The following is a 135,808-nucleotide window of genomic DNA, read 5'->3' as shown; positions in this document are numbered from 1 at the left end:
CCGCCTCGGGGGATGGGGCTCAAGAAAAATTACACCCCTATTTTTCCACTCGCTGGAGTCTAATTGTGCTCTGGGGCCGCCCACCTGGCACCGAGCGGGTTTGTTTGGAAGATGCACGGGAGGGAAGACTGGCTTCCCTGTTTCCAGGGCAAAGGCGGCCTTCTGAGCCCAGGGTTCATTCAGGGGGTCCCTGAAACAGAAATGGCGGGGGGCAGCCGCCGCGGGGTGGGTCATGGGGAGGGACCCATGCAGCCCCCGGGTCCTAGTCTGATGGGATTGGGTGGGGGCGTGTTTCGCAAGGGAGCTTGTTTTTTTAATGGAGGTGAAGTTCACATGAGACGAACAGCTTTGGAGTGGACGGTTCCAGGGCACTTCGTGCATTCGCAGCGTTGTGCAACCACCACCTGTATCCAGTTCCTGAGCCCTGAAGGAAAACCCACCAGGTAGCCCTGCAGCCTGGGGACCACCACGGTGCCTCCGTTTCCTGGACTTGTGGTCTGGACACGTCCCGTCCCCATCAATGGACCCCACGTGCCTACAGCTCAGTTTGGTCCCTCTCCTCCACCCCACGCTGTTGAAGGCTCCAGCAGGAGACCCCCGCCTGCCCTTTGGGCCAGACGGCTGGCGACGCGGCGTCCACTCACCCGCCGCTTGTTCATGGTCTGGGCCCCGACGCCCATGGTCAGCAGAGGAGGCAGCGAGGAGCCTGCAAGGGCCGTGGTGGGGTCTGCAGGGCGCCCCGAGAGCGAGGGGTCCCCGCGTGGATGGGGCCGGTGGGGCGACTGAGAGGGGAGCGGGCAGGGTTGGGGGAAACAAGGTCCCAGCTTTGGGCAAGTAAGTGCGAGGTGATGGTGAGACAGGTCAGCTGGGGCCAGGACAGGCCAGCAACGTTACGGGGGGTGGGGGGAGGCAGAGATGGCCCCGGCGGGGAGGTGGGGGGAGCGGGAGGGGCCTGGCAGCATCTGAGGACAGCACGGAGGGGGGGGAGGAAGCCGGGGCCAGGCCAGGAGGGGGAGGAAGGTCACTGTGACCTTGGAGAGGGCTCGGGCTGAGCAGCAGGAGGGAGGAGACTGACGGGGGCGGGGGGGTGGGGGGGGGGGGGCCGAGAGGGGGCAGGAGTTGGAAGGGCCCCTGAGGTGGGGGGGTTGAAGACGACGGGATGGGAGAGTGGGGTCCCCAGGAGGCCCCCGAACAGGTCCAGTGGGGCTCCCTCGCAGGAGCATGGCGTTCACCCCGAGGGATGGCTTGGGCCTGACCACATGAGGAGGAGGCGGCCGGATGGCGTTTCCTGCAGCCACCGTCGGTCAGCCGTCGGAGCTGAGATGGTGCCGGGAGGGGCGGGCACAGGTGGGGCCTGGGGACCAGGGGCAAACCCGACAGAAGCCGTGGGAGGGTGGGGTCCCCCCGAGGGGCAGCCAGGGTCCTGTGCTCCTGAGGCCGCGACCACGCTGTGGGGAGCAGCATGGACTGGCCCTGAGGGGCAGTGAGCTGCGGGTAGTGGGGTGCCTTGCGGGCTGCAGCCCGGGAGGCCAGGCCTGGGGGGCGAGCAGGGCGCTGGGGTCCGAGGGCCCAGTGGAGAGACCCCTGTGGGTGCAGCGAGTGATGAGAGGGTGTGGGAAGGCCCCTTCGGACAGGGCTGGACGCTTGGCCCACGGAGGTGAGGATGGGGGAGGGGGCGGTGGACACGGTGAGAGCTCTTTGGGAGAACTGCACGGGTGGGGGGCCCAGGAAGAGGCAGGCCGGGGTAGGGGGTGTGCCAGCACTCAGCTATGGACATGGAGGCCTTCGGGGGGCAGGGGGGAGGGTACAGTTGGAGGGAGACGCTGGGGGTGCTTTGATGATGGCGATGGGCCCGTGTCCTGCTCGGCCCGAAGGAGCAGGTGGGCTGGGTGGTGCCCCAAGTCCCCGCTGGCGGTGGACCCTGCCCCCTCCCCGAGGTCCAGGCGCAGTCTGAGGGGCAACGCAGGGCCCTGCCTGGCACCACACCTCGGGGACCCAGGCGCATGGGCCTTCACACCCCAAGCCAGCGCGGCTCCTTACGTCCTCTGCGGCCCCACCTGTTTCTGCCAGCATCCACGGCACCCCCAGCCTTGGGGCAGGGCCGGGGCAGGGCCCAGGGATGCAGGAGCCTCTGGAAGACCCTCCACCCACTCGGTCTGGTTGTTTACTGGCCCATGGGGGCTGCCCCTGGAGCCTGGTGCCACAGGGCTCCTGTCTGGGTGGGGCGGGGCTGGATGCCAAAGTAACATCCCGGGCTGCAGAGAACAAAGCCGGGCGGGGCACGATGCCTGCTGGCCTGTGCTGGGGGCCCAGTGTGGCCCCACCGGCTCCAGAACCATGGGAGCAAAGCACAGAGGTGTCTCACTGTCATTGCCACCGTGAAATGCCGCAGCGAGGCGTGGGGACCCGCGAGCTGCTGATAAAGCTGCACTGGAGCCAGCGGGCAGGCTGGCAGGGAGCGTGGACTTCACGACAACGTTATACCTCGTGGGCAAAACGCTCACAAAATCTAAGCGTGCAGCCGGCTCCACACTCCTGCGCCTGCCGTTGGCTGCAAGGGCGACTGGGAAGGGGCTTCGAGGCACGGTTCAACCTTCAGCTGCCGGATTCCATGCGGGCTCCGGGTCTTCCAGGGGAAAAGTCCATGTGGGGATCCTCCACCCCTCCTCCCGGCCCGCCCACGGCCCAGGAGGGTCCCTGTGTCCACGAGATGACACGAGTCACCCCAGGACACTGACCTGTCCCACCCTTCCCCACATGGCTGTGCCTCCCCCCGGGAACTGCCCCCTCAGGTCTCACCCTACAGACTCCCAGAGCCTCCCCCGAGTGGGGTGGCTGTGCCCCCAGCCCCCGCCCGGCTGAGCCTGGCCCCGGGCTCTGCCTTGTCGGGGAGAAGCCACTGTGACCACAGCCAGGGGCACCCAGGTCCCCTTTGTGGGCGCCAGGCACTGCACCTCATTTCCTGAGAGCGCCGGGGGGTGGGCCAGAGGAGCCGCTGCCAGCTCTCCTTCACTCTGCTGCTCAGAGCCGGGCTCCTTGCCCTCCGTCCTCAAGGTCAGATGCGGGGGTCCTGCCTCTCGGGGGGTCTGGCACCCCGTGAGGAGAGAGCCCCAGCAGGAGGGGAGAGGCCGCACCCCTGTGCCCCCCCCCAGGGAGTACATGGCCCCCACCCCCATCATCACACATCCATGGAAGGGGTCTCCTCCACCCCACTGGGGTCTGAGTCACCTGTCCTGCCCTCTGAGGGATGGGCTCTCACCCCCGGCTGCTGCCCCAGACCCCTTGGGGAATCGACCTATTTCTTGCGTCTGGTCACCCCGGGGTCTTCGGTGGCAGGTGCAGGTATACACAGGAGTGCACTTGGGCCCCAGCGTCCCGTGGACGGACCCAGAGAGCACCTCCGAGGGGCTCGTCTGGGGTTCCGTGGTCCTGATCCGATGCTGTGTTGACGGCGCTCAGGCCTGGGGTGCAGGCCGTGGAGCCAAGGCTGCACACCGGTGTGTGACACAAGTGTGTCAACTCAGGGAGGCTCATGAGGGCAGGTGCACGTGGGGGTGTCCCCGGGGACACCTCGAACATCCTCGGGTGTTCGAGCGTAACGGCCAAGGAGAAGTGGATGTGTGGTGTTCGGGGTCGAGGGTTGGACCACGACCCATCAGAGGTGCCGGGCAGAGGGGGGTCCACCTGGCACGAGCCTCTGCGTTCCTATCCTGTTTGCAAAGTGACAGTTTTCCTCAGGGGTCCCCAGAGGAGACCAGCTCAGGCCCTGGCGCCTTGGGCAGGGGTCTGCCAGGGTGGGAGGGGTGCCAGCCTGAGGGCTTAGGGAATGCCCTGGCCTGGGAACGGGTGCTGCCGGGAGGGCGGGGCGCTGAGCTGGGGCCGCATGAGACGCTTCCTGGAGGAGCCTGCGGCACCAGGACGGACCCCGGGGCCAGCGCGGGGGTGGGGGGTGGGGCAGAACCAGCCGAGACAAGCCTGGAGGGAAAGGCAGTGTGGGGGCATTCGCCCGAGTCCAGGAGGACAGGCCAGTGGCCCCGGCAGAGACCGGAAACAGACCCACAGGGTGTGGGATTTCATGCAGGAAGAAGGGGGGTGGTAAATGGCGGTGGAGGGGGGGGAGATAGAAGAAAGGACAGACCCAGAGGAGCTGAGACGCCTCGTTTCCCGCAGTCCCCACCCCTCCTCCCACCCCTTCCTCTGCCTTTTGTCTTTTCAAAAGCAGATCCCAGCTGAGGGCCAGAGCCGGAAGCAAAAAGCAGCCCTAAGTGAAGGGGGTTCACGTCCTGAAAGCCCAGAGCTTTTGGGTTCCGCCCAAGGCCTTTTATTGTTACACAGGTTGGTGAATAGAAACAAAGCACATCTCTATCGAAAAGCAAAGCATCTAAATTCGAATTGGTGGCTCCTGCCGTCTTAGATCACGCTGCCCGCGGGCTCTCTTGACCTCAGGCCGGTGGCCACCACACCGGCGCCCTGAGCTCTAGGACGCACCCTCCCCAGGACCACCCTCCCCACGGCCGCCCACACTCAGGACGGTGCTGACCCAAAGCCGGACACACCCGTGAGAACAGCTGGGTAGTGAGTAGGCTTCCCGACCGGCAGGCCCCAGGCAGGGCCGCCCCTGGACCCTCCAGACGTCGGGAGGCACCCCGTCCTCCATCTGTCTGTCCAGTCACACTGGAGCCCAGCTTTTGGCTGCTGTTCTGTCCCTCCCCTCAAAAGCACAGGCCCAGCCCCACTGTCCTGGACTTTGGGGACCAGCACGTATTTAATCTGACGAAAAAGACATTGACATTGACAAATGCCACCATCTCTCAGCCCACATCTTACAGAGCAAACAACATGTTCACAGTGGGGGGCACGCGGTCTTAGGACAAAGGATGCTGCCTTTAAGGGGCACAAGTTTAAACTCAGCTTCCTGGAAAAGCAGGTGCGCTACACTGCCCAGGAGCCCCGGTGAGCGAGGGGCGGCAGCTGTGGGTCTCCAGACCTGCGGCCAGCACCTCCCTCCCCCGCGCCCCCTCGTCCTCTGAATCCTCTGCTCTGTCTTTCTCACTGCCGTCAGGAGTGGACGAGGTTGCCGGATGTCCAGCGTGTGATGGAAGGTAGGAAACAGTCAGGGAGGGTTTCCTGAAGGGGTCGACCTGGGGTGGGGGGACGAGGGGTCGTGCCCTGTTTCTGGAGAAGGTGGAGGCTGAAAAGAGCCGGTGGCTTAGTCAGGTGGAGCCTCGGGTGAGAACGACCGCCCGGCCGGGCGAGAGCATGCAAGAACCCCATCCTGGTGAGACCTTTCTCTCTGGGAGGCTTCAGTGGGGCTGCCCAGCCCCTGGTCCTGAGGGCTGAATGAGACGGGCACCCAGGACGGGGCCGGGAGCGTCTGCAGCGCGCTGTCACCCGGCCGCCAGCCACAGTTGCACACCCCTCTGTGTGCGTGTGTGCGTGTGTGCACGAGGCTGTGCATGGGGAATGTGGGATTGTGGGTGTGTGACCGAAGCGTGTGTGTGGATGGGGAGCGTGAGGAACCCAGAGGAGGAAGCAGGCAGAGTCACTGGGAAGGGACAGGAGGAGGGGCCCCTGACCCCTGACCCCTGACCCCCTGGGGGTGTGGGCTGTGCCCAGAGGGCAGGGAGGCCTCCACCGCCCACCGAGGGCACCGAGAGCCTCAGGAGACCCCACCCCCTTCCCCCTAATGCCTGCGGCCACTCGTCCCAAAGGCTTCCCTTGACTCCTGTGACAGCAGAGTCTGGACCTCCCCGGGTCACAGTGGTTTGAACCTGGGCCCAGTGGCTGTGCTACACCCCTGGGGTGGGCCACGCGGGGCTGGAGGGGTCCTGTCTCCAAGAAGCCCCCGTGGTCCCCAGACCCCCTGGGAGATGCTCCTACAGTCAGGCTCAGGGTGTCCCGTGTGCCTGGGACCCTCCCGAGGTCCCAGCAGGACCCACGGCTCTGGACACTGGAGAGGGCCGGGGGGCCCAGGGCCTGTGAGGGGCCCCAGGATCCACAGAGGGCTGGGAAGGGGGGCGGAGGGGGAGCCAGGACACTTCACCAGCAAAGCCCCTTCAACCTAAAGGTCTGACCTTTTCTGGGAACCCTCTCCGAGACTGACTTGGTGACGGGGCCAAAAGGATGGTCCCCAGGAGCCAGTGTTTGCTTGCCCTGCTCCAAGCCCCTGCAGTTCACGGGTGCGGGGCTGCGCTCGAGGGAGGGGCCTCGCAGGGGTTGGGGGGAACCTCGGCCGCTCGGAAGTCCCCTTCCCCTCCCGCCCCTCCTGCGCGCCGTCCGGAGCCTGAGCGGAGACCCAGCCCCGCCCCCGCACCTGGGCACCTGGGCACCTGGCTGGGCTCGGGTTTCCTTACACAAAGCTCCCCGCCCAGCCGCGCCCTCCCTACCCTGGGAGGGGCGCTCTCCACAGGGAGGCCACCGCAGGGCGCTTGCTCCCGCCCGCGTTGTTCACCGGCAGGACCACCGAGGGGCGGGCCCGGGTGGGGGTGGCAGACGGCTGCTCGGCCAGGGCTCGGGTGCAGCTCCACTATCCCCACTGAGGGCGCGTGGCCGGGCGCCCAGGGCAAAGCACCGCTGGCGCCGCTGGCCTCTGCCCCCACTGCTCTGCCCCACCCCAGGGAAGGGTTAAGCCGGCCTGGCCGACCGCACCTTTGTTTGCAGATCTGCACCTGCGCTCCAATCCACCGGGCAAAGGAAGGCGGGACTGCATGCATCCCACCAGAAAAAGGACCCTCTCCTGTCTTCCCACAGGCCTTGCCCGGGTGGGGACCCTCAGGGACCAGAGCCCCGGCACCACCTCCAACCTGCCGTGGAAGGTGGGCGTCTATCTGCTTACGTCAGAGCAGTCCAAAGTTCTGTGTTTCCATTCTACCTTGGGGCAGGTTGGGGTGCTTGCCCAGAGGCCTCCCCCCATGCTGCCAGGAGCCCCGGGGTCGAGCTGCATCCCGAGAGCTGAGGGCCCCACCCCGTGCTCTGTCCTTGGGCGTGACCAGAGCCGCCTCTAGGGAGAAACCCCGCTCAGTGAGGCCTGGAGCTCAGACGTTGCTTCTGAGGCTTCAGGCTGACCGTCCCCCCAGGCCCCAGCCCCCCAGGATGCAGCAGCCCCTCCACACCGCCTTCCCAGTGAGACCACGGCTGAGCTCGCCCTTCTCTGCCAAGTGGTCGCAACTGCCCAACACCCGCCAGCCGGCCCAGCCAGCGGCCCCGCAGTCCTCCACTCACCGCCCCCCAAACACTCCGCCCAGAGCCCTCCAGGGCCACCTCCTCCACCCCCGGTGTCTCCGGCCCCCCACCCCCGATTCTCAGAGCGCAGCGGGCCCCTCCCCCGCCATAGGCCGAGGGCTGCAGTGGCCCCCCACCTCAGCCCCTTTCCTGGGGGAGAGCTCTGCCCACGCGAACGTGGGTCCTGCCGCAGGCCCCTGCTGTAGCTGCTTCCTCCGGGAGCTCTGTGTGGCCACGGTCTGGACACCTGCTCAGCAGGACACTGGGAAACGCTGGCACCTGCCCATGGAGGACCTGGGGTCCTGGAGGCACCTCCGCAGGACAGGGTGAGACCCCGTGGCCCGAAGCCTGCCTGCCTGTGTGGGGCGCAGTGCTGGGGACCCTTGCTCCCTCGAGGTCACCTTGCCTGCTGGGGACCACGTGTGACGTCCCGGGGGGCCCAGTGGCCCCTCTGGTGTTAACAGGACGTGAGGAATGGTTTGCTGGTGTGTCCTGGTTTTGGTGGAGGGGGATGGGTGGGGAGGGAGGGGGAGCCGGCCGGAGGGGTGGGGGGTGCCCACCGTGGCCCTGGAAGGGGAGCGGGCTGCGGGCGGTGAGGCGGTGGCCCCGTGCGGTTCACACCAGGCCTCTCTCTCAGGAGGGAGAGAAGACGTCAGCCCTCCCGACCCCTCGTTTCTCACAGGTGAGGGAACCCACAGCCAAGACGGGCACCTTGATCACACTGTTCCTTTGCGAGAAAACAGAACACCAATTCCACATTCTAGGACACCTCCCCTCCCCAGACCACCCACCCACTGGCTCGCACTCCAGAAACCGCTGCGCTCGTCCAAACAGACTGGGGACAGATCTACCCTGTGCCAAACCCCTTCATGGACAGACAGACACCCTGGCCGTCCCTGAGCTCCTGCTGCTGACCCCGGCACAGACCCGACGGGCCAGACGGAAAGGGCTGCTCCTGGGGGCAGGTTTCTCGTTAAAGGGCCCGTCCAGGGTTACTCCTTGGGGAGGAGGGAGCATGAGTGGTCCTGCTGGCTGCTTCCCCGCGCTGCCTGGGAACGGAGACCACGTCCAGAGTATGACCTAGTCCCCTGGGGCAGCTGGCCTGGCGCTGGCGTCCACTGAAGACCCAGGCCGGCGGGGAGGCCCGCACGCTGGCCGGCTCCCAGCCCTTCACAGGCCTCCCTGTGGGATGGAGCAAATGACACCCACCCAGGTGGGTGTGTCATCCTCACAGTGACCCCACTAGGGACGGACACACCGGGGGCCAAAGCGAGGAGACAGGCACCATGGAAACCCAGGGACAGACCACGGCACCCACCGGGACCTCAAAGAGTGATGAGGGCCCCCACCGGGCACCACGGACAGACCAGGGCCTCAATCAGGACACATGGACAGACCAGGGCTTCCACCAGGACCCCATGGACAGATCAGGGCCTCCACCAGGACCCCAAGGACAGACCAGAGCCAACTGGGAACCCACGGACAGACCAGCCGCCACCGGGACCCAAGAGACAGGCCAGTCCCCACGGGGACCCCACAGACAGACTAGTCACCACCGGGACCTGACGAAGAGACCAGGGCCCCCACCGGGACCCCATGGACAGACCAGGGCCCCCACCGGGACCCCACGAACAGACCATGGCCCCCACTTGGCCCCAAGAGACACAGCACGGCGCCCACCAGGACCCCACGGAGAGACCAGGGACCCCACCGGGACCCCATAGGCAGACCAGGGCCCCACCGGGACCCCACAGAGAGACTGGGACCCCACAGACAGGCCAGTCCCCACCGGGAGCCAACAGACAGAACAGGGCCCCCACCGGGACCCCACAGCCAGAACAGGGCCCCCACCGGGATCCCAAGGACAGGCCAGCCCCCACTGGGACCCCACAGACAGACCAGGGCCCTCACTGGGACCCCACAGACAGACCAGTCCCCACCAGGACCCCACGGACAGACCAGGGCCCCCACCGGGACCCAAAAGTCAGACCAGGGCCCACACCTGACCAGGCCCCACACACTGACCAGGGCCCCCAGTGGGACCCCACAGACAGAGCAGAGCCCCCACCGGGACCCCACAACAGTCCAGGGCCCCCACCGGGACACCACGGACAGACCTGGGTCCCAACCGGGAACCCACAGACAGACCAGTGCCCCCACTACAACGCCACAGACAGACCAGGGCCCCCACTGGGACCCCACGGACAGTCCAGGGCCCCCACCGGGACGCCACGGACAGACCAGGGCCCCCACCAGGACACCAAAGACAGACCAGGGCCACCACGGGGATCCCACAGACAGACCAGGACCCCCACCGGGACCCAACAGACAGACCAGGGCCCCCACCGGAACCCCACAGACGACCATGGCCCCCCCCAGGACCCCACAGACAGACCAGGGCCCCCACAGGGATCCCACAATCTGACCAGGGCCCCCACCAGGACCCCACGGACAGACCGGGGCCCCCAGCGGAATCCCACAGACCAACAAGCCCCCACAGGGACCCCATTGACAGACCAGGGCCCCCACAGGGACCCAAGGAGAGACCAGGGTCCCCACCTGGACCCCACGACAGATCAGCCCCCCCGGGACCCTACAGACAGGCCAGTCCCCACCGTGACCTCACAGACAGACCAGGGACCCCACCGGGATACCCAGGCAAACAAGCCAGCACTGAGACAACACGGTGCTACCAGGGCCCCCACCGGGACCCCTCAAACAGACCAGGGCCCCATCGGACTCCACGGGAAGACCAGGGCCCCCACCGGGACCCCAGAGACAGACCAGTCCCCACCGGGACCCCACAGCCAGACCAGGGCCCCCACCGTGACCCCACGTACAGACCAGCCCCCACTGGGACCCCACCCACAGACCAGGGCCCACCGGGACCCCATGGAGAGACCAGGGCCTCCACCTCGGTCACCTCTCGGACCCCATGCATCTGCCCTCTCTCTTCTTGTAAATGGCATTTTAATGTATTTGTTCTTCACAGAGACACGTGTGCCCAAATCATTTCGCGTGACCGTGTGGGTGGCCCATACTGCCCCCTCCCTCTACCAATGTCCCGAGTCCCCAGGTGTCACTCCAACTCGCTTTCCTCTGTGTTTTCTCCTTGTGCACAAAACTCGATACTTACATGTAGAACATGAGCACGTGTGATCTGCAGCGTATGCTTCTGTAACTATGGATTTTTACTGGGGCCTTTGCAAGAATGACGGGTTGTATAAACGTCCCACTTCTCACCTGTGCCTTGACACCTCCAGGCCACCTGGACGCCTTCCCTCCTTGGAGGGGCTGCACACTAACCCCCTGTTGTGCTGAGCTGTGTTTCCCCAGATTCATATGTTGAAACTCTGACCCCCAGAACCTCGGAATGTGACTGTGTTTGGAGATGGGGCCTTTACAGAGGGGATTAAGGTAAAATGAGGCCGATGGGGTGAGCTCTGATCCAATCTGACTGGTGTCCCTATAAGAAGAGGAGATCAGGACACAGACCCCGGGAGGACATGGGGAGACAGTCCTCTGCACTCGGAGGAGAGAGGCCTCACAAGAACCCTGATCTCAGACTTCCAGCCTCCAGGACTGGGAGGAAACTAACTTCTATTGTATAAGCCCCGGGTCTGTGGCACTCTGTTACAGCCGCCCCAGGCCAACTGCACACCCGGCGCTCACTCTGCCCCCACCACGCCAAGAGAGGCCACGAGATGCCGCAGGATCACCCCTGCTTGGTGTCCTTGAAGGCATCCCGCAGAGTCGGGATTTGCAGATGCTTCTAATCGTGTGATGTGACCAGACGGCCTAGCCCTGAGCTCTTCTACAAGTGAGAGCCAGCTCCCCATGCTCCGGCCCCTCCAGCGATACGTGCTTTTGCTTCTTCATTTTTGCCAGTGTGACGCATCCCCAGCAATATCTCACCTCTGAAGAAGCCAGGTGCCCTCCCTAGGCCCCCTTCTGGCAGGTGCACGGCCCCTGCTGCCTAGGGTTATCTGAGGCCTCCTGGGAGGTCACCCTTGGGGCGGTGACCCATACTGAGGTGGGGTAGATTGGCCTGCTCCCTGCTCCCTGAGGCTGTCTCCCGAGAGCCCTCCCCACATGCCTCTCGCACAAGGACCCCGTCCCAGGCTCTGCTCCCTGGACACTGAGCCGGTGTCCGCGATTCTCGCTTCCCTGACGCCAGCGAATCTGGGCGTTCCCAAGTCTAACAGCTCCTGGATTTGCTCAGTGGATCGCCCGGTCACAGCCTTCATCCATCTTTCCACAGAGTTTCTTGTCTTTTTCTTGACAGTTTATAAGTTCTTAATATAATATTTATTTTAACCATGTGTCATATACATGAAAATATTTTCTCAAATTGATGATTTGTCTGCTGACTTTGCTTATGGATTATTTTGCTACGTTCAAGTTTTAACTTTGATATAGTAAGTGTAACTGTAAGGAAATAGGGGAAAAATCTATTTACTGCAGTTCTCCAGGCAGAGTCTGTACAAGGAGAAGAAAACTTTAAAAAACCCCACACAACTATTATCGATCTCCTCAAAGAGACAAGAGAAAGTATTGTGATCATGGAAAAAGATCAGAATGCTTTAGAAATAAATATTCAAACATGAACCTCAATAAAGGAGTTGTAAAGTAAAGCTGAAAGACCCAGAAAAGGAGATCGGGTCCCTGGGTCCCACCTATGAGGCCCCACATCTCAGGGATATTTACCACGAAAGAGGGAACAGAGAAAACAGAAGCCAGGAAACAATTTAAAATTAATAATTAAGGAAAATTTCCTGGAAATAAAGAACAAGAATTTCCAGACTGGCGGAGCCATGGGGCACCTGGCAGAGGGTGAAAGGGAACCCACACGAAGGTCATTTGCACAAACTGTCAGGACACCGAAGACAAAAAGAAGCCTCGAAACTTCCAGGAAGAAAAGACAAGTCAGGACTTCCCTGGTGGCGCAGTGGTTGGGAATCCACCTGCCGATGCAGGGGACACGGGTTCGAGCCCTGGTCCGGGAAGATCCCACATGCCGTGGATCAGCTAAATCCGTGCCTCACAACTACTGAGCCTGTGCTCTAGAGCCTGCGAGCCACAACTACTGAGCCCACGTGCCAGAACTACTAGAGCCCGTGCACCTAGAGCCTGTGCTCTGCAACAAGAGAAGCCACTGCAATGAGAAGCCCCTGCATCACAACCAAGAGTAGCCTCCAATCGCCGCAACTAGAGAGAAAGCCCGTGGGCAGCAACGAAGACCCAACGCAGCCATAAAATAATAAATAAATAAATAAAATAAAAAGAAAAGACAAGCCAGTTTCACACCACGGATCAGGAGTTAAAGTGGGGTTGAATTTACCCACAGCAGCAGGTAAAGTCAGAAGCTGGGGTCCCACTGTGGGGGGACGTGGCTCTGGGCTGGAGCTCTACACCCAGCAACGTGCCTCCACGTCGGGGGAGGGACAAGGCGTCGAAAGCCACATGTCTGCCAGGCGACCTTTCTCAGCAAGGCCGTGCTCCACCAGGGCAGGAGTGAACCGAGAAAAAGGAGGGTGTGGGGGCCAGGAAAATCCAACCAGGAGAAGCAAAGGGAATCTTCCGGGTGAAGGCCAGGGGAGATCTCAGGGGTGAAGGGAGCAGCCCTGATGTAGACCCCGGAGGACGGGCCACCAGGGGCAAAGGGTGGAGGCTCCTGGACGGACCACTTCGGAAATACCCGTGTGCTTGAACTTAAGCCACTGGCGAGAGTCTGAGGATGAATTAGTCATGAGTGCAGAGAAAACTCAGCACGCATGAAAAAGGAAGGCGATGATTAACATCATGTGTTCAACACATGTTTCAACATGTGTTGAAAACAACACATGTTCTGATTGGAACGGTAACCATGGCCTGTCACAGGCCCGGCGGGAACACAAATCTAACCGCTGAATTCAGAGCTAACTAAAATTATAACGTCATTCCTTTGGAAAAACAGGGGGACCCGAGTATGTGGGGGAGAGGGGCGAGGCAGAAGAAATAAACCCAACTTCCCTGGGGTGAATTCAATAGACAATACCTAAATCTGAAACCCCAAGAAGTTGTCATTCAATCATGCTGTTGCATAGATGCTGGTAAAGAGTGCAGGAGTTATCTGGCAGACAGAAACGGTGGCCCCTGTGGCCGGCGTGGCTGGGTGGCGGGGACTGCATTTGTCTGAATCTTGCAGAAATGCTTGACTCTTTTTTTTTTTTAAATTATTATTAATTAATTAATTAATTAATTTATGGCTGTGTTGGGTCTTGGTTTCTGTGCGAGGGCTTTCTCTAGTTGCGGCAAGCGGGGGCCACTCTTCATCGCGGTGCGCGGGCCTCTCACTATCGCGGCCTCTCTTGTTGCGGAGCACAGGCTCCAGACGCGCAGGCTCAGTAGTTGTGGCTCACGGGCCTAGTTGCTCCGCAGCATGTGGGATCTTCCCAGACCACGGCTCGAACCCGTGTCCCCTGCATTGGCAGGCAGATTCTCAACCACTGCGCCACCAGGGAAGCCCAGAAATGCTTGACTCTTAAACCAAGTATAACTTTGACAAAAATGAAATTAAAACTCATCTGGTGCCCTACCCCCGCTCTGCGGCCCGGGAACTGTTTCCATAATGCTGGAAGGACCTGTAATCAAACTTGGCTGTGGACCTGTCTGCTTTCACTGTGTTTTCTGGGTTGTGTCTCTAATCACCTTGCCCAATTCTTCTGCATCCCCGACCTTGCCATGTTTCCCACCTCTTCTCTGACAGTTGATATTCTGCTGGGACAGAGCCCGTTTCTCTGGGTTTTCCCATCATGAGGCCACGTGGGGTCCAGCACCTCCACCCCGAGTCCACCTTCCCAGTCAGGTGTTGTTGCCTCCGCCGCATCCTGCCCACCTTGCCAGGAGACCCCTGGGGCGAGCGCTGTGGTGGAGCGGTCCCGGGTCTTAGGCCCACGTCTTATTTCTTTTGTGCCCTCTTGTTACCGCGACACCCGGGGTAGGACTGAATATCAGCTTTGATGAAGGAAGCTGGTCCTGCTCTAGCCAATTCCAAATTCCACACCTCTGGGGTAATTCACAGACACACGCGTCTTGTTAAGTGGAATAAATTTGGTTCCCTTACAAGAGTCTTCTGGCCACTGTCATGTAAATTCAGGTGTCTGAGACCTGCCCCCTTCCTACTGGGCCCTGGATTCTGGGCTGTTCTCAGAGGTGGCTGGTCAAAGGCAGGCCCCATGAACAGTTTCAGGCCTTAACAGTCACCTTTGCCCACTGGAAGCTCAAAAACACCCACAAACGTCACCGAGGTCCCCAACTTCTCCTGGGGGAGCCCAGGGATCTCCTCAAGTGGGGCGGAACGTCCCCCGTCGCCCGCTGGGGAGCTCCAGCCTGCCCAGCTATTTCCACCTCCCCCAAATGTGTGCCGAGGGCACGATCCCCACCCCATTGCCCAACAAACAGCAGAGACAGACGGCTCTCTGGAAAACCCCTCCAGCCGAAAAAAGCTCTCCCAGAGACCCCCACTTTCCCCACAGGCGCCCCCGGCCCAGGGCATGGCCCCTGCGCTCACCGCTGGGACGTCCCCAGTGGTCCCACCGGGACGCCCCAGAGACCGAGGGCTGGACGGCCGCTCAGAAAGAAAAGCTTTAGAGTTGGGGGGAAGGGATGTTTCCAGCCAGCTGTGCTCAGAAGCCACGGGGGAACCGCAGACCCCACGAGACAAGCTCTCCCCAGCGCTTGCCTGGGAGCCGCAGTCCTACCTGGTCCCCATGAGGGCGGCGGGCGGTGTCGCCGAGGCGCGGCTCCCCGGCTGCCTTATCGCGGCCCGGCCGGGGGATGCGGTGGAAGCCTTTGCCTGGTACAACCGGCCTCTGCGGCACAGCCCAGGAATTCTGCCTTGAATAATTTTTAACTTCTGCCTGGGAGAAAACCAAGGTTGTGTGCAGTGTCTGTCTACACAGAATGCCAGGGGGCTTTCGCTCAGGAGCAAAGCCCTCAATAGTAACAGGGAAACCTGCCTTGGCTAAAAAAGAGAAAGGAGAAGAGAAGAAGTGGTTACAGGGCTCGGGGAGCCGGCTGGCGATCAGGCGAGCAGCAAGCCGGTCTCGTCTCGCTCTCTGGACGTGAAACCGCCTCGGCGACTGCTCTCCCACCCGCAGCACCCACCTCCCTGGCCTCTAACCCCACACCCCTTCTGCGATTTCTTCCAACAGCCTCATATTTCAAAGTGCTGGAGCCGAGCCGGGGCCACCCCTGCACCCTGCACGCCCGCTTCCAGCCTGCGGTTAGCTCTGTGCGCGTCCAAGATTGGACCCGTGACCCTGCAGCAGCACGTGGCAGGGGCCGCTCGAGCTCCTGTGGGCCCTGTGGCCACGACGGGGGAGGGGCAGTCTGGCCGCCCCCCTGCCCCCCAGAATGGCCTTCACACAGTGAGCTGGGAAACCAGGGCTTTCCTTGAAAAAGACCTCGATTTTCTCCAGCTCTGGGACAGGAGTGACTGACGCGCACGGTGGCCCAGGCAAGGCCCACTGACCCCGTGAGGGAGGGCACTGGACTCCCCAGGACACGGGATCACCACCACCAGAGGACGGGGATACAGGAGGCCCAGCTCTGTGCCGCCACGGGGGCGCTGGGCTCAGAGCCCCAGGACCCGCCCGAGGGAGCCCTGCGCGTTGGAGGCTGAGCTGGCGCGGGGCTGGGGGTGGGGCTCCCGTGCAGCAGCCAGAGGTGAGGCTGAGCAGGGAGGCCAGACACGAGGGGCCTGGGCAGGTGGGGCAGGAGAGCAGCCCCCGCCACCCCGCCCGACCGGGGTCCCCACGTTCCTGCGGTAGCGTGTGGCCCCTGCACACCCCAGGCTGTACTCAGGCACAGCAGGCGATCAGGAGGGTGGATTGGGCAGCCACAGGACCGTGCTGGGAATAAACCCCAGGGACACACATGCTGGGGAGGCCCTTCAGGGCCTGCCCGCTGGCATGGTGGTCACCCAAGGGGCAGTGAGGAAAGAGGGCACCTGGGCAAGGCTGCACGGCCAGGACCCCTGACCTCCGGTGCAGCCGGCCAGGTGCGCATGGCTGGGGCTCCTCGGACAAGAGGGCTTCGGTCCTTCTGACCTCCGAGGAGGGTTGCCGGTCCCGCCTCCCCGCCCCATCCTGCTCCCTACAGGCTGCACTGGTTGTTTTGGGTGCTGGCACTGCTGACCCCACGTTCCTCCCATCCCCCCATTCACTCAGCATCGGATTTCAGGAGGCATCTGTGTAGCCCTGAGCTTCCAGGCCCTGTGAGTTGCCCTCCTCAGGCTGCCCACCCACACATGCCTGCCACCCCCATGCAGTTCTTTGGGGATGCCCTCACCCAGCTGGCCACGTCCCCAGCTGGGCTGCGCCATCCACACCTGCCCACCCTGTCTACACTCACCTACGGGTCCCATGCCCGCACACATTCCAATGCTCCATGTCAGACAGTCTGATGGTGGGACGGCCCCTCCTTGTGACTCACGTGTGTTTCTCTAACTGCTAACGGACTTGAAGGTGTCCCCACACGAGGTCTTCTGAAACATGATCATTTTCTCACTTTTTTGGTAGGATTCCTCTCCTTTCCTGTTAAATTGCGGAGTTCCTTGTATGTCCTAGATAACAGTCCCTACGGATGGGCACATTCAGTCATCTTCTCCAGCTCTGCCTATCCATTGATCAGAAATCCTGATTTGTATAATCAAATGCATCCCTTGTTTGCCCGAGGGTTCGTGCGTTTGAGGCTGTGCCTAAGGCCTCCTTCCCCGTCTCTCCCAGGCCACCGGGTGTCACCGATGGGTTCTCCCTGGACCACCTGTCTTGCACGTGCTCTATACCGTGAGCCTGCTTCCCATCCCCATCCCGGTTACTCCATCTGGCCCTGTCATCGTACACTAAACACACATGACTGTAAGGTCTGTGCCTGCAACCCATCCCGTCCCTCTGCCTACATGTCGTTTCTGCCTGGTTTGTGTAACTGTCACCTTGCCATGCGCCCCAACGTCTGGAAGAGCTAGCTCCCCTCTTCCCTCTTTTTTTAAATGTTTACCTCATTATTCATGACTTTTTCTCTCATAAATTTTAGAGTAAATTTGTCTAGTCCCTGTGAAACTCCAACTGTAATTTTGACTAGGATTGCATGGACCTTACAGATTAATTAGGAAGAGGCAATGTCTGTGTAACATTCTTTTTGTGCCCAAGAAGGCAGAAGACCTCTCCACTGACCCAGATCAGCACCCACAGCCTTTATCTCAGTTTACAGTTCTCTCCATTCAGGTTGTGTATATTCTTGCCTGAGTTGATTCCTAGATACTTTATTTTCTTCCTTGCTATTGTGAATTCTTTTTTTCCTAATGGGTTATTGCTGGTATAGAGCAATATTATTGATTTTTTCATTTAAAAAAATTGAGGTGCAATTTACATAACATAAAATTAACCATTTTAAAGTGTACGTTCCAGTGGCAGTTAGTACATTCACAATGTTGTGCAACTACACCCCCTCTATATGCAGTTGCTTAACATTGTCACCACCGCACGGGAACCCTGTACCCATTACACAGTGACTCCCTGTTCTCCTTGGCAACCACCAATCTGCTTTCTGTTTCTATGGATTTGCCTATTTTGGATATTTCATAGAAATGGACTCACACAGTATGCGACTTTTGCGACTTGTCTGGCTTCATTCTTATACCATTGTTTTTTTTATTTTGATAAAATACACCTAACATAAAATTTACTATTTAACCATTTTTAAGTGCACAGCTCAGGGATATTAAGCACATTCGCGTTGTTATGCAATCATCACCACCATCCACGTCCAGAACCTTTTCATCTTCCCAAATTGAAACTCTGTCCCCACTAAAAACTCACTTCCCACTCCCTCCCCCAGCCCTTGGTACCCACCCTCCTACTTCCAGTCTTCGAGTTTCACTCCTCCAGGGACCTCATATGAGTGGAATCATAATTGTTTGTCCTTTTGTGACTGGTTTATCTCACTCAGCCTAATGTTCTAATCAATACTATTGATTTTTGTAGATTGGTCGTTTATTCAGCAATCTTATTGGACTCTTATTCTAAAGTTTTCCCATCTATTCTACTGGTTTTTCTAGATAGATGATTGTATCTTCTGCAAATAATATTGATTTTTTATCTCTTCTCTTATAATCATATGCCTCATTTATTTTTCTTTCCTTATCATGTTGGCCATGATCTCCAGTCCTATGTTACGCAGTAGCCATGATATGGGGGCACCCTTGACCTCATCCAGATCTTAAAGAGAATGCATTGGAAGTTTCTCCAGTTAGTGTAAAGTTTGCTACGAGGTTTTGATGTGTGAACTTTATCGTGTTAGTGAACTTCACTTTATTTATTTATTCATTTATTTATTTTTAAATTTATTTGGCTCCGCCGGGTCTTAGTTGCAGCGCATGCAATCTATTTCCCTGACCAGGGATCAAACCCGGGCCTCCTGCATTGGGAGCGTGGTGTCTTAACCGCTGGACCACCAGGGAAGTCCCGAACTTCACTTTTTTTTTTTTTTAATTTTTATTTATTTATTTATTTATTTTTGGCTGCGTTGGGTCTTCGTTTCTGTGCGAGGGCTTTCTCTAGTTGCGGCAAGCGGGGGCCACTCTTCATCGCAGTGCGCGGGCCTCTTACTATCGCGGCCTCTCTTGTTGCGGAGCACAGGCTCCAGACGCGCAGGCTCAGTAGTTGTGGCTCACGGGCCTAGATGCTCCGCGGCATGTGGGATCCTCCCAGACCAGGGCTCGAACCTGTGTCCCTTGCCTTGGCAGGCAGATTCTCAACAACTGCGCCACCAGGGAAGCCCCTGAACTTCACTTTTAACGCAAGTTTTTTAAAAGGTATTTTAAAAGTCACAATTAGGTTTTGAAATTTATTTAAAGCTTTTTCTGAATCAAATAAGGTAACCACATTTTCTCCTTTAATCTACTGAATTCCTGTTACAAGCCCATTTGATCATGATGTACTATTTTTAATACACTGTTGCATTTCATTAGTTACAGAGAGGATCTTGATGTTAAGAGGCAAACCCTACATGCCCTTTCACTGCAAGTCCGCACAGCAGGGCACACCTTCCCACAGTGCTGCTTGACCTTCCTCAGCCCTGACCTCCCTTAGCCTTTGCTCATCTATGGGAAGGTGTGCAATGCACAGGAGTCAGGGGTGGCCCAAGACACAGCACACTGAGCACCAAGCTTCCAAACACGAGGAAGACTGCCTGCTGTCCACATTCTCTGTGCTGGGCGCTGGGGTCCAGCAGTGGACGCAGTGGGCAGGTCCCTTCCCTCACATCCGGCTGCATCATGAGGCCCCTTTGGAACTAGAGGGACCATTGGTGGAGTCCTCACAGGGACTCAGGTGTTAGCTCGTTGTAGGATGTGAATTCTACTGGCATTTAAGATGCTCATGCAGTTCTCAGACAGAGAATCCAGGCAAGGGGAGTAGAGACAGCATATCAGAAAACAAATCATCATATGCAGGGAACAAGGAACATGTCTCATCATTTCCAATGGAAAACATGACAGGAAAAGAGCTTACTGTCCCGACATATAAGATATTTGAGGGAATTCCCTGGCGGTCCAGCGTTTAAGGCTCCTTGCTCCCACTGCAGGGGGCATGGGTTCAATCCCTGGTCGGGGAACTAAGATCCCACAAGACACGTGGCTCGGCCAAAAAAAAAAAAAAAAGAGATTTGAAGAACTGACACATTAGGATCCTCTGGCCTCAAGGTAACATCTTTTCACAAGGGAATCACCTCCAGGAAGCTGTGCTTAGGCAAGTATCCAGCACCAAGAATCAGAGAAACATGAGAAAAAGCATCGAGAGGTGAATTTTGTTCAGACTCGTAACATTGCTGGGGGAGCCAGGGCACCACCAGGGAAACAGGTGAAGAGCACCAACCCAAGGGGTGCGGCTGCAGGATCTCGGGGTGTGTGCTGGCTCTTCTCACCCAGTTTGGGGGAGATTTACGTCCGGGGGAGCAGGAACTGGAGAGACCGTTGGTGGAGCGTGCGGGATCAGATCTGTGGAGAAACCACGCGTGTACGGGAGTTGGCGAAGGATGAGATGCCCTCGCCCGGGAAGGAGTGACAAGTAGGGGCAGCAGACAGAGACCAGGAGGGGCCCCGCTGCCCGGGGGCAGGTCTGAGGATGGGGGAGACCAGCAGGTCCAGGCCAGGGAGGGTGGGAGGGAGGCCACGGTGCTGGAACCATGACCACGACCCCCAACAGCGGGGGTCAGTGGTGTCCCTGGAGCAAAGCACTGGGTCAGGGCAAGGGTCTGACCCCAGACAGGGGAGCCTGGGCCTGCCCTGCGCCAGGGCTGGTGTCAGAGCTGGCCCCCCATCAGCCTCCGCGTGGTGACAGCCTCCCCACGTCCAGCTTTCTGTCCTGTGCCTCTGGGGCAATCACCTCTGCTTGCAGGGACAGCTCAGATGCCCGGAGTACAGAAGGGCAGCGCCGACCGTGAGGCTCTTTCAGCCCTTGGGGGCACCGGGAGACGGCTTCCCGTGTCCACCAGTGTGTGTGGTGGCAGGGCACTGACGGGCGGCTGGCAGGACCTCCTCGGAGCGTGTGCACGTGTGTGCGTGTGCCCATGCCACCCCACTCACCACCGGGAAGTGACTGAGGACCAGGTCCAGCCCGCTGTGTGGCTGCTGAGGGCACAGCCTGGCCCTCGGCTGGGAAGGTGTGCCTGCAGAGGCGTGTCCAGGTCCAGGCTGTCAGAAGTTCAGGGGGGCTGGGGTCGGCCCAGGGTCAGAACCCTTAGAATCCAACGTCTGGGGAGCTCCCAGGCCCATGCCAGCCAGTGGGGCGCCCCTTCCCCCAGGCACCAGCCCGCCTCGAGCCCCGGGGCCCAGGCAGGGGCCTGCAAGGCCGGAGCAGCAGCTGAGGGCTGTGGTGATGGAGAAGCCGTTCCCACGAGGCCCCGTGAGCTGCGTTTCTGCAACTTCGCAAGGCCAACCGCCAGGCTTTCTCCCCGGGGTGAGAGGGATGTAGTGATGTAGCATCAGCTCCGCAGAGTTTCCTTCTGGGGTGAAATGTGGACTCGAGAAGCCTATGGGCTGGAAACTGCGACCACCCCCAGCTCTCTCTGAAGAACGGTGGGGCGCCGGGCCCTCCAGCCCACGCAGGCGCTGGGCAGTGCAGCAGCCGGAGGCCAGGCCTTGGGACTGCAAGACAGAGTCGAGGCCGTGGGAGATGAGAAGAGAGCCAGCCGTGCTCAGCACTTCGCTGCCGCCAGAAACGCTCGACAAGTGCTGTTCTCCGTGGCTCCCGCTGCACGGCCCGCCCCAGGGTGGGGGGCTCGGTGGGTCCCTGGGTGGGCGGCACCAGCTCTTAAAAGTGGTCGGGGGGCTTCCCTGGTGGTGCAGTGGTTGAGAATCTGCCTACCAATGCAGGGGACACGGGTTCGAGCCCTGGTCTGGGAGGATCCCACGTGCCGCGGAGCAGCTGGGCCCGTGAGCCACAATTACTGAGCCTGTGCGTCTGGAGCCTGTGCTCCGCAACAAGAGAGGCCGCGATAGTGAGAGGCCCGCGCACCGAGATGAGGAGTGGCCCCCACTTGCCGCAACTATAGAAAGCCCTCGCACAGAAACGAAGACCCAACTCAGCCAAAAATAAATAAATAAATAAATAAAATTTATTCAAAAAAAAAAAAAAGTGGTCGGCAATTCCCGTGTTTAACCAAGGGACCCTTGGCAGTGAGCCGGGCAGTGGGAGGCAACTGCGGGGTACCCACGGGCACCACTCACGCAGAAAGCGCCGGGGAGCCGCGCCGCGGGCAGGAGATCGCCGGCACACGGCAGGGTTTTCCCTGGCGATGAAGCCAGTACTCATGGCGGAAGATGCGCTGGACTGTGGGAAGGAGCCACCAGCAGCGCCACCCCACACGGAAGGCGCTGGCATCTCCGTGCGCTTCCTTACAAACGTTTTCCTGTGCACTGATGTAAGTAAATCTAAGTAAATAAATACTGGGTTAAAAACCCAACTACGCTCGTGCCATCCAAGGCCATGTTGTATCTTCTCACTTTGTTGTTATGACACCTCCCTGATGGGGCGTGGTAGCCGCACAACCTAATGCAGGCCCACTGCGGTGTTCATTGCATTTCACGGATACTGTGTGTTTCACAAATTGAAGGTGTGTGGCAACCCTGCATTGTCAGATGACAGCATTTTTTAGCAATAAAGTATTTTTAAATTAAGGTGTGCACGTTGGTTCTCTTAGACATAATGCTATTGCACACTTAATAAACTACAGTACAGTGTAAATATAACTTATATGCTCTGGGAAAGCAAATGCGTGATTCACTTTATTGTGACATTCGCTGTGTTGGGTGGTCTGGAACAGAACCCGCAGAGGTCGGCCTGTATTATCTGTGCATAACAAGTTGGTTTCTGGGGCATTGGGTGAGCGCCCTGCTGCCTGTTTCTGATCAGAATTCCAGGGATGAGCTCAGAGAGCCAGTGGCCTGGTAGGTGACTGCCCCACTGGTGTCCCCGGCTCACGTCCACTCTACAGATGAGCCACAGGGAGGCCTCCTGGCTCCTCCCAGGTCCAGTCAGAAGTAGGCGGAGAACCGGCCCCCAGGCCCTGCAGGCTGGCCGCGTCCTAGGCCACACGGAAGGCCGGGCACCGTGGTCCCTTTGGTGCCGCTCCCTGGGGACACTGGGACCACCCCGCAGGCCAACACTCCAGGGTGGCCGGAGAGGGGGGCTGCCCCAAGTCAGAACTGTGGGGCCTCCCCCGCCCCCCTGGCCTGTGCCCCCTCCTCCCCTCCCACCGCCCCTCTTGCTGTCCATCCTCACCAGCTGCACGTGTGTGCTCATGCCCCCGGGGGCTGAGGGGTCCTGCCAGGATCTGCGACGGCGACGCTTCAATTTCTGCCTGGGACCCTGGGGCTCTCTTTCAGCTGGCGGCCAGCCCTTGACTGGGACGAGGCCCGTCACTCCCTGGATGGCTCAGCTCTAAGTGGTCGGGCTCTGTGGTGTGTGGCCCCTCCATGCACCTGACCGCAGGCCCAGCGCCCAGAGAGCAGAGGGGAACAGGGTCTGCCTGCGTGGCACCTGCCCCTGCCCAGGAGATTCCTGGGGGTCGGCGAGGGGACCGAGGCTAGACCGAGGACACAACCCCCACCCAGCTTCTCCCTCCAGGGCACCGTGAGGGCCTGGGCAGGAGGTGTCCTGGCTGGAATCCAGGCGGAAGCCAGCTCTGGGCCCATCCCTGCCCAGCCCTGCCCACACTGCCGATGTGGTCAGGAGAGACAGGCCACAGCCCCCTTCCTGGCCTTTGAGCCTGCCCAGCTGAGGCCCCTGCAGGACATGCCATACACACCACGGCCCCTCCACGGTGAGCAAGGGCTGGGGTGGTGCCGTCAGGAGCGGCCGGCAGCAGTCCCGCTGCTGTACCCGAGCTCCGGGGCAAGGGCACCGTTCCGCCCCCAGGCTGGGAGCTCTGCCACCCTCGGGCGTGTCTCCAGGCCTCGGCCCCCGCAGGGTACCGGCGCTTCCGGTCCAGCTATCGGGGCGTCAGTACGCTGCGGCCGGGCACTGGGACACATCCTGTGCGGGCTGCCCACGCCCCCTGCACTGGGGATGGATGTCCAAAGCCCCTCAAGTGTGGCCTCCTGCTGGGTGGGACGTTGTTGTGGAGCAGCCCGAAATCCCCAAGGTGCAGCCAGCTCCCCTCCCACGGCCCAGGGCCCCCACGCCGATGACCCCTCCCCACTCCCCGCCAGTCGGCCACTGCGGTTTACTCCTGTGCCTCTGCGGCTGTGAGAACCTTCCGTGGCCTTCGTTCTGGTGAGCCCTTAATTGCCAGATAAATATTTGCCCAGGGTGGGGCTTGGTGCTCAGGGTTAAGTATTACATGGGCTGAAAGTCGGAGGACCCCATGGCCGCCCTGGAGGGCCCAGGGGGCGTGGGGATGCTGGCCCGGCCGCATTCCCAGCCACCCTGCCCAGATGGGAAGGCAGAGCTGACCCCGGCCCGGGGCAAAGGCCAGCCCAGGGACCGAGGGGGACAGAGGCAGGGGAAATCCTGGGAATGCGAGGTGCAAGGGAAGGCTCTGTCCACCCAGAGGTCAGCCAGGACGTGGCTGGTCCTGAGCAACGGGGGACGAGGCAGGAAAAGACACTTCCAGACCAACCCCGTGTCAGTCAGGTGCTGCTGTGTAACAGGTGGCCCCAGCACGGTGCCTGGAAACAGCAGTGTCTCTGTCTTTCTGTGGCTGGGAAGCCAGAGCGGCTGATGTGGCACAAGGCTCCGCGGGGAGGGTCCCGCAGCTGCCTGCGAGGGTGGCCACAGCCGCCTGATGACCAGCCCTGGACGTGCCGCCTCCCTCTTCCTCACACTGCGTCCACTGAGAAGTGAGTCGGGAGTCAGAGGGAAGGGCTGCTTGGGGCAGTGGGATCCCAGGGCACTGGTTAGGATCAGTGCATTTGGTTTGTGTCCTGGAAGCCACTCGTCCCTTGGTGGGCGTTTGTTTGTTTTTGCTGATGGACTGGCGGTTGGTCGGTTAAGACTATAAAGTGGGAGGAGTTTTGAAAAGATACACATTTGGAGTCAACCTAACTCCTAGGAACGCCAGGCCACGCGCAGCCGGCCCTGCGGCGGTTCCTGCTGCCTGGGGAATCGTGGGGACACGTGTCCTCCACCAGGCTTTCCAAGCATTCAATCTGTTTTTCACGGGCACATGTGTGCACTCATCCTATGCGTTTGTCACTCTTTGCAGCAGCTCTGACGCCGTCCCAAGTCCCCACAGCAAGCCAGGGTCTGGGCTGATTTTGTGTCAGCTTGGCTGGGCCACGGGGAGCCCAGGTATGTGGCCAGACCTCGTCCCAGGCATTTTTCCGTGAGATTAACACAAATCGGTGGTCAGAGGAAAGCAGATGGCCCTCCTGTGAGGGTGGGCCTCGTCCGATATGTCAAGGGCCTGAATGGAACAAGGAGGCCGGTCCTCCCCACTAAGGGGATGCCTCCAGCCTCTGGCCCAGAGCGACCCTGCGCTCTCGGGGCCTCCAGCTGGCCAACTGCACACCCAGGGGCTCTCGGCCTCCATGACCGCCAAGTCCTCATAATGAATCTCTCTCTGTCTGTCCACGTGTGTCCTGCTGGTCTCTTTCTGGAGACCCTGACTCGCGTGTCTGGGTGAATGGGTGGCTGTGGCCACGCGGGCCTCGGTGGGTGGGGGCGGCCTGGGCGTGGGTCAGGGAGGTGGGCCACTGGGGGTCCCAGCGACCAGGCCCAGGAACCGACCAGGACCCTCCCATGGCGAGGGCGAGGGGCTGTGTGATCGGATGGGAGGGGGGTCTGAGGTCTGAGATGAGGTACAGGAACACGACTGCAGGGGAAGGAACAGCCCCTCCGAGTCCCAGGGATGACACAGAAAATGAGGGCGGGGCCCTGTGTGCTGGGCAGGCCTGACAGCCCGAGTTTGCTGGGGCTGCTCCCAGTTTTGGGGACCCCAGGCAGCCATGGTGGGGGGTTTTCGGGTTCCTGGAACAGGGAGGCACTGGGTGTTGCTGGTCGAGGCGGGGTCCCCTTCTCCTCCCCCAGGGAAGGGGGCCTCAGTGCCAGCCCAGGAGCACCCACACACACATTTCTGCGCCTCCAGGAAAGGGTCCAGGCCCAGGCCTGCTCCCTCTGCAGTCCGAGGGCCTGGGGCAGCTGAGGCGCTGGCCGCCACCTGCTGCACGAGGGCGCCACCTGCAGGCTGGCTTGGGAACGCGCCATCCCCAGGGCCCCAGCCAGGGATGGTTGAGCCCCAGAGGCAGCCAGACCCAGGTCATCCCAGCCCAGCCCAGAGGTTTGCTAATGACAAGCAGGGGACTGGCCTCCCTGCTGGGCTGGGTCCCTGGAGCTCTGAGAAGTTTCCAGCAAAGGTTAAACGTGCTCTTGGTCTTTCAGCCGTGAGCGGGGTGCACGTGGGGCCCAGAGGTCCGCCTGGCAGGCACGGCGTCCAGGAGGTCGGCACTCCCAAGGTGCTGTCCCCACCCAGCCCTTCACCAGGTGACCGGTGACTACACAGTCCCCACGCGGTGAGGACCCTGAAATGTAAGCTCCGGGTGGAGTGTCTGGGCACCCGGCACGGCTTCCTGCTGGTCTTCAGATGACAGCCCCACCCATCGGTCTGCACAACATTTGCAGGCAGCCCACAGCCCAGGGAAACAGGCCAGGTTGGGAAGGGCCGGGTGGGGGTTAGGGTCGTAAAGAGCAATGAAGGCCGCCTTCTAATTGCGGGCAATGAATTAGCGGATGATCCGCCTCCCCCAGCGTAAGGCGCTGCTTGGGGAGAGCCAAGGACCTTCACCTGCTCCCCCCGGGCTGTGCAGATGCCCGGCGGGGGCAGGGAGTGGGGCACAGGCCTGAGGGGCTCCGTGGGGCTGGGGGTCCTGAGCCTGCCCATGCCCGCCCAGGTCACATCACCTTCTGAGTACCTGCACAGAACACTCTCTTACTGTGGGGGTCGGGGGAGGGTAGCCCCCAGGGAACCCAGTGCAGAGCGGATAACTGCCTGCCCCCCCCCTTCCAGGAGCGGGAAGCAGTGGGAGGCAAGCCTGGGCACGCCTGCTCCCTGGGCGCCCAGGGTACCTCCTTCCTGGGTTGACGCAACAGAAATGCCCACAGGCGCTCTGGGAGCCCTGGGTCGGGGGTGCGGGCTGTTTGTGCCTCAGGCTCCTCTGGGTGACCCTGGCCCAGCCAGAGGGTCCCCCCTTCCTGCAGCAGCAGGATGTGGAGGGGCTGGGAACCCTTTGTCTGAGCAGCCATCTTACAGGAAAAGCTGAGCATGAGACGGGCCACTGGGTTTCAGGAGACGGGACAGAAACAAAGACCCTGAGACGGTCAAGTCCAGATGGGGGCAGAGAAGCTACCCCGTTTCCCCGACGGGAACATCTCCCCAAAACCGTGCCATTGCTCGCTGTGTGCTTAGTTGTCATCTGGTTCCACGTGTGATCCCGGGAACACCCCGCAGTCAGGTGCAGAGTGGCCCCCGCAAGGAGCCTTCCAGCTGCCCCCACCCACTGTCGTCTGTTCTCCACCTCCATAACTCTGCCATTTCAGGAATAAGGGTGCTTTTGAGACTGGCTTTTTTTCACCCAGCCAATGCCCGCAGTCCCCCTGGTGCAGGTGCCCCAGAGCTGGCTGACCTGCTCTGCCACCTGGGACACCTGGGTGGTTGCCAGGTTTGGGTTTTACAAACAAAGCCGCTGTGAACATCAGTTTTTTGTGTGGACACCAGTTTTCGTCTCTCTGGAATAAATGCCCAGGAGTGCCACTGCCAGCTTACGCGGTAGGTGATGCTCGGTTTATGAGAAACTGTCAGACAGCCTTCCGGGGCCTGTTCCCCTTTCACACCCACCAGCAATGCAGGAGCGATCCGGGTCCTCTGCAGCCTCGACAGCATTCGGTGCTGTCACTATTTTTAATTTTAGCCACTCTGATGGGTGAGTGGTGGTATGTCACGTGGTTTTAACTTGCGTTTCCCTGATGGCAAATGATGCTGAGCATCTTTACATCCGCTTATCTGCCACCTGTAGACCTTGTTCAATGAAATGTCCCTTCATGTCTCTTGCCCACCTTCTAATATTTTAAACTATTTACAAATGTAATACATTCTATTTCTTTTTCTTTTTCCTTTTTTTTTGGCCTCGCCACTCGGCTTGTGGGATCTTAGTTCCCCGACCAGGTACTGAACCTGGGCCCCGGCAGTGAAAATGCTGAGTCCTAACCACTGGACCGCTGGGGAATTCCCGACATTCTATTTCCTTTTAAACTTTATCTGAATTAACAAAATCTTCCCAATTAAATAACTGACAGATACCTATTTTAATTAAACTTATATGTAGGTTATTCCAAAAATTCTCTTAAATTTTCAACACTTACTTACATAAGTTTAGTAGGATTTCATCCTAAAACAACAACTGTAAATAAAGTCCTCCCTTGAACGATGATTTGGTGGCAAAGCTCACCATCTCAACAGGAGATGCACGACAAACACAAAACATGTACTGATTCCACTTCAACACAAACAAGTATCAGTGCCTGGCGTTTTGTTTCTCCTATTAGCCCTCCCCGCAGTGAACTGAAACCCCCGGTGGGGAGGCGCCCACTCACGGACAGTCTGCGCACAGGCCTGGGCGGAAACCTCGACCGCAGGGATTTCTGCGGGGTGCCGGCTAGATCCAGTCGCTGACCCTGGCGGGTTTTGCTGGCAGCCGGCCCGCATCCCACATTGCTCCCTGTGGCCTTCAGGGCGCCTCCCCCCACGTGACTGCTCTAAGGGATTTGGCATTTCTGTGGTCCTTAAGACAGTAAAAATATTTTCCATTTCAGCCTGGAAGTTATTCTTCAGCCGGCCGGGCTCCTAAGAGACGTCCTCATATTCCCCAGCAACCTGATGGAACTGGGACTGTGCAGCTCACGGGGACCCTCAGAAGGTCCCAGAACATCTCTCTCAGCCTCGTCTGGACCCTACGGGGCCACCGCCCAGCAGCCACTCACCTGGCACAGACTCTTCCTCACGTCCATGACGTGTCCCGCCCCCCACTGCTCCCCAGGCCTCGCCAGGCCTCTCCCTGCCCTTGGAGGGGGCCAGGTAACCCCCTGCCCGCCTTACAGAGCAGGGGCTGGCACTCAGGGAGCTGGCTGAGCCCTGACACTCCACAGCCCTGACGACATGGCCCTGGATGCCACTGCCCGGAGACAGGCCTGTGCGGGGGGCCGCTGGGGGCGAGTCCAGCACGGCGCTGCCCAGAGCAAGCGCCTGGCAGCTGACACTGGAAGCTGACCCGGAAAGCCAGCGTAACTTTCACGCGTATTGTTGGGGAGGCGGGAACCACAACACACACGCACAGGGCTGTTTTCTCTGAGGAGCAGGAACTGGGAGTTTGGAAGGAAAGGGTGGAGCTGGAGATAAAAACAAAAACAGAAACAGACTTCTGCTCCTAGCGAGATGGCGTCACAGGGGCCAGTCGCCCCCTCCCCCAACCAGCTAAAGCCCAGGCAAGATCCAGGAGACGACCGCCCTCAAGGCACTGGACATCAGGTGACCAAGGACAGTGACCCCCAAGATGCGGGGCCCAGGGCCCCCCGAATCAGGAGACGGAGCTGATGGTCCAGAGGGCCCAGTGTGGCTGGAGTGCCCAGGACGGAGCCGCAGGCGGGCGGGCAGGGTGGGCAGGCACAGGCGAGCACACGTGCACACTCGGAGCCGCGGGGGCTGGGAGGGCACTCAGATGGGCCGGCCTCAGGAGTGAGGAGCAGTGAGTGCGGCCCAGAGCCCCCTCACAAAGCTCGAAAGATCCAAAAGGGTCAAACTGTTTCCAAGTAACTTTTGTGCATCCTAGAACAAAGCTCAAATACTGATGGAATACAAAACTGTCCAACACCAAGGTCAATTCACATCTGGCAACCAACCAAAGATCGCCAAAGCTTGCTCAGACCTAAGTAGATAACTTCACTAAAGAAATTGAAATTATGGTTAAAAACCTTCTCACAAAGAGAATTCCAGGCCCAGATGGCTTCACTGGTAAAAAGTCTACCACACATTTAAGGAAGAGTCAAGACCAAGTCTCTGCTACTTGGTCGGGAATATTGAAGAGGAGGCCAACCCCGACCCTTTTATGAGGCCGACACGACCCTGATGACAGACAAAGGCCTTACAGGAAAACCACAGGCCGATGTCCCTCGCAACACAGATACAAAAACTCTTAGCAAATTAATTCTTAACTTGGAGAACCTTAGCAAGCTGACACAGCAATATATAGAAAGGGGAACACATCACGACCAGGTGGCCCGCAGGGCCGGCTGAACGTCAGAGAATCGATGTCATGCACCACATGAACAGACTTCTCATAGATTTTTTAAAAAGCTTTTAACAAAACCCAACATCCATTCCCGGTTAAAACCAAAACCAAAACCAAACAAACAGAAAAACCGAGCAGAAGTAGAAGAAACTTCCTCAGCTTAGTGAGATGGGGGCTCCCCGTGGGCCCACAGGTGTGAAGGATGGAGGAGACTTCCAAGCAGAGGTGTCGAGGGGACAGCGGGTTACATGAGCCTTCAAGAAACTCCTACAAGGAGAGATAAAAGTTGCAGATAATTTTATTGTTCATTTCAGAAACTTCATGGGAAAACAAATGTAAACACAAGGTTCTCAATAGATCCCACGAAAAGACTCCTCAGATCCCTTGCCTTGCTGCGTCCCCCGGCCTGGGGACCCTTACCCCATCTGAACCAAGCCTCCTCCCCACTGAACGCCCACCTTGACCCAGACTCCAGCCACCCGATGGGGACTCTGCAGAGAGTCAGTCGAGAATACACTTGCTTCGCCTGTCTGCAGGCTTCTTTGGCAGCATTTCCAGGAAACCCACATTTGACAGGACTGAGAATCGCTGGAGTGAGAAGGTCACCCCTTGATATTAAATGATCTGTTATTAATGGATGGCCTGGCCTTATGGGCACATGGGGTTGAAGCAGGCGGCGAAGAACACTGTTTCCCCTGCCTTCAGAAGACAACCAAGAAAGTGGAAGTGGACTAAGTCCAAAGGAGCAATGATTCTGCAACAGGCACGGTGGGCGGGTGCGGGGCCCCCAGGAGGCAGAGATGCTGCTCTGCTGCCCAAGGATGTTTCTCAAACATCCCAGTGCAGGAACCGTGCAGGTTCCTCCCGACTGCACGGGCCCACGAGAGCTGTCACATTCCCAGGCACAATTTCGCCCTTGAGAGACTTTACCATCGCCATCAAGAGTCACACCATTGGGCTTCCCTGGTGGCGCAGTGGTTAAGAATCCGCCTGCCAATGCATGGGACACGGGTTCGAGCCCTGGTCCAGGAAGATCCCACATGCCAGGGAGGAACTAAGCAGGTGCGCCACAACTACTGAGCCTGCGCTCTAGAGCCCGTGAGCCACAACTACTGAAGTCCGCACGCCTAGAGCCCGTGCTCCACAACAAAAAGCCACCGCGATGAGAAGCCCGCGCACCGCAACGAAGAGTAGCCCTCGCCTGCCACAACTAGAGAAACCCTGCGCGCAGCACCGAAGACCTAATGCAGCCAAAAATAAATAAATTAAAAAAAAGAAGAGTCACACCATCCTGAAAACCTGTTGTCAGTGACCCCCCCCCCCCATCGCCAACTAAGGAAACTCAGCTACCACTGTCCTTGGGAAGAGAAGACACAAATGCGACTTGTCCTCTGCCCCAGTACTCTTACTTGGAGAGTAGCCTCACAGCGCAAGATGCTTTATTTCTGTTGAAAATTGTGGACATTCAAACTTGGGATGAACGTCCTGAGGCGGCTCCCAAGGGGAAGAGAACCCGTGGAATTCGGGCCGGATGGCCAGCTGGTGCAGAAGCCAACTGGGAGTCCAGGGGCCAGGCGTAGGCTGGTGCCAGCTGTCCTACAGCACTCCGTACACCTGTAGACCCTGACCCTAACCTGCACCCGACTCTCACTCCGATGCCCCCACCGACGCCGACGGGGTCCCGGCCCTTTTATCGCACACATGCGACCCCATGTGCTGAGAAGTGAGCAGCGTGCAGGACACAGAGCAGAGGGAGAGCCTGAGACCACAAGGCGGACATCCTCCGGTGTCATCCTGTCGGGACAAACCAGCCTGGGATGCCAACAGTCCCGTCACCTAGACCCCATGGTCTTTGGGACCGGCTGTGGGGAGCATTCCCAGCGCCTGGGAGGCACCACAAGGCCACGGGGTGGGAGCTTTCCTGGAAAGAACCACCAGTCCGACCAGCTTCACCAGTTCAAAGAAACCTGAGACCACGTGTCTTTCCCACCCACCCCTCTTCATACTGAATGAGGAAGTTCGGGAGAGACGCGAAAAGCCCGTGTTATAGGTGTCCATGCGGACCGCAGTCTTCGGCGTGGGCGCCCGTCCCGGTCCAGGCCTCTCTGCTCAGACCCACCGGCCCAGACACTGCTCTCCGAGTAGCCGCCCTTGAGGAAGGTCGGCCCCCGCCCAACGGCACAGAAAGCACGACAAGGGCGGTGGTCGGTCTTACTCTCTTTTCTCCAAGCTCCTCGTCACAGCCTTCCCCAGAGGCAGCCTTGGTGCGGACCAGACCCTGGGGATCCCACGTACACCGACCCCACCCAGTGAGCAGGGCTCCGCCTGAGGTCCCGAAAGTGGCAGAGCTGGGCAAGGGGCAGCCCAGGAACAGCGTCCTTCCTGGGGAACCGCGCACAGAGGATGCAAACCCCACAGAGGCCTTTTCCCGGCCCCCTCCGTCCACGGCGCCGGGAGCGGCCCCCAGGCCGATTCCAGAGGCGCAGCGGGAATCCTGTTCGCAGCGCGGCGCCGCCCTCCGGGACGCGGCTGTGTAACCCCGTGCTGTCTCCGGAATCGCTGCCCCGCCGGACACCGACGGGCAGCCTAGCCGAGCGTCCGCGAACAGCTGGCCTCCCGCGGTCTGGTCTGTGTGGCCAGCACAGACCTCCCGTCGCTTCCGCTGCCCTATTCAGGGCCCTAGACTACACTCCCAGGCCGCTCCGCGCGCGCTTGCAGATGTCGCGAGAACACTGACCTGGCACCTACATGACGGGGGCGGGCTGTAGCGTGGACCGCCGGGAGGTGTAGTTTTGGGCTGGGAGCCACGCTCCCTGGCACCCAGGCTCGGGCTGCGGAGAGACTACAAGTCCCAGGGGGCGCAGCGCGACCGCCTGGAGGGCGGGGGTTACGAAAGAGGAACCCGAAGGGCGCGGGGGTGAGTGAGGGGCCGGAGGCGGGCGCGCGGGGGGAGGGCGGGGGCGGCCCTCGGGGTGCGGACCCCGGGCCGGGCGGTAGCGGCGGGGCGGGGCGGAGGGCGCGGGTTCCTGCCGCCCTGCTCCTCCGCGCCCCCCGCCGCCCCGGAGGGCCCGCGGGTGGATATATCGCCCCCACAGTGTCCAGTCTGGTCCAGCGGAGTCTGTGTGCGTCGTCACCAGGACGATTTAATTGACGCTTTAGTTTCGGTTTAATTGAGACCGGGGTTCGGACGCGCGTATCACAGCGTTTCAAGGAGCAGCGTTGGAGCCAACGCAGCTCCTCGGTGCCCGAGCGCCAGGGTGGCCCTTTTGTCCTGTTCCCCGGGCCCCTGCGGGGCCGAGGGCAGAGCTGGGCCCCGTGCTTCTCTGCTCCTCCCCGCGCCCCCGCAGCAGCCTGTGTTAGCCAGAGTCTGAACGGCCACGGGGATCTCAGGAGCTCCTAGAAGGAAGTCAAACCTGGGTTTTCCGGAAAGTTTCCCTTGCTGGCGCACGCTCACCCCACCTGGCCCTGGGCGCTCCTCCCAAAGGCGGAGCAGCCGCGGCTCGAGGGCGCTCACCCCCCGCACCCCGGGGGCGCCGCCCGCCCCTCCCTGCATCGCCCTGTGCCGCGAGGTAAGCTGTGATTTGTCGCGTAATTCACTTGAAGAACGACCTCTGGTCACCACAGCACTGGGAATCCCGCGTCCCCAAGGCCAGGGACCCCCCAGGTGGGCTCTAAGGGTCCGCCCGGCAGCTCCGTCTCGGGGCTGCTGAGGCCCCCGAGCCGTAAGTGTCAGCAGCCGGGAGTGTGTCCTTTACGTCGGTCAGATCGTTCACTGCGCTGATGTTCCTTGAGCGTGGGGAGATTTTCAGAATGGGAAGCAGGAGAATGACGAGGTCCGCGGTTCTCATATTGCCCGTTGGCGCCTTTGCTCGCTGAGAGGCTGACTGGAGGTACCCGCACGGAGGCGCTGGAGATGCAGCGGGCCCTCCTGCGTTGTGCTCGACGGTGGGAGAAGGAAAGGTCAGCACACGTGAACTGTGAAGTTGGTGACCACCTGCCCCTATCCCCTCTCCAGCCACAGCTGCCCACAGGGCTGGAAGATCGCATCCGCCCCCTGCCGTGGTCACCCGGGCAGGGCCTCCTGTTGGAGAGCTGTTATGTGGTTTTCTGGCCCAGCACCCGACAGCTACTGATGGACCAGAATAATCCCCCCCCCCCCCCGTTAACTGACGTGTTACTTGTTCAGAATCACAGTGACTTCTTCCTTGAAACCAATGCTTCTAAGGAAAAATGAGAGTCATGAAAGAACACATGGTACAATTTAAATTCTCACCAAACTTTTCATTACCTTGTAGAAATTTTTGGACCCAATTCCTTAGATCTTTGGCTCCAATAAGATTTTCAAAATAGAAAATGAATTGCATTTATTCAGTTCGTGATTACATATAATCCACATAAGTGAAGTGCATAGGTTCGGTTTGCCCAGTTTTGACAGATGTATACAGCTGTGTAACTTGCACGCTGTCACGATAGAGCACATTTCTGTCATCCCTAAAGGCTCCCTCATGTTGTGTCCCCCGAATCCTTGTGTCGAAGCCCTGACCCCCAGCGTGATGTTGTCTGCAGGTGGGGCCTCGGGGAGGTGATCAGGGTGAGGGGAGCCCATGAGGGGATCGGTGCCCTGATAACAAGAGGAAGACAGAGACCCCCCTCCTTGCTCACACACCAAGGCAAGGCCAGGAGGACCACGAGAAGGTGGCCGTCTGCAGGCCGGGAAGGGCCCTCACCAGAGGCCGGATCTGCCGGCACCTGGACCTTGGGCCTCCCAGCCCCGGTTCTGTGAGTAACAATGTGTGTCTAAGCTGCCCTGGGCTGACTGAGACCTCGTAAGCCTTCCCAGCCCTGCCCCCCAGAAGCCGGCATGGTTCTGATTTCTGCCACATTCCTTCATGGTGCTGTGTTAGACTCCATGGTCTGTGGAGTGCCCTGGCTGTCCACAGCGCGATGCCCGACCTGGGACGGCACTTGGGTGGGTTCCTGGCATTGTCTTGGGTGATGGGGTTATGCACATTCTTGCACTTGTGTTCTGTGGGCGTGAGACTGCCGTGTGGGGCCTGGTGGGCAGGGCGGTGTTCACTAGTGTCTTCCATCTGCGTCTCCTTGAGCAGTGATGCTGGGCATGCATCCGTCTGCGACACCCGCTCGAAGCATCTGATCAAGATTTTTGCCTTTTTAAATTTAAAAAATTTTTTTAATATTTTTTTTTAAATTTATTTTTGGCTGTGTCTCAGTTGTGGCACATGGGATCTTCCTTGCAGCATGCGGCATCCTCTGCTGCGGTGCGTGGGCTTCTCTCTAGCTGTGGCGCGCAGGCTCCACGGCACATGGGCTCTGTAGTTGCAGCACGCGGACTCTCTAGTTGTGGCCCATGTGCTCAGTAGTTGCCTCGCAGCATGTGGGATCTTAGTTTCCCGACCAGGGATCAAACCCTTGTCCCATGCATTGGAAGGTGGATTCTTAACCACTGGACCACCAGGAAAGTCCCCTGCCTTTTTAAAAAATTATGAAGTTGTAGAGACTTCCCTGGCGGCACAGTGGTAAAGAACCCACCTGCCAATGCAGGGGACACAGGTTCGATCCCTGATCTGGGAAGATCCCACATGCCGCGGAGCAACTAAGCCCATGTGCCACTACTACTGAGCCCGTGTGCTATAACTACTGAAGCCCACGAGCCTAGAGCCCGTGCTCTGCAAGAGAAGCCACCACAATGAGAAGCCCGCACACCGCAATGAAGAGTAGCCCCCGCTCGCCGCAGCTAGAGGAAGCCCTCGTGCAGCAACGAAGACCCAATGCAGCCAAAAATAAATAAATAACAACAATTATAAAAATTATCAAGTTGTAATTTCCTCTAGGTCTTCTGGATACAAGCCATGTCAGATATATATATGTATATATAGAGAGAGTGTTACCTCCCATTGTTTGACTTGCCTATTTGCATTATTAATAGCGTCTTTTTAAAATTAAACTCTTTTGGAGTGGTTTTAGGATTACAGAAAGGTGCAGACTGAGGCGCATGTGTGGAAACTGAGGCGCGACGGCGCTCCGTTGCTGTTCCCCGCGCCCCAGGCTGCAGGTCACGCGCTGCCTCAGGGCCCTCTTTCTGCCCGGGATCCCATCCGGAAGCCGACTTTTTCGTGACCTTGACGGTTTTGAGGAGGACCGCTCAGGTGTTTTGTAGCATGTCCCTGACTTGGGGTTTGTCTGCTGTGTGTTCTCCTGGTTAGACAGGGGTTGTGGTTTTTGGAAAGAAGAGCCCGGAGGTGAGGTGGCGCTCGCGTCACATCACATCAGGGCACCTGACGTCCGCGCGACGTCACGGGGGCTGTCGGCCTGGTCACCTGGCTCAGGGGGTGTCTGCCGTGGAGAGTCGCTCCTCGTCCTGTCCTCCCGTCTCTTTGGCAGCCGCTCGGGGGCAGCGCACCCTCCCGGGGGTGGGAGCGAAGCTCAGGGGAGGACCCGCCTTGTGGCCTGGCGTCCCGTGAGGAGGGCGGCCTCGTGGGCGGCGTCTGCGCTGTGGCGGGGGCGCAGCTCGCGCTGCTGGGCTGGCCGCTCACCTCGTGCCAGCCTTGGCCGCCCGGACCTTGTCGCTGTTCTCCCCTCCCACGCCCCGCCCCTCGTGAGCGCTTCCTTCCTTCCTTGCGCTGCCAGCCGCTCCAGCTTCGCTTCATCTTGTTGTGTTGCTGCCTCAGCCCTAGAATCAGCCAGTTCTCCGGGGAGCGCTGGTTCGTTTCACGGGAGCGCGGGGTTTAGACGCCAGGCCCCGGCAGCGGGTGTGGGCGTTGCTGCTGGGGTGTCATTGTCTGTAGTCCTCTTAGCAGATAGGTAGCTGTGTATCTGTTCAGCTGTGTGTCTGTAACAAAAGTGCTTATATGTAACCTTCTCACTGCCATCGCCATCGTTTTCTTATTTGTCCCACCCCAGTGTACATAGAAAGCAGTTTCAGAATTGTTCACCCATATACCTCCCCACTCTGAGAGACAAATTTATCACCTTGAGTACCATGTTTATATTTGGTTTCTTCTTATCGTTGGTCTTACAGTTCCCAGTCAAAACGCTGTCTTCCTGTCCCCTTCAGTGTGTTGGTGTCACACGTTGTGATACAGTTAGATTCAGTGGTCACAGTCTGCCTTCCATCCTGACATCCCTGACATTCTGGTGGGTGTTGTTGATTTTTTTGCGTGTATTAAAGTCTACTCTCTGTGATATATCATTCTATGGATTTTGGCAAATGCATAGAGTTTATATCCACCATAATGGTGTATTTTCATGAGCAGAAGTTTTTAATATTGATGAAGTTTAGTTTATCAATTGTTTTTCTTTTTTGGTTCATGCTTTCTGTGTCCTATTTAAAAGTCTTTGCCTAACCAAAAGCCACAAAGATAGTCTCCTGTAGTTTGTTGTCGAAGGTTTATAGATTCAGTTTTGTGTTTAGCTCCGTGAGCCATCTCTAATTAATTTTTCATGTGATGTGAGTCTAGTAGTTTCACTTTTTATTCCATGTAAGAAACCAGCTGTCCCAGCACCATTTCTTTTTTTTTTTTTAAGTGAAAGCTATTTGCTTTTTTTTTTTAATAGTAGTCTTTTATTTATTTATTTATTTTTATATTTATTTTTGGCTGTGTTGGGTCTTCGTTTCTGTGCGAGGGTTTTCTCTAGTTGCGGCAAGCGGGGACCACTCTTCATCGTGGTGCGCAGGCCTCTCACTATCGTGGCCTCTCTTGTTGCGGAGCACAGGCTCCAGATGCGCAGACTCAGTAGTTGTGGCTCATGGGCCCAGTTGCTCTGCGGCATGTGGGATCTTCCCAGACCAGGGCTCGAACCCGTGTCCCCCGCATTAGCAGGCAGATTCTCAACCACTGCACCACCAGGGAAACCCCCAGCACCATTTCTTGAAAAAAACTTTCTTTTCTCCATTGAATTGCTTTGGCATCTTATCAAAAATCATTTGACTGTGTTTGTGAGGATCTATTTCTGGGTTCTCTATTCTGTTACATTGGTCTATCTGTTCATCAATCCACACTGTCTTGTGACTTTATAAAGTCTTCAGGTAAGTCAGTGTAAGTCCTCCATGCTTGTGCTTTTTTTTTTTTAATTTTTATTTTTTTTACTTTTTGGCCGCACCCCGTGGCATGTGGGATCTTAGTGCCCCGACCAGGGATCGAACCTGCACCCCCTGCATTGGAAGCTTGGAGTCTTAACCACTGGACCACCAGGGAAGTCCCACTTGTTCTTCTTTTTAAAAATTGCTCTGGCTATTCTAGGTTCTTTTTATTTTCATATACATTTCAGAATCAGGTTGTCAATTCCTCAAAAAAAAAAAAAAAAGGCTGCTGTAATTTTGATTGTGATTGTATTAAATGTTGGGTCAATTTGGGGAGAAATTAATCTTAGTAATATTGAGTCCTCTAATCCATTCACATGGATGAATGGAGATACACATATATACGTGTGTGTGTTCAGGTTGATATATATACACCATTATCGTATGTCTTCCATTATTTGGATCTTGAACAGCGCTCAGCAGTTTTATCTTTTCCTGTGTACAGGTCTTACACATCCTTTATTAAGTTTATCCCCACAAACAGACTGTTTTGAATGCCGTTGTAAATGATATTTATTTAAGTTTCATTTTCTAATTACTTGTTGCTAGTATATAGAAATGACAGCTGGTTTTGCATATTGACTTTATATTCTTGCAACATTGCTGAATTCACTTACAAATTATAGTAGGTTTTTAAGATTTCCTAGGATTTTCCATGTGAACAGCCATGCCGTGTGCACAGAGGCACGATCACTCCTCTTTCTAACCTTGTGGCTTTTGCTTTGTTTTCTGTCGTCACTGCACCAGCTTGAGCCACAGGGCGGTGTTGACTAGACCTGCGAAGGCTGGGTGGCCTTGGCCTCTTCACTGTTACTATGGCATGGGCTGTGGGGTTTTTGGAGATGCCCTGCCTCACGCTGAGGGGTCTCCTGTTTTCAGTTTGCAGAGAGTTATCATGAATGGGCCTGAAATTTTGTCAAATGCTTGTTTTGCATCTGCTGAAATGGTTACATGGTTTTTTTCCTCTTTAATCTATTAAAGTGGTTGATTGCATTGACTGGTTTTTGTATGTTAGGTCAATCTTTTTTTTTTCCCCGAAGTTACAAAGACTTTTTAAAAAATGTTTATTTATTTATTTTTAAATTTTATTTGTGGCTGTGTTGGGTCTTAGTTGCCCCGCGGCATGTGGGATCTTAGTTCCCCAACCAGGGATTGAATCCGTGTCCCCTGCGTTGGAAGGCAGATTCTTCACCACTGGACCACCAGGGAAGTCCTACGTTAAGTCAATCTTATGTTCCTGGAAGAAACTCATTTGGTCGTGTTCTGTCACCTTTCTGTGTTTTACTGAATGCAGTTTGCTAATGTTTTGTTAGGGTTTGGGGTCTGTATTCATGAGGGATGTTAGTCTGCATTTTTTCCCTCGTAATGTCCTTGTCTGGATTTCTGTCTGGGTTACGCTGGCCTATGTTTGAGTCTTGCTTGCTGGCCTTATAAACGAGCTAGGACAGGTTCCCTTCCCCTTTGTTTTCTGAAGGACTTTGTATAGTATTGGTATTAGTTCTTCCTTAGTTTTTTGGTAGACTTCACTAGTGAAGCTGTCTGGGTTCACTGTTTTCTTTGTGGGAAGTTTTACAAATATTAATTCAATTTCTTTCCTTTCATCTTAATTCAGATTATTTCCTTTCATCTGCCTAATACGGTTGAATTCACTCTTGTTTTTCTGTCTTCTTAAGACGGAAGCACAGGTCAGTGATTTCACACTTGTCTTCATCTCTTATACAGCCATTAAAAACTATAAATTTCTTTCTAAGCGCTGCTTTAGTTTCCTACACAAAATCTGATAGGTCACACTTTATCTTTCTGTTAAAAATATTTTAAAATTTCCTATGTTTGTTCCATGAGTTATTTAGAAGTCTGTTGTTTAATTTACAAGTATTTGGTGATTTTCTAAATATCTTGTGTTACTGATTCCTAATATAATTCCATTTAGTCAGAGAATATACTCTGTATGATTTTCACCCTTTGAATTTGTTGATACTTGTTTTATGGTCAAACATACGGTCTGTTAGTGAATATTTTGTTTGCACTTAAGAAGAGTGTGTATTACACTTTTTTTGAGTGTCGTATTCTGTAATTGTCAGTTGAGTCAAATATTGCCCAAATCTTTTATATCCTTACTCTTTTTTTTTTTGTCTACTTGTTCAATCAATTATTGAAAGAGGGATATTAAAGTTTCCAATCACAGTTGTGGATTTGTCTTTTTCCTTTTAGTTCTCTCAATTTCATTTATTTGCAAGGTTTTATTCAGTGCATACAAATCAATACAAGACGATTGATTTATCTTCTTGATGAATTTACTCTGTTGTTGTTGTGAAAGATCGAAGTCTACTTTGTCTGATATCAGTATATCTGCATGAGTGTTTTTATACTCAGTAATTGCATAGACTATCTTTTCCATCCTGTGCTTTCAGTGTTCTGTGTCTTTATGTATAAAGTTTGTCTGTTATAAAGTGCATATCATTTGGTCTTGCTTTTTATCCAATCTGACAATCTCTACTTTTCAAAAAAATAACTATAATAACTACCATTTATTGAGGCACTTTATATGCATTATGTAATTTCATTTTTTCCAGATTTTTTTTTATTGTAGTAAAATATACATAACATGAAATTTACCATTTTAACCATTTTAAAGTATATACCCTGTAGCATTAAGTGTATTTATGATGTTGTACAACACTTACCACCGTCCGCCTCTGGAACTTTCTCATCTTCCCAAACTGAAACTCTGTCCCCATTAAACACTAACTCCCATCCCCTGCCCCAGCCCTGGCACCCACCCTCCTACTTTTTGCCTCTATGGATTTGACGACCCTAGGGACCTCATATAAGTGGAATCATACATTATTTGTCCTCTTGTGACTGGCTTATTTCACTTAGTGTAATGTCACCCATGCTATAGCAGGTGTCAAAATTTCCTCCTTTTTAAGGCTGAATAACATTCCATTGTATGGATGGACCACATTTTGTTTATTCACTCATTGGTCAATGGATATTTGGGTTGCTTCCACTTTTTTTTTTTCTTGGCTGTTGTGAATAATGCTGCTGTGGACACTGGTGTACAGATATCTCTTAAAGACCCTGTTTTTGGTTCTTTTGAGTATGTAATCAGAAGTGGAATTGCTGAATCATATGGTAATGCTGCACCGCTTTACATTTCCACCAGCAGCAGACAAGGGTTCAAATTTCTCCACGTTCATTGTTTCTGGTTTTTTTTTTTTTTTTAATATTTATTTATTTATTTAATTTATTTGGCTGTGCCGGGTCTTAGTTGTGGCATGTGGGATCTAGTTCCCTGACCAGGGATCGAACCCAGTTCCCCTGCATTGGGAGCACGGAGTCTTAGCTCCTGGACCACTAGCGAAGTCCCAGTTGTTTCTGTTTTTTTGATAGTAGCCATCCTCATGGGTGTGGAGTAGTATATTTGCTGCATTTCCCTAATGATTAGTGATGTTAATCTCTACTTTTTGATGGAGTATTTAGTCTGTTTACATTTAGTGCGGTTATTAGAGTGTTTGGGTTTAAATCTACCATCTTGATGTTTGATTTCTATTTTTCCATCTGTTTCTCTGTTTCTCCTTTCCTCCCTTTTTTTTTTTTTTTTTGGTGAATCAAGTTTTTAAAATTCTGTTTTATGTCCTTTATTGACTTCTTAGTTCTGCCCTTTTGTGTTATTTTATAGTGGTTGCTATAGAGATTAAATATGTGTGTTTAATTTATCATGGTCTACCTTAAAAGTTAATCCTGTACTTCACAAGAAATACAGAGGGTCCAAGTGACCACCTTCTACTTCTAGTGCTCTTGGCCGCATATATTTTACTTCTTGTGCTAGAAAATTCTACAACACAGTTTTTATCTTTACTTTAGCTAATAGTCTTTAAAAATAGTTAGAGGTGTATTACATTTAATTGTTAAAGTCTTGGATGCCTTTGTTTACTAAATTGAGAATTTCTGGGTCCAGTGGTTAGGACTCTGTGCTCTCACTGCCGAGGGCCCGGGTTCAATTCCTGGTCAGGGAACTAAAATCCCACAGGCCTCCCAGTGCAGCCAAAAAAAAAAAAGAAAGACAGAATTTCTGTAGAACTGCACCGTACTTGGCTAGACATGCTAAATGTATTAGTTGAACGTTGTAAAACAAGCAGTACCCACCGGCTCCTGTAGAAAACCCTCAGACCCCAGGTCAGTGTGGGGGGTAAGTAGAGGCTCTGGAGCCAGGGGCCTGGCCAGTCCTCACCCTGCTGTGTACTCGCTGTGCCGTGTACTTGCTGTGTGATCTTGTGCAAGCCTGTTTTCTCCTCTTAAAAGGGGTCGAGGGACTTCCCTGGTGGTGCAGTGGTTAAGAAAGAATCCACCTGCCAATGCAGGGGACACGGGTTCGAGCCCTGGTCCGGGAAGATCCCACATGCTGCGGAGCAACTGAGCCCGTGCGCCACAACTACTGACCCTGCGCTCTAGAGCCTGTGAGCCACAACTACTGAGCCTGTGTGCCACAAATACTGAAGCCCACATCCCTAGCCTGTGCTCCACAATAAGAGAAGCCACCGCAATGAGAAGCCCGCACACCGCAACAAAGAGTAACCTCCGCTCGCTGCAACTAGAGAAAGCCCACGCGCAGCAATGAAGACCCAACTCAGCCAAAAATAAATAATAAAATAAAATAAATTAATTAAAAAAAAGGGGGTCGATAATAGGCATTGTTGGGAGGGTAAAATGAGTTAATATGAGTGAATAACTCAGAGTGGTGCTTGGCACACAGCAAGTGCTATGTAATTGCTGTTCTTGCTGTTGTTACACAGTGAGCAGGTTCACATCCCTTGGAGATCCAGGATCTGCAGCAAAAAGAGACTTTTTCATCCTTCGCAAACCAACATGGGCGTGAAAGTCCAGCCCTAGCTGTGTATGTGACAGACCTCTAAGGTGTGAAATTACTTTTCATAGGAGAATAAACCTCAGATTATTAATTTGATCATTCTTTGGGGAATGTTTTAGAGATGAACGGGGCTACTAAAATAATGTTAAGTGTAACTTATTATCTCAAATTCACCTTTTTGCAACTGGATTCACGTTAACCAAGAAGAGCGTTTTAGCATCCATCCCCGTTTGCTTCCCTGAGGCCGACTCCTGCCCAGTGGAGATGAGGCTCCGGTGGCACTGCAGTTCTCTCCGAGTGCCCTGTTGCTGACCTCTGTGCCTACCATTGGGTTTCTGAATAGAAAAGCCATGCAGTGGAGTCATTTCCAGCATAGAAGATTCAGCTCCAACAAATGACTCTCCCGTAGATGGCAATTATCAGCCCTGGACAAGATACAAAAAGCAGCTACCTGAGGACTCTGGAGAGGGGACAGCAGGCAGATCCTGAGGGCAGCTTAGACTTAGAGGAATGGCCGGCACACAGTGTGTCTCTTGTTTGCACGTCTTTCCTCTGAGGGCAGCACAGTCACTGCAGGGGTGGTGTGGTGGCTAAAACTCTGGTGGAAAGACCGCGCGCTTCCTCGTTAGACTAAGGGGAGGAGCTGGTATCCACAGCTGCTGGGGAGAAATCCTGGAACGAGGAATTCTGCAAATAAACTCTGCTCAGATTTCTGGCCAAGCCTTGAACCGTGCACACACACAGGGCAGGGGGAGAAGCCGCCTGGAGTGAGAGCGAGGCCACCGCTTACCACAAAATCGACAGCAGCACAGTTTGCAGTTTGACTCTAATGAGATTAATCGCCTGCTAAAGCAAAACCATAAACTCTCTTCAGGGGAATATAATGGAATTCAAAGTCTCTACAACATAACATTTGCAATATACATGTTACAATCTGAAATTACTCAACATACAAAGAGCCAGGGAGATGTGAACCATCCTCAGGGAAAAGACAGTCAACAGACACCAATCGTGTTATGACCCAGGTGTTGGATAATCAAACAAGCACTTCACAGCTGGCTTAGCAACTGTGTTCAGTGAGGTAAAGGAAAATACACTCATAATGAACAAAAACGTAGGAAATCTCGGTAGAGGAGTAGAAAATATTTTTCAAAACAAGCCAGTTGCTGGACTTCCCTGGTGGCGCAGTGGTTAAGAATCCACCTGCCAATGCAGGGGACACGGGTTCAAGCCCTGGTCTGGGAAGATCCCACATGCCACGGAGTAACTAAGCGTGTGCGCCACAACTACTGAGCCTGCGCTCTAGAGCCTGCGAGCCACAACTACTGAGCCCGCGTGCCACAACTACTGAAGCCTGGGCGCCTAGAGCCTGTGCTCCACAACAAGAGAATCCATGACAATGAGAAGTCCACTCACCGCAACGAAGAGTAGCCCCCACTCACTGCAACTAGAGAAAGCCTGCACGCAGCAACGAAGACCCAAACGCAGCCAAAAATAAATAAAATAAACAAATTAAAAAAAAAAAAGCCAGTTGGAAATTTTAGAACTGGAAAATATAACACCTGAAATAAAAAAATTCACTGAATGGGCATAATAGAATGGAAATGACAGGAAGTAGTCAGACTTCAAAGACAAATCAGTAGAAATCGTCTGGTCTGAAGAAAAACTGGGGAAATGATTGGGGGAAAAGCATGAAGAGCCTTAGGGACTCATGGGGCAGTGTGAGGTGTCTCACGCAGGGTAACTATGGAGCCCAGAGGGGAGGCGAGAGACACGGTGGGGCAGGAGAAGTACTTGAAGAACAATGATCTGACTCTTTCCAAATATGGTGAAAAACGCAAATTTATAGATTTAAGAAGCTCAGTGAGTCCCAAACAGGATGAATATGACTAAAACCATACCTAGGCACATCATTTTCAAATTACTGAAAACTTTAAGATTAACTTTAAAAATCTTGACAGCAGCCAGAGAAAAACAAGACTACATACACACAGCATTGCAAAGACTAGGAACTTACCATCAGAAGGCAAGTGGAGCTGCATCTATAAAGTTCTGGAAGAAAGATAGTCAACCCTCCAGGAGTGTGTTAAATACAAATATTTTCAGAAGAAGGAAAACTGCTAGAATTTGTTGCCATCATCTGTGTACTGCCAGACATGCTAAAGAAAGTCTTTCCAGGCTGAAGGAAAATGACACCAGAGTGAAACTCAGGTCTTTATGAGTGAGTGATGAGTATTAAAAAGGGTAAATATCTGGGGGGGAATGTTTTCTTTAAAATACGTATTTAAAGAAAAAATCAGAACATGTCTTGGGTTTGTAATGCATGCAGATGAAATACGTATGATAACTGTAGCATAAGGAACAGTGAAGGGGATCTGTGGACCTGCAGGTTCTGCCTTTACATGAAGTGCTGCAGTATTAATTCTAAGTAGGCTGTGAAACAGTGGGGATGTGTGTTGCAGTCCTAGAGCAATAACCATAAAAATAATGCAGAGAATCATAACTAAAGAACCAAAAGATAAATTGAAAGGGGATTTTAAAAAATATTCAAATAATATAAAACAGGAAAGAGAGAAGAGAGAAATAAAACACCAGAGAGACAGCAGAAAACAAATAATAAAACGGTAGCCTGAATCCAACCATAGCGTCATTATACATTTGCCAATGCCCAACATCAAGAGTGATCCTAATGTAAATATGGACTTGAGGCAACAGTGATGTGTCAGTGTAGGTTCATCAGAGTACGTATCTGGGGCAGGATGTTGACAGTGGGGGAGGCTCTGCTTGTGTGGGGGCAGGGGGTGTATGGGAACTCTCTTACTTCCTACTCAGTTTAGCTGTGAACCCAAAACTGCTCTAAAAAAAATTAAGTCTTTTATGTATTAAAACCAAGGAACAAGTAGAAAAATAATAAAATGGTAGACCTAATTCTAACCACAGTGATAATTACATTAAACGTTAATGGACTAAACTCTCCACTTAAAAGGTAGAGATGATCAGAATGGGTAAATAAGCAAGACCCTACTACATGCTGTCTATGGGAGATTCACTTTAAATATCAAAAACACAGGTTGAAAATAAGTGAATGCAAAATGTGTGTGTATACAAACAGCGTAAGAAGGCTGGAGTGGCTATATTAATATCAGATAAAGTAGATTCACAATATGGAGTATTACTAAAGAGAACGAGGAAATTCTAATGAGAAAGAGGTGGTTTCATCAGGAAAACATCAATTATGAATGCACCCAATAAAGGGAGTAATAAGCAATCATAGTAGGCAATTGTAGCATCTTTCTCTCACCAGTTATTAGAACAAAAGACCTAAAGAAATCAGTAAAGACACAGAGGATCTGAACAGTGCTCCCAGGCATCTTGACCTGATTGATATTTGTGGAAAGCCACACCCATCAGAAGCAGAACACAAATTCCTTCTAAGTGCGTATTCTCTAACAAAGACCAACTGCTGTGCCCTAAAACAAGTTTCTAAGAAAAGTAAAGTACAGCTGTATTTATTTGCATAGGACATGATTATTTATATAGAAGACACTAAGAAATCTGTGAAAAACTGCTAGAACTATTAAGTGAATTTAGCAAAATCTCAGAACTCAAGGTTAATATGCAAATTTTACTTGTACTTTTGTATACTAACAGCAAACTGTTATGAAATGCAATTAGAGGCCACCGCAGCCCCTGGGAGCCTGGAAAAGGGGAACTGCGAGCGAGTGAACGGCTCAGTCCCCGGGCGGCGGTGGCTGGTGGGGGTGGGGCGCTGCTGCTGCGAGGGGCTGGCGGTGGTCCGCACCAGCCACGCTGAATAAAAGCAGGAAGGAGAAGGGACCACCAGAAGCGGAACAAGTGGACAAAGTTCAAGAGAAGGACAAGACATAGTAGAATCAGACTGCCGCTGTCTGAGAGCTGGGGCTACAGAGCTTGAAATTACCCCGGAAAACCTCTGAAATGTTGGGCCCTTCACCGCTTCCTCCTAAGGACTCCAGAGGCAACACACCACATTGAGCATGCCAGTTGGCAGATCACTGTGTATATTTTGCAGGAGCACAGACTGAGGTGCTTCTGTCCCTCTGGCCTCGAGTTAACCGTTGCTTTCCATCGTGGTCTCTTTCCCCTCAGTGTTCCTCTCCGTTCTTCACTTCTGTCCCACTGCCTTACCAAGTGTGATCGACTCACGCAGGTGAATTAGACCATTTTTTCGCACGCTCTTTTCCTCCCCTGTCTGCCAGTATTACTCTGAACTTGACTGTTTTAACCTGAACCGTTCACATGGGTTTGCAGTTCCCACGCTGCTTTTCAAACTTTCTGATGTCACGTCACCATGACAGTCAGCACTGGCTCAGGTTACCCTGTGGACATACCTCTGTTAGGACAGTTAGCACATCTGGGGCTGCCCAGCTCAAGAGGTGCAGAGCAGGTGCTCGTCCGGGGCAGAGAAGTAATTCCAACAGAGGAAACGTTAAAGAGCTTGGCCTGCGGTTGACTTAATACACCACTTCAAGCGTGGGGAAGGTCCTTATACAGAAGTCCTGGCTGGTGATAATCTGGCCTCAAGGAAAACAAAGGAGCAGGTGGCTTACATTGCAGACTGCTTTGTGGTTAGAACGACATTTTTTGATGTCGTGGGTTTTTAGCAAGGGGATGAAGTCCTGCAGTAAAGGATAGAGTGCTTCAGCCAGGGGCTAGTGAATAAAATGCTGACTCCTGATGGCCATAAACGATGGCACCTAACATCTGTGGCCCTGCTCCTCATCTCTAAAACGACTTGGTGAGTTTCAGATTTGGCCATTTTTAAGTTTATGGGATGGATTAGGCATGACCCCTCTTGAAAGTTTCCCTGCAAGATATATGGCAGGGTATGTCTTTCAGTGTAACAAAATACTATTGAAAGTTGTAACTGCTGCTGTGCAACTTTTGCCTTTTAGTAGAAACTTCTGTTCTTTGAACGAGGTGTATTGGTGCATCTTTCTTCGCTTTTTTTCTCTTTCAAATAGAATGTTTAATATTTGACTTGCTTATCCGTATGTCTCCTGGGAATCGGTTTCTGCCCGATACTTCCTGCTGGTTTATTTCATAGGACACTTTTAAGGAGTGAGGTTGCAAATGGGTTCACAGGTAACTTGACCTTGGAAAACTGTGGAGATTGACAGAGGGAACTCGTCTTTGAGCACCTGTTCTCAGAGCAACATTCAAATCTGTAGAAACATACCTAGGCTCATTGGATGAACATTTAGAATTCTAGTAAATTGCTCAGAGATTCCTAAAGTCCAGTTTAGAGGATCACACCATGCGACTGTGTTATTATTTTAATTTGTGTAGTGTCCAAAGTTACTTTTTTAAAAAATTAATTTATTTTTGGCTGTGTTGGATCTTCATTGCTGCGCATGGGCTTTCTCTAGTTGCGGCGAGCAGGGGCTACTCTTTGTTGTGATGCGTGGGCTTCTCATTGCGGTGGCTTCTCTTGTTGTGGAGCACGGGCTCTAGGCTTGTGGGCTTCAGTAGTTGCAGCACGCGGGCTCAGCAGTTGCGGCTCACGGGCTTAGTTGCTCCGCGGCGTGTGGGATCTTCCCAGACCAGGGCTCGAACCCGTGTCCCCTGCATTGGCAGGCGGATTCTTAACTACTGCACCACCAGGGAAGTCCCCAAAGTTATGTTTTAAAAAGTGTTCGTGCTTTTTGTAAAGTGATTTGTTCTAAGCACATTAAAGGTCATTCAAGTGTTGTTCAAAAAAAAAGAAATTAGAGAGTTAATTATATTTACAATAATACCCAAAGACAAAATATTTAGTAATAAGTTTAACAAAAGATGTGTAAGAGCGCCTCTTCACTGAAAGCCACAGAACATTGCTGAGAGAAATTAAAGACAACTTGAAGGGGCTTCCCTGTTAGTCCAGTGGCTAAGACTCTGCGCTCCCAATGCAGGGGGCCCGGGTTCAATTCCTGGTCAGGGAACTAGTCCCACATGCCACAACTAAAAACAGATCCCCGCGTGCCGCAACTAAGACCCGGTGCAGCCTAAATAAATAAATATTTTAAAAAATAAACAAAGACAACTTGAAGAAATGGAGAGAGAGCATGTTTGTAGATTAGAAGACTCAATATTGTTAAAATGTCAATTATCCCAGTCAAGATTCCAGAAGGCTTTTTGTAGTAATTGACAAGATGATTCTAAAACATGGAAATGCAGGTGACCTGGAATTGCCAAAGCAGTTACACAAAGCAGGGCTTCACTCTACCTGACTTCAGACTTTCTGTAAAGCTTCAGTAGTTGAGACTGTGTGGCACTGGTGACACACAGATGAATGGAACAGAATACAAAGTCCAGAAGTAGACCCACACACAGACAACTGATTTTCAACAAAGATGTCAAGATAATTTAATATGAAAAGGAAAGTCTTTTTAACACATGGTGCTACAACAACTGGATATACATAGGGAAGAAAAATGAACTTGATCTTTACTTCACACCATGACACAAAAGTAACTCAAAGAAAACACAGGAAATCCTTATGACCCTGAGATCAAGGCAGAGATTTCTTAGGACGCAAAAAGCCAGAACCATAAAAGAAAAAATGGATGCATTCGATTTTATCAAAATGAAAACATTTGTTCTTCTAAAGATACCCATTAGAAAATGAAAACACAAGTCACAAAATGGGAGAAAATATTTACAGTACATATATCTGACAAAATACATGAAGAGTTAGCACATAATAATAGGCAGATGACCCAGCCGAACAATGTGGCCCCAAGATGTGAATAGACACGTTATGAGAGATGTAAGATGTGTGAATGGCTGACAAGCAGGACAGAGGTGCTGACTATCGCTGGTTACCAGGGAAACGCAGGTTGGAACAGCAGGAGAACCGCTGCCCGCCCACCGGTGCGAGGCCACTAGCTGGCAGGGCCAGAGCAGGTGAGCCACCCAGGGCAGCTGGGGCTGCACACGGAGCCGCTGCCCGAGAACAGCAGGGCAGCTTCCCAGCGAGTTCCCTTGACCCGGTGCTTCCAAGTATTTACCCAAGAGGAAGGAAAGCAAGCGACCGTGCAGGAACGGGCCCACGAACGTCCCCAGCAGCGTTAGCCACCAAAATGTGGAAACAGCCACATGGCCATCAGCAGGCAGTGGGCAGGGGAAGTGTCCTCGCAGTGGATGCCACTCAGCCACGAGAGGGCAAAGTACGGAGGAATCTGAAGATCGCTGTGGCCGTGCTGAAGGGCAGGAGCCCGACCCAAGGTGCGCGGACAGTGTGGTCCGTTCTCCTGAAATTCCAGAAGACACAGTCCACGTGCAGCGGCAGGGCTTGGCCGGGCGGGCGGGGGCCGTGGAGGGGCCGCACGGTGTGGACACTACTCAGTCGTGTCCACTGAGTAGCAGACAGAGGTGTCCACTGAGACCTGATTCCTGAATCAAAGGTGTCAATGCGGCTGTGACATGTGACACCAGTAGTTGCCAACTGAGGGGATTTCACCTTCTAGAAAGGGGATGGTGCCGCAGGGAAGAGCAGGTGTTTTTAATGGGGGGACTTGGTGTGGGGTGGGGAGGGGCGGCGTCCGCTCCATCAGCCTGGACTGAAGCCAGCACAGAGCGAATGGCAGGACAGACCCCAGCCCGGGACCCCCAGGCCCTGGGCCAGTGGGCGGAGGGGCTTCTCGTCCCCCAGCCCCAAGTGCGCCCTCTCTGGAACCTGAACCAGTCCCCCTCACGCGCAGCTCCACCTTGCAGCTGTTTCTGTTAAGAAAAAAGTCTTTTTAGAGGTGACTTTTATGTGTTTGGGACAGATTATAATTGTGGTTCCCACCTTTCAGAATAAAAACCCGACTAACAATTTACTTCCGGGGTTGTGCAGGCTGGTGTGTTTCCCCGGTTACGTTAGAAACGTGGCACCGTGAGCACTGAATCACGTGGGCTGTCGCGTTTCATGTGGTTTTAGTGTTAGGAAGTTTACTTGCAGTCTGTGGTCGTATTTTGTCTGTTTGCTCTCTGGATCCATCACCCCGCCAGAAGCATCTGTACCCAGTACTGCCTGTGTCACGGCTTTTATTGCCCCAGCTGGATGTTTTTCACACACCCTTCCGTGATGACAACAGGGCAAACGGCACAAAACTGTAAGACCGAGGGCCCCTGACCAGCCTGGCCGCCCCAGAGGCACCCTTGCCATTCTGTCTGTGGGTGAAAATACTGGAAATCGAATTCGGGTCTTATGAGGACAGGATGAGATGGCGGGTGGGAGGGCCGTCCGAGCTCTGAGGCAGGACTGGCTCACCCAGACCCCCTCTGCTCAGTCCTCCTTCCGGGAAGCAGCAGCGAACGGTGGAAAACTGGCGGAGGAGGGAGTGCGTCCGTCAGATCCTGATCCGGGTGGGCTGAGCCGTGGGGGTTCCTGATGAAAAGTCCAGTTGGACCCCGAGCCCCAGGCGTGGTTTGGCTGCGCTTGACCAGCAGCACGGCCTCACCTGTCCACCTCGATTTGCAGGCCCCGGACCGAGGGTCTGCCGGGCTCCAGGAGGGCCAGGTAAGCATCCTACACCCTGGCCCCGGCCCGGTGCCCTGCCCTGCCAGGCGTCGCCTGTGGCCACACAGCACCCCTCTCTCTCGCAGACCCTGAGCTCCGGGACATGGCGCTCCAGCGCGCCGTCCTCCTGGCCAGCCTCCTGGTGGAAGTTGCCAGTAGATCCTCAGGAAGTGCGGTGAGCACCCGTCACGTGGCTCGTGGGCTCTTCTCCCAGGGGCTCTCCCTTCCACCTTTAGGTGCCACCCTCGTCCCGGCCCCCGAGATGCTGACCGTGCCCACTGTCAGGGTCAGAGGGGCCTGTGCCTCTGGGCGGGCAGCAGACGCACAGCCCCACCCCCGGCACCGGCTCCACTCTGCCTGCTAGAACCTCCTTTCCCTCTGCCCAACTAGACCTCTTTCTGGAGCTGAAATAGGGCCTCCACAGAGCTGCCCCCACTGGCACTGGCCACAGCTAGTGGGGCGGACAGAGACGCCCACTTCAGGCTCAGACTCGGCCAGGTCATGGCTCTCCCAAGCCGGCGACACAGGTGTGCCAGGCTGTGGTTTCTGGAGGTGCCCGGCCATGTCTGCACACACCCAGCTGCTCGTCCTGCAGGACGGTGAGCCGTCCAGCCGCTCGGCCCCTGCCGGGTTGGGTGGGACGGGGCGCCCAGGCATCCCTCTCGGGCTTGGCCTCGGCCCGCTGGTGTCCGGGAGGCGCCCACCATTCCTCAGTCGCCCTGAGGTGCCCCTTGCAAATCACAGTGTGCCAGTCCTGGGAAGCCAGCTCGGCCGGGATGAACGCACGGAGCAGAGCTGCCCCGGACGCCGCCGTCTGGTGTGTGAATGCAGCGCCCACACCGCCCACTCCTGCACGTGGGCCTGGCCGGCGTGTTTGCCTCCTCCCCACCCTGCTGCTCTGGGCCAGACCTTTCCTCTGTGCGGGCCAAGCTGGAAACCCCGATGCAGGTGTCTGTAGAATTGCAGAAGCATCACAGAAGCGTCCAGGAATGTGGGCTGTTTGGTCGGGAGCACGGGCAGACACACTGTGAGGGCTGCACAGGCTCTCACTAGGGAGGCCAAGGGGGCCTGGATTTATCTTCCTCTTTCACCACTGCCCAGGAACACATGTGCTTCCTTTCTTAGCAGCTTCATCTTTTGATTTTCAAAGCCACCAGCTGCAAGTGGCGACTAATATAAATAACTTCACGGTTGAAATGCCTGCCCTGTGCCCACCTGTGGCCCACAAGGCGAAGATGGCAGCTCTTCCCGTGACCCAGGAGACCCCCGTGAGAAAAGAAAGGGCTGCAGGGAGGCCCCAAGGGGAGGGTGGGCGGGCAGTGGAGGAGAGGACCACCCCCTGCCCACCAGGCCGCTCTAGCCCACCCCCAACAGAATCTCTGGGTGGGCCCCGAGGGATCCCCCGAGGGGGTCTCCTTCCTGCCTTTGGGAGTCCAGGTGCCGCGGAATGTGCCCTGGCAGGTGCCAGCCCAACACTTCGGTTGTTGGCTCAGTCACCAAACGCTCGCCGGACGCCAGGTGCTGTCCCGGGGAGCGTCCGTGTGGTGTGGCCGTGCGTCCTCACCTTGCTCTGGGTCAGCGGGGCACAGTCACCGGACGCTGACTACAAGAGGCCAGAGCCCCAGGTGTTGGGGTGAGCTTGCTGGGAGCCCCTCTGCAGATACCGCCCTGGGCCTGGCCCACACAAGCTGCCCGGCCGCAGGGTCTGGAAACTCACCACTATCTCCCCTCTAGGGCCAGCAGCCCAAGTGTTGTGTGGACGTGGTGGACACCAACGCCACCTGCCCAGGCACTAGCCTGTGTGGCCCAGGTGAGCTTTGGCATGAGCCAGCCTAGATGGCCTCGGGAAGGAGGGGCCAGAGGGGTGGGCAGAGGCAGCGAGGGTGATGGGGCCTCGTCCTGGAGGTGGGGCAGGACCCCAGGAGGGCACGGTGGCTCCAGGCCTGCGGGGTGGGGGCAGGTAGGACTGCCTCTTCCCTCGCAGGGAGTTTCAGCTGGCCTGAGACAAGCTGACATAAGACAGGCGCAGCAAAGTCCAGAAATGTGTACAAGCTTTACGGGACACGGGAGGAAATGGAGTCCCAAGTAAGTGGCAGAATCTCAGCGCTTACACATCACGTTGAACAAGGAGGCGATTGTGGGCAAGTGGCTGAAACACCGGGGCAGCTGAAGGAGGCCGGGGATGATTGTAATATGGTCGCCCGACTCCCATCTTCTCCTGGTTGGGGGGCGGGGGGCAGCTCCCATATGGGGTTTGTCTCCTCCCCACTTGAAACTTTACCTTTGGAAAGTTTCACATATCAAAAGCCAAGTTGGTAGCTGTGGAGAGATTTGGGTTAGCAGTTGTGGGATAGGAGGTCGGCAAAGGGGAGAGGAAACGGATGGAGCAAGCAGAAAAGAACCAGATAAGCAGCAGCTCCCGTGTCTCACTGGCCCTCAGTCCTGGGACAGGCCGCCCTGTCAGACTCAGTTCAGGAAGAGGATTGTGGGTGGGCCCCCACCAGTGAGGCCTCTGCGTGTGGGCAGTAGGTGGGGAGGGGACAGCGTGGAGACCCTCGACGCAGGATCTTTCCCAGTGGCCCGCCGTTGCCACGACCTGTCGAGGTGACGGCCTGAAGTTCACATCAGTTTGCAGGGCTTTGGGAAATGGCAGTTTTGGTTCTTGTGATTCCAAGTCAGAAGGGTGGGAGAGAAGCGGAAACGTTAGTGTGGAGAGTCAGAGCTCGACAGCGGGGGAGGCGGGGAGGTTTCAGTGTCCGGTCCGGTTCACAGGCGGCTGGGCCTCAAGGACGGTGGGCAGGACTGGAATCTGCTCCGACGGACGGATCGCAGTTTCCTACTGAACGGTCGCTTCTCTCCACCGCCGGCCCCTTTCTACCAGACAGAGTCACAGTGACACTCGTTGTCTTAAGAATAAGTCCAGCCTCACCAAACTTGGCCTGATTGTTTAAGGGAATTTAGCCACAACAGTGACTGACCACAGAGGCTCTTCTTAAGTCTGCTTTGCTGGCCTTTTCACAGGGCCTCTCGAGTCCAGGAAGCCAAGCCAAGGACTCAGCACCAGACTCTGCCTGCAGTACCTCTAGGTTTGGGTGAATTCCTCTTTTCTTGAGGTCCCCACATGCTGAGGTTCCTGGCCCTGCCAGGCGGTGACCTTCCTTACTCACTGGGTAAGGCAGGGAACCCAGTGAGCCAGGCCCTGGGCTGTTTTTCAAGGGGCTTTAAGGCTCAGCAAGGTCAACCTTCGCTCCTTAAATCTGGTCACTGGTCCTGGCCCCCAGCTGTGCTTTGTCCCTGCACACACAGCGCAGGGCCTCCTTGTGGCCAGCAGCCCTGGCAGCTTTACCAAGGAGCCCAGGTACCTTGGGGCTGGCGGAGGGAGCTCTCGGGAGAATCGTTGCCTTGGCGACAGGCCTGTTACCCAGGACCCCATGTTCCTAGGCCTCCTCGAGCAGCCCCCCAGAGGTCAGCCCCTCCCAAGAAATGCCGAGTGAAGGGAAGGAGCCCAGCTACTTCAGAAGAGAAGCCCTGTTCTTACGAGAAACGAAGGCCTGTTCCTGATACTGTACAATTCCACGTTGGGTCTGACGTGGCCTCCTGGCCCGGCGCTCAGCCCGTCTGCCCCCATCACTCTTCAGGCCCTGCCATCTGCTTGGCGTCACAGCAGGAAGGCCTTCCTCTGAGGGGCCCGTTTGTGTGTAGACTGCGTGCTGGTCAGGTCTGTGCTGGCCTCCAGCACCTGCAACCAGTATTTCTCCAGTGCGTTCTCTCAGCCCGTGCTACGTGCCGGGGTGTTAAGAAGAAATAAAGGTGTAAGACACAATTTCTGCCCTTAAAGGGCGCAGTTGGCAAGGTGGGCTGTCCGCAGACCGCTGGCTGGCAAGAGCTGGACCACTCCCAGCTGCAGGGCGGGCCGCAGGCTGTGGGGAGGCCACTGGCCGCGGCGTTGGTCAGGGCAGGAATGCGGTTCGAATGTGCTTGGGCCGCCCGGGGGCGGGGCGGACAGCAGCACACTGGCGCAGACGGACCTCGTCCCTCGTGGCGGCCGAGCGGGAGTGCGCTGCAGCCCCTGGTGGACGTGGGAGGTGGGGCTCGCCTCTGGTCCCCTCCAGCGTGTATACTCGGCACCTGTCGATTTCGGGTCCCCATCCGGGCCTCTGAAACCCTTTCCGAGACATCTGGCAAGGGGCCGGTGGGAATCCCTGTGCGAGAGAGGGCTGGCTGCGGTTCCCGTGGCGGCGGTTCTTGTTCTGAAATCCATCCAAGCTTCCAGAGTGGGTGAACTAGCGTCCTGGAATAAATGTGGTTTTACAGACTCAAAGCATAGTGCTCCCCGAAGGCAGCCGGCTGGCATGGGCTTGCTTTGAGCCGAGCCTCCTGTCTCCCGCCACAGGCTGCTACGGGCACCGGGCCGAGGACGGGACCGTCAGCTGCATCCGCTGCAGGAACGGAACTCACAACAGCTCCGAGTGCAGAGGCTGTACGTCCCCCCGCCCCTCCCCCTGCCTGCTTCTCACCAAGGGTCCACACCTGCAAGTCCTGGAGGAAAGGATGGGAGTTCTCGTGGTTGTCCCCACACCTGGGCCACTGTCCCTCGGTGGACACCTCCCAGGAGCCCTCTCCCCGAGTCCTCTTGCCCCTCAGGACAGCTGTGGGGTGGGGGCTGCTCTGCCCCCACGGCCGCCTCCCTGTCTCATTTCCGGCCCATTTGGGCTGCGTCTCTGGCTCCCCAGGGGTCCTCCGCGGGGCCCCCGTGCCTGGTCCAGGACCTCACGTGGGTCTGGGCGGCCTGTGGAGCCAGCCGCACTGACTGCTCTGCTCGCCCGCAGTCGCTGCCCGGGGCGCACACTTCCCCATGAACAGGAGCACAGGGACGCCCGGGCGGCCGAGCTTTGGTAAGTCTCTCGGCTCACCGGACCAGTCCTGGGGGGACACGGGGGCGCCATCGGAGCCATTCCCAGCGCAGACCCAACCACCGATGCTGGCCACGGCAGGGCCACGTCCACAGTCAAGGGCAGGCTCCACCCCAGCCAAGAGCTCTGTCCCGGGACCCAGCGCTGGTCACGGAGCAGGACCCCGGACGGTATGGAAGCTCGGCCGGCTTTGAAGTCAGGGTCTGGGGTTGATTCAAAAGACTTGGCGTGGGCCCCCACGTGCCTCTGAACGGGCTGCACGTCTTAACCCTTTTTTTTTTTTTTTTAATTAATTTAGTTAGTTAGTTAGTTTTGGCTGCGTTGGGTCTTTGTTGCTGCGTGCGGGCTTTCGTTTTTTCTGGTTGCAGCGAGCGGGGGCCAGTCTTCCTCACAGTGCGCAGGCCTCTCATTGCGGTGGCTTCTCGTTGCAGAGCACAGGCTCTAGGCGTGCGGGCTTCAGTAGTTGTGGCACGTGGGCTCAGTAGTTGTGGCTCACGGACTCTAGAGCACAGGCTCAGTAGTTGTGGCGCATGGGCTTAGTTGCTCTGCAGCATGTGGGATCCTCCCGGACCAGGGCCCGAACACGTGTCCCCTGTATTGGCAGGCGGATTCTTAACCACTGTGCCACCAGGGAAGCCCACGTCTTAACCCGTTGCCTTGCTTAGAGGCCCCCCGGCCCCTTGGTCCCTGGGAGCTCAGGACGTGCAGTTCTCCAAGGTGGGAGGGCATGTGAGGTCCCCTTGCACCGTCCCTGGTGGCTCTTCTAGGACATCGGTCTTGGAGGGGACTGCAGACACTGCAGGCAGACAGACGTGCCCTCCACACCACCTGGTCCTCAGGTGCAGACACGGGAGACGCTCTGCTCCCCCGCCTGTTCCTGCTGCCAGGCATCCTGTCGTACCTGGGACGCTGGCCGAGCCACAGGGAGTGGCCAGGCTGTGGGGGTGTGGTGCCCAGGCCACCAGTGACCACTGCAGTCGCGGAGCGGGGCCTGCCCCAGGGTGTAGCCACCTCTTCTGAGGTGACTGGGTTGTGATGGGGGTCCTGACCCCCCAGACCCTGGTCCTTCAGCAGAGGACACGTTGCCCTGGACCAAGGGCTCAGGCCTTCCCTGCGAGTCTCAGGACCGGAAGCAAGTGGCCTTGTGCTGGCGTGGGCCAACCAGCAGTGTCTGGGGCAGGGTGGGCCCGGACAGCCCCAGCTTCTTGCGGTGTGGGCCTGGGCCTCGCGGCAGAGGGCGGCAGGTGAGGCCCCTGCAGTCCAGTGTTGCGCCCGCTTCCAGTTGGCAAGTTTGGGGCGGTGTAGCTGGAACCCGTCCCTCCTGAGGCTCTAGCGTGGCCGGCCTTGTGCCTGTGTGTCAGGGTCAGAAAGGCGCCTCCCACGGGCACCTAAATGCAGAGCCTCCAGCTCGGCGTCCGCCCGCCGGCCCGCCTGAACCTGTGGAGGTGAAGACGGCAGGCATCTTGGTGCTGGGAGGGCCACCCCGGGTGACAGCTGACCAGCTCCAGAGAGGCGAGGTGGGGTGTATCCGCACACCAGGGCCATGGGGGCCCCAGAGTCTGCACTGAGTGTCAAGGGAGGGGATGGGGGTCTCGGGGGCCAGGATCACTGAACGTCTTGACAGCCCAGGCCCCCGAGAACCTGAGGCCTGGGCAGTTCGAGTGCAGGGGGGCCCCACACCCCTGTGTGTGGACCCCTCGGCCCCTGCGGGAGCCCAGGTGTGCACCCCTGGCAGCCCTCACCTCGCTTGCAGGGGGCCCCCAGGTGGCAGCCTCCCTCTTCCTGGGGACGTTTCTCATCAGCTCGGGCCTCATCCTCTCCGTGGCTGCATTCTTCTACCTCAAGCGTGCCAGTAAGCTGCCTGACGTCTTCTATGGAAGAAACAAAGGTACCCCTCCTGCCGGGGTGTGCCCGGGGGCACGGAGCGGGGCTGGGGCCGAGATGCAGGTGTCCGGTGCGAGGCCGCATCTGCGACACCCTGGAGGGGACTGGGTTGTCACGTGGCTCTCGGGTCTGAGGATAAGAGGGGTGGTCACGTCCTGGGAATGCTCTGGGTGGATGTCGTGGGGTCTCAGTGTGAAGGGTGACAGGGGCAGACACTCTGCAGGCCGGCTTGTCTGCTCTGGCGGGAAGCTGGGGATGGGGGCGGCTGGCCCCAGAGCGCTGGCGGGACACCACCCGAGTGCGGTGGGAGATGGGGCCGGGCAGGCTGAGGGCACCGCTGGGCACAGGAGTGAGGGACTGGAGTGAGCTTGTAGCCGGGGACCCTCTGCAGGCTTGTGGAACCCCCAGGCTGATGGACCCTCACCTCAGGCCTGTGGACCCCTGCCCAAGCTGAGGGCCCAGCAGCGGAGGCTGAGGGTCCCTCCCAGACTGAGAGACCCCTGCGCTGAGGCTGAGGGACCCCCGCCCAGGCTGAGGGCCCCCCCCAGGCTGAGGCAGCTGTGTGGCCTCCAGGTGACACCTGTGCTCTCCCCTACAGCCCCCGGCCTGCAGCCTGGCGAAGCTGTAAGTACCCGATGAGCGGGCTGAGGCCCCGTGCGTGTGCGTCTGGGTGTCTGTGTGTCTGGGCTGGGGGCCATCCTGTCTGCAGTTCTCACTGTGCCTTTTCCCCTTTTCAAGGCCGCGATGATTCCCCCACCTCCGTCCTCAGGTGCGTCAGTGCTTCGTGTCCCTCGCCCTGTCGGGATGCCTCGTCTCTGGTGGGAATTTCAGAACGCCAGGCCCATGGCTGCTGCAGGGGTGCCGGCCAAGCCCCCCTTCATCAACCGCGGCTTTCGTGCCTTTTCCCTTTTATTCCTGAGATGCTGAGTCTGTCGGGGGGGGGCGGGGTGTTCCCAACACGGGTCGGGGGTCACCCCTGCTGCCCTCAGCCCTCCACCAGGTCCTAGCTCTGCCTGAGCAGGGAGCCAGTGGCCGGCACGGGGCCCTCCCGTGGTCCCTCCTGAGCAGTAGCTGTGTCACAGTTGACCCCGTGAGCACAGAGGTCACATCACACAGGCCACCCGCCTCTTCCCCAGACCGTGTTCCTGCCACCGTATGGAGGTCTGGAGTGGGGACAGGTGAGGATATCCTCCTCCTTGGGGACAGAGAAGTCCCTCGGTCAAGGCGAGATCTGCCCTGTCCAGTGAGACACTTGTCTGATCTCCCCAAAGCGGCGCCATGCCCAAACACAAGGTGCCTGCGTCAGTCTCCTGGGGCGGCCGTAACGAAGTATGCAGCCCGGGGGCTCGGGAGGACAGAAGTGCCTTCTCTCACGGTTCTGGAGGCCACCTGCTCCCTCCGGAGGCTCTGGGGCGGGTCCTTCCTGCCTCTCCCAGCCTCTGGGGCTCCAGGCGTCCCTGGGCTTGTGGCCGCGTCCCTCCGGCCGCTGCCACATCTTCAGCTGGCTTCTCCCCTCTGTGTCTCCCTCCCTCTCACGAGGCCACTGGTCGCTGGATTTAGGGCCCATCAGATAATCACATGTGCAGAGACCATTTTTCCAAGTAAGGTTGCACCCGCAGGTTCTGGGCCTTAGGACGTGGACGCGCGTGTGTAGTGGGGGGGATACCATCCACCCTACAGTGCACCACATGACCTGCGCCTCTGTGTTTCGGGAGAGCCGGACCCTCTCCCGGGCCGAGGGGCGCCAGGTGTCCGGGAGCTGGAACCCGGTGGGCTTCCTCCCTCGTGGCTGCTCCGGCCCCACTCCCGTGAGCCCCAGGGAGGGAGGCCCACGACCTCAGGCCCTCCCTGCCGCCCCAGGCCCCGCTCTGATCCCGCCTGTCTCTGACCCCGTTTCAGTGCGGAAGCCGCGCTACGTCCGGCGCGAGCGGCCCTCGGACAGGGACGTGGGCCCCACTGCCGTCTCCTCCGTGGAGGCCCGGGTGAGCAACGTCTGATCCCGCGGCCCATCCACAGCCCCGCGTGCTGCCGACGGGGGGCCCACACGAAGGCTGGGCGCTGCCCAGTGAGGCCTCAGGACAGGCCTGCACACGGCCCTGGCTCGTCCCTCTCCAGCCACAGATGTGGAGTGAGAGCCGCCTGCCTGCGGGCCTTCCTCACCGCACACAGCCGCTCAGCGTGACTGACCCGGGGCATCACTCCGGCCTCTGTCCCTGAGCCGGGCTGGGGAGCCCGGCCGCGTGGGGTCCAGGCTCCTCGGGAGAGACAGCCTGCAGGACCTGGGTGCTCCTCCGCCTTGGAGCCCATGGTGGGCAGACCCCCTGCGCCCCCTCTGAGAGCAGTGAGGCCGAGGCCTTCGGGGGGTCCGGCCACATCCACACACAGGCAGTTTGGGGCCTGCAAACCGGCTCCCGGGCTCAGGCGCCCGCAGGGCTGTCCTGCACGGCCACAGCTGCCCGTTTCCAGGCGCTGCAGGAGTGAGTCGTCTGGTCTCCTGCTGACTCTCAACCTGTGTTTAAGCAGAAAGCATTTTGTATAGAAGTCCCAGAGGCACGCTGTCCTTATGTGCACCCTGCCTGGGCCCCAGGCACTGGGACGGACACTGGCCTGAAGCTGCTGGAGGTCAAGGCCCCCCAGGGACGTGTCAGCCCGGGGCCACGTTTACCTGTGACTGCCGCCTGGGCTGGCTGTCTCGCTGGACCTGCCGAGGGCCGCCCTGGCCGGCAGTCTCGTCCCGCTGCCTCCGCCCCAAGGCGGCAGCCCGTGTTCCCTGCCTCGGCCGGTTGCGGAGGGATGGCTCTGGGTTCCTGTGGAAATGGGGGAGCGTCGGGGCGCCCGCTGAGCACGGGCAGGGTGCTGCCTGGCCTCCCCAGAGCCTCCGCGGGGACTGACGTTTTCTCCTCCGGCGTCTGGTCCACGTCCGCGGGGCCCACGGCAGGGCCTCTGTGGCCAGCCTCCTGCTTTCTGCACTGGGATTCTCGCTGGGGTGTTTGTGGTTTATGGACACGAGCTCGGTCGCCAGGACGTGAACGATGACTGACCGGCAGCCAAGAGGGGCGGCCACCTGAAATCAGCGTCAATAAACCACTCAGGCCTTTCTTGCTGGCCCAAGGTTCACCTGCTCCTCAGCAGGGGTGAAGCCTTGCTGCCGAGCCCTGCCTCGCACTGGGGAGGGCGGGGAGCCCTCAGCAAGGACCAGGACCCCCACCCACGCAGGCAGCCCTCAGCCCTCAGGACCTTAGCCTCGGGAGAAGGGGGCTTGTCCCAAGCTGCCTCACGAGAGCAGGACTCCCTGGTGGCCCCCAGCCGTCAGGACTGAGATGGGAAAGAGTGTGGGTGCCCCCTGGGGGGGCTTTTCTGTAAAGTGACCGGGCCCATTGGGGGATGTGAAGTCACAGGTGACTGCAGGCCCCCGTGCAGCCAGGACACCCATGGGGCCTCGGGGAGGTCGCCGTGGTGCCCGTCTCACAGCCCCCAGGAGGAAGCCACATGTGGGTACAGAGTGCAGGCGGGCGGCACCTTGGGGAGGTGGGGTCCTGTGGGTGGGTGGCCCTCGGAGGGGCTGGCGAGCACAGGGACCTTTGCCGACGGGCAGCGGGCTTCACCCCGGGCGTCCCAGCCAGAGCCGCCAGGACAGAGCTGGGGCGGGGCAGAGAGCCTGGCCCGCCCCGTCTGAGGCTTGCAGCCATCCGGGCACCCGGCGGGTGTCTGCTTGGCCCTGGGTGCCGCGTCAGCACAGCCAGGGATGTGGGGAGGCTCTGCCCTCTGTTCTGGGGGGCGGCTGCCCGGGAACCTCCTGCCTCCAGGCTGACAGCCTTGAGGGGCTGTGGGTCACCCACAGGGTTCCTGTGGGTGCAAGATGACCCTCGGCTTCCCCGGGGCCCCCCGGAGCCCCTCTTCTCTAATGTCCTGTCCCCTGCCCTGCCTGCAGCCCCCAGCCTCAGCTCTGCCCCACCCCTGGCAGCAAAACTCAGCTCTGAATTTGAACCTGCAGCCCTCTGGTCCCCACACTTGAGATGCTTCCCCTGACTTCCCAGGCCTGTGTGGCCTGGCCCCTTGGGCTCTCAGCTGCCGGAGACCCCTGGGCCTGGGTGCGACTGTCTCAGGCCCCCAAATAGTTGGGGGGGGCATCACTGGACTCGTCAGCCCGTGACCCTGATGGGCATCCAGGCCAGAAAGCGGTGGGCAGGGTTGGGGGGCACCCGAGATGGGGGTGGGGCAGCTGGCAGGGGCAGGGCGTCTGGGCCGGGCACCATGCACAGCCGCCTCCCCAGTTTCTCTCCGTCACCCATTCCTCACCCGGACTCCAGGCCCTCACGTAAGAAGCCAAGATAAGGCCAATTTTTGGGGTAATCAGTTAAGGCCAAAGCAGGCAGGTGTCCCGTCCCAGCCCCACTGTGTCAACCACCACGGGGAACTCCACGCCCCGGGAGGTGAGCTCGGCCTGGGGGCGGTTGGTGGGCTCGGCCCGGGGGTCACGCTGCAGCTCGTTCATTCATCCGCTCACTCAGCGCCGGAGAAGCACCCAGAGCCGTCAGAAGTCAGAGGTCAGCAAGAGGACGCACCACTGCAGAGGTGGGAGGCGGGAGCACAGCAGGGCGAGCGGTGCCTGAGGGGGTGACCCGAGGGCAGAGGGCCTGGCGGGGGCCTGGGCACCGGGCCCCAGAAGGACCCGGCTTCCAAGGCCAGGCCGACTTTGGGGACCGAGCTCACTACTGGGTGCTGGAGGGACAGGACCGGAAGAGTCGCCTTGTGGCCAGAGGGCCACACCAAGCCTGTCAGGAGCCCAGAGTGTGTGTGGGGACGGGCGGGCGGTGGGGGGGAGGCCGGACACAACTGCACCCCCCGAGCCCCTGCTTCAGCCCAGCCTCTGACCTGTGGGGGACACCAGAATCTACGCCCGTGTGGGGACCTCTCCCCAAACTGGCCGCTTCGTGTGCCCCCGGCAGCCCTCAGGGATCTGAAGCCGGTCCTCACCCCAGTCCTGGGGCAGGGGGGCCGTGGCCAGCGGGGGCCTCGGGGGGCAGGCCTCTCTCCTGCTCTGGCCGAGGACAGCTTGTGTGTCCAGCCCAGGACTCCCAGGTGTCCTGAGGGCTCCGGGACCCCACATCTGAGAGCCGTGACTGGACGGGGGTGGTCACCGTGGGCCTCGTCCTCCGCCCGGTCCAGCAAGTGAGTCCCAGCCCCGGGGTCACGTGCCGGCCGCCGTGCTCCCCTCACGCGTGCACGCACCTGCACACGCAGACACGCGCGCTCGCACACCCAGCTGGGGTGAGTCGGTGAACAGCCCGCCCCCTCAGGCGAAGCCCATGCTCACACCCGGAGCAGCTGCTCCTGCCTCGTGAAGCTGGAGAGCGAGCAGGTGTGTGGGGACCAGGTGGGCCCCAAGTGTGCTGAGGTCCCGTGCGCTGAGACCTGGCCAGCACCCCAGATGGCACGTCCCTCAGGTATTCCTGTCCCCTCGCCTCTGGGCACTGACTGTCCACTGAGGAGCTCGGAGATTCCCAGGAGCCCTTGGGAAGGTGTTCTCAGAGGACCGAGGACACTTCCTGGAGGCAGCATGTGACCGACCCTGCGTCACGACACTCGTGGGAACCAGAGCCCCGTCAGTCACGCACGGACGAGACTCCCCGTTCTCTGGGCCCCCGCCCCTTCTCCGAGTCCCCACCCTCCCCCTCTGAGCCCCACCCCCTCGTCAAGCCCCTGGCTGGGGCTCCTCCCCCTTCCTGGAGCACACAGGGGAGCCCCAGCCCCTTCCGAAGCCCAGGTCCCCTCTCGTCCCGCAGTCACCCTGCGCCTCGGCCTCCTTGCGGCTGCAGGCCTGGCTGCCCCCCCCGTCTCGCTGGGGCTCCCCCCGGGGTCTGGGCCCAGGCAGCCTGCTCTGTGCGGCCACCTCCTAACGCTGAGGGAGGGTCTTCCTCTTGCTGACCTCTGACTTCTGCTGGCCGTCGGTGCTTCTCCTCTGCTACTGGGGCTGGGCAGCCTCCGGGGGTCCTGGACTACCCGCTGAGGAGTCAGGGGGCCCCTGCCTGGTGGGTGGGGATGAGCTGGGCCGTCCCCCACCAGGGTGGGCCGCCGCTCCCAGCCTCACCAAGCCCAGCATCCCCTCCCACAGGCTGGTGATTGGGGTCCCATCTCAGGTCCTGGGCCCCGGGTCTAGATCAGGTGCACTCTGAGGTGTGCTGCGTGCAGCTGGGGGTGGGGGCAGGGAAGCCACGGGGCGTGGGGGAGAGCCTGCTGTGACCCTGGGGCCAGGATCAGGTGTCAGATGGGGGAGCCCCTGGCTAGGACCCAGGCCCCTCCGGCGCAGCCCTCACCCCCTCCATCCTGGCCTCCAGCCAGGCCTCCGCACAGCCTGGCCCTGTGGTCTGCTGGGACCCCGTACCTACTGGCTGAAACTGCTCCCCGTCCCCCGGGAGACTTCCGGCTCCCCTGGCCGGGTGGGCGCTTCCTCGGAGTCCCTGCCCTGCATGTGTAACTGAGGTGCCCCAGCAGACGCTCCCCGGAAACAAGTTCCTGTGGCCAGCCTGGCGCCTGGCCCGCCCTCACCCCTGGCTCACCCCTTGGGTGCTCCCAGCCCTGACCCCTCACCCCACTCTCTGGGCCCAGAGCAGGGAGTTCCCTCCCGGCCCCCAAAGGCTGTAGGCGGGGAGGGATGGGCGGGGGCGGCAGAAGCCCGGGTCGGGGGCGGTGCTGCTTGTGACCGGCAGCCACACGGGTGAGGTAGGAGTTGGGGCGAGGGGCAAGGGCAGGGGCTGCTTGGGGAGGGCGTCAGTGAGCCGATTGTGAGTGGGGGGCCCACCCAGGAGCTCAGGTGCCGCCACCTTGAACAGGGTTGGTGAGCAGATCTGTTTCCGGAGGGGCTGCTCTGGTATCTCAGGGGCCACGGGGGTAGGGGAGAGGTTTTACCCAGGCATCCAGCCACCCCCCACCAGACCTGCCCAGACTACAGAGCCCTACTGACCCCCAGCCCCACCCCAGGCTCTGACCTCTCACTTCTGACTCCCCGCCCTCGGCTGCCCAGCCTGCCAGGGAGAGGACAGGAGGCCAGCCAATCCCGGAAGCGGGCCACGCCCCTGGCCAGCATGATCCCGAGCGAGCATATAAATACACCTGCCAGGAGCCCATGCCCAGAGAACTCACACCCGCCTCAGACAGCGCTCCACACCTGGAGGAGTACACACGCCCGCCCCCAGCCACCGGCCCCCCAGCGGCCCTGGAGAGGAAGAGCGGCCAGGGAGCGCCCAGGCCAGCCTGGCCCGGAGGGGAAGGAGCCAGCACTGCCGGGACGAGTGAGCTCGGGGCCTCAGCCTGGCCGTGCCAGCCAAGAGGGTCATGCCCGGGCCCCGCTGACCCCGGCTACCAGGTAAGGCCGGCTCAGCTGGCACTCACCTCTCACCTGTACAGGCTCAGGGTGGGGCACCTCCTCAGAGGGGTGGGGCCTCAGTGCCAAGGAACCGGTTATGTGGGGTGAACTGGCTGGGGGAGGACAGCCCGCAGTACCCCCAGACCCTGCTGAGGCTGCCGCCTGGCCTGCGGCAACTGCTGTCACCAAACGTAATGACATCTCACGCTGCGATGCCGGGGCACTGGTGACATCACAGTGATGTCACCGTGACTCACAGTGGTCACCGTCAGGAGGCAGCAACACCTGAGCCTTCGTGGCACGTCACTGCGAAGTCATCCCACCATCCCTCCTGGACTGACCAGCAAGTCAGGGTCAGGTCACCCCTGGGGGGCCTCCTGGGCTCCATGAGGTCACGTGGCCAGCGTCTTCCCAAGGCCCTGGCCTCCTCTGTCCGTCGTGAAGGTGAAGGGCGAGTCAGCCCCTTACCCGCCCTCCTCCAAGCAGGAGCCATGTGGCTGCCTGGGGAGGAGACCTGGGCCCCGTGAAGGGGCAGCAGGCAAGGGGGAGCACGTCCCACTACCTCCTGATGGCAGCTGTGGCTGGTGTGACCCTCCCAGGTGGCGGGCCGGCCTGGAGAGGATGGCTGGGGCTCGCCCGGCACCCCGCCCCCCCGCTCCCCTGGCACCGGCTGAGGAGCACTTCCAGGCCCTTAGGGCCAGCATCAGGCCCTCGTCACCAGCCAGATGAGCTGGTGCTGCAGGTTTGGGCTGCGGCTGGGAGACAAAGCTCCTCCTCGGGCCGCGGCCACCATCCTTGCTCAGGCCCTCCAGTCTCCCGCAGCGCATCCAGCTCGGGCCAGCTCCAGATCCAGAGTCCCACCCCTCACCCAGCCAGGCCTGGCACCCACCCTCACACAACTGCCCACAGATTGGGTGTGCGCCAACCAAATCGGCCGCCCACACCGGGATCTGTGTTCAAGCCCACTTCACCTGACCCAGAGCCACACTCCTGTGAGAGCCCAGGTCCCGCTGGCTGTCACTCCAGCCTCCGAGCTGCCTCTTCTGCACCGTGGCTCTTCTGTACCACGTGCCCAGGGCCCACCCTGGCAGAGCCCCGATGTAAAGAGTAACTGTTGTGGGCCGCTGTCATCATCACCTTTATTTCTGCCCAGTGGCACGTCCAGGTAGGCCAGGGCTGGTGGGAGGCGTCTACAGAGCAGTGGTCCACAGGGCCCAGGCAGGCTGGGGCGCCCCAGGATGCTGAGCCCTGACTCAGCAGGTGAGGAGCTGGGGAGCGCAGGGTTACAACCTGAGCAGAAAGACCTTGAGCCCAGGGACAGGTGGACTTGGCGGAGGCGCCTGCAGACGGGCAGCGTCCTTCCCGGAGTCTCTGGGTGATGCGAGAGAGGGACGGGGAGACAGTGACAGACAGACCTTGCGGGAAAGGGGCAATCGAGGTCACTCACGGTGTCTCCGTTTGTCCCACAGCCCAGAACCATGTCATCAGGCCCACAGGTGTGGCACACGGCCATGCCGCCTGCTGGCAGGAGCAGCCCCACGGCCACAGTGCCCAGGTCCCCTGGCTCGGCCGGCAGCCCCAGGTCCCCGGGCACCCCTGGATCGGAGAAAGCGGCCTCCCCTCTGGAATGCTCCATCTGCTTCTCGGGCTACGACAACATCTTCAAGACACCCAAGGAGCTCTCCTGCACCCACGTCTTCTGCCTGGAGTGCCTCGCACGGATGGCAGCCACCCAGCCCGCAGGCCGGCCGGGTAGCGAGGCCGTGCCCTGCCCGTTCTGCCGGCGGCCCACGGCCGTGCCCGCTGCCGGGGCCCCCGCGCTGCACACCAGCCGCCAGCTGCAGGCGCGGATGCCAGCACACCTGCGGCGGGAGGAGCCCGTGTGGCTGGAGGGCACCAAGCTGTGCTGCCGCCCGCTGCCCTCTGCGCCTGGCCCTGTGGCGCCTGGCTTCGTGTATGTGGACGTGGGCCCGAGCAAGCCCGCCATGCCCGCAGCGCCCGTGCCCACCCCGGGCCCTGCCCGCCGTCGGGGCCGCCTGGCCCGCTGCCGGGCGCGCTGCCGGGACTGGAGGCGCGCGGCCCTCATCGTGGTGCTGCTGCTTGTGCTGTCCTGCGTGGTGCTCTGGCCCGTGCAGTGCGCGCTTAGGACCGGGAGCCTGCACTGCCTCCCCCGGCCGCCCTCCGCCGCCGCCACGGCCGCCACCACCTTCTCGCTTGGGTCCCTGGCTGACAACTAGGGTTACCACCCCCACCCCCGGGGTCTCAGAGGAGCCCCCTGGGATCTCTGAGGAACCCATACCTGGTTCGGCACACCTGCCTCCTGCTCTCTGGGGCTGTGTCCTGTGGGGTGGACAAAATGGTCCCCCGAGCTCCCAGGGATCACAGATTCCTATGGGCCCCAGAGGCCACCGCCCTAACTTCCATCTTGCAGATGGGGAGACTGAGGTCCAGGAGAGACAGCTTGGCGAGGCCCCCTCCCCATACACACTGTGAATCGCCCGCAAGACCAGCCCCTTGCTGAAAAGGGAGGGGGCTCGCCATCTTTCTTTTATTTTCACATTTTGCCCACGGCTCCTCCCTTCCCCAGGCAGGGCTGGCCCCTTCCCTTGGGTGGCCAGGGGGACAGAGGGCAGTGGCAGGGAGCCCAGCCCACCCTCCTAAATTGTACATTTTTAAATAAATTATTTTGTACTCGCAATTGGTAAGGGGTCCTTACCCTCTGTGTCCTCTTTCCTGCACCATTAAGCCCCTCCCTCCAGAAAAGCCCACAGTCTGCCCCTTCCGCCAAGACCCTCAATCCAGAGGACACCCCCACTGGACTGCACTCCCAGCAGCACCTAGGGTGGATGGCCGCAGGTCCTAGGGGGTCCGACTCCTGTCCCCTCCGGGCTGTGGATGGGCTGCAGCGCTTCTGGACTTGGCTGCCCCTGGGGCCGTGAGGCTCTCCCAGGGAGATGGGGAGGGCCTGGAGCACCCGGGGCAGGCGGGACTGGTGTGGGGCCTTGGCCTGGTCCAGAGCCCTCCTCCCCAGCCCCGACCATGGTCACACCAGGCTGCATCCCCCAGAAGTCACGGCCCCACAGTCCTGCTTGGAGCCCTGACTGGAGGGCCGCAGGACCCCGTGGCCCCTGGGAACCAAAGCCCAAGTGTGCACAGAAGCGGGGCTGGCGACAACCAGCGTGTCCTGAGGATCCACAGACCTCAGGTTCCTCCAGCAGACCCTCCCTGGGCCAGGCCTGGCTTGTGAAGCGAGTGTCGCGAGGGACGGGCAGGAGTCCTGCCAACCCCCACCCCTCCCCTACCCGGTTCTGCCCTTAGCCCCAGGAATCCTGCACCACCAGCTTGGCATGGCAAAGAGAGGCCAGGCCGGTCCTGGCTCGCACAGGTCTCAGCCTCCTCATCCCTCACCCCAAAGCCCAGGACATCCTGCTCCTACCAGCTGGGCCTCTGGCTCAGGGAGACCCTGGGGAAGTTGGGCCCAGTCGCGGGGACCCACATGCTCCCTTTCTCCAGGCAAAGACGCAGAACTGAGAAGAAGGCATTTTACTGAGGAGACCACAAAGCCACAGGGACATCCGTGATGGGAGGGTGCAAGCGTGGACCACAGGCCAGTGACATCACACCATCACAGACCAGTCAGGCACACACGGAGCCTCGCCCTCATCCCCGTGGTCACACGAGCATGTCACATATTCTCTCATTCAACAAACATTTGTCCACACGCGACCGCAGTGTGACGGTCTGGGCTAGGCCTGGACACGGCAGGGACTGAGCCACTGCCTGGGTCACATCCTAGACCACGGCTGTGGGCAGGGCTGAGAAGCAGCTCTGAAGGGGTGGGGGGCATGCAGGATGCAGGGGAGAGGGGCACAAACGCTGGTGACCACAGACTGGCACTCACTTGCTGGTCACTCGTGTCCCACATACAGGCTGACACTCAAACACGTGGCACACGCAAGGTCACACAGAGTCACTGCGCCGTGCAGGTGGTCACTGGTGGCCTCCCACCCTGAGACAAACCGCAGCCCTGCAGCCCCGCCTCCCCTCCTCCAAGAAAGGCAGGGACACCGGACCTCCTGACCTTCCCTCACCATTTCTGGACGTGCAGACCTGGTCAGGGAGGGTCTGAGGGGCAGACCCGGGACCCCCGCCCCCCAACCCCGCAACGCTCCGGGCTGGGCGCCGGTCTGCACAGTCCTAAACACAGTCCTTCGGAGGAACGCGAGGGCCGGCCTTGCTGGGCTCCCGCCTTCTCGCACGGCTCCAGCCCCACTCGGGGCGCGCGCACTCGGGGCCCTCACGGCCCGAGTGGCAGCAGGTTCTCGTACACGTGGCCGGAGGCCTCCGGGGTGCTGCGGGCGGAGACGGGCTTCGGCTGGGGGCCACCTGCGATCCCGCCCCCTCGCCCCGGGCCACGCCCCCACGCCCGGGCCACGCCCCCGAGGCCTCCCTGCCGGGACTCCGCCCCCGCCCGGTCCCCGACGCCCCACTCACGCCGCCGGCGCCCGGGACGGCGCGGTTCCGGGGCTACAGCCGGGGTCGGCGGGCGAGGCTCCCACCTTCAGGGAGTCGCGCTCCTCGGGCGGCTCGCGCTGAGGGGAGGGGCCGCTGGTCACCATGGTGATGCCCCCGCAGGTTCCGCCCCGGCCCGGCCCTGCCCCCACCTGCTCGCGCAGGCGTAGCTGCTCGCCCCGGATGTACCGCTGCAGCGCCAGGTACACGAACTTGTACTGCGCCTCGGTCTGCACCATCCCCGAGCGCTGCCGCCGCACATGCTGGATCGTCTTGGGGACGTCGATGTCGCAGTCCAGCCCTGGGGACGAGCGAGCTCAGGGCGGGGCGGTGAAGCAGGGAGGAGGTAGGAGGGCCAGATGAAATAGGCGGGGCCGGCAACTGCAGAAGGGCGGGGCTAGATGGAAGGGGAGGGGCCAGTACCCGGGGCGGGGCTAGATGGGAGGGGCGGGGCTCGACTGCAGGGCGGGGCCTGCCTGGGGTGGCTCACCCTGCCTGCGAATGACGTCCACCAGGATGTCAAGCACAATGATTGTGCCAGTGCGTCCGATGCCGGCGCTGTGGGGACGGACCAGGAGGCCTGTGGCCGGTTGACGGGACAAAGCCGTGGCCCCTTCCCCGGTGGCACCTGTGCCGCTGGCCCCGCCCCGTCCCTGGTCGCACCTGCAGTGCACTACCATGGGTCCGGCCCCCGGCATGCTGCTCTGGGCCCGGTTCACCTCGTCCAGGAAGCCAAGGACGCCGGTGGGCGCGGCCGGCACCCCGTGGTCCGGCCAGCCGAAGTACTGGCAGTGCTTCACTGTGCGCGGTGACTCCTCCTGGGCAGGGCGGGCTGCTGAGCGCCAACCCGGGGGTCTGGGCGAGTCCCAGGCGCCCCGCGCGGCGTCGGGGCTGACGCTGCTGTGACCCTCGGTGGGGAGGGGCCCAGGGACTGAACCGGGAGGAGGCAGGCTGTGGCTCGGTGGGGTTTGCCAGAAGGAGTGACCAGCGGGGCCCGGACAGAACAAGAGGGAGTGGGAGGAGAAGATGGGATTCAGGGCTTGGGGGACCCCCAGATGGCCCCAGGAGGCTCAGGTGCCTGGGGAAAGGAAGAAAGACGGTCTGGGGGAGGGAGCAGCTTTCTGGGAAGTGAATTCTATTTGGGAAAGGCCAAATGCAGAGGCTTGCAGGACCCCCCAGGTGGTTAGACAAAGGGAACTGGCCAGGAGGGATCTGTGCCTGGGACAGGAATGGGCACCACTAGCATACAAAGGAGGCCGAAGGTGCTGAGACGGCCCAGGGAAGGACTGGAGGGAGAGGTGCATGTGGGTGTGAGGCCACCCTGGAGCCAGGCAACTGTGGCTGCGAATGTGCCCGACTGGGAACACTGCCCAGCAGAGCCCAGGCCAAGACTGTGCCCACTGGATTGAGGGACGTGGAGGCCACCAGGGCCAGTGGGGTCGGGTGGAGGCAGGGCCAGCCCAGGGCCTCCTCGCCCCAGCGCAGACCTGGGGACTTCCCGACCGCACTGACCCTGGCCCCACAGGTCTCGTTGCCCTCCAGGCTCACCTGGTCTGCCCGCCACACCTGCAGCTCCCTCACACAATAGCCCTGGGCCTGGTGCTCAGCAACGTTGCACACACGCAGGCGGCCATACTCTTGGCTGCCGTGCAGCTCTGGCCAGTATCGGAAACACTTGTTCTGGGAGGGTGGGGGCATGGCATCAGCCATACTGGAAGACCACCAGCACCCTTGCCCCTCTGCCCTGTGGGACATACACGGGGTCTCTTCAGTGCCCTCCCTGCTCCCCCAGCATCCCTAAGACTGAAGAAGCAAGGCTGGGCCAGCACCAGCACAGGTCCAGTGGGGCACACGGCAGGAGGAGGGGAGGAACGCGAGCCTGAGCTCCTACCCGGCCTCGCTCCACCTCCCTGGTGGTCATGACGATGACACGCGTGTTCTCCTGGTGCACCATGGCCCAGAAGGCAGCCACTGTAGTTGGCAGACAGCCCTGGGTGGCGATGTACACCTTGCCTGGTCCATGGCCTGGCTTCTCCTCTGGGTCACTCTGAAAGGAGGTGGGGTCAACTGCCTGCTGTTTCCAGGAATTAAAGTGCCAGAGGACCAATGCAAGTTGATGCAAATGATATGCAAAGTAGCCCAGTGGCTCACACGCAGTCCACTGAGGGTGGGAGGGTCTTAGGACCAATATTTAGTCCAGCAGGCTCTGAGGACCCCTTGTGGACCGCCGCACCCTGAATATCTGAATATCCCCCTGAATATCTATTGTCTTGCCAAGGTCCACAGATCACTTCACGAGCTCCAGGCTCGTTATTATGGGGGATGGGGTGACTGGTGTTTGATCCACGCGGGGCCACGCGTGCAGCTGGCCACCCGCACCTCATGCACACTCACCCTGATGTAGTTGGCGTTGATGTAGTCGGCTCCAGGCGCGCTGTCCTCCACATCACGCAGGATGACACGGGTGGTATCAACTGGGAAGGGAAGATGCCGCTCAGGTCTCCAGGGCAGAGGGGATGCTCGTGGACCCCACCTGCTTCCTGGCCCGCTGACCCGTGGTGAGCAGAGACAAAGGACGCAGGGGCAAGAGGGGGCATCACACCACTGGTGGGGAATGACCCCTGCCTTCACCCCGCAGGACCCCTCTGCCAGATGGGCCCCTGAAGGTGGTGAGTGGAGCCCTGGCCCCCCACGTGGCCCCAGGCCCCGGCCTCACAGGGAAGGATGTTCCTGTATCGGTTCTTGGGCTTGTTCTCCGGCCGCTGGCCCTCCTTCCGGGGATACAGGAGCCGGCACTCCTGCTGCTGCAGCATCTGGGGGAAGTGGGGCTTTAGCCCGTGGCCCCAACCCTTCCCCGGAGCCCTCAACCCCCGCCCACACCCCCTGACCCACACCCCTCTGCTGGCCCTTGCCACAGCCCCAGAGGATGGGAGTCGGGGGGTGGGGGGCAGTGGGCAGCAGTCCGGCACCTCGAACTCCTCCCAGAAGCCCTGCTTGGCCTTCTCGCTGGCATCCATGGCCTCGTTGAGCTCCCGCACACGGCTCTCAATGCTTGTGGCGCTGATTCTCGTGGTCTTGAGGGGCTGGCGGGGAGAGGCCCGCGTCCAAGCTCAGCAGGGTCCAGCGGACCCCATAGTGCCCTGGCCCCCACACCCTTGCCCTCAGCCACCCTGCGCCACCCTGGTGTCCTTTCTCCCGGGTGGGGCTGTGCCAGAATCCCTTGCCCCCCCAGGTGGAGAAGCCCACTCAGAGCCCAAGGTTCAGGTGCCCGGGGGCATACCTGCTGGAGGTGCACTACGGTCCCCGACCTCTCCACCAGAGGGTTCTTTCTGTAGCATTCCACCAGGTCTCCCAGGGTGTCAAACCGCTCGCCACCTCCCACATCGTACTTCCCATCTGGCTGTGGGGGCGGCAGTGAGCGGCCGGTGGTGCCCCCTCCCCTGGGTCACCCCCCCCCCCCCGCCGCCACCGCCTCCTACCTGGAAGTGGATCATGACATGGGTGACGCGTGCCTGGCGGCCTGCCCTGTCCAGCTGCTGTGTGAGCGCTGACAGCACGAAGTCCCCAGGTTTGCTCTGACTCTCCCGAACCAGGAAGCTGCCCGGACGCCCCTTCTGCATCAGCAGCTTCTCGGCCTCCTTGCCAGACAGGTGCCCGTGGTACCACCTGGCCCAGGACGGCACAGGTGAGACCAGGGGCCCCGGCCTGGCCAGGTGAGGGGCACAGGCCCACATGTAGCCTAAGGCTCTGAGACACAGATACCGAGAGAGGCACAGACCCACCCAGACCTCGGGGGCCCAGGCAGCACCCGCACCCAGGCCAGCCTCCGTCAGCCCTGCCCACCTCTCCGACCCTCCTCCGACCCAGAAAGCAGCAGGAGGCAGGACAGACGGGCCCTGCAGTGCCCCAGGGTGACCACCAGGTGGCAGCCTCGTCCTCAGCAAGGAGGGGCAGGATGGTCTCCCCAGGCCAGCCCCACCCTGCTTCCTCGGCAGATGCAGCTGGCTCAGACCTCCGCAGTGCAGATGGGGAAACCGAGGCTGGGGGAACCTGCTCTCCCCAAGTCATCAGCCAGGAGGGCAGGGGGCAGGCTGGCTGCAGCTCTCCCACCCCGCACCCACCCCTGTGGCTGGTGCCTGGGACCTGGAAGAAACGAGTCCAGAACCCCAGAGGAGGGGGTGCTGTAGGCTCCCTCAGCTTTGCCACAGCTGTGCCCAAGCCTGACCCTGAGTCCTGGGGGCAGAGGACACCCAGAGGCCATGCTCAGCGGCCCCTGCCCCCTCGGTCACTCGCACACACACCTGTGCAGACACACATGCCTGGCTAGATGCAGACCCAGCAGCTTACCGTTCTGACGTGGGGTCCTGGCAGCTCAGCGGGTGCAAGAGCTCCACGGGGGCCCCGCCACGCTCTCGGAGCAGCCCCCCGCGCTGGCCTGTGTAGTGCTGCACCAGCTCGGCCAGCGTCGCGAACTTCTCCCCTCCATACAGATCGTAGTAGTCGCCTGTGTTCTGGATCTTGATGTGGGTCACCTCGTCGTGGCGCCTGGAAGGGCCGGTGCACCAGCCGCCGTTGGGGGCTGCTGCGCCCACCATCCACCCTCCTTCCCATCACCACCCTCAGCTTCCCGAACAGTCCCTGGGGTTTTCCGGCCCTGAGATCTCAGCCTCTGCTGTCCCCCTGCCACGAACAGCACAGCCAAGGCCAGGCCCCTCCCCTCTGCAGCTCCCCGGCCCTGGGGTTTTCCGGCCCTGAGATCTCAGCCTCTGCTGTCCCCCTGCCACGAACAGCACAGCCAAGGCCAGGCCCCTCCCCTCTGCAGCTCCCCGGCCAGCCAGTGTCCGGGCCCCACCCTGGGTGGCGGGCACCCCACCCCCGCTGCCCCTGGGGCAGCCAAGATTGGGCTTGTCGACCACAGGCCTAACTCTCCCTTGGCCTGGAGGCCGAGGCTGGGGCAGCCTCTCCAGACAGACTCTGCCTCACTCCAGACCACCTGCCCAGGGGCTCCAGAGAATGGGGGACTGGGGCCCCGAGACTGCTTCCCCCAGGTGTCCCAGTGTGGCCTGGGAAGCCCCAGGGGAGAAAGTCTGTGTCTCCAAGGCGAGGGAAGTCCATCCTGAGGGCTAACCTCATCCCGCCTGCTGCCCAGGTTTAGTAGAAAACCCGGAAGGATCTGGAGCCCTTTGGGCAGACCCCTCCCCAGACCCCAGACTGACCCGCCTCACCCAGGGTGGACACGGATCCGGCTGTCCACTCTGCTGGTCGTGACCCCTCCTGCCCATCCTCCCCGCACACTGGCCCTTTCAGGTCTCCGGCGACACCCCCAGTGGGCGGCATCCCCAGGAGGTGGGGGCACAATCCTGGCCATTGAGGCCCCTCAGAGGGTGCGAGGGAGGCCCTGCCGATGCCCACCTCACGGAGCCCTCCCTGAAGGCCTCTCCAAGGGGCCCCCTCCTGCCCAGAGGCCACCTGGCCAGGAATGCCAGACTCCCCCCCAAGATCTCGCCCCCAGCAGGGGTCCTCACTGCCCACCCCCTCTGGAAGGACTGGGGAGCCTGAGGGTGTTCCGACCCCTTGAAGTCTTGCGGGGCCTCGGGGCCTGTCCGCACCTGGCAGCACCACCCACCCACCTGACGGACAGCGTGAAGCCGCCCGGGCGGCTCTTGCTGGGTCTTGCCAGGAAGCTCCCGTGCTGGCCCTTGGACCGGAGCAGCTGCTCCGCCTCGACCCCACCGAGGTTGGGATGAAACCACCTGGAATGAGGACAGCAAGTTGGCGACGAGAGAGCCAGGAACACCGGGCAGTCCTGACCACGCCCACAGTGCCTGCTGGGGCCGCCCTGCACTCACCACCGTCCTTGAGCCATGACCACAGGGTCTGGGGTCCGTGGGGAAGGAGGGGGCCGGGGACACAGATGGGCAGACCCCCTCCAGAGCCCCCACAAGGACGCCAGCAGGAACCTCAGCTCAAGCCCTCGGCCATCTCTCCCCCCCCCCCACCGCCCACCAGGCGTCCCAGCTCAGCCGAAGGCACTTGGGACCCCCCATGGCCACCCAGGGCTCCCTTCCTCCCCTTACAGCCCAGCAGCAGACCCTGGTGGCCCACCCCTCCCACCTTCACCGCCCCTCCCGGTCCTGGCCACCACCCTCTCCCGAGGGACCCCAGCATATCACGTCAGTCACTGGGTCAGCACCCCCGGAACAAGAGCACAGCCCACAGGCCCATCACCCCCGAGAGCGCCCCCCACCCCGTTGCCGCCTGCCGGTCCCGGCCCCTCACCCCCACCAGGCCGTGCCCCTCGGGGCCTCTGCACCAGCTGTTCTCCGCTCCCGGCCCACATCGAGTGACACAGCGACCCTCTCCCCTCACTCTTCGACACTTATTCTGCTTTATTTTTCTTCACAGTATTGGTCACCTTCTTGACATATGTTACACATTTATTGGCTTGTAGTCTATCTCCTTGATTTAAGCTCCACAAGGGCAGTGTGTACGGCAGGGTTGAAAACAGAGCCTGGGCATTAACAAACACACTTGAATTCAGAAGTGAATGACCTACGAGTGGGTGGTGGGTGCTGGGCGAGCCCAGAGAGTCGCCATCTGTTCTGCTGGGGGTCCAGGCTGAGAGGGACTCGACCCCACCCGCGCCGCTGCCACTGCCCTGGAACTGACCTTCACAGCCTCCCGCACGAGATGGGGGGACAGGGCAGGGGGACCTCATCAGGACTGCACATGAGCCCACGGCTGGATCATAACTGCTGTTAACTTTACCCCGGTGGCTTCTGTCTCCGTGCGTCTCCCCCATTAGGGCAGGAGTTTCTGGGCCTGGGATTAAATCATACTCGTGCGGTGGCCCCAGAGCATCTCAGAGCAGGGTCCCTGCGTGATCCCCCAGAAGGACACTGTAACACAGTAACTGGCCTTCCACTGGCAACACTGTGTCTCCCAAAGGTCACTGCAGGAAGGGCTTGGGATCTCTGGTTCAGAGGTGTGTCCCTGGTTCACCGCGCAGATGACACGGTGTTGGGGGTAGTCCTGCCCCATCCTGCATCCAGTGGGAAACCGGGGCCCCCGACTCCAACTCTGCTGCCTTGCGACCCCCCAGGCCCCGCCCAGTTGTTCGCAGTCATAACCCGGGCACAGATGGGGTGGGGCCGCTGTGCCCTGGGCAGACCCTGCCCCGCCCCACAGCTGACCCAATACCATCTCGCCCCACTGAGATCTTTCTGGAATGGGAATCAGATCACATCTCTTGCGTAAAAGCGGCCTGCACGCCTCCTCCGGCCCTCCTGCCGCTCCCTTGCCTCTCCTGGGCCCCCTTCGTCCCTGCCATCAGCTCCTTCCTGACCCCTCCAAGGAGCCACTGTGCTCAGTCTACATCGCACTGTCTGATGCACAGCCTATGGCAGGTGTGGCGTGTGCAGGTGAATGGATTAAAATTCAGCAGCATCATAATCCCAGTTCCTGGGTCACAGTGGCCACATTTCACTGCTGGAAGCCATGTGTGGCCACTGGAGGCTGTCGACTGCGGGTGGGAAAGAAATATTCCCGCCATCACAGAAAGCTGTGGCCTGTGCTGGTCCACACTGCCCATCTTCGCTCGAGTCCCCACAGACCTGTTTCCCTGGGCTCTCAGGGCCTCCCCCGGCCTCCCAGGGCTCAGGAGGCCTCAGGCCTCCTTCCAGAAGCACTCACTCCACACGGGAGTTCTCCACACTCCCCGGGTTTCCCACCTCAGCCGGCCGGGGTCCCCTTCCTTTTTCTGACCCCGCGGTGTTGGAGCCCCACCACCTGTGCCCTACACGTGTCTCCATGTCCATGCACTGTCTACGCCTCCAGCCCCACCTGGGCTCTGAGCTTCAAGCTCATAGACACAACTCTTTCCAGTATCTCTGTCTGAAAGCTAACAGCATCTCTATCTTAACGTTTGCAAAATTCAAAACTCCTGACAGGGCCCCTGAAGCCCTGTTCTATGCAGTCCTCACTCAGTGAAAGGGGTCACCGCCCGCCCATCACTCAGGTCCCTGCCCTCAACTCCCCAGCACTCTCCCAACGCTGTGCCCTCTTGCCCTGACTTCCAAACGCCCCAGAACCAACCACTTCTCCCACCGCCCTGGAACCAGTGCCCACCGGCTCTTGCCTGGATGGCAGTATCGATTCCAGGCCTCCAGGCCTCATCCTTCACCCTCAGCAGAGCCATGGCAGACAGAGGGGTTCTCAGAAAATGCACATCAGAGCCATTTAAACCTTGCCAGTGGCCCTGTGTGGCTCTCAGGACGCTCACACACACCTCAAGGACCCCCCACTAGAAAGCCCCTCTCCCCGTTGTCCATCTCTCTGTTCACTGACCTCACTCCTCACCTGGCCACCTCCAGCCGGCCCTACGGGGCACGGCTCACACTCCCTCCCTGACCATCCCGCTGCCCCTGCCATCAACACTGCAGCTGCATCACTGCCCCACCTTCCACGTGTGGCACCTGCAACAGCAGACGGGCACGTACAGGCTTCTGCGTTTACCTGTCTCCCCGTGTCTTCATCACCAGACGTGAGCCCTGGGGAGGACAGGCTCCGTTCTGACCTCCATGGCTCCCCAGGGTCCATGTATTGGTTCAGAGAGGCCCAGAAGCTCAGGTGAGCTGCCCAGGGCCACCCAGAGCCCCTAACCAGCTCTCCCTGGGGGAAGGAGGGATACCACCAGCCAGGCACTTCCTGGGCACTTTTTGGGCCTGGGGTCTCAAGCTCCCTCCCGTGCTGGCTCTAGAGGAGTGGGACCTGGGGGCGGTTTTGGTCGAGTGGTCCAGCAGATGAAGCTGCCAGGGAAGGCTTCCAGGGGGAGGAGCTCCACGTGATGACCTCCGGGCCAATCACAGGACAGCAGGCGAGGCCGCCAGGAAGAGGGCGAAGGCCTCATGCTGTCAGAGACACGGCAGTGTGTGTGCGGGGGCACTGGAACCCAAAGGAAGGCCTCCGACCCCCCCACCCTGGGGCCACCCACTCTGCTGAGCCACATCCTGTGCCCAGAGGCCGCCTCCCCCAGTCCCAGCAGCCTCAGACTCCAGTCCAAGATGGGCAATGCCCAGAGTGTGGGACCAGGGGTAGAGGGTGGAGGCCCAGCATCAAAGCCACAGAGCAAGGTGAAGGGCACGTTGTTTGTCCTTTCTGGGACTCTCGCTCATACTTTCCGTCCCTCTCTCCTCCCGAAAGCTGCCCCGGGTCTACTGGGTGGAAATCTCCAGGGGTGGGGTATCCTGAGAGGCCACAGCAGCTCACAGCGCAGCAGCTGCAACCCCAGGCCGAGGTAGGCCTCACTCCCCCGACCAGGCCTAGAGCTGGAGCCGGGTGTCCGCAGGCTGGCACAGCCGGCTGCCCCTGGCCGAGGGGTGGGAGGAGGTGGGGAGGCTACGGGTCCCGTCTCCAGTCTCCACACCTGGGTCACTTCTGTGCCAAAGGGCTCCCTGCTCTGTGGCAGGTTGGTGCCTCAGCTCTGCCCTGGGCACATGGTCAGGCAGGCCTGGGAGAGGGGCAGGTGAGGTGGGCAGGGCACGCTGGTCTCCCCATGGGTCTAACAGCCTGGGCCTGTCAAGGCCAAGCTGAGTCTAGTCGGTGCTCCGGAGCCCAGGAACAGCCCAGCCTGAACCCACTGGCCACTGTCTGGTCCAGCGTTCTGTGTGGCCGTGGTGTCCCAGCTGTAGATGGCACAGCTCCAACCCTGGGACCCTGGGAGACCCATGAATGGCCTGTCGACATGCTTACACACACGGTACAGGGGCTGGACACACCTGCAGGGAAGACATTGTCACGACGGTGGGAGATACACAGGCAAGTGGGGAGGGTCCCAGGCTGGAACTCCAGGGCTGAGGACCCCAGAGCCCAGCCAGTGTTCTTCTCCATCTCCCTGCCCCGAGCCCCTGCTGGTCCCAGAGGAACCTCAACCAAGGCCCGTCCTGCCTGTGCAGAACCGAACTAACCAGAGGCACGCTTTCCTCTCCCATCTGGAACAGAGGGGGAACTCGAGGGTGCTCAGCAGCTCCCCATGGGACCCGGCTCCTTCCCAAGCACCGATATCAACACATCAAACGACAGCACTAGGCAGGACTTGCGCCCAGCCCTGCCCGCAGCACCGGAGTCCCGGGGCGAGCGGTGCCGATGACGGTGCCCGTTGACCCACAAACCACAGGGCGATGGGAAGGCGCCACAGGGTGGGGGCAGGTGTAGGGGGATGGGCTTCGCTTGGGATTTGGTTGGGCCTGCCCAGGCCTGATAGGGGTGTAGGCAGCGACCCAGGGGCCAGAGGAGTGACAGTCCAGATGGTCATCACAGGGTGGGGCAGGGAGGGTTGGCGAGGGCAGGCAGAGCCGCACCCGGGGCTTTCCCAGGCTGGCCCAGGGTCACATGCACATGACACGGACATGACCTTTCCTGAGCACCAGGACTTGCCTGGGGGACAAGAAGGAGTGAGGCCGAGTGGAGCCCGAGGGCTGGTTCCAGGCAGACCCCAAAACATTCTCCTGCCTGAGCTCCAGCTGGTTGCTAAAGCTGGGAATCGCAGGGCTCTGGGGCTGACAGGTTCTTGGAGAGCCAACCCACTTCCACTATTCCTGCGCCTAAGAGGGCCCTTGACCCTGCCGGAGGCCACTGTGCCAGGCTCACCACACCCCTCGTAGGGATTCTGGAGCCCTCACCGCTGACGCACTGCCCTGGCCCCGCAGATCAGATCTTGTCCAGCCCCCTCACTGATCTAGGAAGTCACTCGGGGTCTTAGGGAGACCCTTCCTGTGACCTCCAGCCTCACCAAGCCCCAGAGGGGGGTGTTCCGGATGTGCCAGGAAGTGGTGCCAGGCGTCTCACAGCTGTGGCTCGCACTGACATCCACATCCAGCTGGAGTCTGAGCTCACAGGCGTGTGTGCACGCCCCGGGGGGGGGGGTGTCTGGTGGAAAGGGCAGGAAGGGCCCCTTCCCGTACAAGTCCCATCTTCCCTCTTCATGGAGGCCAGAAGCTGGCTTGACTTGAGTCCTGTCCCGGGTCTCACACACACCCCTGCCAGGGAGCTCACCCCTAAACCTGGTCCTTAGGAGGGTCGGTGGGGGGGGGGAATGAGCCTGTCAAGGGAGGGCTGGTCCTTGCAGGTCAAGGGGCCACGACTACTGGGGGAGACCAGAGCCTCCAGGATGGCCCCAGTTTCAGGACTGGGGAAAGGGGGGACCCCGCCAGGTGTAACACATCTCTGGTGGCCCAAAGGGAGCCTGGAACAAGGCAAGGAGTCCAGGGGAGTGAGAGAGAGAGGGTCTGTTACTGACCTGACACATGCTGCCCACTCTAGGCTCCAGCCACTGCCACCCAAGAGCATCATCCATTCCCTAGGGTCAGGGTACCTCTGACCCCCCACCCAGACCCAGCCCCCGATCAGAAAGAGTTCTATCCATCCGCCGGGGTGAGGCTGGGCCTCGCTGGCCCGGGACGCGTGGAAGGGGGCGGGTGTCAGAAGGTCAGGCTTGAGCGCCACCGGTCGGGAGCAGGAGACGTCCCGGGGAGCATCTCGCCCGCACCCCCTGTCCGCGCCCCTCGGCCGGAACCGCACGTGGTGGGGGTCCCGGCTTCTGGCCACCGGGCGGCCGGACTCACCTGCGCGAGGTCATGTCTGCGGGGCTCAGGGTGCTCCGGCCGCACGGAGGAGGCCCCGCCTACCGAGAGGATCCGCCCACCGGAGCCCCGCCCACCGGGATACCGCCCCGCCCACCCTAGAGGCCCCGCCCCTCCCGACCTCCCTTAAAAGGAGCCGCGCCCTCAGGTCTCGCTACGGTGCTGGGAGGTTGCAGCAGTTCCCGAGGGCGCCGGGCTTCAGGACGAGGGGCTCACGCGACATCACGGGCTCGGAGGGCGAAGGCGCCAGGCGGCCCTGGTCCGAGCGGCGCGGAAAGTGATTAATTATGTGTCCTGTTCGTCTGGGTGCTTTCCTTCCAAGAACCTTTCCAGCTCCGCCTCCGTCCTGGGGGAGGAGGGGCTGCACTCCCCGCACCCTGGGGGGAGGGGCTCGGAGCTAGAGAAACGGGTGGAACAGGTCCCACCCGCCCCGCGTCCCGGAGGGGGACCCCAGAGGGGCGGAGGTGGGAGCCCACGTGATAACCAGCTCTTCCCTCTTAGCCGTCCTAGCTTGGGCTGCCGGCTCCCCTTCTCCCCACCTCTGCCACCCGCCTAGTCGCCACACTTCCTAAGTGATGCTGACACCCCCTTGACCTCAGGGCCTTTGCTCCTGCTACAACTGCCCCCACCAGGCCGGCTTGTCCCTGGGGCCCGCTGGCCAATCGCCTGGGGGTTCCACCCTTCCTTGCCTGGGCTCCTAACCTTGGGATCCCGTTAGGACTGTCAGGGCCTGCCCAGCGGCCCCCCCCCACACACACACCTTTTCAGGAGTGGTACACCACCAGCTTGGAACCTGCTGCTGCTTGCAACCCCTGATCCCAAATCACCACCACCTGCCGAGAGCAGGTTAGAGCGCTCCTTGCCCTCCTCGGCTTTTCCTCTTCCTCACCCTCCTGACAACCTTGAGGGTCCTGCACCCGCAGCACTGGTTGCCCCGAGAGCCCCTCCTTCTGGAAGCGTCAGCTCCCAGAGCACCCTCTCCTGGTCCTCCCACCATGGGGGTCTCTCCTCCCCTCACTCAGCCGAGCCCACCTCCTCCCTCATGTGCCAGGCCTCAGCCCAGCTTCCCCTCTGCTTGGTAACCCTCGGCCTCGACTCAGGTGGCCCCAGCTCCTCAAACCCAGCCGCTCCGGACGCAGCAGGGGGCCTGCGTAGGTGCTCCCGCGCCTCGGTCAGTGCCTCCTCCTCCCTGTGTCCAGCCCAGCACCGGCCCACCCCGCCCACACCCACCAGCGTTCCCTTCCCCCCAGGCCTCAGCTCCACCCCATCCTGGCTCCCCCAGAGGCCCTCCTTGCCCTTAGTACCGCCAGCCCGCTCTCCTCACAGCCCCTCTTCCCATCCTGTGCTCACAGACACCCGGACGTAGGCTGACACATGCGCAGACACGTACACGCATGCACACGTGGCAGGGGCTGCGGCCTGCCTGCAAGGCCCGCCATCCCTAAGGAGGCTACCTGGGGTGCAGGCCTCATGGGCCCACCCGGCCAGCCCCTCGCACAATAGTGTGCACACTCACTGCACAGGGTCTCCTGGCCAAAAGCAGCCCCCACCGCAGCACAGGACCCCCTCCTCCATCCAGAGCCACCTAAGGGAGCTTGAAGCCTGCACGCCACCATGAAGCTCAGCGAGGAGCTCCCGGGACAGGAACCGGCCGGGTGGGCGAGCACAGGGCCAGGCGGGGCTGAGAGCAGTGGTGCTGGTGTGGACAGATGCAAGCGCCTCTTGAAAGTGTTCAGACTTTATTTCACGGTGATTGATTGACACAAACACAGATCGGAGTTAGTAACAGGACTTCTGAGGCTCCTGCAGCCTCTGAGCCTGACAGCCCGGCCCGGCTGTGGGAGGGGCTGCGGGAGGGGCTGCCACCCCCACCAGGACAGGTGAGGGCGGCTGGGCGGACGGGACCAGATGATGAGACCTAACATTGCAGTTTAAGGCATTTCTGGCTTTGCAGCCGTCTCTGCCACCCCGCACCTGCCCTTTGGTGTTGCTTAGACACCCAGCCCGCTCCCGGTCACTCTTGCATAAGGACAACCACTCCTCACACCAGAACTGGACAGGTTTGCTGTGTGGTGTCCTCAGCTGCCCTCGGGCCGGGACAGGAAAGACAACAGCCCCGCCGCCCCAGCTGTCAAATGAAATCAGTACATAAAGACTCTGTGGTCGGTGGCCAGGCCGGGACGTGCATCCTCAAGAGGGGATGCTGGCCCCCCAGGCGAGCAGGCCGTGGACGTCCACCACGTCACAAGTGGCCCCACGCCCTCTCAGGGCTCCTCATGGGGCCTTGGGGGGAGGAGGGGGGACACAGCCATATCCAGGGTGGCTGGGCCGATGGGCAGGGCCAGCTGCGGGCCAGGGTGCCCTGAACAGGCCTGTGCCCGGCCTCTGCTCTCCAGTGCCCTGGGACAGGTGGACTCAGCCGGAGGGAGGGGCGCAGCATGGCCTCAACAGTGACATTGTTTCACAGGACTGGCAAGGGAAGCCTGGGCTCGGCGGGCCCTGGTGAGGCTGGTCCCGCCCAGCACAGGCAGGGAGGAGGGGCGGCTCAGATGGGAGCCCAGAGGGGCCCCGTGGGGCTCGCACAGAGGAAGGGCCCCCTAAACCCTACCTGCTCTGGGGACATAGGCCCCGCCAGGTGGAACATGGGCAATGTGTGTGTGCAGGGTCTGACGACAGGCCGGAGAACACGGGGGCCAGCACACGTGGATACTCGGGGGAGGAACAGCCTGAGAGGCCAGGACACGGTGTCCCAGGGCAGAGGGGCACGTCCCAAGGCTGCTGAGTGAGCCAAGCCCTCCATGTGCAGCATTCCTCCCCCAACCCCTTGGAGTCCCTTGGCACCATGTCTGTCTCTGCAGCGTGCCTGCCTGGACGGGAGGGAGGCCGGGCCAGCAGTCCCTCCGGCTGACACATAGGCAAGAAAATCATATCAAAAAAGCAACAAGTTTACAAAAATAGAAAATAATTACAGCAGGGTGGGTCGTGGCTGCATTGTGGCTCACGGGGCAGGACAGGGCCGAAGCGCCGGCTTGGTGACGGCGTCCTCCAGCAGGTGCAGCGGGCGCCGACCCACCACCACGTCCCGCAGGCAGCCCACGAAGCCCGTGCCGTAGGCCTTGGGCAGGGCCTGGCCCACAGGCAGCTTCTCTAGGCCACCTGCAGGAAGACAGAGGAAAGGTCACTGGGCTCAGTGACAGGCAGGCCGGACACTGGCGGGCAGAGGGGCCCACTGCATCTGAATGACCAGGTGAGCTACCTGCAGCCTGCCAGTGCCCGGGGGTGACCAGGGGACCAGCAGACGAGCTCCAGCCTCCTGGCCCCACACCACCCAGGGCACGGCAGGGGCTAAGACAGGAGGGGAGAGGGCCCCACCCCAGCCAGCCCATCTGCTGTCCTGGATAGCGCTGACATGGGTGCCCCTCTTCGTTGCCAGCTCCAGGGGATGGGGCCTGTCCCTCAGAGACCCTTCGCTGTCCCTCCCCTGGCTCCCCCCCCACCAATCACTCACCCAGCCACAGGGCTCCATCTGTGTCCAGTTGCGTGGCACCCAGTGGGGAGGAACCAGTCACAGGGGCCTCGTTGCCCACCTGAAGGGAGCCTTCCCTCTGTTCCCTGGGGGTGTGGTGGGGTGAGGCCATCAGGTGGCTCCACATCCTGAACCCTCCATCCCTTTCACCCCAACACCACACCCTGGGGACCGTCACCAAGTGTCACCCGTGGGGGCCAGGATGGAGTGGCACTGACCCCAGGAGAGCACCAGATGGCCAAGGGCAGGGGGACCTCCTGTGGGTCAAGCCTTGCTGGAGGGGACGGCCAAGGCTCAGACCAGAGGGACATGTCCCCAGCCGGCGTCTGGGTAGAGCAGGGAAACCCCTTTCAGATCAGGGGTTCCCTGGCCATCACTGCTTCTCCTGTACCCTCTCATCCCTCCCCCCGCACTGGCAGTGACCTCAGGTCGGGCCACCAGCCCTACTCACCCTCCTCCCCCTACCAAACTCCTACCCTAGCCACGAGTGGCCAGGCATGCCCTGGCCGGGCAAGTCCAGGCAGCGCCCGCTGCTATTCTTGGTGGCCCCAGGCTCCCTGCTGACCTGTGTGCCCTGACCCGCAACCAGCGGTTGGTGCTGACTGGTACGGTGGAGCGCAGCACCATGGGCTGGGAGCCCAGGTCGTAAGCCAGCTGCAGGCGCCCGTCCACGATGGCCAGTGCGATGTAGTCGGCCCGCTCCGTGGCTCTGCCACTCCACAGCACCAGCCCCTGCGTGGCCTCGGTGCGCAGGCTCAGCTCAAAGTGGTTGCTCCGTAGCGCCTTCTCGCTGGTGGGCAGAGGGCTGGTCAGGACCTCTGGGAGGGTGGTGGGGACGGGGTAGGGGTGGTAGGAAGGTGAGGGGCATGACTGCAGAGGCCATGAGGGCTAGTGATGCCCCGGGGGCAGCTGGACGGGCAGGTGGTGCACACCGCTAGTGGGACAGATGGGCCGAGAGGTGAATGGTGGGAGGTGGGGCCAGACGGGCAATCAGAGGAGCGAGGTGGACAGACACAGGGACAGCTCGGCAGAGAGATGCTCAGAGAGACGGGAAGGCAACAGGCAGACAGCAGGGGCCAGGGGCCGCCGCTCACCTGGGAAGGGCCCTGGAATCCAGAGTTTCAGGGCTTAGATGCAGGAAGAGAGGCAGGCAGGTGAGCGGGGGGGACAGAGGGGCGGTAGCGCAGGGTGGGGCGGGACCCAGCAGCAGCCCCTCCCCACACCCCCTCTTCACCAGGGGAAGGTGGGAGGAGCAAGCACCCGTGGAAGACACACAGGACCCTGGGACACTGGCTCCGCCCCCCAGGGAGCCCTGGCAATGACACACGTGCAACACACATGGGCAGACACCGAGCTGGTGGGCGCGGCCCAGGCCAGGGGCAGGGGGAAGAGCTGGGGCATGGGTGATATGGAAGGAAGACCGAGGGCCCCTGGTCGGGAGGGAGCCCTGGATGGCCCCCCACACACGTGGATGTGCGCACACGCGGGAGCACATGGGCTCACGTGCACACTGAGACACACGTGCTCGTGTGTGCACACAGACACGTGGGCATGAATGTGCGCGTTTACAAGCGTGCACACGCGTGCACGCCGTGCCGGTGCCCTGTGGTGAGGCGAGTAGCTGCAGGGGGTGGAGGGGTGGGCTGGCATTCAACACACATCTGGGAAAGGGGTGACTCCCCACTTCCAAGCTGGGAAACTGAGCCCCGGGCAGCACAGACAGCACCCCCAAACCCCCCATCCTCCTCCACTGGGGACGGAAGTTCCGCCCTCGCCCTTGGGATGTGCTGCCCGGTGGGTGAGGAGCAGAGGATGGTGACAGCGAGGGTGGAGGCGGAGCTACTTACGCTGGGATCTCATTGGTCAGTTCGCTTGGAATCAAAGAGACAGAGACAGTGAGAAGGAAGGAGGGTGGAGGAGGGGCGGAGGTGGGCACAGAGCCGGGGGCAGAAGTGGAGGGTCCCGCGTCTGGCCCTGTGCGGCTGCGCAGACAGGACCCGAGAGCGGAGGGCGGAGGGGCGCCTGGCTCCGGGGGGCACACTACCTCTCCGTCACGGCGTTGAGGTACTCGATGTAGGTCCGTCCGTCAAAGGCCAGTGTGTCCAGGTCCCCGGCCGACTTCTCAATCAGGCCTGAGAGACAGCGGGGTGAGCGCGGCCACGGGCGGGCTCCCCCCGCCCCGTCCAGCCTCGGCCCTGTGCCCTGGCCCTCACCCTTCTCGCAGTGCAGCCCCGAGAAGCCCCCAGGACACAGGCACTCGTAGGAGGCCCCCCGAGGGAGACAGGAGGCCCCGTGGAGGCAAGGGTGACCCTCGGCCCGGGTACAAGGGTGGCCTGCAAAGGACGAGACGTCCACCGCCCGCACCACGTGCTCCCGGGTCAGCAGCTGGCGGCCGTTCAGGGAGACCTGCGGGATGGGCAGCAAGAGGCTCTGTCCAGCCTGCCCGGACAGCCCCCACCCCCGGAGGACAGAAGCCCCCTCTGGGATGGGCCCTCCCTCGAGACTGTACCAGGGCACCGCCCCCGCCCCACATACCATCTGGATGGCGCCATCGAAGCCAGAGGACACGGCGGCTGCCCGGGCCAGCTTGCTGAAGTCAGGGGCGCCCCCCACATAGAGCGGCTCCTTCAGGTTGAGGACGGTGTGCGGCACCTGGGGGGAGGTGCGGCAGGGTGAGGGGCTGTGGAGCCCCCCCACCGGGCAGGAACAGGTCGAGCCCCAGACCAGGGCCCGCCCGCTGGTGATGACCCGCCCCGCGCCCTCCAGCCTGGTGGAAGCAGAGTTAATCACAGACGTGGCCACGCGCGGGCTTAGTGGTGGGGAGCTACTCTAGGGGCGGAGGTGGCAGAAGAGGGTGCAGCAGGGTGAGAGGGGACGTACCTTGCGGGATTTCTGGCATCCGGAGAGCGGAGAGCGGAGGGCGAGCGGGGTGGGGTTGCAGAGCAAGGGCCAGGGAGCAGTGGGGGCAGAGAGGAGACACAGACAGAGGCCCGGGGCAGAGGAGAGAAAACAGTCCAGTGAGCGCGGGCTGCGGGGCGGGGGCCGCACGCCGCCCAGGAGGAGGAGGGCGGCGGGAGCAGGTGCAGCAGCCCGGGAAACACTCGCTCACCGGGGACTCCCCCAGCACACGGGGCCCATCGTCGACCCGCATGGCTCCTTTGCGTCCGTTTCGCTCCAGGGAGACCCTGGTCCAAGCGCCCAGGGCCACTGGCTCCTTGCTCCTGGAGAAGGGGGGGCGCCGTGAGCAAACTGGGGCTCAGCCGGCCTGCCCGGCAGGGGCCTGGGGGACACTGCGCAGGCGCCCAGGCCGGCCCCCTGCACCCCCGTGCGGCCCACCTGATGACTGCTGCCCCCTTGCCCAAGTCGTAGCGGAACTCCAGGACACGGTCGTGCAGTGCCAGCGACACAAAGTCGCCCTTGCCGTCTGTCTTCTGCCCATTGTAGAGGAGCAGGCCGCTGGGGCCCCGGGCCAGGAACACCACCTCCAGTGCCATCTTCTCCCTGGGGTCGCATGCGGGCAGGCGGGGGTGTCTCGGTGCCCCCTCACCCCATGGCGGGATGGGGTTGCGGGCTGCTTCCCTTCACCCACCCCTGTGCCCAACTGACCCCAGGTCCCGCTCAAAGGCGTGCAGGCCTTTCAGCTCCAGGTAGGAGAAGCTGTTGAAGTCGGCCAGGAAAGGCTGGCTATCCTCCCGCTCTGAGGCTGTGAGGACAGGAGAGGATCACACGGGGTGCCGGGCCCTGACCCCAGAGCCCCCTCACCCCCGCCGCCCTCCCTGCCCTGAGCGCCGCTGTCCCCACCTGTCTGGCAGAGGCTGCCCTCCCGGCCCCGGGGGCACTCGCACTTGGCCTCGCCCTGGGGCAGCACGCGGCAGGGGGCTGCCCCATGGCAGGGGTTCGGCTGACAAGGGTCCTTCTCGTCAGCACAGGTCGGGCCTGGAGGGAGGCAGGTTGGGGTCCCAGGAGGCCTGAGTCCCAAGCACAGGCACACAAGTCCCCCCAGCACCTGGCCCAGGGCCCGCCCTCACCAAAGCGGCCGGGTAGGCACCGACAGTGGAACATGCCGGCCTCCAGGGCCTGGCACGGGGCCCCGCCGAGGCAGGGGTTAGGCACACAGGGGTGGTCCCCGCACTCGCCCACTCCGGAGCTTCGGGTCGCAGACCCCTGCCAGTCACTCAGCTCCAGCTGCTGGTTGTTGACGCCCAGCAAGCGGATACAGCCCCTAAGACCGACGCCGACAGAGGTCCGCTCGAGCACCCTGCCACCAAGATGAGAGGGTCAGGGGTCAGAGGCCGGAGACCAGAGCTCTCTGTCCTCTCTCACAACCAACTGTCACACTGGCGTTCCTCAATCAGCCGGGGCCGTGAGTCAGGGTTGCTCCCCATCCCCAACCCCTCTTTTGGTCCTCACAAGATGGACAGTCAACCCACAGAATCAGGAGGTGGGTTGGGTTGAGAGTCAAGGGTCGGGACTGAAGGTCAGGCAGGGCCAGCCCAGCCCCTCCTTGGTGATTACACGGCAGCTTGGTCCTCAGGATCAGGACAGAATCAGGATCCCAGTCAAGGGCTGGGGTTGAGGCCGGGGTCACAGCCGTGGTCCACACCCATCCTTCCAACCCTTTTGTTATCCACAGGGAGCTTGGACCTCCCGGATGCCACCCCCAAGAGTCAGGGATCAGGGCCAAGGTCGGGGGTCTGCGGTCGGGGCCACCCCACCCTCCTCCATGCTCACACGGAAGCCTGGTCCTCCGGGACGCCACCCACAAAAAGGTCCATGTCCAGGTTGAGGCCGTCAGTGCCACTGGGGCTCTGGCCCAGGACAGGGGTCTCACCGTCCACCGAGAGAGTGCCCTGGCGCCAGTGCCGAGACAGCTCCAGGTGATGCCACCGGCCGGGCTGCACGGGCACTGAGCTGGTCAGCACCGCGGGCCCCGAACCTGTGTCGAACCTGGGGGGCGGGAACAGGCGCTCGGGACAGCCAAACGGAGCCAGGACCACAGGCTAGCCCTGCCCCCCAGCCCCCACCCTCATCCCTGACCCCCCAACCGCCCGCCACCCACCTGAGCTGCACGCGGCCCCCCAGCAGCGCCAGTGCCAGGAAGTCCTTGCCCCGGGCATTGCCATTGTAGAGCAGCAGACCCTGGGGCTCCAGCGCCCGGAATTCAAGCGCCAGGCGCAGGGTGTGGTAGGCACGGAGGGTGGGGAAGGCCAGGAAGGAGTGGCCCCCGAAGGCCGGCACGGAGGGGCGCAGTGCTGCAGGAGACGGAGGGACAGTGGAGGGCACAGAGGACCCGGCTGCCCGGGCTCTGACTGCCGGTCTGAAACCCCCAGCCCTGTCCCCAGCGCTGGGCCAGGGGGTCCAACCCGCCCCTCGCCCCAGCCTGGCCCCCCTGCCCGGCCCCCGACTCCCAGCGGCCCGGCCCTCCCCAACCTGGCCCCCTCTGCCTCCCTGCCCCTCCCCCGCGTGGACGACCTTACCTTTCTCACAGACGGCGCCCCCCCTGCCCGCCGTGCAGCGGCAGGTGAAGTCTCCACCTGAGCCCTGGTCCTGGCAGGTCCCCCCGTGGAGGCAGGGCTGGGAGTCACAGGGCCGTGGGGGCTGCTGGGTGCCTGGGGGCGGAGGCCGGCGTGCAGGCGTGCGGCTGGGGGCAGGGGTGGGGGGCTGGCGCGCGGTGAGGGGCACCGTGGTCCTGCTGACGGGCCGGCTCGTGTGACTGGGATGGAGGGCCCGAGGGGTCACAGCCGAAGGTGGCAGGCGGGCCACAGTGGTGGCTCTGGCCGTGGCTGCAGCAGGGGTGGCTCCCGTGAAGAACGCAGGAAGCCAGTCTGGGGGTAGGGGAAACCGTCAGGATCCGCGAGGCGCAGGGATCCCGAGCGCAGTGCGCGGCGTGGGGGACGGAGGGTGGGGACAAGCTGCAGCTGGCGGCCGGACCAGGCTCTCACCGAAGTCCATGAACCGCACGTGTTCCTGCAGAGGCCGCCTCACGCCCAGGGACCGGCGCCTGGATGCCTGGATCTGCCGGACCAGGGCCTGGCACACATCGGGTGCCCTGAAGGCTGTGGCTGGGGAGGAGGGACCCTGAGCATGGTGGAGACCAGGGCGGCCCCCCCACTGCCCGGGGGGACTGGGGTGGGGGCTCACTGGGGTCGAAGTGCACGTCCACAATGGCTCGGACGGAGTTGCCGGGCCCCAAGTCCCGCAGGCGGACACTTCGAAAGTCCTTCTTAACGTCCGAGTTCCGGAAGAGGTCATCCAGCTGCGGGTGGAGAGTGAGTTAGGGCTCCGGGAAGCCACCGAGGCTGGACCATTGGGCCCTCCCCCACCACCCACCCCAGCGCTTCTCTGGGCCTGTCCTGGGAAAAAGGCCAGTGGCTGGGTAGGGGCTGCCACCCTGGCCACGGCCCCACACTTACCGCACTCTCGATGCTCCTGGCGGTCTCCCCAAACAGCTCGGACTTGGGGTCAGCCATCTCCGGCGTGTAGAACAGCTCCTGCCCCTCGACCCCCTCGAGCTCCAGCACACCCTGGAACACCTTGGTGGCTGCGGGGGAGGGAGCAGTGAGGTCCTGCCTGGCACCTGCCTGGCCTCTGGGCCAGCCATGGGCACAGGCCCCAGCAGCAAGCCACGCGGGGTGCAGGGCAGGTGGCGGTTAGTTAGATGGTCATGAGGTTAGTGGGGACCCCGGGGCAGGGCTGGCATCGGTTACCAGACAGACTCCTTGGAGCAGTGCCCCAGGCCGGCTTGCAACAGGAAAAACAGGTTAGCCACGGGGTCCTGGGCACCCACGCATGTGCGGGGGCCGAGAACACACGTTATGTCTGCATGTACTGAATTCCCAAGACCGCTTGCACGTGTGTGCTAAGATCAGAAGATCACAAACCCTGGGAGCCCACCTGCTGGACAGGCCCGTGGCCGGGAGGAGAGACGGCATCCCTGGATGCGTCCAGGCCATTCCTCACGCTCCGCCCTGGCCCCCGGCCACCCACTCACCAGGACAGTTGGAGCCCTCTGCGTCCAGTGAGGGCGTCTTGCCATCTGAGCAGCAGCCCATAGGCGAGTTGTAGCACGAAGCCCTCTCCATGGGTGGCCCGGGGGTCCCAGCGCTGTCTCTCTCAGGGGGCTCGAGTCCTGGGGAGGTGCCGTCTGAGCCCAGCCCCAGATGCAGCCCTCCTGGGCCCTGCCCCCATGTCCCGGAGCCTGTGCTCACCTCCTGAGCCAGCCCCACTGGCCTCCAAGTCACCACTCAGCTCCTCGTCACCGCTCCCATCAGCGCTGCCAGATTCGCCAAAGGCAGATGTGGCGAGGCTGGCTGCCATGGAGGGGGCCGTGGGAGGCATGGTCAGCACGGGCCTTGCAGCGGTCCTGGGGATGCTGGCGGTGGTCCAAGGTTTTGATGCGGGTCGAGAGGTGGGCCGGCTGCGAGGGGTACTGCTGGGAGCCAGGGAGAGGGCGCTGGGTGGAGGCAGCAGTGCCTTGCTCAGGTCAAGCCCTGAGGTGGCCACAGATGCGGATGTCGGACGGGGGCCGGAAGTGATGTCTTCTGTAAGGAGAGGAGATTCCAGGTGGTGGGGCTGGTGGTCAGAGCAGGGTCAGGTCTTCCTGGTCAGTCTGGGGCAGTGGGTAAGGCCTTACCCTGGCAAGGGCCGAGGCTCTGGATAGAGATGTCCAAGCCCTGGCGGCAGGCAATGGTCCTCAGCTGGCACTCGTTGCCATAGGTGACTCCATCTGACCCACAGACCTGGGGCACAGGGCACAGATGATGGGGGGAGGCCCCTCCGCACCCCCGCTACCCTCCACACTACCCATCCCTCACCTTGGTAGCATTGGCCCCTGGACAGGCGGGTGTTGGGCACACGCAGTGGGCGGAGCCAGCCTCCTCCACGCAGGACGCCCCGAACTCACAGGGCATCTCAGCACAGGTCTCGGGTGCCGAAGAGTCTGGGGCAGACACGGGAGAGCCCACTGGCTCAGGAAAGCCCGTCCCTATGACGGCCTCATCCCCAGCACAGGGGGCAGTGCCAGGTCTGGCCCTCACCTGGTTCACAGCCAGCAGGGCCCAGGGCACGGCCGTCTGGACACTGCCCGCACTTGGGTCCTGCCACCCCAGGCTTACAGGAGCACAGCCCGGTCATCTGCTCACAGTCGTCCCGCACGGCACCCTGGGGGTCACAGCTGCAGGCTGGGAAGCAGGGGAGGAGGCTGAGATCTGTGCCTGGCTTCCCCAAGGGCTCCAGAGCCTGGCCCAGCCCCTGCCAGGGGGGATGAGGAGAACAGGGGCAGGGCAGGCAGGCAGCAGCGCTCAGCTGGGGACCGGTCACGGGCCCTGCCACTCACGGGTACAGCCGCTCCGGCCATCGGTGACGATACCACGGAAGTTCCAGAAGCCGGGCTCACAGCGGTCACACTTGAGGCCCCCCACGCCCGGGCGGCAGGAGCACTGGCCTGTGGCCGGGTCACAGGTGCCACTGTAGGAGCCGTGTGGGTTGCACTGGCACAAGCCTGCAAGGCCAGGGCAAGACAGGGTCACTGCTGCTGCGTGGCTCTGCCTGGCTGCGGGTCAGGGCCAGGCTCGGGTACTCACTGGGGCAGCCAGCCAGGCCCACGCCCCGGGCAGCAGTGATGTTGTCCTGGCAGCAGCCGTAGGGGGTCTGAGCGCAGTGCAGGGGAACCGCAGGCAGCAGCGGGGCCAAGGTGGGGGCTGCAGGGAGGGGCAGGGGTTGAGATGCCAGGCAGGGCCAGACGCTCAACCTGGGCACGGCCACTCTGCCTCAACCGCCCCCGCCGTCACCACTCAGCCCTCCTGATGCCGGCTCCCACCAGGGCCTGTGGGTCTGCAGCTCGGGTCACAGGTGAGAACCCCATACCACATAAGAGAACAATAATGTGTCTGCACACCAGGTACCAGCAACATGTGAAACGCCCACAGATCGTGGACATGAAGCCCCGTGCACACACGTACAACCAGCCACAGATCGTGGACATGAAGCCCCGTGCACACACGTACAACCAGCCACAGATCGTGGACATGAAGCCCCGTGCACACACGTACAACCAGAGCCACACGCTCGGATTAGTGGGCCTCTGCAAGGTGGCAGGCACACACGTACGCCACATTCCCCCGCGCGCAGACACACAGGCGCACTTGTGCGTGCACAAAGATACAACGATTGCCGGTCACCATCAGTCTCCTCCCAGAAGGAAAAGTGCCCGGAGGGTGGGCCTCGCTGGTTCACTGATGCCCCCCTGCACACAGTAGGTGCTTAGCGCACACTTGTTGAGCGGCAGGCACACACGTCCACGCACCACAGCTGCACAAATACGGATATGCACTAACAGCACACACTGCACACACAATACACATGTTCACACAGGCCCACCGGGGCATACACGCGACAGCTTCGAACAAGACACGGACCCCCACAAGCCTCACACCCGTGGGCACACATACCTTTGCACAGGCGCATGTGTGCCCACACACAGCCGGACACGCCCGCACGCCCACTCACCACGGCAGGCTCCCCGGGCCACGACGTACAGCTCTGGCCGCGATTCACACCTGGCCTTCTCCAGCTCACACTCGGCGCGGTAGGTGACCCCGTCCGAGCCGCACACCTGGAGGAATGGCGTCAGGGCAGGTGTGGGCGGCCACGGCCCCCGCCTCCCTGCCCAGGGGGAGTCAGGGGAGGGTGGGGGCCTCACCGGGCTCCTCAGGACACTCTGGCAGCTGAAGTCGCAGACGCACGGCCCGTCCTCCGAGTCCTCGTCCCAGATGCCGCCTCGCTGCCGGCACAGCTCCTGCTCACACTCACCGTGCTCTCCAGAGCCCGAGCCGCCCGAGCCGCACTCGGCTGCGGGGAGGAGGCCAGGTCACCTCGGGGTCCCGGCCGAGGCTGGCGCCCAGCAGCCCGCACCAGCCGCCCCCGAGCCTACCCTGCTCACACGGCCCCGCCCGGGCCTCCTCTATCTGCATCTGCTGCTGGCAGGCCGCCTCGCGGAGCTCGCAAGAACTGCGGTAGGTCACGCCGTCGCTGCCACACACGGGGCCGGGCGGAGGGCGCTCACACCGGGGACACACGCACCGCCCCGCTGAGCACACGGCCCCGAAGGCGCACACTGTGTCTCCGCAGGTCTCTGCAGAAGGCGGGGCCGGGCGGGGGTCAGCTGACACTGGGTGGAGGAGGCACAGGACCACAGCCCGCCGGGTGCCCCCAGCCCCACTCACGGCAGGGTTCAGCCGAGGCCACGTGCAGGCTGATCTGGCGTGTGCAGGCGTGGACGTGCAATTCACACTCGCTGGCATACGTGCGCCCGTCAGAGCCGCACACGGGCTGGGCCGAGGCCACGCACTCGGAGGGGCACACGCAGCGCCCGGTCTCAGCCTCGCACAGGGCTCCAAAGCGGCACTGCCCACAGCGGTCTGGGGAGAAGGCTCCATCACCACGGTGGCCAGGACGGCCACCCCCCAGCTAGACCCACTCATCCACCACTGACCACAGGGTCCTCGGCGAGCCACCCGGATCTCCCGCCCAAGGGCGCAGGCCGTAGCCTCCAGCTCGCACGTGCTGCCGTACGTGACGCCATCGCTGCCACACACGGGATCGTAGATGCCTGAACACGCTTGCTGACACGCACACTCGGCTTCCCCATTCTTCACAGCACACATCGCCCCAAATGGACACTGCACCCCGCGGCATGGGGATGGGGGCTGGTCTGGGGAGAATGTGGGCACTCAGCAGGGTCCCCACCTGCTCTCCTAGGCAACGCACAAAGCCCCCAGCCCCACGCAGCAGACCCTCTCCCAGGGTGGGGATGGTGTAGGAAGAGTGGACCAGGAGAAGGGCGGGATGCACAGGACACAGCAGAGAAAGGGACAGACGCAGGACAGACATGGACAGGCACACAGACTCTAACGGCCCCAGGTCCCTGCGTGAGCCGGGGGCGGGGCTGCCCTCTAGACACAGCAGCCTCTGGACTGATCTCAGGGGCTGGTGGGAGGGCCAGGTTTACCAGCCCACCCAGGCCACTGACCCCTGACCACCAGCAGCCCTGGGACACCCATGCATGGGGGGGGTGCTCTCTCTGTGGGGGGAGGAGTCTGCAACCCAGAGCCACACCCAGGGCCACACGGGGGGGGAGGTGTCTGTCCACTTGCTCTGAGGACCACAAGGCCAGGCAGCAGCGAGCCACCCCCCCCCTGCCGCGCGGGGGGCAGACCTCGGGCTGTGGGCTCCTGGCGGCAGGCGCGGTACCTCATCCTGCCAGCAGGTCAGGCTGGAAGACACAAGAGGTGGAGCCAAGAGGGAAGAGAGAGCAGAGGAGAGGAAACAGACGCAGAAAGAGAGACCGGAAAGATGGACAGACCGGCCGACGGGGACGGAGTTAGAGGTGGGTGGAGCCCCAGGCCACGCCACGCAGGACACGCCGTCTCTGCCCCTTCCTGGTCCCTCGAAGCCCGACTGAGACGCTGCCTCTAAGGGGGCTGTGTGTCCCAAGAGTGTGGGACCCGGAGGACTTGAGGGCTGTCGGGCAGGTACCAGGGAGCCTGCCCATGGACCCCTGCCTCTGCCCCACATCCCCCCAGGTGCTGCAGGCACCTTCCTGACAGATCCCACCACCCCAGAGCCCGCTGACGGACAACAGCCCTGCCAAGCCTCCCCAGAGTGACCAGCTGTCGCCCACAACCCCAGGAAGGAGAAGCATGACTCAGGATGGAGATGGCATGTGATGACAGGCAGCGGGGACTGCCGGACCAGCCTGCTCGCAGCACGGAGCCCGCCCACGGTGCTCACCACACGGGCCCCGGTGTTTGGCGGGCAGGCTGCGCTGCTGCTGACACTCGGCCTGCTGGCGCCAGCAGTCATTGTCGTATGTGTGCCCGTCGTGGGCACACACGGGTTTGTAGGCCCCATCACAGATGACACGGTCGCAGGAACAGCGGGGGTGGCCTCGGTGGGACAGACACACGGCACTGAACTTGCACGCTTCTGGGCACTGGTCTGGGGGGGCAAGGAGATCAGAAGAGCCAGAGTACCACGCCAGCCCCCACGCTGGGATGTGCAGGGGAACCACGGGCACACAAGGTGATGAGTGGGGACCCATGAGGCATGCAGGGGAGGGTGGGGACAGGCAGGGCCCTGGGTCATGCAGAGTGCCAGGACGGGGCCCTCCCCCAGGAGCCGCCCACCTTGAGGCTGGCACTGGCCAGAGCGCACTTTCTGGAGGAGGAGGCCTCGGATGGCCCCGGTTCGGCCCATGACGCAGTCGTTACCGTAGGTAACCCCATCATCCCCACACACGGGCGCCTGCCTCGGAGGGCAGCTCTCTGGCCGCAGGAGCATCTTGGGGCGCCGCGTGCGTGGGTCCACACGGCAGATGCGGCTCAGGTCGTTGAGGGAGCCCTGGCAGGGGTCTGGGGGCGGGAAGGCGAAGGTCAGGGCACTGCCGCTGTGTGTACACACTGACTGAGGTCATGCTACACGCGCAGGGGTGGCGCTCACCGCAAGGGCCGTCGAACTTCTTGAACACGTTTTCCTGGTGGGCGCAGGCTTGCCGCAAGAGCTGGCACTCGCTGGGGTAGTCAGTGCCGTCGCTGCCACACACGGGGCCCTCGGGGGCCCCCAGGCACGTGGCAGGGCACAGGCACGTGGCTGTCAGTCCATCCGCGGAGCGTGCACAGGTGCTGCCAAAGCTGCAGGTTACATTGGAGCAGGGGTCCCTGGTCCCTGTGGATGGAGCAGGGTGGGGTCACGCTGGCCGGCGGTCGGCCCTCCGCACACCCCCTCACCACAGGCCCCGCGCCCCTCATCCCTCCTCACTAAGGCCCGCTCCAGTCCCGCCCCCGCGCACCCCCCCAACTGCAGGCCCCACCCCCACCCACCCCCACCCCCCTCACCACAGTCCCCGCCCCCCCCCCCCCCCGCATCCCCCTCACCAAGGCCCCGCCCCGCACTCCGCACTCACCGCAGGGCCCCCGGCGCAGCAGGCGGATGCGCCTCTGCTGGCTGCACTGCGCCCGCTGCAGCTCGCACTCGTTGCTGTAGGTGGAGGCATCCGAGCCGCACACGGGTGCCACCACGCTGGGGCAGGGGCTCTTCTTGCACACGCAGGAGGCTCGGCCCGGCTCCTCCGCGCTGGGCTCGCAGACGGCGCCGAAGCCACACAGCATTCCTCGGCACGCTGCGGGTGGGGCGGAAGACGCGACGGGGTGGGTAGGGGCCCGGCCCCTGCCGCCTCCAGGCCCCCGGTCATCATGCACAGTCCAACGTCCGCACACCTGCCAGGATCTTGCACGGACGGTCACACATGCGCATGCGTGCCCACCCATGTTCGTGCTGGCGCTCGCAGGAACCCCGGGTGCGCCCATCACAGCCAGGGCCTCATGCCCTCCACCTCTCAACAACCCTCCCCCTGCCACCACCGCAGAGCCTTCTCTGCCCCCGCCCCCCTCAGCCCCGCAACTGTGGAAGGGGCATTGCATCTGCTCCTGACCCACTCCCCACACCGAGGACAGACAGACAGCCCCCAGGCCGCCTCTATCACAGGGAATCAGCATCCCCACCTCAGAATCGAAGCCTCTCTTCCGACTGTGACCTACCCCTCAGAACCCCGGCCCGCCCCGCCCCCTCCCTGGGAGCTGCTCCAGTGTCCCCGTCCACACCTGGCCCCTGCCACCTCCCCAGGGACCAGCTCCTCTGCCTTTCATGGACCGGCCTGAGGTCACACAGCTGCAGGACAGGGGGTGGGGTTATCTGGGGTCAGGTCACATGCTCCACCCTGGGCCCAGAACCCAGTGCCCCGCCGACCCCCACCCCCCTCTTCTCACTTCTTCCCCTTCCTGCTTCTCTGGAGGCCTCCCCTCTCCTCAGGCCTGTCCCCACTTGGGCTCTTCTCTGCCCACTCCCCCACCTTCCACGTCCCCACAGCCAGCCTCCCCCGGGTCCGTGCTCTGCTGCGGCTCGTGGCCTGCCCTCCCTCCTAGGCCTCCCAGCTGCAGTCTCTCCCTAGGGCCCCTCGGGTATCCACACACCTCATCCTTCCTCACCTATCCTCCTGGGCCCCCACCTCAGGAAACGTCCCCACCCCCACCCCCTCCCCAGGTCCTGCTGCCCCACCTCACACCCAGCGTGACCTCCTCAGGGACCCCAGCACACCGAGCCCTGCGGACCCGACTGTTTTCTTCTTTAAACATTTTAGCTCTCAACTGTGCAGTGTCACCAGCACACACCCGCTCACTGAGTCGCAGAGCCGTCAGGACAGGCCCCCCCCCCCCCGCCCCCAAGCACAGTATCAGGGCAGCGGGCAGGCTGACTCCTCAGGACTCCCACCCAGGGTGACACCCCCATAGGCGGGGCAGGCCCATTACGGGCTGCGGCTGTCTGGATCCAATAAATGTTTAATTGGGTGCACTTACCATTAATAAGTTATGGGGGTTGGGGGTGCCCCCCCATCACTTCCCAGCAGGCTCAGGCAGTGGGGCAGGAGGAAGCACCCTCAACTCCGAGGGGGGTGGAGCAGCGCGGGGAGCTGGAGCTGTCACCATAGCAACAGCCCACCCCAGGCTCCTTCGAGTCTGTCTGGGAATCCCTGCCCCCACCGCCCACAGGCTGAGTGAACTGGGGCTGGAGGCCAGGGTGGGGCCAGCACAGATACCCAGCCTGAACTCCCTGCAACCCCCCTGTCCTCCCCCCACCTCATCTGGGCACCCACGCAGATGCTTCATCAGATCCTGGGGCCAGGCTGCCCCACCGGCATTCACCCGCCAAGTGACTGTGGGCAAGTTATCGCCTCGCCATACCGCAGCACCTCCTCCAGTGAATGGGGACAATAGAACCTACCCTCCAGGGTTGCTGTGAGGCTAAAGGGGCCAATACCTGCAAAGGCTTGGAGAGGCCCAGCACGCCACTCTGTGCAGGGTCGGGGGTCAGCCGCTGCGATGGCTAGAGCAGTCAGAGCTGTCCGCACATCGGCCACCCCTCTGTCCTGGCTCAACGCTTTGCCTGCTCATAGCCCCTCTCCTCGCTTTCCATCTCCCGCGCTCTCCTTCTCTCTCCCCTTAGCACTTCCTCTCACTTTCAGCCCTCACTTGCCCAAGGCCCTGGGGACCCCCAGGCCAAAGCCACGGGCACTTCCCCCGTCTGGCTGGCTGCTCTATCTGGCTTCAACTGGACCTGCTGATCAAGGTCTCTCCCAGGGTCCTGACCCCATGGCCGAGGACTTGGTCACCACACTGCCCCTCAGGCTCCCTGCCCAGCTGCTCTCTGTCTGTGCCCTGGGGCTCAAGCCTCTCTCTCCCTCTGGTCACCCTGGTCCAGCCGGACACCACCCAAGGTCCTAACCCCTGGGCCAAGGACACCTACTCCTGTATGACCAGTAGGTTCCTCGTCCTCCAAGACTTGCACCCTCATCATGCAGGCTGCCCCTCCTTAGCGCAGGTGGAGCGCCCAGAGACCTGCAAGCTTCATGGCCCTTAAGCGTCACCTCTGGGGCTCTGCCATGCTTGCCCTCCTGAAGGAGCCTCACTCCTTCCTTGCCCAAGGCTCCCTCACAATGTGCGACGCCGGAGGCGGTGGTGGCTTTTTAAAGCCTCTGCCGGTTGGAGTGGGTATATTTAACTCTCTCCCCAGACTTGGGTAGGTTGGAGGATGGAGCGCATGCCCTGAGCCCTGCCTGTGACCAAGAATGTGCTGTGTGTGCGCCTGGGAGGGATGACGATGGTCATGTGGGGTAGCTGTCCCGAAAATGTGTGATGGGATCAGAGTGCAGGTGTGGGGCCCATGTGGAAGGCTGTGGGGCGAGCCAATGCATGTGTGAAGGAAAAGAGACACAGCAGGCCTTGGGGCTTGAGGAGAGAAGGCTGAGGATGCTGGGAGAGAGGAAGGTGTTTAAATCCAACCAGCTCCAGGCCTCTTGTCCACCGCCTATGAGAGGCTCAGTCCTGGGCCCAAACCCCCAGCCCAGTGCAGACCTGCCCCCTCTCACGGCCCATCCCATGTGTGGACGGCCCTCTGTGTACTTCCAGGGACCCGGGCCGTGCCTGCCCAGCAGGGGGCCCAGGCACTGAAAGCAGACCTGGGAGCAGCCCCCTCTCCCAGGAGGACCCCAGGCCACCCCTTCCCCTGCCCTCCTGAGGCCCTGACAGCTTCTTCTCTTCCCCTCTCACATTAGCTTAATTACAGCAGCCCCCAGGGAGGCCGGGCCCCAGCCCACAAAGCAGGTCAAGAAGGCCAGGCCCAGTCTGCTCAGTCCAGGAACAGACTCGCCCATCCCTCCTCAGACAGCTGTTGTTGGTCCTGCCGAGGCCCTCTCCCTGAGCCCCTGGCCCCCCACGCCCTCTGTACACATCTTCTGACCCATCTCTCAACCTGTGGGCTCCAGGACTAAGTCAGTCCCAACTTTGAGGCCAAGATGGGGCCAGGCCCAGGGACTCCGGACCCCATGTTCCCTTTGCTGTCTGCCACTGTGGACTCCCCAGGAAGGACCCAGGTTCCCGCATCCAGCCTCCTCCTGCTCCAGACACAGCTAACATGTCTGATGCACACACCCCAAGAATGGCCCCCTGACCACCAAGAGTGCCACCGCCCCTCCAGGCACAGATTGCCAAGCTCAGTCTGTCACCAATAGAGCCCTCACTCACCATCCGGAGGCGTTGGGGGCACTGGCGTGAAGTGGGTCCCAGGTTTGTCTGGAAAAAAACAAATCTCCAAGTCAGCCCCCCCCCCCACCCGAGCCAGTCCTTCCAAAGCCTGTCCCATTGTCCAGCCTGGAGGGGTCACCCCTGCCTGCACACATCCCTTCCCTGGCTCCACTCTGAGCCCTGAAGGTGGACAAAGACAGAGGCTGAGGCCTGGCGGTGGACAAAGACAGAGGCCCTGGCTTTTCTCTGCCCCTCCAGCTGTACCATCATGGTCTGACACCTGTCGGGGAGGCCCAGTGGCAGGGATGTGGGCGGCCACCTATTCCCGAGATGAGCCCCAGGCCCTGCCAAAGCCCCCATTCCCAGCGTAGCCAGCTGCCCCCAACCCCCCAACAAAAGTTGTCTCTGCAGCTCAGGATGAGGGCCAGCCCCTGCCCCCACCCCCAGCCCACAGACAGCCTTCGGGGGGCCCAGGCATCCGGAGAGCGACCCATGGTGTTCCCAGACGATGCAGTGGCCCGTCTGAGCCACGTCACAGCTGGTGGCCTCTCTGTGACCCTGCCTGTCCCCTAATCTTTGGTGGCTGAGGCAGGGGACCTCAGCGAGCAGAGAGGCAGGGTCACCTGGGCCCAGGAGACTGCCACACCCACAGACGTACAGTTGTTCAGGAAGAGTAGCACCGCGAAGCCGAGCGTGGCGGTGGCCAGGAGGATCAGGCAGACGTTACAGGGGATCATGAAATATCGCACCAGCAGGGAGACCCCGCGCCGCTGCCGGGGGTCCCGCTCCAGCGGCAGTGGAGGCATGGCCCGGGCTCCTCAGCCCCCACTCTTGAGGCGTGGCGGTCCTCACGGGGTGCCCTTGGGCCTCTTCGGTGCCACTTGCCCCATTCCTGGACCCCTGGGACAGTTGACAGCCGCTATATTCTCAAAGTTCAGCTCCAGTCACAGCTGGGGAGTGGGGGGCGCCAGGCCCCCTCTACAGCCCTTGAGGCTCATAATGGGAGGTGTGCAGAATTCTCCTGGAGTAGAAATCCCAAGTTTGGGCTCGGAGGGAGGCGGGGGAGGACCCGAGGGCCAGCACCACCCCTGCTGTCCACACCGGTCAGCGCCTGGGCCAGAGGCGCCGGCAGCTCTCCGCGGGGCTCCCGCTGGGCTCAGTCTTCCCGGAGCCAGCCTCGGGGGGTCCCGCAGCCCCGGATCCTGCCCGCCTGGCTGCCCAGGAGAAGCCGCTCCGAGTGGGAAGGGCGGCGAGCGGCCCCTCGCCCGGGACTCGGCGGGTCCCGGCTGCTCGGTCCCCGGCGGAGGCGGGAGCGGCGCCGGCTGCGAGCGGGAGGAGCGAGCGCGCCTCCGGAGGGAGAGAATAAAGAGCCGGCCGCGGAGGGCCGCGCCCGCTCCCCGCGCCCAGGCCGGGGCTGAGGCGGTGAGCGAGGGGCGAGGGGCGCCGCGGAGGGAGGGCGGGGAGCAGAGACAAAGGAAGACGCCTCCGGGGACCCCAGCGTCCGCGGGGAGTCGCGGCTCCCGCCGCAAGGAGGCTCGGGCGGATGAGGACGGGAGGGCGACGGCACAAAAGAGAACGCAGGGGCTGCGGGCGCTGGAGGACGGCTGGGGGGACCGGGGCTGGAAGGGAGCCGGGGCCGGGGAGGGCGCAGAGGTGGGGCGCTGGGGCTGGGGAGGGTGCAGGGTCGGGATGGGGGCCGGGGTCGGGGTAGGAGATGAGGGGGAGCGGAGGCTGGAGCTGGAGAGAAGGCAGGTGTGAGGGCGGGGTGGGGGGCTGGGGAGTGGGGGCGAGTAGGTGGGCGAGAGTAGGGCGGGACAGGGTCCCCTCCCGCTCCCACCCGGCTGGGCTGGGCTGGGCTGTGCGTGTGAGCGGCGGCGCGGCGGAGTGTCCGAGGGTCTGTCTGTGTCCCCGCAGGGGGGATCGGCCTGCACGAAGGACCCGGTTCTGGGCTGCGGTCTGCGTGTTACCGCGTGTGCGTGTCAATGTCTCTGCTCCTGCTGGCGCGACCCAGGCACTGTGGGGGGTAGGGTCTCCAGGTACATACACACAGGTGGGGAGTGGGCTGGGCTCAATTCAGAGGGTGCGCCACCCCTCCCTAGGAACTGACAGCAGCACCTCAAACCATCCGCGCACCCCCAACTCGCGTCCGTGAGGTGACAGGATCATGCAAATGAGTCCCATGTAAATGAGCGTTATGCAAATAGTCGCGGGGCTCCAGGCCCAGACCGCAAGCCTGGAGCGCCCCCTAGAGGCCTTCCGGGAACGTCGAGACCCTGACGTCACAGCGGGCCAGGGCGCGCGGCCCACCCGGGACTCCCGTCCTCCCCATCACGTGTGCAGCTGCCTCACAAACATGTCCCTGGAGTCCTCCCACACACACCTCGCTCACTCCCTCCTCGTCGGGTGGGCTCTCCCCCCCCTTCCTTGGCTGGGACAACCACCTGCCAGCCAGCACCCAGTTCTTCAGGTCCATCTCCTTGGACTCCTTTCAGTCCTGCGCCCAGGCACACTAGTACCAAATCCCAGCGGGCTCAGCCCACCCTGTCCGGGTCCCCCATCACCCACAGCAGAGGTCTTCAAACCTCTTGGAGCCCTGGAACCTGAGGGTCTACTGAAACCTTGCAGGAAAAGTCAATACACAAAGTGGTCCCCCCCCCCACCCCGGGCCGCGATGGACCCAGAGCAGCAATCTGTCAGGCCACCTGGAGACCCTGCCCCTGGCTGGCCTCACTCTCTCCTCAGGGGAGCCTCCCACCCCCTCACCTCACCACACCACACCCTGGCACTGCCCACACCACACTGAGAGTGGCGATGCCCCGGACTTGGAGCACCCAGGGCAGGATCTGACTTTTTATCTCCTCCGGGCAGAGCTTGGCCCAGAGCCCAGAGCTTGGTGTGGTGAGCCCAGGCAGTGACACATTTCCCATTTACTTCTCACTGCAGCCCCCAGGACTGCAGTTTGAATCCCTTGACTCAGGGAGGGGCCCACAGACAGTGCCAGGGTTTAAACCACAGACGTACGCACTGGGCACACGCCCGCACAGGAGCCCTGTCTGCTGCTGCCACTGCAGCTTGGGACATCATGGCTGGGCCCTGCTGGAGGAGGGGAGGCAAGGGGACCAGAGTGTGGGAGGGGCAAGCCCTGGGATCAGTGGGAGCCAGTGCTGGCAGGGCAGGCCTCCCCCAGGCAGAGACCCTGGACTCTGCCAGCAAATGGGCTGGCCTTAGGGCTCACGTGGTGGCGGCGGCGGCGGTGCTCAAGGCCTGTCAGGTCTGGCCTGGGGAAAGGGGACCCGCATGCAGCCCGGTCCCTCCCAGCCCCAGCCCGAGCCTGAGCCCCCACAGGGCTTGGATGCCTTCAGAGAGACAAAGGGCCATTGAGGCCTCAGAGCCAGCTGGGGGAGGGGAGCTCAGGCTACCCGGGCTATTTTGGGATCTTCAGACTCAAAATCATTCAGCCCTGACCAGGCCACGCAGGCTCAGACCCCAGGAACAGAGGGTTCTCCGAGCCAAGAATCGGCCCCCCTCTGGGCTTACACACAGCAACACGCTACTGCTCACATGTGTACACACACACTCGATGTCCCAGGCCTCACGTAAGCAGATACATGTACACCCACTCACTCAAGTCTGCACAGGCACTGGGTGTCACACACTCACCTGCGTGCATACACACTGCACGCCTTCATGCAATGCAAAACTTGCCCCTCGGTCACACAACACACACTGGGTGTGCCCCCAAGTACACGGTGTGGTTGCGCCCCTCCAGGTGCTTCCCTGGCCCTGAGAAGGAAGATGGGGAATGGAGTCTAGAGAGGATGGGAAGTCCTACCTACTGGCCCCCCGCCGACCCCTTTCTTACGCAGATGACCCCTCCCTCACTCCGGAGGGGCCGGGCCCAGCTGCCCCCGAAAGGAGGGGGTGGGGGTGGGGCGGCACCGCCCTCCCGGCGGCGAGCACACACCGCGCGTGCGCACACACCTTTAATGTCGGGTCTCGCGGCCGGCGGCGCTTCGGCTGGTCCCGCGGAGCGCGCGGTCCGCCTGTCCCCACCGCCGGGACCTCGAGGGTACCCCGCTTGTGTGGGAAGCGCATCGAACAGTCGAGCGCCGGCCGCCAGGCGGCCCGGAGTCACAGGTGTCTGGCCGTCCCGGTGGGGGAGGGGAAGAGGACGGAGCAGGGCGGCCCCTTCCCCCAGCCCCGGCCTCCTGGTGTCCGGTCTCAGGCTACGGCCGTCCCCTCCCCCTCGGCCTCAGCAGACAATGGGCGTTTCACGGCGGGACGTCGCTGCTGGACCCGGGCCCGCCGCTGGGAAGGAGGCGGCGTCCAGCCCGGGCCCCGATCGCCGCCTCAGGTGAGGCCGAGGCCGGGAGGCGCCCAGGTTTGAGTCCGCTGGCTGTGTGCCCACCCACCAGCCCCCGGGCAGGGCCCACACTCTGCCGGTTAGCCGGCGCCGCCGGCGCCGCCAGGCGGTATGATTAAGTGAGAGTTTGGGGAAGGGGCTCAGCAGGGCCAGCTCGTAGGGTGGCGGCCGCTGGCGGCTTGGACGGCAGCTGCGGCCGCTGACCCCTGGCTTCCCTCCTCCCTCATTACTCAGCCTTCCTCCTGCCCGGGGCCCAGCCGCCCTCAGCAGCCCGTCTGAGCTCCTCCGGGGGTAGGCTCAGTGCAGGCGGCGTGTCCCGAGTCGGGTCAGCTCTCTGCACCCTGGGAGGTTACCCTGTGACAGAGAGTGCACTAGATCGGAGGGGCGGGTGGGGGGGGGGCGGGGGGTTTATCTGTACAGAGACCCGAAGGATGGGGAGAGGGGTTTGCACCTCCAGACAGGGGCAACTACAGAGGCCCAGGTGACAACGGGCTCAGGAGGCTGCAGGAGACCAGGAGGAGCCAGCCTGGTGAGGCCTCAGGGCAACAGGGGCCATGGGCGTATCCTCCGGCCTGGGGAACGCTGGGAGGAGGGAGCCCGGTCCAGGGCCTGGACACCTGCCAAGACATAGGCTGAAGCCACCAGGGGGCGCCAGACGAACAGAGGAGGGGGCCGGTAGGCACCTGCAGAAGAGGGGGATGCGGTGGAGCTGATCCACGCCTTCGGTCCCTCCCCTCCAGGACAGCCCCAAAGCCACCTCTTTCGGCCAGGCCCTGCCCATCTCCGGGAGGAAAGAGAAAGCTGGAAGAGCCAGGGTGGCACCCAAGTGTGGTCAGTGCCTGGTGAGTGGAGACCCTGTGTCCTGCTGAGGGCCACGCCAGGCAGTGAGGGATGCACAGTCCAGCACAACGGTCTGAGTTGGGGGACGGTGCTTCCTGGAGGTATTGACCGGCTGGATGTCAGGATGAAGAGGAGTGACAGACAGACACCTACTGGAACCAGAAAGGCAGGGGACAAAGGGGCAGAGAGACCGGCCAGACAGGAGAGAGCCGCAAAGACAGAAGACCAGACGCAGGACAGGAGATTGCAGAGGCAGGCAGCCAGGGTGCAGGCGGAGTTTCTCCCATGGGGGAGGGTGACCCGGACCAGCAGCAAAGGTGCAGCATCAGGTGGGAAGGCTCCTGCTCAGAGGGGAGGGTCCCCCTCTCCCAGCCAGCGGGCTGTAGCTCTGGAGTCCTGGTTTCCAGCTCTCTCGCCCGCACCACGCCCGCAGCTGCCTTCTCCCACCCCTCAGCCAAGCTGCAGGGACTACCGGCTGTTCCCTGCATCTCAAACCTTGCTGTGCTGTCTTTCCTGCCCGGAATACCCTTCCCCCTTGGCCTTCGCTCCTCAACACGCAGCTACACCTGGCCTCCTTGGAAAGCCCGTCCAGAACCTCGAAGGGCCCTGTGCAGGCGGCAGCGGCAGCCCGTCCAGCGGCCCTGTGAGGATCTACTGGGGGCCCGTGAGCGGACGGGGTGGCTGAGGAAGGAACCCACGGATGGATTCACAAATGGACCCTGGCGACCCTCACCGCCTCCCCTCCAGGGAGAGAAGTGGACGCACGTTGCTCCCCACTGGTGGGTCAGGGACAGGCCACAGTCTGGCCCAGATGCTGTGCTCTTATTTCGCCCTCGTGTACACGGGAAGCCCGCATCTGTGGCCAGAGGGACAGGCTGCCTGCTTCTGCCGGGGCCAGCGCGGGGCGGCCCAGAGGCAGCTGCCAATGGGAGGGGCAGGGAAGCTTCAGGCCCGCCTCAGGCCAGAGGCAGACCAGCCTCTCCTGACTTGCCATACCTAACCCCTAACAGTGCCAGCCTCAGGGTCCGGCAGGCACGAGATGGGACAGGGAATCCAAGTGGCCCCAGGGACTCTTCCTGTCCCTCCCACAGTCCTTCCATCTCTGGCATTGAGAAACCCAGAGGCAGAGCCCACAGGAGGCGGGGCCTAGACCTCTGCCGGGTACAGGGGGTGGGAGGAGGGCATAGCCGGACACTGGGGCAGCAGGCAGGAGATGGGAGCCACATGAGGGCAGAGGGCTGGAGCCCTGTTCCCAGGCCCCTAGGACACAAGCCAAGGTTGCCTGCTACCAGCCTGCTGGCAGAGCACCTGCAGAATCCCCTCCCCAGGCTGATACAAGGGTGGCAGGAACCACAGCCCAGCTGGGGTTTCAGTGAGAATCGTGTGCCGGTTGGTACACCTGAGGCTGCAGGCACACGTGCACACGTGCAGGCCACACAGCTGGAAACAGCAGGCTGCCTGGGAGGACAGAGAGCTTGCCCCTCCCATGCCTCTATGCCCTGGTGGGGAGGGGAGTTGGGAGGGGCCATCTTCCCCTTCCCAGGTCCAGCTGGAAGCAGCCCCTGGCAGGGGGCCTTCCTCAGAGGAAGTTCTCAGGATCTGCTCTGGGGGGAGAGGCCCCTTCGAGGGGAGCTTCCCTCCCCACTGGAAACTGCACCAGAGGCCTCGGTCACCCCTGCCCGGCTCCCAGCCACAGCCTGGGACTGGAACGTGATCCCTCCTGAGCCCCAGTGTAGCCCATGGGGGCACAGTGCCCTCTCACGAGCTGCATCACTGTCATCAGGGTAATTGGCACTGGGGCGCTGTCTCATTTCTGAGATCCCTTTTTCTCTTCAGTGAGAGGTGGGCACTCCCTGGGACTCTGGGGTGTCAAGGGTTACTGGGGCTATTTCAGTGATTGTGCCTGCAGCTGGGCCTTGGGGGCCTGCGTGGGGAGCCATGGTTCCCCTATCTCAATGGTGAGGGGGGGCTGGGGCCAGCAGAGCAGGACAGGAAAGGGAGCCCATTTTTCATCCCCGCCCCCCCAGGCCTCTAGGCAAGGGTAGAACTTGTGGGGGGAGGGAGGGAAGTTGGCCTGGAGCCCTCAGGTGGAGGCAGAGGACGGGCGGGTGCAGGGGCAGGAGAGAGGCCTGTTTCTGCAGCTGTTTTCCACCTTCCTGTGGTGATGGGGGTGGGGGCAGGCTTTGCTTCTCAGGGGGCTGGGGGGAATTAACCCTTTAGGAAGGAAGCAAAGCAGGCTGGAGGAGGCTGTGCTGGCCTGACTGTAGCAGGGTGATGTTGAGAGTGACCTCTGGCTAGATCCACGGCCCTGAAGTCTGGGCCCACTCCCCTGCTAACCTTACCTGGCAGCCCCATGCCACCCTCTACACTCCCCCCACCTCAGCCTGTAGGATTGGCGGGGCAGGGGGCTGTAGCCCCACACCTGGGCCAGCTAGCCCTGACCAGGTGAATCTAATTTCTCCTCTGTGCACGTGGGTCCCAGCACCCCCAGAGATGCTGTAAGGGCACAGGCAGGCCCCACCAGAATCCACTCTGTCCAGCACCCTGGGGGAGGCCAGTATAGACAGTGGGAGAGGGGAGGACAGTTTCAAAACAACTTTTTTTTGCATTTCCAATCTGCACGGGAGAATGGAGACCAGGGCTGTTCTCTGGGTGTGGAGCAGGGGTATGGGGTGGGGTCTGGAAAAAGCCCAGAGCTGTTTCCACTAGCTCAGTCGGGCGCAGTGAAGGGACAGGATCCAAAGCCCTTTGGTTTCAGGAGCAGCCCCCGACCCAAGCCCCCGGGAGGACGCCAGCCAGCCCACCGTGGGCCCAGGGGAAGTCAAAGCCGGCACAGGTCCATTCTAGCGCTGACTATCTACCACGGACCCCCAGCTGGGGAGAGGACAGGCACGGGGGGGGGGGGTCACGCCCCACCTGAGCTGATGCCCCACCTCTGGCTGCTGGAAGGAAGGAGAAAGCCTGGGCGGGCAGCCTCCAGCCTGGGCCTGCCTCCTCTCCGACGACCTGCCTGGGGGAGGGGCCGAGAGGGCGCTGGGCGGGTCCGGAGGGGTGGGGTGAGAACCTCCAGTCTGGAAGAGGGAAACGGACAGGAAAGAGCCACCTCCCACCTCAGGGAGGAATGTGGCGGGAGTAGGACAGGCTCAGAGGACTTGGGGGCACAGAAGCTAAGTGCCAGACAGCAGAGGGACCCGCCCAGGGAGCTCCCCCTGGACTCCTACCGGCCCCCGGCTCCGCTTCAGGGAGAGCCAGTCCCTGCCTGGGGGTGCCTGCAGTCCACACCCAGCTCCGCGGCCACAGGGCCTGCACCAGTGCCGGGCTGGCGGCCGGGACCCAGCACCTCTCCGGCCTGAGCTGTATAGCACTGCCTTCCCACAGGCCCTAGAAGGCTGGCCTGGCAGGGAGGGAGGGTGCTCGCTGGAATCAGGCTGGCCAGGCTAGGCCACGGCCGCCAGGACCCCGGGCTTCAGGGCCGGGCCGGGCAGGGCTGAGCTGGGCCAGAGCCAGACTCACCGACCCTGTCCGGGTGCCAGACCTGGAGAGGGCAGACAACACTTCCTTTCTCTCCTCCTGGCTCCTAGTGGGCAGGGAAGGGCCCCAGGCGTGCACCCCTCCTAGGGGCTTCAGGGGGCCCCAGGACCAGTCTTCATGAGGTGGGGGAGGGGAGGGTGGTGGGAGTGTATGGGCGCTGCCCAGACCAGGGCAAAGTGGCTGAAGGTTGGAGGAGATGCCTGCTCGGCTGCCAGCCTGGGCAGGCTCACGGTGCGTGGGCGGCTGGCACTGGAAGAGGCCAGGCCACTTCCCTGACAAAGCAGGGGGCGAGGGGCTCCTTCCGGAAGAGGCTGCGCCGGAGCAGAGCAGCGGTCTCCCTCACCCACAGGTGGCGCAGAGGGAGGGACACATACCTGTCTCAGTTATGCTCGGAATGTGGCTCCCCGGGCGGAGGACTGGGGAGGAGCTTCCTGGGGGCTGGAGGCTGGGGAAGGGGCCCAGAGCCAGGAAGACCCTGCAGGCCCTGGGGGAGAAACTGAGGAAGGCAGTCCCGGTAGAGCTGGGGCCCAGGTGGAGACGAGCTGGGGGCATCCAGGGAGGTGGGCCTGGCAGGATGTGCCCCTGACCTTGGCGGCTGTGGGCCTTTTGGGGGCCGGGGAGAGGTGTGATAGAGACAGGGGTCTTGGGTGGTCTCGGGGCGACCTCCACAAATCAGCGGCTGCCCAGCCTTCACTCTGGGCCCTGTGGGGCAGGGGCAGCTGTGGGCTCCCAGGAACAGAAGAGGGTCAGAATCAGACAGGGAGGGGTCATCTTAGTTCAAGCCCTGCCCATCCCTAACCCTAACCCCTCACTAGGGTGAGGCCTTGGCTCCCTGGAGAGCCTGCAGTGGGGTTTGAGGTCCTTATCTCCTACAGAATGGAAGGCGGGCCCTCCTCCCAGCCTTCTGGGGAGGTGGGGAGAGGACTGTCTCTTCCCGAAGCCTGGCCCCAGCTCCAGGGGGCCTTTTTCCTCAGGCCTTCGGGAGGCTCAAGGGGGAGGCACCCCCATCTAACTGGGGTCCCTGGGATGCACCCACCCTGCCCGCAGCCCCTGCCCCTCAAGGTGCCCCGGTTTGCTTCCAAAGAAGGGATCCGTGTCATGGGCTCAGAACTTCCAGGGCTCCCTGGCTCCTTACAGCGGACCCCAAGCTTCTCACTCTGGGCCCCTCCCCTCCCTGGGGGCTTCCCCTCCACCCTGGCTCTACAACAAGGCTCCAAGCTACAGTCAAGGCTACTTCCTTTCCTTTCCTCTCCATGAACATCCTTCCCCAAGACCCTCCTCCTGGCAGGCCCACCCCGGAAGAGTCTGGTGGCCTCGGCCCCTTCTGGGTGCTCACCCCATTGCTACACACTGGCCTGTGGGTCCCAGCACCACCCTCCCCCCACCGGCCCAACTGGAGCTGGGGGCCTAGCCTGGTCCCTATCCTGGGCAGCCAGCATACAGTAGGTGAAGTCTCGCTGGGAGCTCTCCCTGTGGGCCCTCCTCTCCAGGTGTCCCTCTGCCCAGCCTGATGTATCCGGAACCAGGGCCTGGCCTGGGTAGAGCAGGATCTGGCAAGATGGCAAATCTTGTTCTGCCCGGGGTGGCCCTCCTGCCACATGCCCTCTGACCCCACAGAAGGCCGGTTACTGAGTCGTGGACCCTCAGGCTGGACCCGCGCAGCTGCAGAGTTGGTGACGCGCCTTCTTGATCTTGCAGAAACGGGACTCTCTGCGCCCTGACCCCTCTCCTTAGCCCCCAACTCCTCTTTCAAAACTGGGCATCACACCCCACAGCCTGCCCCGTCCCCATGCCACCCTCCCATCTCTTCCCTAGACCACAAGCTTCCAGAGCAGGGCCAGGGTCTCCAGTCCTCACTTGGTGGGAGGGCCATGCTGGGACCTCCTCAGCTAAGCTGGTGCTGCAAGGGACCAGGGACACAGCCCCGCTGGCCTCTCTGTATGACGTTGCAGGCCGGGACCCTGGACACAGCCCCAGGAGCAACGCACTACAGGCTGAGCAGGGTGCTACAGGGCTCCCCACTTCAGGCCCTGCCCCTCCCCCTGCACAGTCCACCCCAGGCCGGATGAGTCCACCACCCAGGACCCCGCAAAAGCCAAGCCAGCATCACAGCAGTAAGTTGGGTAGAAGATGGAACTTCCCTGCTGGCCAACAGAGCAAATCAGAGGGACAGGGTCACCTTCCCAGGACAGGAAGTCAAGGACCCTTCCCACTGCCCTGGGAGGAAGCGTTCTCTCCTCTCTCCGCCCTCTCCCGTACATCCCTTCCCAGGCAGCCATGAGGGGACAGACAGGATGTGAAGGCGACGGGCAGTTCCTACGTTCTCCCTGCTACATTCCTCAGCCAAGGATCTCAGCCCCCAGCTGGGATTCTCCTGGGTTGAGGTGGGTGGGTGAGCCCTGGTCGTGAGTCCCGCTCACCTCTCAGAGGCTGGGCTGGGGGAGGGATGCTCTTGGGCCATTCAGAATGGACACGTGGGGAGAGGAGACAAGGAAAGGTTCTGTACCTCTGTGAGGGGATCCCACACCCACTCAAACTCCTGGAAGCAGCCCACTCCACATAACTGCCCCTCCCAGAAATGACAGGCCTCTTGGAACACATGGCGGGGCAGCCCCACCTCCAGCACAACCCTTAAGCCCCACCCCAACGGGTTTGCTCAACATCTGGGCCCTGTCTAAACAGATGTTTGGGCTTCTGCAGAACACAAACAACGGATGTTCATTCACCTGGTCCCAGCCTCTCTCCTAGAACAGGGAACTCCAGGAAGGGGCATGCAGAACTACGGAGGGGGAGGGGAAGGAAGAAAAAGGAGGCCTGTCCCTTTGCAGGTCTGGGACTCGCTTGGCTCCAAGACAAAAAATGGTGGCATCCGCAGGGCCAGGGTGGGGAGCGCTGCTAATATCAGAGATTGGAGCTGAGATGGCTGGGAAGCCAGGGAGCGGGGGACTCAGAAAAGGAGGTTGGACCGCAAGATGCCAAGTGCTCTAGCCTACAGCAAACTCTCTTCTGCCCCCCAAGGCACCTCCTGTGCTCTGCCCTTCACGCACCTTCCACGCAGTGCTCTACCTCCTCCAGGTTCCGCAGGGTGATGCGCATGAGGCTGGAGTTGAGCATGAGCTCATTCTTGTGGGCCGGCCACAGGTACGGCGGGGCGGGGTTCACAAAGAAGATCCTGGTGTCCCCAGTGGACACCTGGTTGTCACAGATGAGGGGGTCTCCGAAGCCGCCAATCACCACCTTGTTGCCTCCGTCCAGCAGGCTCTCCTGGGCCACCACATCTTTGCCCTTCAAGTACCGCCAGACCCGAACCTGGGGTGGACATGGGGGGTGCGCAGGTGTCAGTGATCCTCTTCCCACTGGGGAGGGGTGGCCGCAGAGGCCAGAGGCAAACACCAGACTGGCGCCTGGGCTTTTTCCTCTCTTCCCACCTCACTTGCTCAGGCCAGATGTCCAGAGTAGATAGACCCAAACCCTGGGCAGATGTGTAGAGATCTTTGGGTCAGCCCCCCCGGGAGGAAGCTGCAGGGAAGCACACACACGATGGATGCCACTGCCCACCCATGTGTGTCACACACTAGGACACCTGGCCTGCAAACACACCCCTTTCCTCAAGAAGCAGCCCCCCAACCCCCAGGTCTAAGTGACCCCAGCCACCCCAATTCCAATAATGTCCATCTCGGCTCAGGCTGGATACGGGAAGGGGACCCAGCCGGCCTGGGGTGCCTGCCTTCCATGCCCCACTCTCCCTATCGACCCACCCACTGCTCGGCCCACCCCTGGGCAGAGCCAGGAGCAGCTGAGGTAGATGATGAAGTTTCAGGGTGATGAGCTCTGAGCTCAGGGCTCTGGGCCAGCTTGGCTCCGTGCAGCCCTGTGGGTGGGCGAAGACACCATGCCCCCCAGCAGGTGAAACGCCCTCCTCCTGCAAGGCTCCTACAGTGAGTGCGGTCAAGGCAGCCTGTGAACCTCAAAATCAAGCCTGGGCAGCACAGGGTAGCCCCGCCCTCCCCACTCTGCTCTTGGGGCCCTGAGGGTACCTGCTCTGACAAACCAGGCCCTGGGACGCCCACGGCCTGCTGGGGGTCGGGGGAGGAGGGTCGCAGGGGCTGCAGTCAGAACAGGCGGCCCTAAAGGAAAAGGTCCATGGGGACACGTGCCCATGCATGCTGCGCCTGGGAAGACACCCCTTTCCTCAGGAGCTCTGGGGGGCCACGACTTCCAGAATGGGGAATGAAAGACAATGGTGGCCCGGCCACCTGCCTGCCCCTGCTGGGAGCCTCGGGTCTGAGAAATCTGCAGGGACTCCCTCCACCCTCCAGTGGCCCAGGGGAGGTGGGGGAGCCTTGGCCAACTCTCCCCCCCCCCACCCCTAGACACACAGTAGGCTCTAGAAGGACGACAACTAGCAGGGGAGGGCTGGGTGGCTTTCATCACCTCCCCCCACCCCAGCCACACCCAGGAGCAGCGGGGAGGAAGTCGGGAAAATCCTGCAGGGACTTGGCAAAGTGCCCTGGCGGTGGTGGAGGGGAGGGGGCCCGGCGGGGGATCCCAGCTGTAGCCCGCACAGGCCAGGCTGAAAGAAGCTGCCACCCCTCCCCATCTCCAAGGAAGAGGAATGATCCGATTTCTGGTCGGGGAGGTGGTTTTAGGGGCCAGAGCGGGGCAGGGCCCTGGGTCCCTTGAGCCCTCCCTAGGAACAGATTGTGGGAAAAACCCCACCAGACCTATCCCAGGGGGCTCCCAGATCCAACTGAAGGGGAGGCCAGGCAAGTCCCCCCCTCCCCGTGGCCGGGGGAGATCCAAGTCTCTCAGGAGCAGGATGGGGCACCTGCCCTGCACCCCGACACTTGAGGCTCAGCAACGGCCCCGCCCACTTCTCTGCTCCGGCCCCCACACCCATCACTGCAGCATGCCCCACCAGGAGCCCTGGGGTTGGGAGATAAGATGTGCACCCCTCCACTCTCTCCTGACCACCCCTTCTCGCCTCTGGGGGGAGGGGGGCGACAGCACTGACCACAGGCCAAAACCCCACCTCCACCCCAAGCAGAAAGCGTCACCTCCCCTCGTCCCTGTTCCTTTTCTTTGGCCGGTGGGTAGGGGGTGCGGTAGCCGAACATTCTCCCTGGGGGGAGGCGCACTTGTTTCCAGTAAGGGAGTGGGCTTGGGTTGAAGGGGCAGACACGATCAGGTCTCCGGGGCCTGGGCACCGCGAGGCGGGATGGCAGCGGCACCGCAAGAACTTTCCCTCCAGCGCTCGCGAGTTTTCCCAGACCCGGCGCCCCACGCGGGGGTCGGCGGTCGCCAAGGGAGCGGGAGCGGGCGCTGCGGAGCGTCTGGGGCTCGTTCCCACGGCCCGGGGCGGGGGTCTCAGCGGGGCGGCCGGCGTCGCGATGGGAGGACCTCCGGGCTAGGGGGCCGGGATCGCGGGGGAGAGGCCCCCAACCCAGGCTTCCAGGACGGTCCGAAGGGGGCTCAGGGTCCCGGGGGTCCCGCGGGGGCCCACCTTGCACGAGTACGTGTGCTGCACCGGGTCCACGTTGAGGATCTCCTCCACGGTGCCGGTGAGCACCACGTTCGCCTCCTCCTCCCGCCTCTCCAGCGCGCGTTCGGGGCACGTCCCGTCGGCGCCGGGCAGGGCGCGCGCGGCCACCACCAGGAGCAGCAGCAGTGGCTGCAGGGGAGCCCGGCCGGACGGCCGCAGGCTGGCCATGGCGCGGGCGGAGGACGGCGGAAGGCGGCCGGAGCAAGCTCACGGGCCGGGCCGCGCCAGGGACTGGACTGGACAGGACGGGACGCAGCTCCTGGGAGGCGGCGGGAGCGCGGGCGGCGCGGGGGCGGACCGGGGGCGGACCGGGGGCGGGACCCGGGGCAGCACCACCCCCTTCCCGCCCCCCCCCCCCCCCGGCCCGCCCGGCGCCCTGCGACCCGCGGCGGCCGCGAACAAAGCGCCGGGACGGCGGCGCCGGGCGGAGGCCTGGCTGGGGGAGGGAGAGGGCCAGTCTGGGTCGGGCCCATGTGGGTGATGGGCCTGGCCCGGCCGAGGGGCGGGGGCGGGGCGGGATCGAGGGTGCTCTCCCTGCTGCGGCGCACCCCCACGGACGCCCCTCCCCCGCCTGCGCGGACGTTCCCCACCCCCGCCAGGAAATGCGGCTGAAATCGGGTTAATGCATAATCTGGAAGCGACGTGACGGGACTTCCAAGGGGCTCCAGGCTGCGCCGGGGCTGGGGCGGCGGGGGCTCCCCGGCCGCGGGGAGGGGCTGCCAGATCCGGGGCCCCACCGCCCCTCGAGCCCTGCAGGGCTGCGCCCCACCCCCACCCCCGGCAGGAGGAACCTGACGGGGGACCCCAGCCCCTCGCTGGAACTGGGGACGGAAGCTCGGCCGGCCCGGGACCCCCGGCCTGCCGGGACCAATGCAGGCCGGGGGCTGCGGCGATTGGTCGCAACGGAGCGCAGACCCGCCCACCTCCCGGTCCCGGCTCAGCTCCGGCCCCTCTGCAGGGCTGCGGGCTCCCCCTGCTGTCCGAGGCGGCGATCGCGTCTGCGGCGGACGGCCAGCCACGCCCCCTCTCCAGCTCCCCCAAGGCGCTTCTCCAGACAGACCCGCATGGTCCAGGGGGGTAAACCGAGATCCGGAGGGTCCAAATTAGACCCCGACCTAGCTGAAGATGGTGGGGGTGGGGAGGGAGAGGAGATCCCTCTGTCCCTCCAGGGCCGGGTCTGCCGCACATCCCCTCACCCAAGCCAGTCACAGATCTCTGAGCCGGAGGCAATGAAGGGTGAACAACAGCAGAGGCCCCTCTGGAGGACCCTACCTCGCCTAGACCCTGGTGGGGGGATTCAAGAAAGGAGGGTGGCACCGAGGGGGTGTGCTTACACTTGTTAAGTTACAGTATGACAAAGAGGTGAGGTTGGGGACCCAGGAAATGAGGTTGGAGCCAGGAGCCCTCCCACACACACACCTGCGTGTCTACACATATCTGTCACAGGCAAGCCAGGTCTGGGGGGTCCCCCAGCTCAGATACGGACTCCCACAGACCAGAAAGGGGGCTTCTGGGTCTCCGGCCAAATGCCACTGAAGAGTCTGAAGGCTGAGGACTGAGTGTCCCCAGAGTCATGGACTTTGGCCCAGAGAGGTGTACGTTCTGTGCCCCCCCCACCCCGCACCCGTGTCCAAGGCTGACTCAGCCTGGCTCCCGAGTGGCTCATGTGGAAAGCTGGCACAGAAAGATGCATCCAGTGTGGAAGTGGCTGTCGTTTTGCCAAATTAGGTGCCCCCTATCTGGGACAAACTCTTCCACATGGATGGGAGGAACCCCCATCCCAGGTACCCCCTCACCTACTGGCTGTGGCCCCTCCCTGAAGTGAACCTTGAAGGAGGGTGTATTTGCTGATTCAGCAGCCCGCCCTGATGGTGATGTGTGTGCCCAAGGCCTTGTCACCACTCTTCCGCAGACCAATGCAGGCTGGACAGTGTAGGCTGATGGTTCCGGGAGGGCCAAGAGGCCCCCAGCCCCCAGCTGGTGTGGGGAAGCCTCCCTCACAACTGGCCCAGGCAGGCCCTACAGACTCACCGCTTCCAGGGACACTCGCCTTGTGGCCTTTGGGACCTCGCCAGGCCTTCCCCTCCCCGTGCTATCTGCTGACCCAGATGTGAGGGGTGGGGACCAGTTGTGCAGGCAGGGGCTGACCATGGCTCAATGTGAAGACAGGGATAGGCTCCAGCAGATATGCCTCTTTTTATTTCTCTAGAAGTTAATTTCCACATCTTCAGTTTCTCTGGGGGCGGGGGGAGGTCACCATTTTGATCCCACTAGGCTTGTCCCTTAACTTAGCCACCCTAGCCTGCGGATCCCCCCAGCGACCCTGGGTCCCCTCATACCACTCCCTCCTCCACCCCTCCCCCAATCTCACCGGAAGGGTGCAGACTGGTGCTACAGAGGGTGCTACAACTGTATTCCTGGTGCTCAGTGGGGCGCCCTCCCCGCGGCCCTCCTGGCCCTGCCCCGCCCCCCCGCAGGCGCAGATTCATGAACACGGTGCACAGGGTTGTGAGGCCGTACTCCCCCAGCTGGCACTTGTCCTCCATGGGCTTCCCCTCGAAAGTCAGCCAGAACTGGTCGGCTTGCACGTGCTCCTTTTGGCACACTTGCTGCTTGAGCTCGGCCACCCTCTGCGTCAGCTGGACCACGTAGGTGCTGCTGCGACCCTTGTCATTCCTCACCAGGATGCTCAGGGGGTCTTTGCAGCTCTGCACCATCAGCAGGACGGTGCTGTCGGGGCCCAGGCCCTGGCAGACCAGGGGCACCCCGTCCTGCAGCACCTCGCGAGTGTCCTGGTGGGCCAGGTGCTGCTGGAAGGCGGGCACGCCGATCTGCTGGGCGATCTGCTGCTTCAGCTCGGATGCCAGCATGGAGTCCCTCAGGGGCACCAGGATCTCCTGGCCCCCTAGCATCTTCACCTTCAGGTTCCTACCCTGTGGGCATCACACAGGCTCAGAGACCCTGGCACCAGTTCTGGGACCACTGCACGCGTGACATTGGCAGTGGGGCACGCTGTTAGACCCCGGGGATGCTGCTCCCTCCTCTCCAGCCTCCCCACCCACCAGGAGGGGGACGCCAGGTGCTGGAGAGTGCATGCGGGCATTTCTAGAAGAATAGCCACCACCCACCCATTCTAGAAGAATAGCCACCACCCCCACATGTTGCCTCCCTTCACCTGCTAAGATGCCTCCCTGTGCTGATCCCAAGGGATCTCAGGGTTGGCCACTGGGCAGAACCCACCTCTGAGGACCCAGACCCTGCTGTCAGAAGGAGCCCTGTCCTTCCCCCCACGCTTAACAACCTGGGGGTTCTGAGCAGCTCTGCCTGCCTTGCACATGTAGGTGTTCCACCCCTGGGAGATGCCACCAGGGGAAGGGGTACGAGCCCACCTGCCCCACGTGTCAAACCCGCCTCACCATGGCTGTGGGCTCTGGCGCCAGGTCCTCCGCAAGCACTGGTTGGCTGCCTCTTGGCTCTCAGCTCTTCTCCAGCCCTGGCAGCTCAGCCCTTTTAAAGCCTGAGCAACCACGTCAGAGGGCGGTGTCGGGGAGCCAGCCACACAGTAGCCGAATTCAGCTTCAGTTTCGGTTTCCTTTTCCCAAGGCGGGCCCTGGAGTGAATAGCAGAAACAAAACAGAATGACAATGACAAGAAAGTGAGGTAGGTGTGGGCTGGGGCTTTCCACCTGGCCGGCGGGGCCTGGGGACTGTGACAGCATCCCCACCTCCAGGGGTGTGTGTTCAGAAACCCCCTGCATGTCCAACACCTCGGGTCCTTTGCAAGACACACACACACATCATAACATGAGCTAACAATTGGAAACTTTCACTTTCCATTTACCAATCTGCAAAATTAGTAAACTCGGAAATCATTGCCAGCGTTAATTCAGAAATAACATAAAATAGTGACAATCTAAACTGCCCAGAGATAACCACCATTTGTTTATGACAATATTTGTTCAGATTGCTTTTTAATTAATTAATCAATCAATCAACTAATTAATGGCTGCTTGGGTCTTCGTTGCTGTGCACGGGCTTTCTCTAGTTGCAGTGAGTGGGGGCTACTCTTTGTTGCGGTGCGTAGGCTTCTCATTGCAGTGGCTTCTCTTGTTGCGGACCACGGGCTCTAGGCGTGCGGGCTTCAGTAGTTCCGGCATGCAGGCTCAGTAGTTGTGGCACACGGGCTTAGTTGCTCCTCAGCACGTGGGATCTTCCTGGACCAGGGGTTGAACCCGCGTCCCCTGCATTGGCGGGTGGATTCTTAACCACTGTGCCACCACGGAAGTCTCTGTTCCGATTGTTTTAATGAAAGAGATGTATCTTATTTTCTACAAAAATGAACTCCTGGACACTATTGACAAAGTGAAAAAAACTATATACAAAATGGTAGAAAATATTTGCAAATCACATGTCCGATAAGGGTCTAGTATCCATAATATATAAGGAACTTTTACAACTCAACAACAAAAAGATAAACAACTCAACTAAAAGTTGGGCAAAAGACTTAAACAGACATTTAAAAATAGAATATATATATAAATGGCCAACAACCACATGAAAAGATGCTCAACATCATTGGTCACTAGAGAAATGCAAATCAAAACCACAGTGAGATACTATGTCACACCTGTTAGCACAACTATAATAATAATAATTAAAAAGGGAATAATAACAAGTGTTGGTGAAGATGTAGAAAAAATGGAACCCTCATACATTGCTGATGGGAATGTGAAATGGTGCAGTCACTGTGGAAAACAGTCTAGTTATTCCTCAAAAGGTTAAACAGAATTTTCACGTGACCCAGCAATTCCACTCCTAGGGATATGCCCGAGATAACTGAAAACAGGTGTTCAGAGAAATGCTTGCACACAAGTGTTAACAGTAGCTCTATTCACAGGAGATGAATGGTAGAAACTGGGGGAGCAACCAAACCCATCAGCAGGTGGATGCATAGACAAAGTGTGGTCCATCCTTGAAATGGAATATTACTCAGCCATAAAAAGGAATGAAGCACTGACGCAGGCTACAATGTGAATGAACCTTGAAAACATGGTGCTCAGTGAAAGAAGCCAGACACAAAAGGTCACATATTGTGTGATTCTACTGATACGAAATGTCCACAAGGGACTTCCCTGGTGGTGCAGTGGTTAAGAATCCACCTGCCAATGCGGGGGACATGGGTTTGAGCCCTGTTCCGGGGAAGATCCCACATGCCAAGGGGCAGCTAAGCCTGTGCACCACAACTACTGAGCCTGCGCGCCACAACTACTGAGCCCACGTGCCTAGAGCCAGTACTCTGCAACAAGAGAAGCCACCACAATGAGGAGCCCACGCACTGCAACAAAGAGTAGCCCCCGCTCGCCGCAACTAGAGAAAAATCCTACGTGTAGCAACAACGACACAACGCAGCCAAAAAAAAGGTAAAGAAAAAAATAATTAAAAAAAAAAAAAAAAAGAAATGTCCACAATAAGCAAGTCCATAGAGACTGAAAATAGATTAGTGATTGCCAGGGGCTGGGGGGCAGGGGGCATGGGGAGTGACAGCTTCATGGAGACAAGGCCTCCTTTGGGAATGATAAAATGTTTTGGAACTAGATAGAGGTGATGGTTGTACTAAATATACTAAATGCCATTGAATTATGTACCTTAAAATGGTTAAGTTTATGTTACATGAACTTCACCTCAATAAAAAAGAAAACTGAAAAAAAAGAAACCCTCATGCTACTCTCACCATTTTGTAAACTGCTTCATTCACAAGTATATCACAAACATTTTTCCATATGAATAGATACTTTTATGCAAGTTGTTTTCATGGCTGCATATGTTGCCCATAGTTTAATGAGTCCATTATAGAATAGAGTGTAATTTAGTTAACCAATCCCATATTGTTGAATATGTAGGTTATTCCCACAAACAGCACATCACAGCCATATGTTAGCTAAAAGTAAAAATAAATACTTAGGGAATTCCCTGGAGGTCCACTGGTTAGTACTTCAGGCTTCCACTGCAGGGGGAATGGATTCAACCCCTGGTCAGAGAATTAAGATCTCACATGCTGGGCTTCCCTGGTGGCGCAGTCGTTGAGAATCTGCCTGCCAATGCAGGGGACACGGGTTCGAGCCCTGGTCTGGGGGGATCCCACATGCCGCGGAGCAACTAGGCCCGTGAACCACCATTACTGAGCCTGCGCGTCTGGAGCCTGTGCTCCGCAACAAGAGAGGCCGCGACAGTGAGAGGCCTGCGCACCGCAATGAAGAGTGGCTCCTGCTTGCCACAACTAGAGAAAGCCCTCGCACAGAAACGAAGACCCAACACAGCCATAAATAAATAAATAAACAAATACTTAAAAAAAAAAAAAAATCTCACATGCTGCATGGCACAGCAAAAATAAATAAGTAAATAAATAAATAAAATAAAAATAAATACTTAAAAATAAATACTTTTAAATACATTAAAAATCAAATAAATAAATTTTTAAATAAATAAGTAAAAGAATGGAAAAAACAAATTGTTTTGCATATGAATTGATCATTCCACCTCCCCTCCCCCAAAATAATCTCATATGGCACCAAAGTTGTTAACATGCACAAAACAGTTTAAAAAATTGTTTCTTTATATTATTTTAAGTTTCTATCTTGACTCATTCCTTGCATAAATAATATTAGTATTATAAAAAGAAAACCAGAAACATAACAAAGAATACAGAATGTGAAAATCTCTCCATCTCCTTCAGATGACCATTATTTTGTTTTTGTTTCTGTTTTTGGCCATGCTGTGTAGCATGTGGGATCTTAGTTTCCTGACCAGGGATTGAACCCATGTCCCCTGCATTGGGAGCCAGGAGTCTTAACCACTGGACCGCCAGGGAAGTCCCCAGATGACCATTATTAAACATGGCACAAAGATACAACAATTTAAAATTTTTTAAAAAGAAATTAAAAATTAAAAAATTTTAAAAATTTAAAAAGAGAAAACAAAAACATGGCATATATGTCTCCTGATTTCTTAATACTGACATACAGTAATAGAATCTTTATTTTCTTTTAGTTACTTCATTGAATGTCACCTGCTTTTGACAAGAGGAACTAAACACAAAGGCTTTAGGCAGGCAAAGTGATAGCACCTGGAAGCACGTGTCTCCGTGTCTTGGTGGCTTTTAAATCACCACAAACTGGTGGCTTAAAACAACAGAAATGTATTCCCTCACAGTTCTACAGAGCAGAGGTCTGAAATCCAGGGTGACTAAATGACCAGGGTTGTCAGCCCTGTTAAAAATAATCTGGGGGGGGCTTCCCTGGAGGCGCAGTGGTTGAGAATCTGCCTGCCAATGCGGGGGACACGGGTTCGAGCCCTGGTCCGGGAGGGTCCCGCGTGCCGCGGAGCGGCTGGGCCCGTGGGCCACAACTGCTGAGCCTGCGCGTCTGGAGCCTGTGCTCCGCAACAAGAGAGGCCGCGATAGTGAGATGCCTGCGCACCGCGATGAAGAGTGGCCCCCGCTTGCCGCAACTAGAGAAAGCCCTCGCACAGAAACGAGGACCCAACACAGCCAAAAATAAATAAATAAATAAATTTATAAAAACAAAAAACCCTTCTATTAAAAAAAAAAATACACAGGGTAAAATTTAAAAAATAATAATAATAATAATAATAATCTGGGGGGCTTCCCTGGTGGCGCAGTGGTTGAGAATCTGCCTGCCAGTAAAGGAGACACGGGTTCGAGCCCTGGTCTGGGAAGATCCCACATGCCACGGAGCAACTAGGCCCGTGAGCCACCATTACTGAGCCTGCGCGTCTGGAGCCTGTGCTCCGCAACAAGAGAGGCCGCGATAGTGAGAGGCCCGCGCACCGCGATGAAGAGTGGCCCCCACTTGCCGCAACTAGAGAAAGCCCTCGCACAGAAACCAAGACCCAACACAGCCATAAATAAATTAATTAATTAAAAAATTAAAAAAAAAAAATAATAATCTGGTTTTATGTGGCTTACAGAAGACATGAATCACCTGAAATATAAGGATATGGGAAACTGAAAGTAAAAGGATGAAAATAAACCTACCAGGTAAATGTTAACTAAAAGGAAGCCCATGTGGCTACATTAACAATTTTATTAACAGATTAACAAAGAAATCTTATAGTCAAAGCATTATTAGATACAGAAGGTTGTATAGCAATAAAAGGTTGAGTTCATTGGTAAAAAAAAAGATTTTAACTTTGTATGCACCTAATAACATGACCACAAAATATATAAGTTCTAGTCACAAACCTGCCTGAATATCCTATTTATGAAATTACAACAGCCACTTATAAAGGGTTCTTTGGTTAATATTTGGTTTCATTTACAAACTAACTTAAACTTCCTTAAACCTTTAAGACAGTATCTATATCATGTTTAACACACTTGCTTTTATTTTTAAGCCCTTCAATGATCTAACAGCAGCAGTAACAACAAAAAACCCTCCCAAGAAGTTCGCAGTTCTCACCACGTACACCTGTGCACCCTGGTCCAGGGCACAATCACCTCTTGCCCAGGATACTGCGGATACATCCCAGTGGTCGTGCTTCTATTCTGCCCCCCATAATTTGTTGTTGGCCCATTAGCCGAGTGACCTACACACAACCTTCTTTCCCGTGGCTTCCCGTCACCCTCGGAGTGACCAGAGGAGCTTAGGCTTCGTCTGGCCACTCTGCTGGCCCTCTCATCTCCTCTCCTGCCCGCCTTCCCCCCACCAAGTGCTTGGCTCCAACACTGGCCTCCTTGCCATGGCAAAGAGCTTCTGCAAAAATCCAGGCCGAAGGTGGTGGTGGCTTGCAGCCGGTGGTGAGAGAGCAAGAGGTCAGAAGTGGGTGTTTGGATACATCAGGGAGGCAGAGCTGCTGTAGGACCTGATGGGGCAGCACTGGGAGTGGACTCCAAGGGTCAAGGATGATGGCAGAATGTTGGTCTGAGAACTCTCAGAGGGTCAGATGCAGAGGAGGCTGGAGCCTCCGTCAGGCTCCCTCACCAGGCAGAGACCTCTCCAGCTGTCTGGACAGAAAAGTTAGTGTGAAGACTTGTTCCCCAAGTACCAGAAGACTGAAAGGCACGAGGAGAAGCTGGGGCCCTGCTGAGTCACGGCGGGCGGGAGACAGGACCTGAGAGAAAGGGCTGGGGATGTGGAGGGAGGAGGCAGGACCGCAGGCGACGCTGTTAGAACAGCAGCCGAAGGGCGCTGGACCTTCCGCCTCAGGCTCCAGCCCCGACCTGGGCCCCCCTGTGGGCGGGGCTTCCGGTGGGTGGGGCCTCCAGGGTGGGTGGGAAACTGAGAGCTACAGTCAACAGCCAGAACCTGGGATCCGGAGCTTAGTTATTGACGTTACCCCAGGACACGCCATGGAGGCGAGGAAGTCCAGAAGGTTGGAGGATCATCCGTGTGGATATTGAAATCACCAAGAACTGTGACAGGAGTGTCTGGAGAAAGTGACAGGGAACCAGGAGTAAACCCTTCAGGAAGGGCGGGGTCGACCCCACGGTTGCGGTCGACTGTAGTCTGTGTGGTCTGTTAAGCAAGGGGTGGTCTGTTAATAAGGTGAGGTTTCAAAGCTGGGGCTTTTTTGGTGAAGAAGAAACCGGTCTGGACGCGCCAAGCAGGAAGGACAGGGAAGCCCACCTCTCCCCAGGAGCGGTGGCCCAAGGAAAGTGGAGAGAAAAGCAGCGCCCACGGGAGCCCACAGGGAGGCAGCGTGCCAGGCAGGTAGGGGTTGGAAGGAGATTCTGTCACCACCCAGAAGCTGGGGGACATGGCTCCCCAAACGTGGAGAGGTGTCAACGCCCAATTCAGGAGAAAGATGTTGACAGTGCCCAGATCACGGGGAAGGTACCGTCACGCGTCAGGTGTTGGGAGGACGCTCCCACCACCTGGCATCAGGCGGCCGAGGGAAGGTATGTCGGTCTCATGACCTGCAAGGGTGGAAGACGCCCCCTCCGTCGCAGGGGTGGGGACTGCCCTTGAACCTCAAGCCTCACTGTCGGCACCCTGGTGCTCCCGGCCTCTGCCTGGGTCCTGGGTATCTGCTTCCCTCATCTCTAGCCTGAAGGCTGCATTCCTCCAGCCCTGGCCTCCGCCACTTTATCATCCCAGCGACCAACTCCCATGCTGCGGGAGAGGACCTGCAACGGGTCTAGCCTGGTTACTTGGCAACTCTGGTCCTGGCTGCCTGAGTCCACAGGCCGCTGCCTCTTGGCAGAAGAGGAGGGAACAGGAGGGTAGGGGGTGCCGGAGGGGGTGGTCTATGATGTCTCTGATGTTCTGAGGCTCATATGCCTGTGGAATGCTGAGGGGCAGAGTGGGAATGCAGGTGCCACCCCCATGCTGGAGGTTGGGAGGGACGTGTTCACAGATCGCACGTGGCAGACCCCCAAGGGACACTGTCTGCATGATGTTGTGTGGAACGCTGTCATGGTAGCCAGAGGACCATCCCCGCCCCCAACCCAAGGCTGGAGCCCAGTGTCTGGCCTGGAAAATACACCTGTCTTTCCACACAGACTGCCCCACTGACTTTCCTGCCTCAGCCCCCTGCTCCCCATACTCGGTGGCCAACAGTGGGCCCTGGAGATGTCCCTGGGACCACCAGCCAACTGGGGCTTGGCCCACTCAAGCCTGGATCTAGGAGGACAGATAGTTGGCCTTTGATGGCTTGCAAAAATCAACTCAAACTCGTCAGATGGACAGCCAGGGCTCCAAGCTCCTGTGCCTCTCTTCCTGCCAGAGAAAGGAAGGAACAAGATGGGGAGTGGGGTGGGGGTGGGGGAGTGGGGAGGGGGGAGGGCCAGATCCAGGGCTTGGGCCATCTTAGTTATTCCAGTTACTACTGTTGTGTAACAAATGACCCCCAAAGGTCACAGTAACAACTGTCGTATTCTGTGAATCAAGAATTGGAACAAAGCACCCAGGAGCAGCTGGGAAGGCGTGAGGCGGGGGCTCTATAGTAGGCTGGGATCACCTGTCCAGCAGCTGAGATTTCTGGGCTCCTGGCTCAATACTTATACAAGGCCCCTCCATGGGGCCTCTCCTTGGGGCTTCTCCATGGGGCCAGTTTGGGCTTCCTCACAGAGGGGCAAACGGGTTCCAAGAGCGGGTTTCCCAAGACAGCAAGGTGAACGTGTGTGGCATTTTTAAGGTCCAGCCTCAGAATTCACATCTCACCCCTGCCCCTGTCTTTGCTGGTCGATGTCATCACAAAATCTCACCAAGGTGCACCATAAGGGTATTTGGAGTGGGAGATATTGTTGTAGCCATCTTTGGAAAATGCAATATTCCACATCAATAGTCCTCAGCACTATTTCCCAACTGCAGCCCAGGACTCTCCCTCCCTGCTCAGAGCAAGGGAGCCCCTACGACCCCCAGGAGACCCGGCAGCCCTACCAGAGATCAAGCCCAGATGTAAAAGGCAGGGTAGGGGAACGGCCAGAGGTAGGAGGGCCCAGAGACACGACCACACAGACGGTGTGGGTGACAACCCCAGGGAAACTCACTTTGCTCTGGGCTAGTGAAGGCTCCTTGCCGGGGCTGGGGCTGGGAGGCCAAGACACAGGCCCCTGGAGACCCTGGGTGGGGAAGGGGCGTCTCAGAGGGCAGAGGGTGCAGAGGGGCACGTGGCCGAGCTGAGTCCAGGTGGCTCCTCCCTGCCTGCATCTGCTTCCTTCCCCCGGGCAGTACCAACTGAAGCTGACTTGTGCTGGGTGTTTTCCGAATAGGAGCTCATTTATCTTCCCAACAACCCAGGGATAAATGAAAAGATAGCCCATTTTACAGGTGAGGAAACAGGTACCGGAGCGTAAGCGAACCCGTCTAACCGCTAGCAGGTAAAGAATGGTCAAACATGGCTCCTCGAGCCTCTCCTTGCGGTCTGAACCCCCTGCCTGTGTGGTCTCCTGGGGGTGGGGGGCTGAGCCCACCCAGACCGCGTCCCAGCGCCCCGCCTGCCGGCCTGGGGTTCCGCCGACGCTTCCCAGCGGGGTACTCGGGGGCTTTCTCTCCTGCGTGCAGCCCGCCGGCGGGGGTGGGGGCGGGGTGGGGACTCCGCGACTCCCGCGGCCTCATCCACCGCAGGGCTGGTCCCAGCCACCCCGGCAGCGCCGGGGCAGTCAGCTCTCCCAGGGCTTTCTGCGCTGGATGGGTCCCCACCGCCTGCTCCTGCCCGATGCCCGCGGCTTCCCAACGCTCCCAGCCCCGCACGCTCCTCTGGGGCTGCGCCTCTGGGGCCGGGGAGGGGAGAGGGCGGCCTGGCCTCGGGGGTGACAGCCCACAGACACACCCAGTGTAGCCGCCTCCCGCCCCACCCCGGGCGCCCCCGCAGACCGCTGAGAGGTCGGTTTCGCGCCGGGGGTGGGATGGGGGGGTTCCAGAGGGCGAGGCTAGGGCCAGACTAGGTTGGCCTCAGAAAGGAGAAAAGGCGTCTACACCGGGACCCTGGGCTGGGACCCCGGGAACTGGTGTTGGGTAAGGGGCCAGCCGGCGACCCCACCCACTGGATAGGCCTAGCACCGAGGTGACCCTTCGGAGCTGCCAGTCGGCCCACTCCGCTGCTCCGAAAAGCCCAGCACAACTCTCCCAGGCCCCGCGCCCACCTGCCCCTGCCCCTCCTCCCTCGGGCCCTGTGGTCCCTTTCCACCCTGGGAATGCCACTTCCTCCCCGGGCCTTGCAGATCTGCCCTCTTTCCTGGAACCCACCGCAAAGAAGCCGTCCAGACCACCCAGTCGAAAGAGGGGTTTCCTCTCCCCCAGCAACCTACCCATTTCTTTCTGTCTCTGGCAACTGCGACATAATTTTGCTTGTTTGCCGTCGCCCCCCGCGTCGGATTAGAGCCCAGGAGACGCTTCCTCAGCCCCAAGGGCAGGCCGGGTCTACCGTGGGCCTCAGGAGACATCTGTGGGATGCCGACAAGACGGCCGCCAGGCCACAGTGGCCTGGAACCCTCAGTACTCAAAACACCAGACTGCCGGCGCAAGGGAATTCAGAACGAAAACATCAAACGCGAAAATAAGCTTAGCCCTCTTTTTTCCCCACAATGCCTCTTTGAAATAACAAACAAAATTTTAACAGGTGTCCCTCATTTTTTTAAAAATAAATTTATTTATTTATTTATTTTTGGCTGTGTTGGGCCTTCGTTGTTGCACACGGGCTTTCTCTAGTTGCGGTGAGCAGGGCCCACCCCTCTTTGTGGTGCACGGGTTGCTCACTGCGGTGGCTCCCCTTTTTGCGGAGCACGGGCTCCAGAGCACAGGCTCAGTAGTTGTGGCGCACGGGCTTCGCTGCTCCGTGGCATGTGGGATCCTCCCGGACCAGGGCTCGAACCCATGTCCCCTGCCTTGGCAGGCGGATTCCCAACCACTGTGCCACCAGGGAAGCCCGTCCCTCATTTTTTGTGAGCCCTACTTTGCTAGTGCTTGGCTCACTGCTGGGTAATCTGGAAGAGAGTGACATCACCAGCGACCATGACATCACCCCATTTGGCTTGTGTCATCATCTACCTTAACCCTGAGACATCACCAGCCTGCCCAGTGACGGCCTGACATTCTGTTCCATGACGTCATCCTGCCTGACTGATGACGTCACTCCGCCCGCCTTGTGGCATCACCTTCACTGGTCCCGTGATGCCACTCTGCCTGTCTACGACCTTGGCCAGCCAGCCTCTCTCCTGCCCAGCGGCTGGTGTTCCACGTCCACCGTGTCAGGGGCCTCGTGCAGGTGCTGCAGCCGGCGGGGGTCAGATTCGCAGGCCGCGCGGAGGCCCGAGGGCCCGGCTGGGTCCGCGGAGAGCAGAGGCGCGCGGGCCGAGGCTCGCCGGCTCCTCGGGGGCGCCTCACCCGGTCCCCCTCGCGAATTTTCCTTTCAGATTTCCCGCGGCCCCCGCTCGCCCTGAAGGTGAGCCTCGCGCCTCCGCCCTCCCGGAGAGGTCCCCTCCCGGCGCACCGCTCGGAACGGGGGAGCGGGCGCGGCGACTTTCCCGCCTCGGCCCGGCGTGGCCAGAGGCGGGCGCGGGCGGGGTGCCCCAGTTCGCCTTTGTCGCCCGCGGGGTCGGTGGGCCGGGAGCGGACGCGTGACTGACAGCCGGCGGGGGCTGCGGCCGGGGGCGGGCTGCCCGGCGCCGGCGGCTCATTGGCTGGCGCGAGTGTGGGAAAGAACGCGGAGCCGGATTCACACGCCCCGCGGCGGCGCTTCCTTAAATAGCCAGGCGGCGGGCTACGCGCGCTCGGTCCCGGAGCCTGGAACCCGCGGGAGAAGGGCTCCGGAAGCCGTGCGTCCGGCCCGCCCTCGGCCCCGGGCGGCGCGGGGGGCGCACCATGCCTGCCGACACCCCGGGGAAGCTGAGGGCCTCGCCGCGGGCGGGAGCGCCGGCCGGTGCCCGCCGGACCCCGGACCAGCCCCGGAGCGCGGCCGAGCACCGGAAGGTGGGGACCCGGCCGGACGCGGTTGGCAGGAGCGGGGGGGAGAGGGGAGCTGACGCCCGCGGGACTCAGCCGCTGCCGGCCCCGCAGTCCTCCAAGCCCGTCATGGAGAAGCGGCGCCGCGCGCGCATCAACGAGAGCCTCGCTCAGCTCCGGAGCCTCCTCCTGGACGCCCTCAGGAAAGAGGTGAGTCGGGGGTGGGAGGGCGAGATCGGGGAGCCTGGAATCCGGGCGCTCCCGGGCTGCCAGCCGCCCACACCGGCCCCGCCCCCAGAGCTCCCGCCGCTCGAAGCTGGAGAAGGCGGACATCCTGGAGCTGACCGTGAAGCACCTGCAGAGCCTGCGGCGCGTGCAGGTGACAGGTGAGCGCGGGAGGCGGCGGCGAGGGGCCTGGGGCCGGAGCCGCCGCCACCGCGGGCCCCGACCGCCTGTCCCCTGCCACCCCCGCAGCCGCCCTCCGCGCCGACCCGGCAGTCCTGGGCAAGTACCGCGCCGGCTTCCACGAGTGTCTGGCCGAGGTGAATCGCTTCCTGGCCGGCTGCGAGGGCGTCCCGGCCGACGTGCGGTCCCGCCTGCTCGGCCATCTGGCGACCTGCCTGGCCCGGCTGGGGCCCTCGCGCCGCCCGCTTCCACCGGCCCCCGCCGCCGAAGTTCTGGCGCCCGCGGTGTACGCGGGCCGCCCGCCACCGCCGGCCTTCGACGGCCCCTGCCCCTTGCCGCGCTCCGGGGCGGTCTTGGCGCCGCCCTTCCTGCCGGGCCGGACGGGGGCGCCCCTCGCCGCCCCCGGGGCCGCGGCTCAGGGCCGGGGCGCACCCTGGAGGCCGTGGCTGCGGTGAGGTCGCGGCCTCAGAACCCGCTGAGACTGTGCCAGAAAATATTTATTTCCAGAGACCGCGTCGGGAGTTTTGTTTTGCCGTCTTCGTGAAGGGTCCAGTCCGGCAGAGGCCCAGCAGCGGGGTCGGCTGACGTCTTCGCGCGAGCGGGCAGGGCGGGCCGCGGGGGTTCTGCTCCCACCTGGGCCCGCAGGTGCCCGGCGCGCAGGTTCGGCCGGCCTTGCGTTTGCCTGTATCTCACTGCGCTGGAGCCGCGACCCGCCTTGAAGTGGGGAGGAGGGTGTGTGTGAGAGGTCCCTCGGGAGGCTCAGGCAGGACGGTGGCAGTCATCACGTTTTCCAGAACGTCTCCCAGTGCTGGGAAGCAGTCGTGCAGCGTCACTGGGCATGTTCTTCCCCCACTCTCACTCTCGAGGACCCTGGAAGGTGGACACATGTATTTTCACACTGTTGTCTTGGTGCTGAGCTGTGGTGAGGGCTGACTGTCCCTGAAGCTTCGGTTCTGGCCTGTTCCACCTCCTGCCTTCTTGTGGCTCAGCACCAAGCTGCCTGTGCCCGCCCGTGCGTCGAGCCTGCCCCAGGCCAGTGTCTGCCCAGGAGAGGGGTGCCAGCAGGAGAGGGCATCTGAGTCCCAGGGGCAGGGAACGGGGGCCAGCCCGACAAAGGGCACTTAGTGCTGGGGCTCTTCTCCTGCCAGAGTGCAGCCCTGCTGTGTGCCCCATCCTGCCCTGAGAGGGGAGGTCCCCCTACAGTACGAAGGAACTGGCGTTGGTCCGGCCTATGCATCTGTCGTGAGCACCGGCTGTGTGTTCACCCTACAATACAGCGATCCTAGGTGGCGTTGGGCGTCGCCCCCCCTCCCCACTCCGGGAGTCGCTGTCCTGTGGTCCCAGGCCTCCCCCGGCTGCTGCTGGGGCTGTGCTCCAGGTGCGGTGAGGGGGTGGTCCAAGGCACGCAGCTGGGACTGCGGTGTCTCATCCTGAGCCCTCCTGCGGCTGAGGCAAGATCTGTGTCCCAACCACAGCCAAGTTCATCTGATGGTTGCCGGCCGCCTGCCTGGCCAGGGACCATCACGGAGGAGGAGAGTGAATCACTGCCGGGGCTGGCCTGCCCCTCCCCCAGTGGCCCATCAGCTCCCGTGTCCGTGTCGTGTGCAAGGTTCACCTGCCCTCCTGGACTCAGCCGTGCACACCGGCAGGGCCTGCCACGTCCCACCAAGCCAGTTCCTCCCCGACCTCTAGCTGCCTGGTCCATCTCCCTGAGTGTCCAGGGCCCAGGCCAGTGGTCCTGGACAGTTGCAGCCATGCAGGGCAGGTGCCGCACCCTCTGCACACAGGCCCTGGGGAGGCTGGGAGAGCTGGGTCACCAGCAGGACTGTGGGGGAGTTGCTGCTGACCAGCCTGGGAGGCCCTCCCAGCAGGAGAGTTGTAGAGGGTCCATTTCAGAAACCAAAGTTCAGCTTGGTTGGGGGAGGGGAACTGCTCAGGGAGGGCCTCAGTGCAGGAGGGGAGGGCCGGCGGCTTTGGGATATGAAGCTGGGTGGGTGGGTCCGTGGGTAGGGGGAGCGCCCCACCTGGTGGCCAGAGAGAGAAGGGCTGCCCTGGAAGGTCACCTGGAACTTGGGTCATCACACTCTCCCTTCTCCAGGGAGAGGGTGGTGACAGCGCCAGACCAGACCGCCCCCCGCCTCCGTCCCTGGGCCTTGCCCCCTCCCTTACTTCCTTACTTCCTGTTCCTGGTCATCTGTTCTCAAGACGCTATTGCCAAAGGGATCTTTGCGCCGAGTGCCCTGTTAGCCCTCCAGGGACCTCAGGCTCTGAGGGAACCACACTGACCCTCAGACAGGCAAGCTCCTCCCGTCTCTATCCCTTTGTACTCACCCCCCCGCCCCGTTCTCTCCCCACTTTCTCACCTGAGGCAGCCACCCCAGACCCCGAGGGCTCTGGAGGCCAGGGCCGTGTCTGTGTCACTCGCTCCTGTCCCCAGCACCTGCTTGGAACAGGAAGACGCTCAGGTCGGGCTCAGGCCATACAGACCTCGTTAATTAGCTTGGATGAAAGAGGAGCCCGGAGGTTGGCAGAGGGTGTCGCCCTTGATTAGATTAGGGGCGTGTGAGGAAGCACAGCCGGGCCGAGGCTGGCTCCCCTCCCCAGGCTGCCCCTCAGCAGTACCCTTGTCTGTGGGAGGAGCCCACACCCCTCTCCCCGCTCAGCCTGGACACCTGCCCCAGCCCCGGAGAGCTGGGCTGGGGTCTCCCCCTCAAAGCAGGGGCTCTTCCTCCTCCCACCCTCCCCTCTCTTCCGCCCATTTCCTGCCCCCTCCCATGCCTCAGAGGGGCTCTGGGTAATTCCTCTGTGTCCCTCCACCCCTTTGGCTTGGCTTTTGTCTTGCAGACCTTCCCGGGACAATGATAGAGGAAGCATCTTCTCCGGTGGCTGTGTCTTGCGGGTGGGGGGAGGGGGTGTGTGTGGGAGGGATCAGAACTTCCTCCTCCTGCGGGGAGGGTGCGGCCAACTGACCATTTCTCCTCCACTGGCGGGTGGGGCCTCATTCACCTGTGGCCTCCTTCCAGCCCAGTTCCTGGCAGGGACCAAGGGTCAATAAATGTTTGCTGAGTTCATGTGCAAGGTCAGGTGATCTGCCTGCCTCTGTGGGTGTCTCAGCCCTGTGGAGCCCTGTGATGCTGGGCCCCTCTGTCTTGCCTGTGGGGTCAGGGCTTGGGGACCAGACAATGACAGCAAGTCATAGGTGTTTGAAATCTGGAGAAAGAATTAGTCCTCATGGTGACAGAAGTCGGCCTGGCCAGGCCCATGAAACCAGTCACTTGGGAATTTGGGGTGGGGCAGGGCCTGGGGCTGCTTGGAGCCCTGGCTTGTGAGAGGTGAGGGCTTAGCTCCCCGACCAGAACTCCTGTGGTTGCCCGAGTATCTCTAGGCCCCAGCAGCCTCTTCCCCTCCCCTGGCACGCACTGGCATGCCCTGGCTCCAGGACCTGCTCCCTTTTCCCGAGGAAGAAGCTGAGCCCAGAGGGTTCTGCAGCTGTGCCTGGCTACTCTCTGCTCCATGGAGCCCTGGGGACCATACCCATCCTAGGATGCACCCTTGGGCAAGGAAAGAGGCCCTGGGGCTGATGGCCTCCCAGGAGGCCCCCAAGAGCCCCCACCTGGTATTCAGCCTTGTAAATGTCCCGAGGTTGACCTGCGTGACCAGTGAGGTCCTGTAGAAGATGAGGTTGCAGGGGCACCCTGGCCTACCTCTTTGTCTCTCACATTCTCCACTCTGAGGGAGGCCAGCTGTTCTTTGCTGTGGAGAGGCCAACAGAGTGTGGTGTTTAGAAGCAGATCCTCCAGCCCTGTCGAGCCTTCAGATGAGACCCCAGCCACTGCTGACATCTCAAGGGCAACCTTGAGAGTCTGAGAGCCAGAACCACCCAGCTGAGCAGCTCCTCGACTCCTATCCCTCAGAAACTGTGCGAGATAATAAATGTCTGTTGTTTTAAACTGCTGAATTGTAGGTTAATTTGTCATGCAGCTATAAATAATAATGTTTTATGTAAAATTAAAATAAATAACAATAACAATAACAATAAACAACTAATGTGCCCACCGCCACCCAGGGCCACCACCATGTGCCCACTTGATGGGGCTGTGGAAGAGGTCAGGCGGGATGGGACCCAGAAACAGCCGTTGAAGCTGTGGTGAGGAGCGGAGTGGGTTGGCCTGATGTCTGCCTGGAAGTCGCTTCCCTGTGAGCTCCAGCTGGGGGTGCAGGGAAGCCAAGGCCCATCCCTGTGGCTTCTGGGCAGGGCAGGGGGCCATTTCTGTTCTGATAACTGACAGGGCATGGCGTTGGGGATTCATGGGCCCCAGACTTCAAACAAGGAGAGGTGTGGGAGATTCTCTGTGCTGAGACCCACAGAACCCAACCTGCCCCAGGGCCACGCTGACCTGCCCTCAATGGGCATGTCAGCCCTTTTTGCAGCCTGGTATCTACGATGACCAAGAAGCAACTGGCTGCTGCTGCTTCAAAGGTGTCTCTTCCTGGTGGACTGCCTGACCCTGACACCCATCCGGTGGCTTCGGGCTCCCACTTCAGAGAAGGAATCCCCATGTCTGTGTGGGGAGGTGGGGGCCCACTTCCTGCCTTCCCATCCTTACCCACGAGTGGGCCAGAGGCTGGTGGGGAGGAGGGCTTCCCCAGCTGCACCCTTCCCCTCACCCATGGTCCCCCCAGCACCCCTTGCCTTGTCTAGCACAGTGGGGTA

At 60.7% G+C, this 135,808-nt stretch overlaps 6 protein-coding genes across 21 annotated transcripts; 3 read left to right on the top strand and 3 right to left on the bottom strand.

Annotated features, from left to right (window-relative positions):
• The first annotated feature begins 32,712 nt into the window (after nucleotides 1–32,712).
• Nucleotides 32,713–61,433, top strand: C1H1orf159 (chromosome 1 C1orf159 homolog). 8 transcript variants are annotated; one of them, XM_036851172.1, is made up of 11 exons: nucleotides 32,713–32,960; nucleotides 51,500–51,538; nucleotides 51,625–51,713; nucleotides 53,273–53,348; nucleotides 55,932–56,018; nucleotides 56,368–56,433; nucleotides 58,205–58,339; nucleotides 58,934–58,959; nucleotides 59,074–59,104; nucleotides 59,472–59,513; nucleotides 60,235–61,433. In XM_036851172.1, the coding sequence occupies exons 3-11, from the start codon at nucleotides 51,642–51,644 to the stop codon at nucleotides 60,330–60,332; spliced, it is 633 nt and encodes a 210-aa protein (XP_036707067.1). In that variant the 5' UTR covers nucleotides 32,713–32,960; nucleotides 51,500–51,538; nucleotides 51,625–51,641; the 3' UTR covers nucleotides 60,333–61,433. The 8 variants fall into 8 exon arrangements, 6 of the variants coding, with proteins under 6 accessions (XP_036707067.1, XP_036707074.1, XP_036707048.1 ...); XM_036851153.1 differs by lacking the exons at nucleotides 32,713–32,960; nucleotides 51,500–51,538 and adding exons at nucleotides 51,929–52,137; nucleotides 52,283–52,486 and having other exon boundaries at nucleotides 51,622–51,713; XR_005019739.1 differs by lacking the exons at nucleotides 32,713–32,960; nucleotides 51,500–51,538 and adding an exon at nucleotides 51,929–52,486 and having other exon boundaries at nucleotides 51,622–51,713; nucleotides 58,254–58,339; nucleotides 59,336–59,513; nucleotides 60,235–60,331.
• A 3,998-nt stretch (nucleotides 61,434–65,431) lies between these two features.
• On the top strand, nucleotides 65,432–68,399 carry RNF223 (ring finger protein 223). The gene is made up of 2 exons (XM_036851139.1): nucleotides 65,432–65,701; nucleotides 67,171–68,399. The coding sequence occupies exons 1-2, from the start codon at nucleotides 65,462–65,464 to the stop codon at nucleotides 67,936–67,938; spliced, it is 1,008 nt and encodes a 335-aa protein (XP_036707034.1). The 5' UTR covers nucleotides 65,432–65,461; the 3' UTR covers nucleotides 67,939–68,399.
• A 1,466-nt stretch (nucleotides 68,400–69,865) lies between these two features.
• Nucleotides 69,866–81,886, bottom strand: LOC118894689 (tyrosine-protein phosphatase non-receptor type 11-like). 2 transcript variants are annotated; one of them, XR_005019734.1, is made up of 15 exons: nucleotides 81,835–81,886; nucleotides 75,844–75,966; nucleotides 74,561–74,758; nucleotides 73,693–73,879; nucleotides 73,494–73,613; nucleotides 73,183–73,296; nucleotides 72,930–73,026; nucleotides 72,608–72,687; nucleotides 72,105–72,260; nucleotides 71,762–71,893; nucleotides 70,877–71,031; nucleotides 70,704–70,771; nucleotides 70,403–70,514; nucleotides 70,196–70,293; nucleotides 69,911–70,053 (listed from the first exon to the last, which is right to left on the bottom strand). XR_005019734.1 is itself a non-coding variant. In XM_036851121.1 (14 exons), exons 1-14 carry the CDS (start codon nucleotides 81,846–81,848, stop codon nucleotides 69,999–70,001), a joined length of 1,818 nt encoding a protein of 605 aa, XP_036707016.1. In that variant the 5' UTR covers nucleotides 81,849–81,886; the 3' UTR covers nucleotides 69,866–69,998. The 2 variants fall into 2 exon arrangements, 1 of the variants encoding a protein (XP_036707016.1); XM_036851121.1 differs by having other exon boundaries at nucleotides 69,866–70,053; nucleotides 70,196–70,514.
• Nucleotides 81,887–83,584: 1,698 nt separating this feature from the next.
• On the bottom strand, nucleotides 83,585–116,551 carry AGRN (agrin). 7 transcript variants are annotated; one of them, XM_036870510.1, is made up of 38 exons: nucleotides 116,250–116,551; nucleotides 113,794–114,055; nucleotides 102,013–102,060; nucleotides 98,340–98,555; nucleotides 97,877–98,101; nucleotides 97,564–97,788; nucleotides 97,169–97,375; nucleotides 95,871–96,089; nucleotides 95,602–95,796; nucleotides 95,310–95,510; nucleotides 95,079–95,227; nucleotides 94,886–94,991; nucleotides 93,961–94,077; nucleotides 93,714–93,878; nucleotides 93,415–93,558; nucleotides 93,193–93,317; nucleotides 93,012–93,117; nucleotides 92,587–92,919; nucleotides 92,370–92,507; nucleotides 91,792–91,919; nucleotides 91,520–91,634; nucleotides 91,321–91,440; nucleotides 90,856–91,203; nucleotides 90,438–90,630; nucleotides 90,110–90,325; nucleotides 89,407–89,636; nucleotides 89,180–89,314; nucleotides 88,985–89,081; nucleotides 88,715–88,879; nucleotides 88,488–88,599; nucleotides 88,259–88,270; nucleotides 87,914–88,030; nucleotides 87,592–87,784; nucleotides 87,423–87,510; nucleotides 87,226–87,249; nucleotides 85,944–86,168; nucleotides 85,361–85,464; nucleotides 83,585–85,008 (listed from the first exon to the last, which is right to left on the bottom strand). In XM_036870510.1, the coding sequence occupies exons 1-38, from the start codon at nucleotides 116,454–116,456 to the stop codon at nucleotides 84,851–84,853; spliced, it is 6,168 nt and encodes a 2,055-aa protein (XP_036726405.1). In that variant the 5' UTR covers nucleotides 116,457–116,551; the 3' UTR covers nucleotides 83,585–84,850. The 7 variants fall into 7 exon arrangements, with proteins under 7 accessions (XP_036726405.1, XP_036726439.1, XP_036726419.1 ...); XM_036870544.1 differs by lacking the exon at nucleotides 93,961–94,077; XM_036870524.1 differs by lacking the exon at nucleotides 87,226–87,249 and having other exon boundaries at nucleotides 116,250–116,550.
• Nucleotides 116,552–118,472: 1,921 nt separating this feature from the next.
• Nucleotides 118,473–119,799, bottom strand: ISG15 (ISG15 ubiquitin like modifier). Its single transcript, XM_036867976.1, has 2 exons — nucleotides 119,705–119,799; nucleotides 118,473–119,221 (listed from the first exon to the last, which is right to left on the bottom strand). Exons 1-2 carry the CDS (start codon nucleotides 119,705–119,707, stop codon nucleotides 118,622–118,624), a joined length of 603 nt encoding a protein of 200 aa, XP_036723871.1. The 5' UTR covers nucleotides 119,708–119,799; the 3' UTR covers nucleotides 118,473–118,621.
• Nucleotides 119,800–129,810: 10,011 nt separating this feature from the next.
• HES4 (hes family bHLH transcription factor 4) lies at nucleotides 129,811–131,605 on the top strand. 2 transcript variants are annotated; one of them, XM_036833307.1, is made up of 4 exons: nucleotides 129,817–130,716; nucleotides 130,804–130,899; nucleotides 130,988–131,075; nucleotides 131,164–131,605. In XM_036833307.1, exons 1-4 carry the CDS (start codon nucleotides 130,609–130,611, stop codon nucleotides 131,547–131,549), a joined length of 678 nt encoding a protein of 225 aa, XP_036689202.1. In that variant the 5' UTR covers nucleotides 129,817–130,608; the 3' UTR covers nucleotides 131,550–131,605. The 2 variants fall into 2 exon arrangements, with proteins under 2 accessions (XP_036689193.1, XP_036689202.1); XM_036833298.1 differs by having other exon boundaries at nucleotides 129,811–130,899.
• The last annotated feature ends 4,203 nt before the right edge of the window (nucleotides 131,606–135,808 follow it).

The sequence above is a fragment of the Balaenoptera musculus genome, chromosome 1 (assembly GCF_009873245.2).
Source record: "Balaenoptera musculus isolate JJ_BM4_2016_0621 chromosome 1, mBalMus1.pri.v3, whole genome shotgun sequence".
NCBI classification, from domain to species: domain Eukaryota; kingdom Metazoa; phylum Chordata; class Mammalia; order Artiodactyla; family Balaenopteridae; genus Balaenoptera; species Balaenoptera musculus.
This window is presented reverse-complemented; position numbering and strand designations above follow the sequence as displayed.

Coding starts and splice junctions, on each gene's coding strand:
- C1H1orf159 (XM_036851153.1), top strand. CDS start 52,364: ATGCAGCGCCCACACCGCCCACTCCTGCACGTGGGCCTGGCCGGCGTG. Junction 58,960..59,073: donor GCCTGCAGCCTGGCGAAGCT/GTAAGTACCCGA, acceptor CCCCTTTTCAAG/GCCGCGATGATTCCCCCACC. Junction 59,514..60,234: donor GAGGTCTGGAGTGGGGACAG/GTGAGGATATCC, acceptor ACCCCGTTTCAG/TGCGGAAGCCGCGCTACGTC.
- RNF223 (XM_036851139.1), top strand. CDS start 65,462: ATGCCCAGAGAACTCACACCCGCCTCAGACAGCGCTCCACACCTGGAG. Junction 65,702..67,170: donor CCGCTGACCCCGGCTACCAG/GTAAGGCCGGCT, acceptor TTTGTCCCACAG/CCCAGAACCATGTCATCAGG.
- LOC118894689 (XM_036851121.1), bottom strand. Junction 74,759..75,843: donor GGCTTCACGCTGTCCGTCAG/GTGGGTGGGTGG, acceptor CGGCCCTTCCAG/GCGCCACGACGAGGTGACCC. Junction 70,054..70,195: donor CCGTCCCGGGCGCCGGCGGC/GTGAGTGGGGCG, acceptor CTCCGCCCGCAG/CACCCCGGAGGCCTCCGGCC.
- AGRN (XM_036870510.1), bottom strand. CDS start 116,456: ATGGCCAGCCTGCGGCCGTCCGGCCGGGCTCCCCTGCAGCCACTGCTG. Junction 92,508..92,586: donor CAGTGGGGCTGGCTCAGGAG/GTGAGCACAGGC, acceptor GCACCTCCCCAG/GACTCGAGCCCCCTGAGAGA. Junction 91,441..91,519: donor GGACGTGCACTTCGACCCCA/GTGAGCCCCCAC, acceptor CCTCCTCCCCAG/CCACAGCCTTCAGGGCACCC.
- HES4 (XM_036833298.1), top strand. CDS start 130,609: ATGCCTGCCGACACCCCGGGGAAGCTGAGGGCCTCGCCGCGGGCGGGA. Junction 130,900..130,987: donor TGGACGCCCTCAGGAAAGAG/GTGAGTCGGGGG, acceptor CCCCGCCCCCAG/AGCTCCCGCCGCTCGAAGCT. Junction 131,076..131,163: donor GCGGCGCGTGCAGGTGACAG/GTGAGCGCGGGA, acceptor CCACCCCCGCAG/CCGCCCTCCGCGCCGACCCG.